General features: G+C 34.7%; 16 protein-coding genes, 2 long non-coding RNA genes and 6 other non-coding genes across 31 annotated transcripts; 14 read left to right on the top strand and 10 right to left on the bottom strand.

Annotated features, from left to right (window-relative positions):
* The first annotated feature begins 1,847 nt into the window (after positions 1-1,847).
* Positions 1,848-6,397, top strand: LOC142545607 (transcription factor bHLH68-like). Of its 3 annotated transcripts, none has more exons than XM_075652873.1 (7): positions 1,848-2,184; positions 2,577-2,913; positions 3,732-3,806; positions 4,347-4,412; positions 4,719-4,784; positions 5,488-5,544; positions 6,087-6,397. In XM_075652873.1, exons 1-7 carry the CDS (start codon positions 1,988-1,990, stop codon positions 6,237-6,239), a joined length of 951 nt encoding a protein of 316 aa, XP_075508988.1. In that variant the 5' UTR covers positions 1,848-1,987; the 3' UTR covers positions 6,240-6,397. The 3 variants fall into 3 exon arrangements, with proteins under 3 accessions (XP_075508988.1, XP_075508989.1, XP_075508990.1); XM_075652874.1 differs by having other exon boundaries at positions 1,851-2,184; positions 6,093-6,397; XM_075652875.1 differs by lacking the exon at positions 1,848-2,184 and adding an exon at positions 2,386-2,493.
* A 2,401-nt stretch (positions 6,398-8,798) lies between these two features.
* On the top strand, positions 8,799-10,522 carry LOC142545606 (peroxiredoxin-2B-like). The gene is made up of 3 exons (XM_075652872.1): positions 8,799-9,044; positions 9,133-9,212; positions 10,126-10,522. The coding sequence occupies exons 1-3, from the start codon at positions 8,890-8,892 to the stop codon at positions 10,377-10,379; spliced, it is 489 nt and encodes a 162-aa protein (XP_075508987.1). The 5' UTR covers positions 8,799-8,889; the 3' UTR covers positions 10,380-10,522.
* An 851-nt stretch (positions 10,523-11,373) lies between these two features.
* LOC142545605 (rac-like GTP-binding protein ARAC7) lies at positions 11,374-14,077 on the top strand. The gene is made up of 8 exons (XM_075652871.1): positions 11,374-11,841; positions 12,303-12,390; positions 12,551-12,660; positions 12,921-12,984; positions 13,221-13,285; positions 13,369-13,434; positions 13,550-13,656; positions 13,810-14,077. Exons 1-8 carry the CDS (start codon positions 11,743-11,745, stop codon positions 13,841-13,843), a joined length of 633 nt encoding a protein of 210 aa, XP_075508986.1. The 5' UTR covers positions 11,374-11,742; the 3' UTR covers positions 13,844-14,077.
* A 1,330-nt stretch (positions 14,078-15,407) lies between these two features.
* Positions 15,408-18,012, top strand: LOC142545604 (cyclin-dependent kinase F-1-like). The gene is made up of 2 exons (XM_075652869.1): positions 15,408-16,002; positions 16,843-18,012. The coding sequence occupies exons 1-2, from the start codon at positions 15,496-15,498 to the stop codon at positions 17,758-17,760; spliced, it is 1,425 nt and encodes a 474-aa protein (XP_075508984.1). The 5' UTR covers positions 15,408-15,495; the 3' UTR covers positions 17,761-18,012.
* A 3,117-nt stretch (positions 18,013-21,129) lies between these two features.
* On the bottom strand, positions 21,130-25,920 carry LOC142545601 (putative plastidic glucose transporter 2). Of its 2 annotated transcripts, XM_075652865.1 has the most exons (14): positions 25,725-25,920; positions 25,531-25,631; positions 25,142-25,253; positions 24,976-25,043; positions 24,761-24,893; positions 23,693-23,792; positions 23,484-23,596; positions 23,263-23,356; positions 22,842-22,995; positions 22,567-22,710; positions 22,400-22,473; positions 22,066-22,154; positions 21,613-21,727; positions 21,130-21,437 (listed from the first exon to the last, which is right to left on the bottom strand). In XM_075652865.1, the coding sequence occupies exons 2-14, from the start codon at positions 25,544-25,546 to the stop codon at positions 21,255-21,257; spliced, it is 1,395 nt and encodes a 464-aa protein (XP_075508980.1). In that variant the 5' UTR covers positions 25,547-25,631; positions 25,725-25,920; the 3' UTR covers positions 21,130-21,254. The 2 variants fall into 2 exon arrangements, with proteins under 2 accessions (XP_075508980.1, XP_075508981.1); XM_075652866.1 differs by lacking the exon at positions 25,531-25,631 and having other exon boundaries at positions 25,663-25,840.
* A 51-nt stretch (positions 25,921-25,971) lies between these two features.
* LOC142545602 (uncharacterized) lies at positions 25,972-30,199 on the top strand. Of its 2 annotated transcripts, none has more exons than XM_075652867.1 (3): positions 25,972-26,237; positions 28,962-29,265; positions 29,405-30,199. In XM_075652867.1, the coding sequence occupies exons 1-3, from the start codon at positions 26,066-26,068 to the stop codon at positions 29,991-29,993; spliced, it is 1,065 nt and encodes a 354-aa protein (XP_075508982.1). In that variant the 5' UTR covers positions 25,972-26,065; the 3' UTR covers positions 29,994-30,199. The 2 variants fall into 2 exon arrangements, with proteins under 2 accessions (XP_075508982.1, XP_075508983.1); XM_075652868.1 differs by having other exon boundaries at positions 26,057-26,234.
* LOC142545603 (uncharacterized) lies at positions 27,452-27,704 on the bottom strand. Its single transcript, XR_012820310.1, has 2 exons — positions 27,573-27,704; positions 27,452-27,483 (listed from the first exon to the last, which is right to left on the bottom strand). It is a non-coding gene; the product is annotated as an uncharacterized LOC142545603 (long non-coding RNA).
* Positions 30,200-31,463: 1,264 nt separating the features above from the next.
* LOC142545600 (protein tesmin/TSO1-like CXC 5) lies at positions 31,464-38,929 on the top strand. The gene is made up of 8 exons (XM_075652864.1): positions 31,464-32,145; positions 32,920-33,030; positions 33,890-34,067; positions 34,742-35,098; positions 36,048-36,151; positions 36,225-36,319; positions 37,059-37,472; positions 38,488-38,929. The coding sequence occupies exons 1-8, from the start codon at positions 31,841-31,843 to the stop codon at positions 38,745-38,747; spliced, it is 1,824 nt and encodes a 607-aa protein (XP_075508979.1). The 5' UTR covers positions 31,464-31,840; the 3' UTR covers positions 38,748-38,929.
* Positions 38,930-40,712: 1,783 nt separating this feature from the next.
* On the bottom strand, positions 40,713-48,696 carry LOC142545598 (peroxisomal fatty acid beta-oxidation multifunctional protein AIM1). The gene is made up of 18 exons (XM_075652862.1): positions 48,491-48,696; positions 48,320-48,391; positions 47,639-47,701; positions 47,485-47,541; positions 47,322-47,389; positions 47,133-47,214; positions 46,976-47,031; positions 46,362-46,664; positions 45,966-46,052; positions 44,904-45,078; positions 44,578-44,699; positions 43,957-44,120; positions 42,979-43,233; positions 42,581-42,702; positions 42,376-42,497; positions 42,078-42,226; positions 41,503-41,641; positions 40,713-40,911 (listed from the first exon to the last, which is right to left on the bottom strand). The coding sequence occupies exons 1-18, from the start codon at positions 48,582-48,584 to the stop codon at positions 40,867-40,869; spliced, it is 2,175 nt and encodes a 724-aa protein (XP_075508977.1). The 5' UTR covers positions 48,585-48,696; the 3' UTR covers positions 40,713-40,866.
* Positions 48,697-50,172: 1,476 nt separating this feature from the next.
* Positions 50,173-51,536, bottom strand: LOC142544586 (mediator of RNA polymerase II transcription subunit 9-like). The gene is made up of 5 exons (XM_075651619.1): positions 51,216-51,536; positions 51,070-51,132; positions 50,890-50,970; positions 50,620-50,678; positions 50,173-50,451 (listed from the first exon to the last, which is right to left on the bottom strand). The coding sequence occupies exons 1-5, from the start codon at positions 51,477-51,479 to the stop codon at positions 50,394-50,396; spliced, it is 525 nt and encodes a 174-aa protein (XP_075507734.1). The 5' UTR covers positions 51,480-51,536; the 3' UTR covers positions 50,173-50,393.
* A 697-nt stretch (positions 51,537-52,233) lies between these two features.
* On the top strand, positions 52,234-52,332 carry LOC142547908 (small nucleolar RNA Z43). Its single transcript, XR_012820803.1, has one exon. It is a non-coding gene; the product is annotated as a small nucleolar RNA Z43 (small nucleolar RNA).
* A 311-nt stretch (positions 52,333-52,643) lies between these two features.
* Positions 52,644-52,733, top strand: LOC142547906 (small nucleolar RNA snR60/Z15/Z230/Z193/J17). The gene has a single exon (XR_012820801.1). It is a non-coding gene; the product is annotated as a small nucleolar RNA snR60/Z15/Z230/Z193/J17 (small nucleolar RNA).
* Positions 52,734-53,137: 404 nt separating this feature from the next.
* Positions 53,138-53,237, top strand: LOC142547909 (small nucleolar RNA snoR1). Its single transcript, XR_012820804.1, has one exon. It is a non-coding gene; the product is annotated as a small nucleolar RNA snoR1 (small nucleolar RNA).
* A 99-nt stretch (positions 53,238-53,336) lies between these two features.
* Positions 53,337-53,463, top strand: LOC142547913 (small nucleolar RNA snoR77). Its single transcript, XR_012820808.1, has one exon. It is a non-coding gene; the product is annotated as a small nucleolar RNA snoR77 (small nucleolar RNA).
* Positions 53,464-53,709: 246 nt separating this feature from the next.
* LOC142547861 (small nucleolar RNA SNORD25) lies at positions 53,710-53,794 on the top strand. Its single transcript, XR_012820752.1, has one exon. It is a non-coding gene; the product is annotated as a small nucleolar RNA SNORD25 (small nucleolar RNA).
* Positions 53,795-53,849: 55 nt separating this feature from the next.
* On the top strand, positions 53,850-53,996 carry LOC142547921 (small nucleolar RNA snoR136). The gene has a single exon (XR_012820816.1). It is a non-coding gene; the product is annotated as a small nucleolar RNA snoR136 (small nucleolar RNA).
* A 1,054-nt stretch (positions 53,997-55,050) lies between these two features.
* On the bottom strand, positions 55,051-58,667 carry LOC142545597 (uncharacterized). Its single transcript, XM_075652861.1, has 7 exons — positions 58,419-58,667; positions 57,262-57,372; positions 57,058-57,156; positions 56,695-56,805; positions 56,301-56,604; positions 55,958-56,097; positions 55,051-55,844 (listed from the first exon to the last, which is right to left on the bottom strand). Exons 1-7 carry the CDS (start codon positions 58,554-58,556, stop codon positions 55,308-55,310), a joined length of 1,440 nt encoding a protein of 479 aa, XP_075508976.1. The 5' UTR covers positions 58,557-58,667; the 3' UTR covers positions 55,051-55,307.
* Positions 58,668-59,561: 894 nt separating this feature from the next.
* Positions 59,562-64,041, top strand: LOC142545595 (putative chlorophyll(ide) b reductase NYC1, chloroplastic). Its single transcript, XM_075652860.1, has 10 exons — positions 59,562-60,170; positions 60,469-60,547; positions 60,655-60,790; positions 61,516-61,590; positions 61,687-61,882; positions 62,092-62,160; positions 62,314-62,453; positions 62,584-62,706; positions 63,182-63,374; positions 63,545-64,041. The coding sequence occupies exons 1-10, from the start codon at positions 59,802-59,804 to the stop codon at positions 63,728-63,730; spliced, it is 1,566 nt and encodes a 521-aa protein (XP_075508975.1). The 5' UTR covers positions 59,562-59,801; the 3' UTR covers positions 63,731-64,041.
* On the bottom strand, positions 63,671-64,889 carry LOC142545596 (uncharacterized). Its single transcript, XR_012820309.1, has 2 exons — positions 64,741-64,889; positions 63,671-64,482 (listed from the first exon to the last, which is right to left on the bottom strand). It is a non-coding gene; the product is annotated as an uncharacterized LOC142545596 (long non-coding RNA).
* Positions 64,890-69,395: 4,506 nt separating this feature from the next.
* Positions 69,396-73,219, top strand: LOC142545593 (proline-rich receptor-like protein kinase PERK15). Its single transcript, XM_075652859.1, has 8 exons — positions 69,396-70,049; positions 70,474-71,040; positions 71,277-71,363; positions 71,467-71,537; positions 71,663-71,739; positions 72,017-72,164; positions 72,262-72,423; positions 72,604-73,219. The coding sequence occupies exons 1-8, from the start codon at positions 69,455-69,457 to the stop codon at positions 72,892-72,894; spliced, it is 1,998 nt and encodes a 665-aa protein (XP_075508974.1). The 5' UTR covers positions 69,396-69,454; the 3' UTR covers positions 72,895-73,219.
* A 1,068-nt stretch (positions 73,220-74,287) lies between these two features.
* Positions 74,288-79,768, bottom strand: LOC142545592 (nudix hydrolase 19, chloroplastic-like). Its single transcript, XM_075652858.1, has 6 exons — positions 79,144-79,768; positions 77,773-77,913; positions 77,594-77,698; positions 77,347-77,446; positions 76,359-76,451; positions 74,288-75,454 (listed from the first exon to the last, which is right to left on the bottom strand). The coding sequence occupies exons 1-6, from the start codon at positions 79,624-79,626 to the stop codon at positions 74,490-74,492; spliced, it is 1,887 nt and encodes a 628-aa protein (XP_075508973.1). The 5' UTR covers positions 79,627-79,768; the 3' UTR covers positions 74,288-74,489.
* Positions 79,769-82,449: 2,681 nt separating this feature from the next.
* Positions 82,450-83,866, bottom strand: LOC142544585 (uncharacterized). Of its 2 annotated transcripts, none has more exons than XM_075651617.1 (4): positions 83,719-83,866; positions 82,871-83,219; positions 82,708-82,781; positions 82,450-82,626 (listed from the first exon to the last, which is right to left on the bottom strand). In XM_075651617.1, exons 2-4 carry the CDS (start codon positions 83,200-83,202, stop codon positions 82,613-82,615), a joined length of 420 nt encoding a protein of 139 aa, XP_075507732.1. In that variant the 5' UTR covers positions 83,203-83,219; positions 83,719-83,866; the 3' UTR covers positions 82,450-82,612. The 2 variants fall into 2 exon arrangements, with proteins under 2 accessions (XP_075507732.1, XP_075507733.1); XM_075651618.1 differs by having other exon boundaries at positions 82,708-82,778.
* Positions 83,867-88,183: 4,317 nt separating this feature from the next.
* LOC142545591 (uncharacterized) lies at positions 88,184-95,425 on the bottom strand. 3 transcript variants are annotated; one of them, XM_075652855.1, is made up of 13 exons: positions 95,240-95,425; positions 94,861-95,011; positions 93,757-93,818; positions 93,538-93,625; positions 93,375-93,436; positions 93,175-93,271; positions 92,628-93,062; positions 91,484-92,038; positions 91,136-91,402; positions 90,043-90,123; positions 88,984-89,131; positions 88,859-88,901; positions 88,184-88,744 (listed from the first exon to the last, which is right to left on the bottom strand). In XM_075652855.1, exons 2-13 carry the CDS (start codon positions 94,957-94,959, stop codon positions 88,651-88,653), a joined length of 2,031 nt encoding a protein of 676 aa, XP_075508970.1. In that variant the 5' UTR covers positions 94,960-95,011; positions 95,240-95,425; the 3' UTR covers positions 88,184-88,650. The 3 variants fall into 3 exon arrangements, with proteins under 3 accessions (XP_075508970.1, XP_075508972.1, XP_075508971.1); XM_075652857.1 differs by having other exon boundaries at positions 91,136-91,399; XM_075652856.1 differs by having other exon boundaries at positions 94,861-95,100; positions 95,240-95,419.
* A 4,348-nt stretch (positions 95,426-99,773) lies between these two features.
* Positions 99,774-102,973, bottom strand: LOC142545590 (uncharacterized). Its single transcript, XM_075652854.1, has one exon. The coding sequence runs from the start codon at positions 102,636-102,638 to the stop codon at positions 100,305-100,307; it is 2,334 nt and encodes a 777-aa protein (XP_075508969.1). The 5' UTR covers positions 102,639-102,973; the 3' UTR covers positions 99,774-100,304.
* Between the last annotated feature and the right edge of the window lie 9,187 nt (positions 102,974-112,160).

Genomic DNA, 112,160 nt, shown 5'->3' with positions numbered 1-112,160 from the left:
TTTAACAAAAAAAATTATCTGAGGAGACGAATGATCTGTTTGAATCTGTTTAATTGTCTTATTTTAACCCCGAAGATTAAATTTCATTCAATCATTGATTTCACTTTAGATTCAAGACATATATATCGGAGACATGGGAGGCAAATTCACTAGAAAAGCTATTTTTAGTGGCGATTAATTGGGAAAAAGTTTTAATATATTATTTTTAAAAATAAAAATAAAAATAGAAACTAGAGAATCTATGGCGAGGAAAAAGACGAGAAGGAAAGTCTTGGAAATTAAAGGACGAAGAGTAGAATTGTATATAAAAACGAGAAGGGAATAAAAGGTGTGCCCAAGAATGAATTTAGCAGTACGGACCAGACATCCCATTCCTTATTATATATATTAAATTTCACAATTAATTAATTGATGCCACTCCTTATGAGCTAAGGGTTCAACATGATTTTGTCTGTTAGCGACAAATTCCTTAAAGTGTACAAATTAATACCATTTATTAAATTAAATACATTCTCCCCGTCGTTACATTTTTCAATATTTTATGGCATGTAATAACATTCTTGGTGTACATGAAGTGGACGAGTATATAACTTTGGGACAAAAACTTGTGTGAAACGGTTTCACGGGTCGTATTTTGTGAGACATATCTCTTATTTGGGTCATTCATAAAAAAATATTACTTTTTATGCTAAGAATACTTACTTTTTATTGTGAATATCGATAGGTTTGGCATATCTCACAGATAAAGATTTGTGAGACCTGCTCATAACTTGGTAAGTGAACTTATAGGCCACGAATTCTCAATCTATCCTTCGAGTTAAATGCTGGATATATGAAATTTGAAATTAAATCATGTCGTAAATCTCGCTGGCGGTTTTATAACAAAATTGCAAAAGAAAATTAGTTTCGTTTTCACTTTTTAGCACAAACTGAATGAAAAATAATTTTATTTATATAAAAATATCGAATTTTGATCGCATAATTTTTTTAAAAAATTATTATTGAACTTGGTTATTTACGAGATGGAATTCGTAGTAATAATCTTCTGGCCGGGCATATGGTAAAAGATACAGTAATCTCGAAGCCCGAAATTTTGACTACTTGAAAATGTGTGTACTTCTTGTTTCTTTGTACTTTCTATACGAAAAAATGTTGCTAGTTTCGTGAAACTGCACGTTTCAATATTTCACTCCAAAAAAATATCAAACATTGTCCGGAGATACGAAAGAAAATACTTCAAGTGAAATAATATACGCACATAATTAAACAGAATTGAATATAGGTTTAATTTTCCTTGTAGCTTTCCCATAATTCATATTTACCTTAAGAAAAAATAACAACCACTTTTATTTTGATAAAGCAAAAGCAACAGATTAAAGTGAGAAAACATATTTAAGAAAGAAAGGGGGAAAAGGAAAGAGAGGAAAATTTGAGGGAACATGTTACTTTCATTTGATTAATTAATGTAACACGATTAGACAGAAATTGAGCTCAATATATTGTTTGTATCAGCTCATTCGACATAATTATTTAAGAATCTTGATCAAATATACATATATATAAAACATGCAGGTCTCTTGTGAGACGCTCTCACGAATTTTTATCTGTGAGACGGGTCAACAATACCGATATTCAAAATAAAAAATAATATTATTAGCATAAAAGTAATACTTTTTTCATGGATGACTAAATAAGATACTCGTCTCACAAAATACGACTCGTGAGACCGTCTTACACAAGTTTTTGACATATAAGACATATTAGACTGAAATCCCCCATATATATTTCATGATTGACACTTCAAAATCTCCCTTTCTTAAAATCCTCTTGTTAATCAAGTGTAGAGGAGACTCTCAAAAAGTTTTTTACAAAGCCCTCTTCTTTTGAGAGGTCCAAAGAAATTAAAGTAAAGTGAAAGCAAAAGACAAAACAAAAAAGTCAAGATAGAAAGTGAAAGAGGAGACATTATTTTATCAATCTTCAAGCTATGAATCAAGGTGTAGTCCACGGCTCACAGATGGTGGCCGCCAACAGCCCCGGCTGGTGGAGTGTCACGAATATGAGCACGCCGCCCCGCCACCAACACCACTCTTTCCTTGCTGCGCCACCGTCACACAGTTACTTCCCTCACGGCCAGTTGAATGATAACCAAGAGTTTCCGGAGTCATGGAGCCAACTCCTCTTGTATATTTTCTTCATTTTCTCTGGTTTGATGCATGTAGCTTCAGCAACCTCTCTTTCATATATTCACGCGATATTTATTATGCACACTTATTTATTTTCCTTTTAATTACATATTGTGAATAGATAAGGGCCATATAAAGTAAATTATACTATTGTAAAAGAATAAATTCGAAACTTTTTGAATGTTATATTTCACATAAATTTTCCTTACAGACATGCTCAATGGATTCCTCGAAATGAAAAGGGTTTTAAAAATTATCCCTTTATTGAGTGAAAATGTGAATTTCGCAACAAGTAAAAAAACTTCAAGTCTGTCTCCCTCTGCTAAAATATTTTTGGTTCTATATATATTATAATCTTATTAATTTTTCCTTGTTTATTTTGAGGTGCAGAGGATCAGAGCAGGTTGACGAAGAAGATAACAAGTCCTCTGCAGGTACGAAGCAGATGCAGGCAAAAAATATGGAGAAATATTATGAAGAACAACTGATGAATCAGATAATCTCGAACAACTACGAATGTTTTGCTGATTTAAAGCAAGATAAAAACTTGGAAAATTACGCCGCTGGAAATTCGAAACCCTTAAATTTTTGGGCACATCAGATGGTATCTGCTTCCTCACCGAAGTCGTGCGTCACTGATTTGGACGGTGAAATGTTGGATTTTTCTCACAAATCATCTGAATGGAAGATTGTTAAACCCCGCGATTATTCAGATCCTTCATCTGAGGTATGCTGGATGGTGATTAGGGTTTCTGAAATTGTTGCATAAAAAAATTATCAAAGTTTTTTTTCGCTTTAGTTAGTAATTTCATCTGTGAGATGTTAGCATGCACTCTTCAAATTTCATCTGAATCCAATCATATTACAAATCTTCTAGAGGAAAAATAAAATTTAATCTCGTAAATGAGTATTATTAAATTTAATTTTTATTAGTCAAAATAGAGATCTTACTATAACTTGACTACTTTTGTAATTTTAGTTCGGAGCCAAGTAATTGCACTGAGAACTATTTTTTACTAATTAGATTATCAAAATCTAATTTAGACCGATTTATTAGACTAAAATTACTTTTTCCCCACTTCTCTGTGCTTACTCAATTTTATCATAATTTCCTGAGTCCACCTCAATCCGATGCAGATTTTAGTTTGATGAAAAGTACTATTAGAAACCTTTTTTTAAAAAACTGGACTAGGTGTTGTAAGATCATTTCCAATGGCAAATGACATGCGTTAAATTAATTATTAACCTGGTCAATTAAGAAAGATTTAGGTTAACAATTATTTCACTCAATATTAATACATGCAATTGCAAAAGGAAAGGCACAGAATTAATGAGAAACTACAGTCATACCTTAATTATATATATATATATATATATATATATATATATATAAAAACAACTACACTGTTACATAATATTTTAAAAATCTTGAGTTAAGAAAAAAGTTAATAAAATAATTTCCCATTAATAATGAACAGTATTTTAAACAAAAAAAGGTTGGTCTGACCAATTTGAATTCTTATCATGTTAACTTTTTTTGTGAAGTGCAATAGCACAGCAAGAGGTGGGGCAAACAAGAAAGCTAGGATTCAGCGTACCTCATCTCAAACGACATTCAAGGTAACTTAGCGATTTGCTACCGTTCGTTCTATCTTTTTGTGTACTCGAATCTTTTGTGATATTATATATATACATTTATAAAAGATTCTTTTGTGATATTTGATATTATTTAATATCCGTAATATGTTCAATATATAACATTTATTTATTTTTGTTTATTGAAAAAATAATGTTTCCATTTCAATAACCATTTTAGTACGGAATTAATGTAATATATTTTGAATATCCAATTGAAAAGTTAAAAATATATATTGAAGATTTTGAACGACCATTTATCAAATCCCTACTTGTAGCAGCTTGCTTTTGTTTATGAATCCCACCTTTTAAATTTTGGATCACTACTATTGTCTTTCTTGATTGTCTTTTCATCACACTTGCTTATTCTTTAGCAATAATTTTCTTCGCCCCACAGCTACATTATGAAAGATAATTTATATACGTAAAAAAAATTAATGCATGTAAACTCAAAAAGAAGACATTTATCTCGTTCCTTTGTCACATGCATAATCATGATGTTGATTCAACTTTGAAATTAAACAGGCGAGAAAAGAAACATCGAGGGACAAAATAACAGCCATTCACCAGCTTGTTTCGCCATTCGGCAAGGTAAAACTATTGAATAAATTTCTTGACACTGCCTATATATACTCTATATATGTCAATGAGACTATGTTGCATTCACAGAATTAAATACGTTCTTCATATAATAAATAATTAGATTATTAGATTATTTGTGTGGAAACATAAAAAAAATGTGTGTGATATTTATATATTTAACAGCATATGTTGTACGTATTTCTTTCGTTTGATTTAGTATATGAGACAATATGAGAATCAAATTTGGGGGAGGGAACAGAAGATGACATGGATGTGAATATAATTTTGATTATTTTGTAAAAAACCCTTTTGCAGACTGACACAGCTTCTGTGTTGTTAGAAGCTATTGGATACATCAGATTCCTTCAGAATCAGATTGAGGTGAACCCCCACCCCCCCCCCCCCCCCCCCCCCTACATTTATTTGCCTACTGCTTGCCTCTTCTACTATCATCTAACCTAGAGATGGCGAGTGTATGATATAAACATTGGATGTTGAAAATTCGCAAGATTTGTCACGCTTTGGTCCAGCCCATGCAAACGCGGTTGCGCAATGTCTCTATACCAATTCCTTTATATTTGTCTATCACTTTATAAAAATTGTTAAACCAAATTGTTATATTAATACATTGTAAGTCTTTATTAACTAATTCTAAAACTCCTCATGATCCGAAGTGATATGGGTATCACAAGAGAAGTGTGTGTTTATATTCCCAAAGCTAGGGGTTAAAACTTTTTTTTAAAAAAAAAATTCACTATGCATTTGCAAGAAAATAAAATTTTGAGCTGGATACTCCCCTAGTTGAAAATGTTCAAGAACTTTGAGGTTTTAACTGCAGTGATCACCTAGAAAACTTTGAGCCAATCCTCACTTCAACTTATTTGTTGAAAAAACATCACTTGCAAGTGCTTTATCAAAACAAAGTAGTCTGCTTGAAAGTAATTATAAGCAGGCCTGCTTATAAGAACAAAAAAAATAGAAAATACCAGTATTTCGTAACTCTAATGTAATATAATGAAATGGTACTTTAATAATGTTGTGTTGCTAATGTCTAGACACATTCTTTATTCCCATGTAATTTCAGGCCCTAAGCCAACCATACTTGGGCAGTGGATCAAGAAACTTGAGGAACCAACTCCCTGTAAGGAAGCTACATATATTAATGCTTTTCTGATCATTTTATTTCTCTACATATGGGCATTTCAAAGAAAAGTATATTTTCTACAAAATTAATTGCCGGATCTGTATTTAAATTATTTTTTAGTGAAATTTTCTATAGACATTTACCGATAATTCTCACAGAGGGATAAAAAACTAGTCGTCCTAGCCTCCAAAGTTGCGTGGGTTGCATTTTTTTGTCATCGGAGTGGAACATAATAAACACAGGACATTCGATACGAAAAGTTTAATGTGTACGAGGTTTGGATTGTGGTGCAAGTCCAACATGCATGAGTAGTTGTAATGTTCCATGTCCATGGAGGGAACTGATAATATACTCTAATATGGACTTCTCATATCGAATTATTACTAGTATTTGCAGAACAGTTCTTTCTTAAGAGCATGCATATGGGTATCTGAGAACAAAGTAACAGTTCTTTAATTTCTTAAGAGCATGCATGTGGGTATCTGAGAACAGTACAAGATAACATGTGCAAGTGAAATAATTCTTAATAATATATATGGTTGCAGCTGGAATCTGATAAAAAGGAAGCAAACAAAGACTTGAGGAGCAGAGGATTGTGCCTTGTTCCAGTTTCTTGCACTTTCCATTTTGGAAGTGATAATGCTGCAGATTACTGGGCTCCATCCCCTTTTGCTGCAAATAATATTCGATAAATTCAACTGTTGTATAAATAAATGTTTAATACAAGTTTTATTTGAAAATGATGTAACATCGTTAACAGTCAGCCTGCTGTAATATCCTAGGCTGACTGCTTATGATGCTATGTATACATTTTGCTATTTTATTCCAGTTGTGTTTGTTTACATGAATCTGTAGCACATTAATATATTGAGCGTGAGGCCTTGATACATTACGGACTCCTCAAAATCACTTGAGCATAAATTTAACGTGGGCTTAAAATAAATCGTAGGCCCAGCCCAATTCATCAGTTTCTTGAATTCAAAAGGTTTGCAAATGGGCCGTGGAATGTATTCTTCAGTGGCCCACATGATATAAAAAATATTTGTTTTCCTCGACTAAATTTAATATTTCAAAAGAGAAAAAATAGTTCTCTCTACATCATTCCTTACAAGTGCCAACAATTGAACTTTAATTTAGTGGCCGAGATTTCCGGCAGGGGATTAACTATTATGGTGGATTTTAGTAAATAAATAATAAATTTCCAAAATTAGCTTCTTTTTACGACAAATCAATTTAATTATCGGTGCATTTCTTGTCTTGTCTCTCACGACATTAATTGTATCCAACCCTACTCGAATCATATGTGACTGCCCAAATGTAATTAATTTTATTTTTGGTGAAAATTGGTTTAGAATCCGCGCACAGCCCGTGATTGGACAAATAAGCACAAAAATGATGGTTACACGGATCAATCTGATCAATCTGATGATACAAATTTTCAAACCGATCCGATCAATAAACAAAATTTATTCTAAAATTATCACTTTTTTTCTTTAAGTTTGGATCAGGTTTCTTGTATCAGGAAAATAGATCTATGATATTGTCTCATAAAAGATATATTCCAAACTTAGTTCTCGAGTTCCCTTGTTGTGTGTTAGTCTATCTTTTACGAGAGTAATTTTCTTGTATCCTAACATCATTTGATTATTTGGGTCCTTACATTTTAATGAAAACTGGCATAATGTGTTAGTGATCCAAGTGCAAAAAATTCGCAAGGAGATAAAAACTATAAATTTAACATAGAGAAATAATACAATATTTTTTCTTTTGAACAATGAGATTATTTATTGCAAAAAATAGTTTCTGGTCCACTAAGTTGTTTAATTTTATGTTTTGGTCTACTAAATTTTCAAATTTTGATTTTGATACACTAATTTTTAAGTTTCGACCTTTTTCGCTGATATCATTTCAAAAAAGATTATATGACTCCAGAAAAGATAATGTGACATCGAAAATTGTTATCATATCAACAATTAAACTAAAATAACCGAAATTAAAATGCAATTTAATTTAATAAGAAAAAGGAGTGACAGCAGCATGATTAATAATTAGATTTTAAAAAACAGCGTAATAAATAAACAAATTTAACCTTCTCTTAAACTACTCGACAGACGTTGATACCAATGTAATAAATAATATAGTCGTTTGAAATGGACTGACTAAAAAAATCATAAATCTCGTAATATTGCAGATAATGAGCATGCAATTGCACTCTCGAACTTTTTTTATTTCAATGATTTTTAAATAATAATTTTTATAAATTAAGAATCAGTTTCAAAGGCAACTAATCGACGGTCTCCAGATTACTTTTACTTTATTTATCGACTATTATGTTCATATTTAGAGCATTGCAGACATACAACAAATGTCTTTGTTTTTGTGATAATTTTCCACGTAACAGTTGCTGTGACGAAATTTTAGTCTTTAAATTATCAATTTAGGATGTCAATTTTTATTAAAATATGAGCTATTCACATGTTTAATAGCATTAAATTAATATACGAAGAAAAGTACTCAAAAATAGACTAACCCCATTTTTGTGCTTCTATTATCTGCATATGCTTAAATTAATAAATTTAGAAGATTTTTATTTAAAATAATTTTCTTAGGTAAAAATTTGTGTGAGACGGTCTCACGGGTTGTATTTTATGGGACGAATCTCTTATTTGGGTCATCCATAAAAAATATTAATTTTTATTCTAAGAATATTACATTTTATTGTGAATATCGGTAAGATTGACCCGTCTCACAGATAAAGATTTGTGAGACCGTCTCACAAGATACTTATTCATTTTCTTATCTCTATTTAACCAAATATTTGCATAATATATATAAATAAATTATAAAGTCCCAAATTTGAAAAAAAATATCATATTGAAAACTCAATTATAATATTAGTAGGTCTTTTGTGAGACGGGCTTACGAATCTTTATTTATGAGACAGGTCAACCATACCAATATTCACAAAAAAATAATACTCTTAGCATAAAAAATAATGTTTTTTCATGAATGATCCAAATAAGAGATCCATCTCACAAAATACGACTCGTAAAATCGTCTCACACAAATTTTTACGTTATAATATTCACCTTTTCAACTAAAAATAATAATAAATAAGAATTATAGACGCCGTTAGGACAACGCTTAACGATAATAATTAGGGGCGGACGCCAAAACTCTATCAAATCCACCTTAGAAATTTCATTTCGCGTCCACGCACACTTCGTATTTTGCCTTCTATATATTTCCGGTAAAATCTGTCCAGTCCGGAACGAGCGATGCAATCAGACTATTACTGCATTTGAATTTTGAAGCATCGGGATAATCGCTGCAGCGAAATCCATGGCTCCTATTGCAGTTGGTGACGTCATTCCCGACGGAACACTGTCGCACTTCGACGAAGAGGATCAGCTCCAAAGCGTGTCAATCCACTCCCTCGCCGCCGGTAAGAAGGTCATTATCTTCGCTGTTCCTGGTGCTTTCACCCCTACTTGCAGGTAATCCCTAGCTTCTGCCCCTCGATTTTGAGATTTTTTTCATCTTCTTTGGTGGATTGTTTGTGATTTTGGAGCTAAATTGTTGCAGCATGAAGCATGTGCCAGGTTTCATTGAGAAATCGGACGAGCTGAAATCCAAGGGTGTCGATGAAATCCTGTGCATCAGTGGTATGTATAGTTTACATCTGTGTTTTTTTCTTTGATTTTTGCCTAAAATTGTATTGTATCGGAATTTGGTTCCTCAGATGTTTTAAATGTTGATACATGTTTCTGATTTTTCCTGATTAGGATTTTTCCTGTTATTGGTGGTTTGAATTCGCAGCATTTGGCGTAGAAATTAAAGTGTTCTTACTTTATAAGCCTATTGCCAAAAATTAAAGGGGCCGGGAGAGAACCATTGCCAACCTTTTCTGTGGTCTTATATTTCCAAACCTGTTTTCCTTATATTGGCTTCAAGGGCTGATGATTATCATACACTCGATTGAGATTGATCAATGTCATGTTTGATTTTTATGATTATATCACTTGAGGGGTTATTTTGTTGAGGGCCTATCACCAGTTTATGGTTCCTTTGACATGTACTATATCGATTATATGCCGACATTATTTCCATAATTATTAATATAGCATTTTTAGTATTTTTATGGTTGATACATCTTTTTTTATTACATACTTTGTTCTTATTTTCCCTCAACTAATTTATGTAGAAGGAAAGTGGATGCGATATAAAGAATGCAGCGCTCAAGGCCTATCAAGAAGCAGGATAGGCCTTGAGTGAAGTTTCAGTATTGACCTTTTTTCAAAGCGGCTGACAGAAACAGTTCTAAAAGATTGGTTCAAGAATAATCTTATTATTTTTGTTTCTTGAAGGATACAATGGTGAGAATCACATGTTGGCAAATTACTGTGGCATTTAGTAAAAAAAATATATTGCCTACATGGTTGGCTGAATCACACACATTTCTATTCAAAGATAAATGTATTTGTGGGAAATGAAGAGGGAAACATGATATGTTTTGGTATAATGTAGTGTGCTAATGATCAAATTTGGATTACCATATATCGTGACTCTTATTTGCAGTGAACGACCCATTCGTCATGAAGGCATGGGCAAAGACTTACCCCGACAACAAGCATGTCAAGTTTCTGGCTGATGGATCGGGGAAATACACTGTTTCACTTGGCCTTGAACTTGACCTCTCTGAGAAAGGACTCGGAACCAGGTCAAGGAGGTTTGCCCTGTTGGTGGAGGACCTCAAGGTCACCATTGCTAATCTCGAGTCTGGTGGGGAGTTCACTGTCTCTAGCGCTGAAGATATCCTCAAGGCTCTGTAATTGTGCATCATTGCCTGCCTGTCGCTTGGATTTTCATTATTTTTCTTCCCCTGTATACCATACCTCTATAATGGCTTCGTTTCTAAACTTGTCTTCTGTGAGATGTTGGATTACTAGAGTCTAATAAATGAGAATTTTGCTCACTTTTGTGTTTTACTTTGTTCCAAAGTTCCAATGTTCATTTTCAATTTTCAGGGTGATATTTTGTACATTTTTGTATCAAGCTAAATCACATATTTGATTAGTAGTCCAAGTATTACTGAATAACTGGTAGCTTTGCTATCCTGAAGGCAGGCGCTCAATTTACATGCTCAATTCTTGTAAAGCCAAGCCAACCATATTTCTTTTTGTATAAGTTATATAGACTTTAAAAATATATTTAAATGTATGAATTTTCATAATCTTTATATCCAAACACAAACTTACCAAATAATATCAACATTTATCTAAATACGATACAATTTAAGGTTTCGTCTATTTGAGATGATTGACATTAAATGTAACTATTAATCTTAATTAATCCAATGTTTACTTACAAAATAATTTTGTTTCAACTCGAAGACCTGTTAATAATTGGATTTGACATAATTTCTAATCTTTTGAAAATTACCCAATTTAATTATTTCATATTTTCCATAAGACTAGCATACTCTTCTTTATATATTAGGCTTTTGTTAGAGCATAAAATAGTTTAGCTCTTTAAAAAAAATTGGAAACTTGAACTGAAATATAAAATTTTAAGCATAACTCAACATTTACTGAGTAACTAACGTCAATTTGCTATTAAGAAGATTTCAAATCTTTAAATGTAATAGACATACCGTTGCCGTTTTCGAATTAAAAGGACATAATATTTAATTCCAATGGACATCAAAGATCCGCCATATTTGGATTTTGGAGACAAGCAAGGAATAAAAAGATGTCAACTGTTCAATTCATTTCAACGTTAAACCCAAAGGGCACTTGGAGCCGTTCAAAACAGGGCCCCTTTCTACATTTGAAAACTAAATCCCTCTTGGATTTTAAAATTTATTGAGCTGTTATTGTTCAAAAAATGTCAGTCCACCCTCTCTCTCTTTCTCTCTCACACACACTGCGCACACTGTGTCTCTTTGTTTTTTAATGTCATTTCTTGGAACTACAAAGTTTGTAATAGAGGAGGCCTCTCTTTCTATATCCACCTCTTTCTCTTGTCCCCTGCATTTTTTTAATTAAAAATCTACTTCTCTTTTGAGTGTATCTTTTTTTTTTCTGTCCATCTTTGCTACAAGAATCCCTTTTTATTTTTGTAACTTTGTTTGCTCTGAAATTCGAGTTCTTGTGGCGAAAGGGCTACATTGTGGACGCTCAAGATTCAAGGAGAATGAGTGCCTCAAAGTTTATCAAATGTGTGACAGTGGGAGATGGAGCTGTGGGGAAGACCTGCATGCTCATATGTTACACCAGCAACAAGTTCCCTACTGTTAGTTTTGTCCTTCATCATCTCTAGCTTTAATCTCGTTTCTTGATTTTCTTGTGCTGCTCTCTGTAAAGATTTGATTTTTTTGAAGCATCAACACTAGTGTTTCTTTGTAGTTTGCTATTTCTGCGAATAATCTTGGTTTTTTTAGCGCGGGATTGGAGCTACTTTAGTTTCTTAACCCTGCTTCGTCCAAGCTGTCTTGGTTTAAACAGTGTTTCAAGTTCACCCAAAACATTTGAATCGAAATTCATATATTTTAAATTCTTCTATTCAAACGAACCTAAGGTCATGATTCCTCGGGTTTTGTAGAAAATGCTGTTTCCTTCTATAATTTTATTTTTTTGAGGTTTACTAATTCCTTAGTAAGTGATTTTTATCTTTCTTTCTCTGCTCACCTCTCTCTCTCTCTCTCTCTCACACACACACACACACTAACTAACCTCATTCTTCCTTTTTGACAGGATTATATTCCAACAGTATTTGACAATTTTAGTGCTAATGTGGCTGTAGATGGCAGCATTGTCAACTTAGGGCTGTGGGATACCGCAGGTATTATTTCACATAGCAAATGCAAGATTTTAAGGAAATTATGAGTATGATTAGAATGTTTTGAATTTTTAAATCAAAGGGTTGAATAGACAGATTGTCCTATTTTTAGCTTCTTCCAAGTGTAATATTTTTTATTTGTTTTTGTTTCTTTAAACAAAAGGTCAAGAAGATTATAGCAGGCTGAGGCCGCTGAGTTATAGAGGTGCTGACATTTTTGTATTAGCCTTCTCTTTAATAAGCAAGGCAAGCTATGAAAATGTCCTCAAGAAGGTAAAGGATTTTACTGTTATGATGGATTATTCTTCTACCATTTTGGCTGTGCTGTGTCTTTTCCTTTAACTTTATGTTATCCACTTTATAAAGTGGAATACTACTTTCATTTTAGCAAACACGTAAAGGAAGATCGATTAACTCATTTCGAAAACAAAGTTGTTCGTACTTATATCTCATTATAAAAGAACACTCTGGCATGTTTCCGTCTTCATTTTTCTTGATTGATTGGTGACATTTTGTTTTGATTCTTATTATAGTGGATGCCTGAACTTCGTCGATTCGCACCAAATGTTCCAATTGTACTTGTTGGAACTAAGTTAGGTATGCCACCTTGAATTTACAATTTATTCATGTGAATTCGCGTGATACATAATGTAGGACCAAGGCTTGTATTCTTGTAAACATTATAACAGATGATTTCCTCACGACTGAATATTGTCGGTAACAATCAAACGACTGGTTCAGTTGTTGTGGCACACAGGTAGTCATATAGAATTGGAAGGGTAATTTTCGCTTCACAACCCATAATCTTGACTTAGTGTTTGTTTCTACTACAGATCTTCGGGAAGACAGAGGATATCTAGCCGATCACATGGGATCTAATATCATTACAAATGCCCAAGTATGTGTTTTCTTGCCTTTCTTCTTGTATGTTTTTCTGGTTTACGAATCGACATTATAGTTTCCAAAATGGTCAATTTCCAGGGGGAAGAACTGAGGAAGCAAATTGGTGCTGCGGCTTACATAGAATGCAGCTCAAAGACTCAGCAGGTTAGCTACACATGCCTACATCGCACAAAATATTCGGGGTCGTTATTCATTATACAAATAATCCGATGGCAAATATTTCTTCCTCAAAAACTAATATTCTCAATGTGTCTTTCAGAATGTGAAAGCTGTATTTGATACGGCAATTAAGGTTGTGCTTCAACCTCCTCGGAGAAAGGAAACGCCAAGGAAGAAACGGCACCGGAATAATGGTTGCTCAATTGTGTAAGCATCATTTTCTCGTTTGTGAACAGAATTGTTAGTTATGTGGTATGTGGTGGTGTCACATTAAATTTTTTTTACTTGTCTACACATTCAGCATCATTCGACCAACTATTTTTTCAATCTTCTAAACTGTTTCTTGTTTGTTTTCTGCAGAAGGTGTATCGTCTGTTGTGGCTGTGTTGCTTAGGGAAGTGGCGAACTTGTAATTTATTCGCTCAAACATAAGTTGTTGCTGAAGGGAGGGAGCCAGCCAGTTCTCTAGAAACCTTAGAACCTGCTTGATGTATGTTGGAATTCTAACGATGATGTAATGTTAAAGAATGTTGTATTAGACTGATATTCATGTTTAGGTTCACGAATTATGGATCATGTAATTTCATACTTTTCAAGAATCAAAATCTAAGATGATTTCCTTTTTGGATGACTTAGATTTTATCATGTATTTGTGATTGAGAAACTGAGGGATGAGCAAATATTATGTATGATATGCATGTCAGTGGTTGTCTACCATTAAATAACTTGTCACCGACCTTTTGATCATCTGACACCCAGATAATTTGAGTTAAGAAATCCAAATACTTTGATCTAAATGTGATCCCAAACAAGTCGAATGCATTCGAAAAAATCTAAAGGCAATCCTAAATGTAATCCCAAATTTTAAATTAGAGAAACTCAAATTAAAAATTTTATTTCCTATATAAACACAAAACTAAAAAATGCAGCTTCTTAGCATTTTATTTAGGTAACCACTAGCACCCAGCCCACAGTTGCATCACAGAATTCCGATAACTCAAGCATATAAAGCTAACGAAGTCTGGTCATCTTGTCTCTAGTAGTATTCCTTGGTCCAGACTCCAGACCAGACAGGAACCGTATATATTAGAGTTCCCGACACAAAGGATATCAGAAATGTAATTGGATGCTTGCTTTGTCTCATTCCATGAAACTCAGCAATGAAGGTTGAAACTGTACTCAGACAACCGAGTAGCCCCAAATAGGATGCCTGTTGCTGCATTATTAAAGGTTGTGTTTTTGAACAGGGATGAAAATATACCGAGGTCCCATTTGTTCTCGTGAAACTAAGATAATATTTCAAGACATCACAAATAGTTTATAATCATATTATATCATGCTTATATTCCTCTGCGCTTGTATATTAATCAAGAATGGCACGAGGAAAGGAGCAATTGTGTATGAGTAAGATTTCGGAGGAGTATATTGGGAAACAAGAGAACATGGAAATCGTGAAATCGTCACACATCAAACAAGATTTTATGTTAAAGAATCCATATGCATGCACCGGGAATGTTCATTTCAAGAACCACAAGATCATAAAATCAATCCATACAAATAAATTTTTAAGACATGAAATGGAGCAACGGCATCCACTAATTAAACAAATACCAAAGGGACATAGATAGTTCTTATATCATCAATTATTAAGGTGGGGTATAATAATATTATTATTTTGATATGATTTGGTCATACTAATAAGAAGTTTTGACTTAATATATTATAAATATATATTTTTAATAATATAGTAGATGATATAATATATATATTACATATTAATTTTTATTGTAAATTTAATATAATATCAAAGTGACTATGAGATTATAAGATCTAAAATATAATTTAGATAAAATAAATAAATAATTCTTTTTGAGTGAAAAGTAAAATATAATTGAGATTTTTTTCCATAAATGAATGATCATATTTTTGGGCTTTCAGTTCTTGGCCCAATGTCGTTCTCTGTTAGTTCGCCAGCACGGTTTGGGCTCATAGCACGATCTAACATTGTCCGTCCTCTCTTCCAAAATCACAGATCAAATCGAACCGATGATGAGCAGAATGGAGGATTCCCAGCCTCAATCGAAGAGCTGGAGCATTCACAGCAGGCGTGAAATCACCTCTAAGTACGAGATATTGGAGCGCGTCGGATCCGGTGCATATTCCGATGTCTACAAAGCCCGCCGCCGTTCTGATTTGATCACCGTCGCACTCAAAGAGGTGCACGATTACCAAGCCGCTTTTCGCGAGATAGAGGCCCTTCAGACGCTCCACAACTGCCCCAATATAGTCGTTTTGCACGAATACTTCTGGAGCGACGACGAAGATGCTGTTTTGGTGCTCGAGTATTTACCCACTGATTTGGGGGCCGTGATTAAGGCCGGAAAGAAGGAGTGGGAGGATGGGATCAGCGTCGGGGAGGTGAAGCGATGGATGGTTCAGATTCTACAAGGAGTCGACGCGTCTCACCGCAATTGTGTTGTACACAGGGATCTGAAGCCTTCTAATTTGTTGATTTCTGATGACGGGGTTCTCAAGATTGCCGATTTTGGTCAGGTATGATCAATATTACTCCTTTTTTCTTCTTTCTGCTCTTTTCCTTTCGTTGTGTATGTGCCTTTTGTGGATTTGGTGATGTAATATCTTCCCCTGGAGCTGGATTCTTGTCTTGCATGTGTTGATATACTCAATCGCAAAACGTTCAGGTTTACTGTTTATGGTCCCTTGAATTATGTTTAATGATATTTCTATTTGAGAAGTATGCTCCTGTATTTTTTACTCTCTGATTTCTGTTTTAGCAATTAACTTTTATGAGGCTATACTGAGTTCTGTTAAAATGCGTGGAATAATTCCCAAACCTCTCTGTTCTAGTGGTCATTTTCGGGTCTGATGGTTGAAGAACCTCTGTCAAATCAGGAATCAATTGTTGATAATTGCTGTACACGTACAAAATTCTGTTGGCTTGTGGTGAGGGGTTGTCAATAGCATGGCGAGTCTCTTCCAAATTTTAGGACAAGGTGTATACTCGCTGGCGTTAGATATATCATTCATGTTCGGTGCGTAAAGTATTGTCGTGAAGTTTACCTAATTGAATACATAGCCTTGCTTTAGATATATGTTATGGATTTTGAAACATTATCCACGAGTGCGTAATTGAAGGCATGGCCGGCAGAGTGGTTCTGTATACTTTTGCATTCTCAAATTTTTGTTGAACAGAAATATCAAGACTCAGAAGTACCATGTTCTTGAGCTTCTACTCTATCTATGGATTCACTTTACTAATGGCATTTAAATTCCTCAGGCACTAATCATCTTTTTTATATCTATCTATGGATTCACTTTATTAATGGCATTTAAATTCCTCAGGCACTAATCATCTTTTTTATATCTGTTCAGGCGAGGATACTTCTTGCTCCTGGGTTTACCGCTGACGATGGACATATTCAATCTCACAAACAGTCACAATCACTTCAAGAAACTGTAGCTCAACCAGCTGAAGTTGTTCCTGTACTAGGTGGTCAGTTGGTACACGAGCATAAAGGACTGAATGTTGAAGAATGTGATGCGGAGCCAGACGAGCTAAGAGTTAAATACGCTCCTAGTGATATTGATAAAGACAGTGTGTCCCATGATGGAGCTGCTTCTTGTCTTGCCACATGTGCCACCAGTGATATCGAAGATCCTTTCCAGTATTCTCATTCTTATGAAGCTGAGGATGATGCCGATGATGGGAACGGCTCCCTTACATCTTGTGTTGGAACTCGATGGTTTAGAGCCCCCGAGCTACTTTATGGATCAACAAATTATGGGCTAGAAATTGATCTCTGGTCGGTCGGATGTATTTTTTCAGAGCTTTTGACTTTGGAACCACTTTTCCCGGGAAGTTCTGATATCGACCAGCTGGGTAAGATTTTTAGTGTTTTAGGCAACATATCGGAAGAAGTTTGGCCTGGTTGTGGGGAACTTCCTGATTACAAAATAATTTCATTTGGGAAAGTAGAGAAGCCAATTGGTCTGGAATCTTCGATGCGTAATCGATCTTCCGATGAAATTCTTCTTGTCAAAAAGCTGCTCTGTTTTGATCCTGTAAATAGAGCTACTGCCATGGAATTGCTTCATGACAACTATCTAAATGAAGAACCTTTACCAGTGCCATTGTCTGATTTAAGGATCCCCCCGAAACAATGGAATCAGGATGAGGACTTGTCTGTTGAATGGAACGACTGCAAGGATTTTGATTCAGATTCAGATTCAGATTTTGGCACCTCAACCATTACCACTTGTGAGAATGGCTACTCGATCCGGTTTTCTTGAGTCGAGCAGCAATGGCTCATCTTGAATTTGTAGAGTTGTAAGTTTCTGATTCTTGAGCATTTTGGATTCTTGAAGTTTGAAAACAATAGTTAGCCAAAAATCGAGCCCAGAACTTTCAAGAGTTATCTGGTTACTCCAATCTAGTTATTTATATTTTCTTGAGGTGTTAATTGTGTCGTCCATAGGAAGATACAAGGATGTACTTCAATTTGGAATGCCTTCATTTGCTAATGGAAAACTGTTCTCCCGTTATCTTTTTGGTTTCTTGTTCGTTTCTTTTACGTTTAGCATTCAAGCTTATTCCAGATGATTCCATTCGTTGATTTTTTGGCCTCTTTCTGTTTAATCCCTCTTTAGGTAAAAGGATCACTGGATCATGGTCTGAAATCTTACTCAATGTGATGAAACCAAAATGATTGAACTTTAGGGGAATGTCTTTTACATCTATATATATTAGGAGTGCGCAAAAGCCGATTCTAGCTCCACTCGAGAAACAAACATCTGGGTGTTAAAACTTGATCGAGCTGCGCAAAAAGCTCGACTGGCTTGCGAAATTCAGTTATTAGCAAACATCTCGTTAGAGATGCATGAATTAGAAGTCTTGCAACGGAGTGTCATTGACATGCAATTCATATATTACGAGTAGGTTTCTTGTGAGACGGTCTTACGAATCTTTATGTGAGGTCCGGGGCCGAAGAGGGCGGGGGGTGATCGCCGGTGCAATGAGGTTGCACGGACAATGAGCGGCTCCTGGCAGGCTTCTAGGTGGAGGGAACATGAATGAACCAATCCCACACCGGAATGAGAGGGATTCCGAGACCATTCAATATAATGGACTGTACAGTTGAAGATGACTTAAAAGATTTGATATGTACTACTCATATCACGAAGGTGCATCTTCTTTTCGGTAGCTCATCACATAAGAACTCCAAAGTTAAGCGTGCTTGACTTGGGGCAATTTTGGGATGGGTGACCTCCTGGGAAGTTTTCCAGGGTGCATGTAAGTGAGGACATAAGCACGCTGGAAAGACCCGTCTTGATACAATGAGGACAGTCGTCGAATCTGGGGCGTTAAACTTTATCTCTGAGACGGGTCAATCCTATCGATATTCGCAATAAAAAGTAATATTCTTAACATAAAAAATAATATTTTTTTATGGATGACTCAAATAAGATATCTGTCTCACAAAATATGATCTGTGAGACGGTCTCACTTAAGTTTTTGTCTTATTTTATGCTATATTATTTAATTAATGTACTATTTAATTGTATGTTAGATCTAACTAGTACATATTAATTTGATGTGTGTTTTATAATATATTTATTTTTTATTTTAATCTGATAATAATTATATAAATTTACATTCACTATATATGTAGCTATATATATAAAATTTTGTGTATCATTTTAAATACATTATCCATGAACTTGAATATTTATTTAAATATAGTTTGAAATATTACTATATTTTTATTAACATTATTATGTTTACAATATTTAATTTAAATATTATCAATAATTATTAACGTACTTAATGTCTATTAATTATAACAATTTTTTTAAAATATATTTTATTAACAATCTAAAAATAAATTTATATAGTTTGATCAAAGTTAAGTAATACATATACTAATTTTGAATGTTGTTTATAAATATTTACCATGTTAATTTTTAAGTTAATAAAAATTTAAATTATACATTCAAATATTATTATTTTTATTATTTCAACTACAAAAATATATAATATAATGTTCTACTCATGTTGTTGCTTCTGTTTAAATTACTTAATGTAAAATTTGAGATTTGAAATTTTCATTTTTAATATTGACATCAGTTTGATTCTTGAAATATCACATTTTTTGTTCGTGTAATCTGTTCACTTTCAGTTTATAGCATATAGTACGTAACTTTGAAATACCACATAATTAAAAATTTTATTAACTTAAAAATTAACATGATAAATATTTATAAACAACATTCAAATTTAATATATGTATTACTTAACTTTGATCAAATTATATAAAAATTATTTTTAGACTGTCAATAAATTCATTAATAATTATTAATGATAGTTAAACTAAATATTGTAAGAATAGTAATGTTAATAAAAAAATAATAATATTTTAAATTATATTTGATTAAATATTGAAGTTTATGAATAATGTATTTGAAATGATACATAAATTATATATGTATGGCTACATATATAGTAAATATAAATTTATTTAATTATTATCAAATTAACATACATAAATAAATACACTATAGCATGCATGTATCTATAAATACTAGTTATATCTAAAATACAATTAAATAGTACATAAATTAAATAATTTAACATAAAGTAATATAATTTCACATGCACCTTAACAATAATATATATATACACAATTAAATTGTACATAAATTAAATAATGTAACAAAAAGTAATATAATTTCACATGCACCTTAACAATAATATATATATATATATATATATACACACACATTTAACACACTCATAAAAATTTTATACTACATATATATATATCTAAGACATGTATCTATTTATATATTTCCAACACACACACACACATATTTATGAAAATATATATGAAAAAAACATGTTTTAAGTGTAAACTTAAAAAGTTGAAGTTGATAATCAGATCTGCAAAATTAAACAAAAACACAAGTTATAATAATTAAAAAACATGAAATTTGGCGAAAAAAGTAATAACTCGCCTATACTAAAGAGAAATGGCGAAAATCGCTAAAAAAATGAAAAAAAAAAGATAATATATAGAAACAATTAACGATGGTTTTTATTTGAAATTGATTTTGAAAATTCAAAATTATGACAAAATTTAATTTTAAAAATTTCATCGGAATTATATGAAAAACCTTCGCTATGTAATTAATATGACAATTTTAATAATTCCATTGCTAATTACGGTTGTGATAATCTTGCAACTTAATGTCTTAACTATCAGTGATTTAGCTTGTGATAATCTTGCGACTTAATATCATAACTATGAGTGATTTAGTTAGCAACGATTTCAATCGTTATTACCCAAGGTTTTTAAAACATCCACAGAAAACTGTGGAAAAATCCAATTTAACAAGACGGTTTTTAATTTGCAACGATTTTAAAAACTTCCTCACTAAATGTGAAATTTGAAAATGCTTAAATTCTGGAGAAGAAAAAAAAATTCGGCGAAAAATATTTTACTATATGCTACAATTCCCATATTATATTTTGAAACGTGACTCTTCGCTTTTCTTTATGGTTTTTTTGGCTCTTCTATTCTATCCTGACCGCAGCGTGGTGGAGCATATATATTTCCCTGATCCAGCCGTGCGAAGGGCTGTGCTCAATAAATTGAACGGCAATTGGTGAGTTTCGAAACAACCTTTAGTAACCAAAACAAAGCTGTGAAATATATTTATTTTTGCAAGATTCTCAAAAATCTTCCGAACTAAACGAGGTCTGAAATTTCACGCTAAATAAGATGTAACTAATCTCGAGGAAGAAGAGCTATCTCAATTTCTTGAAGCGATTTTCCTTTCGTTTCCATCACGTTTTGTTTTACGACCACCACTGCAAGAAAGCAGCATGCACAAAACATCGAATACACCCATTGAGGCCCCACTTGGTCAAGCAATTGCAGGAACATCAAGCCGACCAGAAAATTTAACACCTGAGAAGTGGCACCCGATCAATACGATGAATATAACATTCTGATGCTATGGTAACCACTATTTACTTGTTTGTTACCGCAGAATGATTGAAGAACCAAAAATATGATTAGCTAGAAACCATTCATACGTTTATCCGCCAATGAATTAGATGAAGATTGAAAACAAGTATATTACCCAGTGCACCGACATACAGAATGCCATTGCTTTGGCCCTTATCCGATTAGGAAATATTTCTGTGAGCAAGAGGGCAGGTACTGGACCAGCTCCGATGGCAAACATCAATACAAACCTGCACCAAATGAAACACCAGCCTCAATACCAAATTTTAATATATTAATTAACTTGTTCATCCATCACTCGCTCTCAATTTCAAATCTAAAATATGACCGATATGTACAGGGTTTAGTCAACTCAGGTCTGCAGTGAGAACAAGTAAATCCCGTTTCACACTTGGTAAGATAACATCAAACAGAAAGAAAAGGAAATGCTAACCAAATCTCAATTGAAACATCAAAGTCTAGACATAGATATGTACAGTCAAGAATTTGGTGTTCAAGATTTGAAAGTACGGAAAAGATGGATAGATAAGCAGCCAAACTAAAGAAAATGGAGAAACAGTGTACTTACAGCAACATCCCAGTCAGGTATAAATAAAAAACATTGGGACTTGACACAGACAAATTTGCGGCAAGAACTTGCAGAGCCATTGACATGCCCTGAAGAGAAGAAAAGACGGAGCGAATGCATGGTTAATGAATGCTAATGTTAAAAGACTAAAGTTTGTTATTCAAGTTAAATCAAGCTATTCATAACACTTAAAAGATATGAAAGAAGAACGTGAAACAAGAAGTCGAAATTTCACTCAATTACAGGTGCTCAATGGATTGTAGTACATAAAGACATGCATGAATCCTGCAAGTTTCCTAATAAAAACCTTTATCAAGCACAGTCAATAGACTACCATGCTAAAGAAGCTGCAAATGAGGAGGACCTTCCTTCCTATTTTGTCCATCAATAACAATGCAACAGCACAGCCTGGAAAAGTTCAATGGAGTAAAAAAACGAGACACAACGAGCAAGACAATATCATGTAAGATATATTGAATTCTGTGATAAATAAATACTCACCTATCAAATTTGCAATCCCAACAAATACACTTGCCAGGTTTGAGGAAACTCCTGCTCGTCTAAACACACTTGAAGAGAAATAAAACACGGCATTTATTCCAGAAAGCTGTTGTAAAGCAAATAGTGTTGATCCAAGAAAAACAACTGCAAAAGTACAGAGTAAAAAACAAGCACTGGCCACCAGGTGAAGTAAAAAGTTGATAGCTGGGAGCAGATGGCACAAAGGAGGATTTACCACTAAACAATGAATATCAAGCAGAAAAAATTAAATCTACCTCTTGAATGCCGACCATAGAGCAATTCTACAAGCTTCACAGAAGTAATTTCACCCCCTTTCTCTGACTTTGACAGTTCTGTCATTGCAGCTTTAGCATGTGCACTTCCGAGAAGCTTCTCAAGTTCAGCTTCAGCTTCGATATTTCTTCCTTGCTAACATATCAAATAAAATGCAAGCATTTTTATTTTGTGGCAGACTCATCACAGTGATAAATGTAATAATCTATAATGTGCCCCATTCTTTGTTCAAAACATATGCCTTCAGTATCACAAAATTGTGAAAATAATGTGTCATCAACACCTTTTCAGTTTCAGTTGAACTTGGGAAAGAGTAGTGTTAAATCAAAATAAACCACAGTGGATTTGGGAACACCACCAAGTTTCTCAATTGACGGCAAAAATGTGTGAACAATTGATAACCTTGTACAGCCAATATGGAGATTCAACACAAAACACCATAGAAAGAGCTAGGATCGCAGCTGGAATTGTAGATATCCAGAAGCAAATGCGCCACCTGAACAAGAACATAGTCAAATGCTTGTGCATTAGCTTAGGCCTGATTACCTTTTATCTTTCAGTTGACATATAAATTATAATCATCTGTTTCAATTTCAGCTCTCATCTCAGTAAAATATGCTTACCAGCCAAATATAGTTTTGACTGGAAATCCAATCAACAGAGCTCCCATCAACCCAAGACCTGATCCTATCTGAATCATGCTCCCATAAGTGCCCCTCAAATGAGCAGGTGATATCTACTTGAAAAGTGAAAGTGACGAGGTAGTTAAGAACCAATCACATGTTTTCTAAAGAGAAAAAATAGATAAGAAACAATTTAATAGATACTATACCTCTGTCACATAAAGTGATGCAACTGGGGGACCCACGCCTAAACCGGTACCGACCAAAAGCCTACCCAGAAGCATTCCAACCAAGCTTTTAGATGTTGCACTGGAAATAAGATATTAGCACTTTTTCAGAGTCGAAGAGAAAATGGAAAGGTGCAACAAGAGTAATGTATGAAATCTCCATACTACTCAAAAAAAGTTAGCATGTTCTTATGTAATAGTAACTAAATCCTTCATCTATTTCCCACTGGGTATTAGAAAATGGAAGGTGCACCACCCCATTACATTTTCTTTGCTACGTAGTTTCACAAGCTTCCTTTAACAATTCAGAATACTCTCATGCAAAGACTTTCAGGACATTTATCTTAATACTCAATGCACCTCAAGTAACTTGTTAGTACCTCAAAAATCTTTAACAAGGAAAAAAGAACTTTTAACGCAAAGCCCATGCTCTCTTGAAGGAGGATACTATTTGAACGAAGGATATGGTTAGGCTGCAATTAGGCATCGAAATTATATAAAAAATATCGAATGACTTAAAAAGCTATTCACTTAGTCAGGTCCCAACACCAACAAAAACAGATAGATATCTTAAGTTATATCTGTGCCCCAAAAATAATTATCCTTTTGGCCTACAACTGAAGATGCTGTAAGTTGAAAATATTTTTGAAGTCAGGTAATTATTTAATGGTTACATGAATAGTCCAAAAGAGAGGAAAAAACACCAGAAACAAAAATATTGAGAGAGTAATAACAAAACGTGGAATAAATAGGTCTGGAGGGTTAATTCTACTTCCACTAAGCCTTAGTATTAGCATACTTGTGAAAAAAACTGTAGGAGTAGAAATCCCCATCTACAACCAGCAGCATGTAGATATACATGTCCACTAGAAAAAAACAATCCTTATTAAAAATAAAATATTATGTTCCATCCTGAAACGACCAAGAAAATACAAATGCCTCATCCCTCACCCGACAAAAAGCATGTGATAAAGGCACAAGGATGAAACAACAGATTTATCATTCACGGGGTCCATTTATGTGTTATAAAGCAAAAGACTTTCAAGTTACCATATGGAAGCACCCAAAAGCATAGGCAATGCTGACAATTGTAAAGCCCTACAACGACCAAATTCATCCGCAATCCGACCACTGATCAATGATCCAACAAAGGCACCAGCAAGACAAATACTAACCACCAATCCTGTGTCACAATATAGCATACAAATAAAAGGATAATTCATATTAGTTTTTGAAGCAGTAAAAGAAATAGAAAGAGATCTAACCTTCTGCCATGGAATTCCCCACAAAACCAAGATCCGTCGAAATGCTTTCAAGTGGTTCATTTACAACTCTTAGGAGAGAGAGAACAGATTTTAGTACGCCAAAAAAAATTGTCAGAACTTATACAAATAGTTGAATTAAATTAAGGAATGTAACTTAAAAACTAACCCGAGATGATAGCCAAATAAAAAGGAAACTATAGTCGCTACAAGTACATGTGGAAAAGAAAGTTTCCACGGGGGTTTTGTAGCTTCCTTCTCCAAAGCACTCAGCACAAGCACTGAAAAGCACATTAAAATCCCAATCACTTACAATCACCAGTGTTCGCACACTTTAAGAGCAATTATATACATACACTGCAGCAAATTTGATATCATCCTTCAACATGAGATTATGGAATGACTAACAAACTAAGATGGCTAGTATTTTGAGTTTGCACTCACTTTCAGACCAACGGCCGAACAAATTTCGTGAAAATACCACATTATTACACACTCTTACTAAGTCCTGAGCTAGAACAAGGGAAAATTTGACAAAATCAGTTGAAGAAAGTTCACCTAAATCATCTTCCATGTCACCAGAGTCGAACCAATCACTCAATATCCTTGCTCTCTTACTCAAGCAAGTTTCCCAGGAATTTGAAATACTTCAATCCACACTGTCACAAAAAATGAATTCCATAAACTTACAAATACGATCTTAAAATACATCTCTCTAACTCCAGATCAGATCCTAGCTTCTGCATACTCACGCCATTAAATTTAAGCCCCAGCACTTCTCAACTGGTGAGATAGCAAGGCCACCTGCTATCACCCTTACAAATTTTCCAAAGCGTGAATCGCAACCGAGATGAGAAGGTGCAGGAGGAAACCGTACTGATTAAATTATAGCAGGTGTTGCTGTTAACATGCGCCAGGTGGAACAGGGTTTCGCCACGAGTAACCGACAACGTAGCCGAAAAGAGTTTATTAATAAATTATTTTCCAAATAAAAATAAAAAACATAAATGACTGCCCGCCCTTATTATTGCTCGACACGTTCGATAGTATTGGTTTTGCTTTTATACTACGCTGACACAAAACCTAGAGGGAAATGGGTTCCCGGGTAAAGGACCAAACGACGCCACACCAGCCGCTGTTGAGCAGCCTCGTCGTACGTCCCGCTGGCAGCGAAGCCGGAGTTGGAGTCCGTGGTGCTGGGAGCGATTACGAGCCTGGAGAGGTTCGTCGCGACCTGCCTCGAAACTCTCGTCCTGGATATCGTGGTTCGCCTCTATCCTTTACGTTGTGATTTATTTGTTGGAAGATTTTAACACTTGCTGTTTTTTTTTTCTTGGATAATCTCAAGGACTACCTTTGTGAATTTTACTTAATTTGTGGTTTTTACATTTAACGTCGATCAACTGGTTCATCCTTGTGTTTTGGATCTAAGATTATACGTGTAAGTTGAACCACATCTATTATTATCTTTTAAAATTAATAAGCTATTGAAATCTGGGGAAAAGAAAAAGAAAGAAGATTACCTTTCGGGCTTCCCCCAACGACTTCTAGTGCTGAGAAAAATACCGAGTAGTAGGAATCCTTCTGTTGATCACGCAATGGATATGAAGAGAGTTCTAAATTCCTGCATCTGAATAAAGTTGCAACAAAGAATTGTTGTAAGGTAGTCTGATTTCGAAGTTGATAAAACTTTAATTTAACCCAGTATCTCGAACCCAATTATTCATATGTTTAGGATTAGTATTTGATTGACCCAGCCTAAGATAGCACCAAGTCCTTCAACCCCAATAAACCACTGTCGGCTGGAAGGAGAAGTGTGTTGCTGGTGACATTTATGTCACCCGTGTCATGTAACATCCATGGTCTTTTGTGGTCCTCATGCCTATAGCCGCTTTCATTTTATATGTAGATTACTTAGTTATGAAAGTGAAAAGGTGCACACATGCCTTTGAGCCAGGGCACAAAGTAAGACGTGTACTTCATTGAAACGAGGCACATTTAATTCATAAGATCCGACATTTAGAAAAGAGCCAATGAATACTTTGATGTATTTTGAATTTGAGGTAGTTTGTTATGTATATTGTATTCTGGACCTAAAGCTCCATGTTTTAATATGCTAGATGATAATACAAACTGCAGCCTCAGTCTATTAAATTCAATCTTTTCATTGATATGAGGTATTTTTCAAGTGAAAGTGTCAGGGTCATTGAGATTTTAATATTTTCAATCTCCATATATCTTCAACTAGAGTATTTCTTTTTAGTAGATTATTGTTAAAGAAATTGAATTGTCTTTAGTTAACCTTCCTATCATACAACCTTGAAGTTATTTAGCTGTGGTTGCTTGGTATCCCCTATTTTCATAATCCTTCGAAAATAAGATTTCTTGCATGATTTGAGATATATTTAATTTTCTCTTGACTCTAAAACAAAGATGAAGACTATCTTCTTTTGAAGATTATTTTTTATAAATAGCGAAGTTATGATGCCATGGTACCAAATACATTCAGTTCTATATTGCCTATTTGGGAAAGATAAGTTTTATGCAAGTTTTAGAATAGATAGGAACAACTTGAGACGGTACTTTGATATGCATATTACTGGTTCACATGTTATTGATGACGTGAAATCTTTTCCACAGCTTGTTTTATCCTTCTATTCATGCACTTATTATGAACAGCTTCCATAATACTTTGATTGCTCATTACCGTAGGCGGACTTTTTCTTAACGTGATTGATTGGTGTTTATAATATTGTGTCACTGTCACTGTCTTGTGTTCTATTTCAAGATTTCTTATGAAACGTTGACTGGCGAATGAGTTCTTCCATTGTTCTCTACAGCAGTGAATATTTTGGGTTATGATGAATGGCATTTTCGGCACCAGTGAAATGTTGGAACATGGTTTGGATTTTTTATGTTTAAGATGGTTCATATACGTGCCTGGGTAGATATATGTGATTTTAACTATTTGCATCAAATCAATGTGATGTAAGGGTCATGTCCTGTTTTGAAGTTTGGATGGTTGTGATGCATGGGTTCTGGCTCGTTTTTTGATCAAGTGATGTTGATCTTCCGCAGTTGAACTCATTTAGAGAAGGTTTTAGGTGCAATACTCCTATGACTTGTTAATGTAGACCGTGTTTGGGGAGATGGCTGCATGGTGGTAACTGGTAGGAGTCATGGTTAACTTAACAGTACATTTGAAAGTTTGGTCGCTGGTACATTGGTAGACTCCGATGCTTATGAGGGCTAGGGAATGAAATTGCACCACAAAGTGGGGATGAGTCCCTAAGTTTTGATTTGCAGTTTTGAAACTATCGATGGGTGGTACTTGGTGGATCGTGTCTATCATTTGGCTGGTAAATTGTGTTGGGATGTTCATCTGTTTGATTTATGGTCTGCTTGATCATGCATTCCGTATTTGTTTTTAATTTTGTTCCTCAGAAATAAGATGTTTGGAAGGTTTTCAGAGGTGGTGTTGGGATGTGCAGCAGGAGGTTTCTGTATGCACATGGAAGCGTGAAAGAATTTTGTGTTTGTATTTGGCTAGTGCATCATTCGAGTACCAGTTCAGTTTTTATCAGTGGACGGGGCCATTGTCTGACGTTTAGTGGTTGACAATGTAGTGGTTGCCATCCGATTTTAGTAATTAGTCAGTTGGTTCTCTAAGATCTGATACTTGTCTTCTGAGGTGTGGTCAATTCCATGCCAAGTTCCTTGTATTTTTCTTTACTTGTACTATCATCCACGGAGTTGAGAAGGTATATCGAGGGCAGTGATTTATTTGGTTTTACACTTCTGTTCCCTACTGTCCTAATCATCCTGACAAGCAGATGCTTCAACAAAGGGGAATGTTTGTTGATGTGATTGAAATCTGTGCTTGGTATATCTGGGATTGCCGTAATTGACTTGCGTTGGACACAATTCTTGGTGCCTGCTACTTGCGTAATTGGGTGCTTATGTTTTTAGGCTTCACTGGCTTTTTTCAGGTTATAGAATGAATGCAAGTTCTGTTTCTCCTCTGCATCGTAGGGGTGCACATCGTAGCTATAGTCCAGGTTTTGAACGCTCCAGTGGTGCACCACGTAGTCGTGGATTTGGCAGTGGGAGAAATTCTAGTGGATATCGAGAGTCCTCACCCCCATATGGCCGTGTGAGGGATGGTGGCAGGTTTTCTGGTAGAGGTTATGACAGGTCTGGACATCGGCCTGGTCCATTCAGAGCTGAAGGTCTGCGTAGAAATAGTCCAAATGTGCTGCCAAGAGAAGGAGATTGGATTTGCTCAGATCCTTCGTGAGTACCTTACTTCTGTCCATCTTCACTTGTGGTTTTTCACTTAATCTTTTGTGCATCTCATCTTATTACTTTGATGTTCTTAAATCATGCCAGCACAACTGTTTCAGTGCATGACATAGTTTATACCCTCTCTCAGCTGCAAAAAATTGAATTTTGCAAGGCGAGAGTTTTGTAACAACTGCAACAGGTTCCGCTACACACAACCTGGTAGTCCCAGGAGGGGATATCCTGTCCCCCCGTTTCCTCCTAGACAAGGTTTTCCTGGTCCCCCAAATCATTCCCCAGGACTCATCATGAAAGGGAGCTACAAGTCCCTTACCCGTGATTGGCCAAGGCACGATCCTAGGGATTTTGGAGTTGCTAGACCCTCACCCAGAAATGAAGCCAGATATCCTGATCCTCCTCCATTTCGAAGTGAGAGGCGAGATTATTCTGAAGATGATTATAGTGATAGATACAAGCACGATAGACCACCAATGGTGCTAGACTGGGACCGCAGAGATCATGGTAGGGATGATTTCTTGAATGAGAGAGGCGGAGGTTATGGAAGGAGAGTATTGTCCCCGTCTCCAGAACCACCCTTGCTTCCTACTCGTGGCTGGGAGACTCTTATAAGAGAAAGAAGCCGATCTCCAGTTAGGGCACCTCGTAGAGAATTTCAGACTGATATATATTTGAGCCGAGGGAGAGATGACCGGCGGGGTGTCAGGGCGGAGGGGTTCTAGCTGACGCTCCCATACCTCACCCTGTGGCGGTATCACGATGCATGTTTTGTTTTGGTTTATTTAGAACCGTACCGACGTACAAATGTGGTAGAGTGACGTGTAATATTTTTTTTGACCTTACTGTATTACATTGGATCATTTAGACAAATTTACTGCTGTGAGTTTGGTTCTGCATGAAATGCCACTTTCGTGGTTAAAGTGTCAAATTGGATGTAAAAATACTTCTCGTGATAACAGATTTGGCGACGGCATTTTTAGACTATAAAACTTATGGCCTACACCCGATAAAAAGGATCGTTGGATTAACTTGTTTTGTTTAAAATCATAAAAAATTATAATAGTATTTGTAATATATATATATATATATATATATATATATATATATATATATATGAAATGATGCAGGTAAAAAATAATATACAATTCAGGTGAGACGGTAAAAAATACATTAGTCTGACGAAATAATACGAGTTGTGGATGTCAGTTGTTTTATTCAACTGTGACTCCAAATAAGAGTGCTTATTTATTATTGACAAAAACTTGTGTGAGACGTATATATTATTTGGGTTATCCATGAAAAAGTATTATTTTTTATGCCAAGAGCATTATTTTTTATTGTGAATATCGGTAGGGTTGATCTGTCTCACGGATAAAAATTCGTGAGACCTTCTCACAAGAGACATACTCTTTATTATTTATGCAAATATATATTAATTTTTTTAAAAAAAAATTCTATTACCAAACAAAACCATAATAATTGCGAGTGGAGGTAATTTTTAAACCAATCGAAAAATTGACAAAAACAAAATTTACTGTTTCTGATAAGAGGAGGCCCCATTTAATATGTAGGGGCTAAAATATTTTACGTCGAACAAGGTGAAATTCCCACTATTTATTAGTTACCGATAAATTTGAAATATTTAAAAAAAAAAATCATGAAATAACATAAAGTTTTTGAATGTTTGATTTTATTTCTATTTCTGGCTAACACGAACAGTGGCCAAAGTAAATTAAATAAAGACAAATAAAAGTAGGCCCAGTAATTGTCCACGTTTTAACATATTTTTAATCTCATCCGTTTGTTTTATTTACCCTTGAAGAAATCTCAACCGCAAATTTTGCCACTTACGAGTCAACGGAGTCGCGCCATATATTAATTTTTACCTTTTCTTTTATCGAAACAGAATCTGATGAAACAGCCACGGAGCAATTATCTTCTACTTCTCGCTCACAAATTAAATTCGAAATCAACGAATCATTTTACTACTTCACATCAACCCTTTCATAATATTAGATTGTAAAGATAGCGTTGCCCGCACTTGATTGCAATCCAATTGTTATCAACGGCAGAAAGCCCACATCTGTGGCTTCTATGAATTTCCACCGCCCGATTCTTGTTCTCGATAAGAGCCGTTGGATGAGATAGTGATGCTAATCTTACCGTCAAAAAATTACAAAAATTGAATTTCAAAAGCGAAAGCAGAGAGGGAGGACAGAGCTCAAAGCCCCCCCTTCTTTCGAAATTCATCACTTTCCCAGCAATTCTTGAATTTTACGTATGTAGTTTCGTGTAGTTTTGATCGAGATCGAGATATTTTGTGGTCTGGAGATTTTCTTGGAATTTTGTTTTGGTGAATCTGAAGCTGTGTGGATTATGAGAGTCTTTTTCAGTTTTCCAACTTTGAATTCTGTTAGGTTTGTAATTCGAAATCTGTCTAATTGGGAGAGGAAGGCTAGCGGAATTAGACTTTTGTGAATTTGAATTTTCTAACTTGCGAAAAATATTCTGGTGAATTGTATTTTAAGTTTGGGTTTTGGAATTTTTTTATTTTGAAATTATTTTTTGAATGGAGCAAAGAGAGGGAGGGGAGTTCCTTCCCAAAAATCGGCCGTCGCAATCGGAGGATTCTGCAACACCGGCAGCTGCGGATTTACAGGCGAGGAAGCTTGTGAGACAGCTCGATTTTACTGGCTTAAGTGGCAGCGCGTCGAGCGGCGTTCACCCTCAGCCGCATCAGGTAGCAACTCCGAACCATCTGAGTCACCCCACGCAGCAGCTGTCATCAAAACCGCCACAGATGTTGTTTATGACTTCGCCACATCCTCCACGGCCATCTGCGCCACCCATTCATCCTGCTATACGCCCTCTTCTGTAAACGCCTCAGCTACTACTTGAATCTTTTTTTCAAACTTTTTCGGAATGATTCAGTCTTGGGAGCATCAGATTGTTGATTTGTAAAACCCTTTAAGGTTTTGTTGGCCAATTCTTCAGTTTCATAAAAACGTTTCGAGCTTTTCGTTTTCCAACTATATAATTCCGTTGCATATATCTATTTTAATGATAACTTTCTTGGCAGTAAAATGCGTGAATACTTATCGCTACAGAAAATAGTAATTCGTTCCTTTACATTTCTAATTGTCTGTATTACTTTCTTGTAAAAATTGTGTGTTCATTGGTTATGAGTCTCATTAAATAAGTATCTGCACGCAGAAATTTCATTTGTACTGTCCATGATAACTTATTTCTGCAAGATATCTTACATATTTTTGTTGTGTTTCATTTGGGGATGGATGCTTATTGGTCTTTGCTCATGAGAAGCTTTTCTTGTCTTTCATTTTTTTACCATTTTCACTTAATATGCTTTCCAGTTTCAGCAAATTTGTGGATTATGTATTCTTATTATGCGCATTGATACCTGATTAAGGAGTTTCTTTTCGCATCATTTCTCCTGAAGATTCCCTTCCGTCTCCTTTGATGTTGCTTTATGATGCTTGTGTATATGAAGATCGAAAGATCAAATGCTTGATTGTCTTTTGATATTTTCTTCTCTCTTTAATGTGTTATGGTAGTTAAAGTATGCCTCACCTATTCTTTGTATGGACACTTACTTGCTGGTGAGTTAAATGAATTATCTTCCTTCCACAGGAAACCTGAATCACCAAGAGCAAGATCAAGACCAAATCTGAACGAAGTAAAAGATGGTACTCCGAAGAAATCAAAGCAGTGTAACTGTAAACATTCTCGATGTTTGAAACTGTGAGTAGTTGCCCTTTGTCTTGGGAAAATCCATCAGTCCAAAATTGAAAGTGTCTTTTTTTCCATTTTGAGCTTCAACCTCTATTAATGGAGGGATTGGTCACAGAATGTTTATATTTTATTTTTTGGAATAAGAATGAATAACTGTACATATGGGAGTTTGTTCAAGCATATATTTATCTTTCAATTCAGAGCTCATTTCGTAACAATAAATTTATGATGAAGAAGTGTTGCAAATATTCTATGTGAAGATGTTATAAAAATATCGTAATATTCTGTCAAATGTATTTCATGAGGTTAAGCATAATGATATAACTGAATGACTTTAAATTCTTGATTATAAGCTTGTGATATTGTTTGGATTTATTCATTTGACGATAGAATAAGGTTAGCATGATCTGTTTCACTGAAAATCTTTTGGGCAATGAATAAATCCTTCATTAACAGCATGGGACAAGGTCCACTATTGGGCAATGAAGCTAATATGATTACTCAAAGATTTAGATAATCATTCATTAAGTTGTTTTGTGCGTTTGACATGTAATGTTGCACATGGAATGAAACTGATATTTCCTATTTATAAAGGTATTTGTATTCTGTAATTATCTTACTAAATTTTGTATGAGGTTATGTTTTCCGTTACACCATTTTTATTTCTCGCTAGTCACTTGCATCTTTAAATTGTGATCATTTTAGCTCGTTGGTGTTCCTATGGTTTCAATAGTCTCCTTAGTTTGTATTTTATTTTATTTTTTTGTAAAGCTCTTTAGATTTTATTTGAGTATATAGCATGTGAATAAAGTGCATCCCTCCTTGACAGAATGAATTGTGATGCATGTCCTGAAAATTTCGTGGTCAGGTATTGTGAATGTTTTTCATCTGGAACATATTGCGATGGCTGCAACTGTGTAAATTGTCATAACAATGTTGAGAATGAAGCTGCCAGAAGAGAAGCAGTTGAAGCTACACTTGAGCGCAATCCTAATGCTTTCAGACCAAAAATAGCTGGTAGTCCACATGGAGCTCGGGACAACAGGGTACTGTGAAAAGCTCTGTCATCTTTTAATCATGCATTGTCATACTCTGCCCTTGAAATAGAGTCATAGAATGTCAAGAAATGTGTTTTCATATGAAGAAATACGAATGGTTCTCGGTACTCCCAACAAATAATTTTTTCAAACTCAAATTTCCTATGAGACTGAAAGTCAAACCTAGGTTTAAAACTATGTAATTGCTGACTACCCATGTTCTGTTTTTCTGGTGGGCATTGTTTTAGCATATATCATTCAGATGATGTTCTCTATAATTTTTAATAATTTTACAATGTGGTGAACATGTTTTACATAATTTTAAAAAATATCTCTTATAGAAGAATGTTAGGACAGATGAGGATTACACGAGAATGTATTGAACAAGAAATGAGTATAATAGGGAAAAGGTTGGATGTTGGCAATTGAAGATAAAATTAAGGCCATATGCCGAAGATGTTTTGGGCATTTACTGTTAGAAACACCAGTGAGGAAGTGAGGTAAATTACTGTATCCAAGAGAAATGGAGGGAGATTAAAATTAATTTGACACTAAAGTATAAGCATTAGTGAAGTAATTTGTGGGAGTATGCATATAACTGGCATGACTATGCATTTCAGTATGTCCGGAACTCCAAATTTTCTAATTTGTGTTTATTGCATGCAATAACATCATGTATGTAGGAGGAAGCCAGGGAAGGTTTAATTACCGGAAAACATAATAAAGGATGCCACTGTAAGAAATCAGGATGCCTCAAAAAGTACTGTGAGTGCTTCCAAGCTAATATACTTTGTTCTGAAAACTGCAAATGCATGGACTGCAAAAACTATGAAGGAAGTGAGGAGAGGCAAGCACTCTTTCATGGAGATCATGGCAACAACATAGCATATATCCAGCAGGCGGCAAATGCTGCCATTACAGGTGCTATTGGATCTTCTGGTTATGGGTCTCCCCCATTGAACAAGAAACGAAAAGGTCAAGAGCTTTTCTTTGGATCAATAATGAGAGATTCAGTGCACATGCTTGGGCATTTGCAACAGGTAAATTTTAGTTTTTTACTTGAGATATAATCTACATTATGCAGTTAACAAGATTGCTAGAGTAGATTTGAGCAGTTCAAGACTGCATATACTTGGTCCGATTGTGATTTTTACTCCTTTCTCGAATTTAATGTTTATGTTCTCTTTTTTAAGACATGCATAATGCTTCGTTATTTAAAATGCAAATTTTATTCCAAAAGTTCCTATACTAAAGTGTATTGATATGGCACACACTTACATTAACATATCACTATGCTAAGGCCCAAGGGTAAAAATGAAGACATCTAAAACATTAACCTTCACATGGAATTGCACAATAAATCATGAGAGATGGATTACATTATCACTGTTTACACTTAGCGTGTTCTTTTTGTACCTTTACTATTGCTACATAACCGCATTTTGGTGACTGATCAAGTTGGTGCCTAATCTCACAAGCACAAACATAAATATATTTGGTGTTGGAAAATTTGAATTTAGTAAGATTGGAAGTTGTGGCATCTGAAGGGGTTTGTAATATTTTGAGGATTTTTAGTAAGATGAAGAAAATAAGATTGGAAGCATGAGATCATACGGCAAAAATATTTGGTGGATCGCTACTTTAATGGTTTGGGTTCAACCATTGCACTGTTACATTGATATATATTTGTTTGGGTGTTAGGGGTGATGCTTGAGACTGAAGTAATATTATCTTGTGCTACTCCATGCCTAACATTGAGAGCCCGATTGAAATTTCTGAGATTTGGCTGGTGGAAAAACCAGTAATGATGATCATTTCTTTCGCGACATATGATCGGTGGGAAATAAATGGGGGATTTGTTGAAGATAACATCTGCAAGTTGAAATGTCTTAATGCGGATAGATGGGTTAAAGTTATTACATCTGGTTAACATCTTCTTCACTATATTTGACTTTAGATTTATCAAATAGGATCATTTCTCTTTGACAGGCTAACCAAATTAAGGGTTCAGGACCTTCCTCTTCATTGTCATCACTTCCTGGTCCACAGCATGGTAATGTGGCAGCCCTGGGCCCTTCAAAGTTTACATACAGGTATACATAAGTTTCAATTGAGATTCATTTGCAGTATTCTTTCGCACAACTTACTATTGTATTGTATGGAAAGATCGCTCTTGGCTGACATCATTCAGCCTCAGGACGTTAAGGAACTGTGCTCGGTGCTCGTAGTGTATGGGGGAGAAGCTGCGAAGATGCTTTCCGGTATACATGGATTTTTAAATAATCCCCAATTTATGCAGTGGTTTATTTGAGTCAATAATACATTTGATTTTAATGTTATCCATCACCTCATAGCATCTTTAATAACACATTAACACTCTAGTTGCTATCACATGGCATGTTATTTAACAAGAACCGAGGATTGAGTAAAATACTCTCCATCCGTATCATGTTCTCTATGCAATAGAGTGTCTGAGACAGTTCTATGATCTCAGGACTCAAGAGGGAATTGTCGGGCTTGTGCATGTCATATGTTTTTTTTCTTTTGTTTCTTGAAATCTAAGATGTGTGAAACAGAACCATATCACTGTTTACTTTCTTGTCTTAATATGTCTGTGACATGTTCTCCTATGCAGTGTAAGCTGTTCAGACTGAGCATTCAAACTTGTTTTGTCGTTTTTGTATGACTCCTTTTTATGTGTTGTGTATACTTGTCCAATTTTATCCTTCTGATAGAGGCTATAAAGAGAATGTAGAATTGTTGATTTAACGGTAGAATTGGCTTTGGATTCTAACTTCTGGTGGGAGTATAAATGTTTTGTGCCCAAAATATTACAAAAAAGAGAAGCCTTAGCTTTTCTTTTGAGCATTTACTATCCTAACTATTCTCCAATGCTTGCTTTTTTATGTGGGTGACGAGCACTGTAATTTGGAGACTTTTAATTACTAATAAGATGTTCCTTAGTTATGTCTATGAAATTTGTACTTGCATTGATTGCAGAAGAGAGAAAACCAGTAGAAAATAGGCCAGAGATTTGTATAGAAACTTCACCGGCTTCATCAAGTCAAGATCTGTCTCAAAGCCTGAAGCTTTCTATGGCGGAGGAAGCTTTAATAGACGATCCTTCAAGTGGAAACCAGAATGAGAACACTAAAGTGGAGAGTGGTTTTGAAGGAGCTGATTTATCAAAAGGAAGGCCAATGTCTCCTAGTACATTAGCTCTGATATGTGACGAACAAGATGCAATGTTTCCTAGCACTGCTTCTCCTAATGGATTAGCAGGCCATAACAATGTCTTATCACAGTTACCACGTGATCAAGGACTGACTGAAGCATATCCAGAGCAAGAAAGAATTATTTTAACTACCTTGAGAGATTGTCTGAACAGGCTCATCACTTTAGGAAATATAAAAGGCAAGGTTCATCCTCTCTGTTTTTCATTTTGTACCTTTTGCTAGCTAAATTATGAACATGATTGAGCATCTGAAGTTTTATAAAACTAGAAGCAGGCAATCAATTCCATTAACTCGTAGCTGGACATCTGTAGAAGTACCAACCTTTGGTTCGTGTTCGCTCGGGCGTTTGTCTACCGATGTCGAATTCGAATCTGTGCTTACACGTGGGGAGTTACTTAGTGTCTCTAGTTTTTTAGATACTATATTTCTTCTTTTTTCATGAGGCAAAGCATTGCCACCTAAAGTCATAAATGTTCCACTCGATATATCTGTAAAAAGTTTGCATGAGTGTCCCGTCGCTAATAAGCTCAAAATTTCATGGTCGGTTTTAATCCTAGGTCTTTCAGATATGTAGTAGTGTCCTAATCTTAGAGTGGTTGACTTCATTCGCTAAGGACCGTGCTGCAAACCCATAGAGAAAGTTTAGATGACCTCAGGCCATTCTCAAATCTTAGTGCTTCAGGTTTTTAAGATAGTGTTAGCAACCTCTGAAAAAAAGTGATCATTGAACGAAGAAAAAAATCTATAATCACTTTTTTTTTCAGAGTTTGCAAGTACTCTCTAAATATTGCAGCTCTTAAGGAAATAGAAATGGGCATAATCTAGAAATGATATACTTTCATTCAATTGTGTGCACTTTGATGAGAACTATAGGTTTCTATTTCTACCACAATATCCCCAATCGATCAAATGGTTGAATAAAAATGGGAACTAAGGTCTAGATACAAGGTTGTGATCTCTTGTCCTAGACGCATATTTGACCCCAACAAATTTTTTGTTTATACACGTTTCCCATTTGTCCAGTTTTTTTTGGGTCCAATTGATAACTCTAGATGCTAATTTAAATTTTAAAATACTACGTTCAAGAGTCTCATGGTATTTAGATAATTTTGGATTTGAAGAGATGAATGACTGATGAACATGATTATTCTTTTCGTCTTGGGTGTACACTAACCATCCTTTTCACTCCGCAGAAGCCAAATATTCTTCATTGGCACAAACAGATTCAGGTAATGTGAAAGACTTAACCAGCAAAGACCCAATAAATACAAGAACTGAAACTTCAAGTCAGCAGCATAAAAGCAATGGTGCTGCAAAAATTTCTGTTCTTCCACCGAGGATGCCTTCTACGGTTAATCAAGATGCTGCTGCTGTCAATAATGAACCCCGTCATAAAATAAATCCAGCTGCTGAAAATGGGAGTGTAAGAGCAAAAACTGAACGTGAAGTATAATTTGTTTAGGATTGGTCGGCATTCACCCAAAACATGCTGTTGCATCTCTGTAACATTAGGCTGTAATCTGATTTGGCTTTTCTTGGGTGTAGCAGCGAAAATTACATATAGAGTTAGTACAGATTTCAGATAGAATTTTCTATGTATTCATTGATTAATACCATTTAAGGTTAAAATTTCCATTTTCTGGGCAGATACTTACTTCCAACTTGTGACACCGAGCAAAGTCAAGGTACATGTAAATGCCTATGCACTATGAATGTTGAACCATTATTTTACCTACCATATTATTTTTACCATTATTAACTTGATAATATAATATGAACTCGATGAGAATTGTCATTCCCTCGAAAAAAAATATCAAAATGGATCGAACTTGAAAAGGAGTGTGGTGAATCACAAACTTTAATATATTTTTTTATATTTTTCTCACCTTTTTGTACAAAGTCCAGACACAGAAGAACGCTAAGTCTCGGAAATTTATCAAATTGTTCTGAAAAATTCGAAATTCGAGATGTTGTCGGGTAGAGAGAATATCCCCAAAATAAAGCCCTAAATTCGTAATATAAGTGCTAACCCCTTTTTAATTCGTTGGTCAATTTCTATATAAGCTTCCATCAAATTATTATTTTATTTAAAATTTCAATCTGAAAACCCAATGTGTTAATAATATTATAATATTTTTTAAATTTTTTTTAAAATAATATTAAAATAATCAGGTTGAGAATTCCGTCGAGTAGATATAGTTTCCCAATCCCTCTCTTGATATTGATTGGAATGAGAAAAATCCTGAAAACTCGGATTTTTTAGTTTTTTGTCAGCCCTAATATGAGTTATATAATTGTTCTCAAAATAATGAATAACTTAATTACAATTTATAAAATTGTTTTGGAAATTTAGCAAATGCAATACTAGTATAAAATATACTGATTATCATATGGCTTATCTAATTATTCTCAAAATAATAAATAAATTAATTACAAGTATCAAAGAAAATGTGAGAAAAATATTTTTTTAAAAAAAATAGATTAAAGTTAAAAATGGTTAAAGGGGTAATTTGGATAAGTTAAGAACACAAGGGCTAATAAGCCCATAAAAATTATACAATAGGTTTTGCGCTCTTATGCGATAACACAAGTGATGTATTTACAATTTGCCCATATATATTTCATCATCATCGTCATCCAATTTTTGATTAGATCTCTTGTGAGACGACCTCACGAATCTTGAGACGGCCTCACGAATCTTTATCTGTGAGACGGGTCAACTATGTCGATATTCACAATAAAAAGTAATAATCTTAGCATAAAAAGTAATATTTTTTCATGAATGACCCAAATAAGATATCCGTCTCACAAAATACGATCCATAATACCGTTTCACACAAGTTTTTGCTCCAATTTTTGGTATTGTTGTAAACTCCCAGCTTTAAACAAAAACAGACATTAGTGTATATGTTCTCTATCTGTTAAAACATAGAAAAACTGTGATTAATATACAGACTTTTTCACAAGCTTTTATTTCTTGTAAACGTGAATGGAAATAATATTGTTTTGTACTTTAATCATTAATAATATTTTATAGTTGTGAGAAAAGTATTGATTGATAACGAGAACAATAACTTCATTCTTGATTTATATGTCTTCTGAAATTATTAATTGGCTCGATAATCTAAAATTTTATACGAATAATGTGTGTACAATTTAATACTTGCCCCAGTACATGCCAATAATATTATGTACTGAAGAAAGAACCAGGATTATTATCACGAAACCCAGGTCTAAAAAAGATGGTTTGGTGATGAATATTTAGAGGTAAAATGAAGTTGTGCAAGAAAATGAATGACGTTGACCGATAAAAACAAACAATAAGAATCTTAAAAAGATGGTTTGGTGATGAATATTTAGAGGTAAAATGAAGTTGTGCAAGAAAATGAATGGCGTTGACTGATAAAAACAAACGATAAGAATCTTGTAAATCGAAATTTCAAATAAATTTTTTATCTGATACGATTTCACTTGATGAATATAAATACAGTGTGTGTTATTATACATGCCACCCTACATATCAGAGGATGCTTGCTCGAGATTATTGAATTGGACTTCGATACTCAATGCATTTATAGGCGTGGCCTAGCTCCTGAAGATGCCGGAGCAGGTGCACTCTGCAGAAACGAGACCATTGAGCCAGCATATATGTTCAAAACTCGGCCTATGCCCTACGTCCACATCGTATGTAATGTTTTTTTTCGTGCTACATTTTTTAACGATAACTCGAAAATTTCGCATGTTGTAACACTTCATATATATAGAAGATTTGAATCGCACGTACACACATGCTTCTGCACTCCAAAAGAGATGACGGGCTACAGAACTTCTTGTTACCAGAAAACATAGAGGTTGACTGACTATTGAGTATAATTATGAAAATATGGGATGATGAAATGTTCACATAATGTGGGAAGATTCTAGTTTGTCGATCATTACACTAAAAACTCAGCTAAAAATACAAGAAACAACAGTTTGAAGGTAAATTGACATTTACGTTGGTTACTACATAAGCACAGGGGAGGGGTTTATTTAGATTGCTGAGATTTTTAGGAATTTAAGACTAGCAAGACAAAAAAGAATTATAATGTAATTATTTGCATAAACCTAAACTACTGGCTGATTCAGAAGATAGAAAAATCCTGCAATTGTAATTTTAAAGAATTTTTTTAAAACGAAGTAATTTTAAGCTTTAGAGGGATATTTACCAATGGGATGACTCTTGCTGCTCTTTCTGTCAAATAGTTTGACGGTCTGAAGAAATTACCATACGCTTCAGACAGTGTCTTGAGTCTTCTGTATATATAGTCTGCCCCAATGGTGTCTGCCCAGTAAACGATACCACCACTGTTGACAAAAGATAAACCTCATCATTGATCATTTTCTTCAGAAGTACCACCAACCAAACAGTTAAAGAAATCACGTGTATTCAGGATAACTATATACAAGCATAATTTATATGTCATTCTGCAGAAAACCATCCCCCTTGGCTCAGATTCAGTGGTCTAATTTTTCATCCGGTTGGCTACAGCAGTTAAAATTTAAATTTAAAAGGGAGATAAAATCCTAAGTGTATGAACTCAAAACATGATGTCCTCACTCCTCCTCAAGGTCTGGTCCTTTTTAGTGGATGCAAGGTCTGGTCCTTTTTAGTGGATGTATTTTATTTCCTTTCCATCCTTAATTACTCGATCTTTGAGATTGCAGAGTTCATAGACTAAATTAGTAAATTGAAAACCAGAAGATAATTATAATTTAAAAAAATTGTGGTGGATAAACTGACCGATAAGATGGGAAACTCATGCCAAGAACAGAAGCAACATCCAAATCTGATGCTTGGACAACTATGCCATCATCTAAAACACGGCATGCCTCATTCACCACAGGAAAGAGTATCATCTCAATAATTTCTTCATCAGTCACAGTTATAGGCTGTAAAGAAGATTTACGGGAAAGAATATGATGATGGAAAAGTTTCAATCATACATACAATTTTAGAATAAGAGCGGCTAAACAGACAAAAAAGTACACCACTAGAATGCATTGAATTTGCAAATTAAAATTTAAAATCCATTCCAGACCTTCCCACCAGGCATGATATTCGTGAGCCTCCTAGACTCTTCTATTATTGGGAGCACTGAAGGATCAGGCTTTGGCTTGCTTCCTTTTTCATATATATAATATCCTTTTCCATTACTTTTGCCTGAACAAAGTTGCACCAACAATTATCAAGGGAAGATATATGCAAGACCTTTAGATTAAGCAAGAAAAATAATTTATCTCTACCATTTCTCCCATTTTTCATAAGCAAATCAACCAGTGGAGATGCAAAAGTGCGATCAGGAAAGGACACAGAAAATTCTTTCGTTGTTGCAACAGCTACTCCATATCCTGCGACATCCTGGAGCCTGTAAGGCACCAGGTATTACAACCATTTCCACATATCATCTCCCAGCTGAAGGGAACATGAGCATAGTGATAAAACGAACTGCTAACAATACCATTATTCTCAATCAACGTCATTTCTAAGAACATTCCACGGGTCTAAACACTATATGATAAAGTAGGCCATTGAGAAATACATATTTTATAAATTAACTCAAGAATGAAATGCCATAGCCAGTAACTGGCAGGCATGCAAAGACTTCGTTGCATATAAGATGTTGTAGAGGAAAGAAAATTACTGGAATGGCCCCATAGGTAGGCCAAAATTACTGATTAGCTGATCAATTCTGAAAACGTCCACACCCAAGTTAGCCAAAAGATGTGCACTTTGAGAATATGGAAAGAAGGTTCTATTCACAGCAAAGCCAGTGCAGTTTCCTACTACAACAGGAACTTTCTTTATGATCTTTCCAGCAGTCATTAGATCAAGAATTATTTGAGGCGAGGTCTTCTCTGTCCGCACGATCTCAAGAAGAGGCATTACATGGGCAGGACTGTCAGAGTGACAACACAATCAGCAACTGGAGTAATATTTAGTCATTTATAAAACAAAATTTGCTCTCAATATGGTATAATACACAGTTCCAAATCCATTCGCCTAAATTAAACTCCTTGTAAACTCTCCATAATGTGGTCTAAGCATATAAATGCAATAATATTTGAAATGGAGGTATTCAGTGTGGCATGATCCTAACAATTCAAAAAAGGATTCAATGAGTGCAGAGAGGGGCAATAAAGTGAGGGTGGTGACTTTTATTAGAAAGAGAAGAATTATTATCTTTGACGAAAACATATATTTTCCATGTTAAGATTTCTAGACTCTAAGTTATGACCTCTAGATACCTAGACACTAAGTTATGACCTCTACATCGAAAGGAAATAAAGAATCAGATTACAGAAAGCTTTTGGCAACCAAAGTAGAAGATTATTTATATGATGTTTTATCAATCCGACATAATTCACAGGTAGCTCATTCTATTTCAATTTGTGAAAGAAAATAAAGCGTCCTTTTCCATCTTCCCACCACTTCCCATCCACATTACAGTCACGGAAATTTTCCAAGATTGCAAATATTAAGAGACTCCAAATTGCTATGCTCTTTTGGCAAACTTCCTAACAGCTCAAGAGAAAGAATACGAATTCATAATTCCTATTTACTTTTTCAACTCGGTGAAATTGAGGAATTCAATTCCTGAATTTGTCAAGAGCAAGTCAACCTGAAAAAATGTGCACCCACGATCCGATCTTGTGCTTTGGTCTTTTCTCCAACTATATCGAGGTCTATAGTAGATGTGTTTGATGCCAAAATACAATGAGAAGCGCACACCTTCTCAATATCCTCAAAAATTTTCTGTTTCAGGGAAATATTTTCTATAACAGCCTGCAAATAAAACAGCTATGTAAGAAAAGCAAAACATTAAATGGGAACTATAACATTAATTCTTAGTAGCCACAGTTTGCAAATATCACAATGTAGGAAATCCAAAAACATCATAACATATAAATTGAGGCTTATCTTCTCTTTCCTTCGCCAAAAATAATAATTAATTATGTCGATAACAGTGGATCATGGATGGAAGAGAACTCTTTTTAAATCATATTTTCAGTGATTTCTAATTTGGACTTCCATATAGCTTCTTATAATCAAAATCATAAAATGTTCAGCTCAGTGTTAGTAAAATAAGTCATGGGAAAAATGATTGTAAATCCTTCAGTCATGGGAAAAATGATTGTAAATCCTTAGGTTAGCATTGTTGGAACAATAATTGGAATCCACATCCTTTTAAAACTTGATTGGACAACTTGATAAAAGCAAACACACAATTTATCCAACCCACCTCTATGACCATATCCACATCCTTGAATCCAGAGTAGTCTAAAACACCTTTAAGAATCGAAAGGGCCTTCTCGGCTTGATCCGGCGTCAATTTTTTTCTTGATACCAAACCCCGGACATTGACTGCAATACAAAGTATGAAGCATTACAACCACATGAAAATTGAATAAAGTATAAGAATATTTGAGCCTCCACCGAACCGTAAAAAATCATATTTATTGCAGATCACTTGACGTCCATTTCTTCCATAGGTACGATGGCATATGCTTTCTTGCTAGGACTTATAACTTGAAATTACAAGATTAATTTAAACACGTGTTAACTAACCTTCAATTGCTTTTAATCCCTTGTGAAGATAATCGGAATTGATTTCTTTCAAAACAACATAAATATTGCTCAAAATAAAAGCTGTGGCTATTCCAGAACCCATTAGTCCTCCACCAATAACAGCAATTTTCTTTATTCTTCTCGGTGTAAGACCAACATCTGTCACATTAGGCACCTGTATGCTTCATAAAAAATTTAGTTGTTGGCTGAGGCACGAAACAAATAAATTCATAAAAACATGGAACAAGGAAAGAAAATTTTAGAAGTATTATAGAAAATGCAGACATCAAAGAAAATAGCATAAATAACATGCAACAAATAGATATTGTCCGTACTGACAAGAAATCGAAACACAAGGCAGAGGCAAATGGTTGCAGTAGGGAAAATATATCTGAAGCTCCACATTGGGACTGTGACACCTTTAAGAGTAATATTGGATCTTAATAACTTAAAAACTTTAGTTGACAAGATAGACAGCTTTTTGGATCCTAATAACTTAAACTTAAGTTGGTCCCAGTACTATTAAGAGTGGAAGATGAAGAACCACACAGAAAGTTTAGATCAAGTGGTCTAATCAGAAAAGCAGATTATACATGGGGTGAATTGGAAAACCATTGTTCTAAAACTGAGAAAATTTTGGAATGAACACTGTAGATGAATAGGTCCTGTCCTATCTGACCGAGCCAAGTCATCACTTTTAAATGGGGACTACTGTTTGTACGTTCGAGCAAAACCCATTTTCTTACATAGTAAATTCATGTATCAAAGTTCAATCTTAATCCAAATGTGAGCATTACATGATTGTCTTAAGTTTGCCAACTAGTGTCCATACCAGACTTTTACATTCAGTTTCTTTTGGCACAATAAAGGAACCAACACGTAGAAAGATAAGTCGCTGACTTTGAGACCAGCGAGTTTACTTTTTATTTCTTTTGGCACAATCAAAGAGCCAAATTGTAGCAAGATAAGTCACTTATCAACATGAATCATATTTTTATCTGAAATGTTGCTAAAGTTATCAAGTAAAAACCAGTTCATAAGTGGTTTTGCAATCCCCTGCACCTTTGTTGTTGCCCTTTGAGCGAAAAATGCATGAACAAGACCTTTCGATGTGTCTGTCTTGACTAAATGCTTGAATACTTCCGATTCCTGCAAAACTAGCAATTAAATCTCATAGGGAGCCGGACTATAAGATGCATTGCATACAACAGATTAAAACATGCTCCACAGAAAGTAGATCATTAAAGAATATTAATTCCCAAAAATCAGTTTCAGAAAACTATTTCGAAAACCAATTCAAAAAAGTTGACATGTCTTTGTAAGGGGTTGAACAATAAGATAAGTTCTATATCACAGATTCAGATATGTTCTACAGAAATAGAACTTTAAAAGATATTTACTCCCAAAGATAGCTGTTTCAGAAAATTATTCACAAAACCAAGCACAGAAAAACCTTGCCTTTAAAACTCCATGATATCCTCCATGAATTATTCCTTCTGCGATCACATCAAGACATGCCTGGTGCTGAGGCATATTTTTAACAGTCTGTTTGGCCTGTTGTCTAGCCATATTTAGCAAATCAATCGCGTCAGGCAGTGAACCAAGTTTTTCCACATTATGAAGAGGACGTATCCATGGCTTGCGCCTTCGTGCGATGTCTAATGCCCATTGTTTAGAGACTTTAAGCAATTCTTCTGAAGCCACAATAGCATCAACAAGGCCAAGCTTCTGTCCTTCTTCCGATGTTATTGGTCTAGATGACTTGAAACATCGTAGATATTCAAATAAACATAAATATCAAACAAATGTTATGAGCATGATAACATTAACTATGGCAAACTTCTCTTGAGAAAGAGAGGTGTTACAAACCTAGGAGATATTTTACAGTCAAATTTGGAGGATGCATATTCCACACATGCACAGATCATAAACTCTCAAGGTAAAGTTTGGTGTCATAAATACCATAAATTAAAAATATGTTTTTTTCATTGTAAACATGCTAAGAAGAAAAAGAATGACGAGTGAAAGGACTGGAAAATGATTAACTTGACTTAAAACAGCCAACAGCCTACCAGCATAATATCAACAGCCTTTTCCAACCCTATAAGCCTTGGGAGACGTTGTGTACCTTGTAAAATAGCCATGATCGGTAAATCATAATCATTGTTTAAAATTATATAACAGTTCCCCATTCAAGCCTGATAAAAAAAATTTATTGAGAAGTCTTACCTCCAGATCCAGGGATGACTCCCAGGCTGAGTTCTGGAAGACCAAGTTGTGCTTTTGGTGCAGCTATGCGTGCATGACAAACCTACGACAATGTTTCAAATATGACAAAATGACATTGAACTGTTATCGAATATGATGCACTGGGAGTAAACTCTAGACATATTAAAAATATGCACGAAGATTACAAACCATTGCCAATTCCAAGCCACCTCCAAGAGCAAGTCCCTCTATAGCAGCAACAGAAGGCTTCTTTGCATCTGATGAAGGGATTGGATATCAAATAAAATTAAATAAGCACCGATAAAATGGAACAAAACACTTAAACTTTGAAATTCCTGAATTTTTCAAAAACCTTCTATTATATTGATCATGAGATCCACAGATGCATCAGGCAAGATAGAAGTGTCACCTGAATAAGCACAAATTCAATTTAGTTCCCAAGCATGTGATATTGATTCAATAATGTCAACAAAATGAGAGAAGCAGAGATGTTGACACATGCATACCAGTTCTGTGTACTATTTCAAATACATTGATGTCAAAACCTCCAGAAAATTTGCCACCATTGCCTTCAAATAGAGAATATTTAAAAAAAAATCAGTTGTTACATAAAGCAACAAGAGATCAAAGTCACTAAATCCTCTATAACTTGTAACTTTTTCATAAATCATAAATTTACATTAATTTCCCTCCTGAGTACCAATTGTCAATTACTCCTTCAGTGATTGAACACCACATAGAAATATTGACCTTGTCGAATATATCATTTACTGAGTATAACAGTTGAGAATATTTGGATGACTAATCCGCTCTTTGAAAATTTATGAGCATAACCGCGACCAATACAGTTGACACATCTCTATTTGACATTCCATACGCCGTTCAACATCCCGGGTGGACCAGCTGGGTCATCTCTCATTAGGAGTGGGATATTCAAAGTTTCAAACACTAATCATCATATTTATCACATGAAGCCATAAATTAAAAAAAATTAAATCTTTGAGGATATATGTCAAAACGGTAACAACCAACTAATCAATTCATATTCTATTAAAAACACCGGTTAAAGCCAAGGAAGCACCACGAAAAACAACGGTGATCAACACTCAGTGATTCAATGATCAACATTAAACAAAACAAAACTGAAAAAAAAACATGTCGGAATTTAGAAAATTGCATAAAAGTACCAATAAGAACAACAGCTTTAACATCATCTCTTCTCATGGCCTCGGTATACTTCTCCTTCAACCCTTCAAAAACTACAGAAACCAGACAAAAACAAGAACTTGGATCATACACACACACACACTTAACAGCATATTCAATTTCTAAATACAAAAATTAGCGTGGAATCTTACTGGCAAGGGCCAGAGCGTTAACTGGAGGATTGGAGATGGTGATGACCGCAACCCCGTCGGTTCCCACCTCCATAGTCACTGTAGATCTCTTCATTCTTTCGGATCAAAATATGCCGTCCGATTGATCCACCGAATACACGTGAAAACTAAACTTGGAAAGTGATGGGTATAAATACTGCAAATGCAATTTCCCATTTCGTTTGTGTTTTTTTAACTTGACTTGGACTCGTGGTCAACTGTACATTTTGCATTTGTAAATTTAATAGAACGTGGATTTTGTATATATTTTACGTAAGGATTGTGATAATCGGGGAAGGACATCCATTATTGAATTCGATGTATTTAATAAAATTATAGTTGTTGGCGAGGTGTGAATCAAATGTTTATAAAATCATATCATAATATAAAATTTATGTTTCGATCTATCTATTTTTGCATCATGGTTGATGTATCAAAAATTGTGGTTATCAGAATTACTCTGCTGGTTCGTAAACGGGTCCAAATAGCTAGTGGAGAGAAATCTTTGTGGGTTATCATCTGCGTCACAAACAAATGTCAGAGGCGTCGAGGTTTGCCCAGCGTAGACAATCCGACACTCAAGTCAGAAAATAATTCAAAGATGTTAATTGAAAACTAAAAAGTTTAAACATAAAATCATCCCCTTGAATAATGAGAATCATCTCCTATTTATAGATTTTTTTTGGAGTATATAGTGGGCTGACTTGTGCTTTTATAATTAATTGTGTGCTTGGGCTTTTATAATTAATTTGGGCCTCAATAATCAATAATAAATTGAATAATTAAATTGAGTCATTACCCATTGATATTTACAAATGTTGGTGGTATTTACTTGAATAAATCTAAATTTTTGTAAGTGATTTGATCGACATATTTCCGATAAATTTTACAGGACATTGCATGTCGATATTATTTGAAACTCGTGGGCGCATAATTTCGTGAGACAAAATACTGGATTTCAAAATCTTGTGTTATGCTAAATATAAATTTTAATATCAAATTTTCAAAACAATTTTCTTTTTTTTAAAAAAAATCCGGTTTTTGAAATAGGAGGAAAAAATTGAAAATTTATCAATAAATTACAGGAAATATGAGATGTAAAATAAAATTAATTTTAAATTAGAAGTAAGTGATAATTAAGCTTTTGTGAGATTTAGTAAAAGAACCTTATCTGAAATTATTAGGCATTGTTCTTTGAATAGTGTGGGCATTAAGAGCTGTTTTTTTTATATATATATATATATACTTTCCCCGTGTGTTCTCAACACACACATAGCCTCCGTTTGTAATTGTTTTCGGTCCTCGAAGACTATCGTAGTTTCTAAAAATATATTCTTAGGTGGACGAAATTTCTACTTATTTGCAGCATAATCATTTGGAAATTTCCAAATATAAATTTCTACTTATTTGTAGCATAATCATTTGGAAATTTACAAATATCATTGATTTATTAAACTTCCATCAATACTTTACTAAACAATTTCTGTATTGAATCTGGTCCGTTGAACGAGGCTACACCGGGAGTGTTTCTATTTTACATTAGTATCATTAAATCACGTGGATCCATGATGTTTTTTTTTTTTTTTGAAATTTGACATAAATGTTGATGATTCTAACGCTAACGTTTGATCACATCATAGGTGGAAAATACTCTAATTATAACATAAAATAATCCACAGAAAGGATGCCTGGGGCGGCTTATATTTGTATAAGCCAAGAACTTCTATAATTACCATACGAGAATGTCCTGGAACCACATCAAATCAAACACGATGAATAAAACTTTGCGCGGCGACTTTCTCAACCACTGCTACAACACCTCTGGCACTAATCGATGGAACAACTCCTTGTCCAACGCCACTTCAACTTTAAGAAAGACAACACCTTATATTTGAGAATCAATAACCTCTGCAACTGAACTTTTGTAGTTTGCTATAAGATCCCTGAAAGAAAATCGCACACGCACACGCGCACAAAGACCAGTAAGACGTCACACCTTCGATCAAATCTAACTTCGTCGCAACATATATACTCGAACATATAGAGAAACATGCACATGTAATATGCATTTAACTTTTGTTGAGCCATAGCATATATATCTAAGTACGAACCTTCTTTGAGTTAACAAGTTTTGGGTTTCCTCCACTTTGTGCTTTTGTCCTTCAACCGTCTGCCAACCATATCCCCAGGAAGGGGAACCAACAAAAACAATGATCCGGTGATTGTCACATACTATCTCAATAACGATGCAAACAAGATCAAACACAAGATTTCTTTCTCGATGGGAAGTGAGTTGCGCTGTCTCAAATCAAGCATGATAAAACTAAGTTTTTTCGAGCAAAAGAACTCAATTAATCAAATACCAGAACAGCATGATTTACCGTGGATTTTGCCTTGATTGTTCCGCCGATGGAGTTCAACAGCTGCTGGCATTTCTCAAACTGCGTGTTCAATTCAGAAACCTTTCCAACAAAACAATTTAAACTCATTTTCATAAATATGAATCCAAACACGAAATTCAAAAATTTCAGTAATACGATCAAAAATAGAGATTCTCTGACCAACGCATCTGTCTGCTGATCCCTTGTGCCATTTTCTGTGACTTGAGCTAAATTCTCCAATAACTATATAAGAAAAAAATGCAAATCACAACCCCAAATTACCCTTAAAATATTATATGTCGCTGATTTAGAGAAAGGGGAAATACGTGGAGAATACTGAAGTGAGAAGCCAGAGACTGGTTCTGCTGTTGCTGCTGAAAACGAGGCTGCGGCTGCTGGGTGAACTGCTGTTGAAATTGTTGCTGTTGCTGGAGAAAAAGTTGATCTTGATTAGAGGGTGTATTAGGGTTACTATGGGGCTGGATGTTGGGGATCATTGACCAGTTCATTCCTCCGCCGAAATGCTCCATTCTTGCTCTTTCGGTTTCTTTCTGCAAGATTTCAGCGTTGGAGAAGAACGAAGAGGCCATTCATCATTTGGTGGTCCCCGAACGACGTCGTATCTTGGATAGATTTTGGGTTAAAATTTGGGTCTCCTAAATAATTTGGGCTGTTTGAATTTCTGATATCAGTCCAATACAAATTCAATTCACTCAACTTAGGCCACATGTGACCCTCAAATCTCCGGGTATAGACATTTTAAGATAAACTTATGATATCACGTTACGATTGAAATTTGATGATATCTTAATTTTAAAAATTAAATCAAATGTGAAAGACTATTCAAACTATATATATATATATATATATATAATTTTTAAAAACTTGATTCGATATGTGACGTAGAAAATTTAACATTCTGTTTATTTCACTTCAGAAAAAATAAATCTAGAGCTTGTTTTTTATTTTGGCTGAAACTTGTGTGAGACGGTTTGTGATATGAATCTCTTATTTGGGTCATCCATGAAAAATATTTTTTTATATTAAGATTATTATTTTTTTATTGTAAATATCGATATTCGTCACACATATAAAAATTCGTGAGAACGTCGTATATTACTCTCTTATTTTTCACGAATGAATGTATCCAAGTGGATGGATGGGCTTTATCTATAGGCGCCGCCAGCCCACTCTCTCGGAACCCTAGCTCGCTGTGAGATGCCAGTCCATAAATATAGCTATCCTTGCAACTGTGAAGGAAATTATCCTTCGTTTTCTTCGCCGCGCGGCGCTTTGAGCATCTCAATTGACGTTATTTCTTGTTTTTTTTTTCCTTGTGTAATTGGGCGATGATGATCAATTGTGATAAGGTCTCGTTCGTCGTAATGGCATTTCGATGCCTTGCCGACCATCCTGATATATCACCACCCATAAACTGAGTCCAAAATCTTTTTCAATCTTTTTTTATGCGATGCAGTGTTTGATGTGTTTTTGGCCGGTGATTACGTTTTTTGTTCCGATTAAGTGTATATATTTGTTATATATAGCATATGTGGACCATCAATCTAACCCAGCTCTATGAGGCCACCGCTTTATTGAATTCTTAAATGTAATCTGAATCTTTTGGTGTGCTTCGTTTAGATTTTTCTGGATTTCCCTTTTAATTATTCGGACTTGGGTTATGTTCGCCGGTAGAATTTGTTGGATTTCGATTTCACTTTCTGTTTTACAATTTTTCTTTGAATTTTTTAAATGGGTTTCAAGTGATGATCTGAAGCATAGTTCACATGATTCATCTGTGATTAAAAAAAAATTTAGTCTTTCGCTCCTATCTGATGACTCCCATGATAATTGTATCAATCCTTCATCGGAATTTCTCTTTTAAAAATAGTTTGTGAAACTGATCTTTAATCATGGATGTTTGGTAACTATTTTCTTCGCCTTTGTTCGTTTAGATTAAATTGTTTTATTGAATATTAGCCTATGATTATGAATTTATTAAAGACAAGCATATGTCTGAAAACTTTGTGTGGACATTCTAATCTTCTCAATGAGGCTAATGTTTTTTATTTCTTGTACTGAACCCTCTTGTCTTATTTGAATTTTGTTTTTTTCAGTCGTCTTCCAATTCTTTGCAAAATAAAAGAGAGACTTTTTCCTCTCTGATTTTAAAAGACAAGCTTTTTGAAACACTTTCTTAATTGCAAATCTTCTAGATGAAGTGTTCGGTTTATCTTAATTTGATGGGGGCTAAGATGACTTGTGCTTTTATTTATTTCTGACACCTCTTGTATGAGAAGAGTCTTGCAAAAGCTCTTCTTTGAGCACACGAAGCAACTCTCTGAGCCCTCGCCCCATCTCTTACCAAATTAAAGCCTTAATAAGAAAAGTTCCTTTTTTCATTTTTTTTCAACATTATTCAAGGTTCATGCATTGAGTAGAATTTCAGGCAGCCCCCTTTTTTATGTGAATTTTAGAAAGGGTGGTGTTGAACTGCTCGTATAACAAATTACTTCTGCTCTTCAGACTTGCTGATTTGTTTCTTGAAGCTGGTCTAGTAAGCCCAAGAACAGAATTTTATTCGATCTGTGTTATCACTGGAGATAATAGTATATCTTACGTCAGGCTTCACTATCTGGTTGACAGTATAAATATTAAGTTACTCGTTAACTCGTTCCCTTGAAGCGAAACCAACCGTGTTGCTCTTTTCTTACTACATTATTTTCAGTTTCTTGATACTGTTTGGAGAAAGAAAGGGCAGCTACATATAAATTAATGCTCTGTAAATTTCTTTTTGGACATTGACTCGAGCTGAAAGAAAACATCGATGATGATCAACTCTACAGACCTGTGATGATTGTGGATATGATCACAGTGTTATGAACATCTAAGGGACTGAGATGTTTAGTTTCTGAAAATGTATTTTTTTTCCTTAAGACTTTTTTTTTTGTTTTGCAAGTTTTGCTTTACTTTTGATTTAGCAATATGTTGCGCCTGTTTATTTATTTTCAGGAGGCAACATTATTTCGAGTGAAGCTAAAACTTGTTCCTCTCGCTATCCGATGCATTAGTTTTATAATGCATTTGGACGTTGGGGAACTACATATTTGTTGGTTTTCCACGTTAAGATTTGATAAAATTGATATTTTTACAGCCAATTATTTTAATAGGCCAAAGATTTAACGCTGAGCCTGTGTTGAAGAAGTAGCACACAATCTGGACTGTGGACAAATTATTAGTAAATGCTCAAGTTGCTTTCTGAATAATTGTAAATTTTGACATATTGTATAGAGATTAAAACCATGAGTTTAAACATTAGCAGGTTTTAATAATAGTATTAGTTTGATATGCAATTGGAAAAAAGACATTAAATATAATTTCAAAACTATTGATTTTGTTGTTACCATTGAAATTGCAAATCATATCAGTTTGAAATTAATTGTGTACCAAACATAGAATTAAATTAAGTATTCCAGAACGTTTTATCGTAACAATATTGTGGTATAAGTAGTTTTTTTTGAGCAGGTTTCATGGATTTTTCACATGTGATATCGATATTTATAATAAAAATAATATTTTTAATATAAAAAATAATACTTTGTCGTACGAATCGTGAAACTATAGTATTTGATATGATTAAAAAAATTGTGATTATTAAATTTGAAATAAAATAATAAATTATAAATTTATTTTATTTGAAATTTACATACCAAGTAGTCAAAACCTCTGATAAATGTTCTATGAATCACGTTGTTTGTGCAAAAGTATCTTACCAGTATGGGACTAATTGAAAAAAACTACGAAGTCATTTTCAAAAAGTATAGAAAAACTCCAAGTGACTGTTTCAATTTTTTACGCTGTCGTGATAAAAATAAAAAATAAAAAATACTGTCGCTTGACAAGGAAAATATATATATATATATATATATATATATATATTAGTGGGTATCTTGAATTTTTTTATCTAAAAAACTGTAATGTGCTAAATGATAAAATTTAAAATATTTGTAACAATTCTTATTCTCAAAAGGCTCTGAATTGGTTGGCCAAATTAAAGAAATATATCGTGTGGAGCACAATTTCAGTGGATTGACGCAATTTATCCATAACCAACTTAAAATAAACGACACACTCCATCTTCCATTCCCACAAGAAAAAAAGAAAAACAAACCAAATTTGCCATGCTCATAGCAAACAATGTCGAGTATCATCCAAGAATATGGTTTGAATGGGGCGCGGGGCCTTTTACAGTCCCAATAACAGTTCAAGGCATGAATGAATACAAATTCAAATCCAAAAACATCAAATTTCAGATACTAAAGAGGAAAAATTGAAGAAAAACGCTAATGCATCCATCGGTATAACGAATGCAAAAATTTCGGAGTTTTCTTTTCCTCCAGCTTTCAGCATTTTTTGACTCAATGCGTTAACAGCTGAAGCCCGGCTTCTAAATCATCTAATGTGATCGTAAGTAAAGATTCTGCGTCCATACAATCAAACCCGAGTCTCATATCCAAATTCTCTCGGGCATTAACCAGCATTGGATTAACCAAACCTCCGTTCATCTCCCTACGCTGCTTCTCGGTTGTTTCTCGTTCTATAAGTTCTGCAATGGCCTCTACACTACATGAAGGATGCAACTTAAATCCATACAACAAACTTTCCTCATCTTGAGTAGACATTTTGAGATGAAGAATCTTGGCAAGATCTTCAGGGCTAAAATCATCGAAATGGAAAAATTTTGTCACCCTTCTGCAGAATCCCTCGTTTGAGTTAATAACACGGTTCATTGGTTCACTATATCCAGCAAAGATTACCACGACTTTGCCACTGTCCATTACAGACATGATCTCCTCTAAGGCTTCTATTCCATAATCTTTGTCGTCTGATTTCTGCATGGGTATCAGGCGGTATGCTTCATCAACAAATAAAATTCCCCCTTCTGCTTCTTTTATCTGTAATATGCATAACTTGTAGTTAAAACCAACTAAAGAAATACGTGCATATATAATGCGGCAGAGAATTCATGACAGTAACAATTTGAAAAGTTTAAATCGAAAGGCCTCACCTTTCTTCTTGTTTTTGGCCCTGTATGACCAACAAATTCTCCAACCAAATCTGTTCTCTGCACTTCTGTCACTTTATCTGTGGGAAGTATGCCCACCATGTGAAGCAATTTTCCAAGTACACGAGCTACCATAGTCTTACCTATAAACGATTGACAGAAAAATGCACGAGGGGGGGTCAAATGAAATTAACCCAAAATCAAACTATTATGCAAAAATTTTCTAGAAAATCAAACTTCACCCCTCCAAAATTTCTAGATGGCTGCAGCTCATATTCAGGAATATTTTTTCGCTAGGAACCACAAATCTGAAGATTCAAAATACGGTGAGAAACAAATGAAAAACCTGTTCCGGGATTTCCAAGGAAAGCCATGTGAGGCGGTCTTCTAGCACCAGCTTTCAGCCCTAGTGCACGACGCCTTTCATCCAGTAGCATTCCCTTCGCCCACTTCCGAAGTTGTAACTTAAGTGCCTGTAAGCCCACTATATTTGATAGTTCACTCTCAAGTGCATCCATCTTGGCTTTTGTTTCACTGCATGCTTCGATGGCTCTTCGTTTTCGCTGATCTTCAAGATGTTGGATTAATATTTTCCGCAGAATCTCATTGTCAGGGCCTTGTGAAAGATGGTTTAAAGGAGTCATGCCCTCCTGCACTTCAGATGGTTTTAATGAACATCAACTAAGAGAATTTAAAAGGTAAGTTCTTGGGTATTTAAGTTATTTTCATAAGAAACATACATTGTCTTCAGCACTGCAATCAGCATTATACTCCAACAACGTTTTGACAGTTGAGCAGTCTTCTGCTCGAATCGAGTGCCAAACAGCAAGGTGTAATGGACTCATCCCATTCTGCAAGAAAGATTCCAGAAAAAAATAAGATTGGATAATGTCTGTCAAACTGAACATTTGTCACTAAACAAAATACTCAAACTAGCAATGACATTGCAGCTCAAATAGTTTAAACCATCAAACAGCTAGCGCCACATGTTAATTGTCGTACCATATAGACAAAAAAGCATGGCAATGGGAGCAATTTGTCGCTCCCAAATAACATCAACAAGTTGTGCAAGTTGAATATAAACTTAACATCTAATAACTCACGTTTGCTTTGGCTTCAACAACAGCACCATGAGCAAGAAGTAGCTTTGCAGCTTCATTACACCCATTCTTAGCTGCCATATGCAATGGAGTTTCTCCATACTGTCAAAGGTCATATGATCAAATTTCAAAAATTATGATCCAGTATTCATCACAAGAATAAATCAGAAACATTGATTGTTTAACAAATATCACTTGTCAACATACCATGTTCTTGGCCTCCATTTCCACCTTCTCGGTTCCTTGCCAATCAAGAAGAGATTTTATTACCTCAATTCTATTGTAACCAGCAGCAACATGGAGGGGGGTTTGTGTCATCTGTACAACAAAAGGGTGGAAATACACCAAATGATGAAGGAATGAAGTTCTGATGAACACTTTTTCTCACAAAATGTGGCATTACATCAGTGGCTCGTGCAATTAGTCAAATAAATTAGACTAACATAATTTGGTGGAAACAATCAAATGGTGATTTATTGCCAGGTCATATTTGTTTCTGCAAGCAAAAACGAATTTTCTATGAAGATGAACACAACTGTCTAGGTGGATTAATTCTAGCTAAAACAATATAAAAGTGCAAATCATCTTAATATATGCAAGAAACAAGATTTGTCTTCATGTAATCACCCCAATATGAGGCAGTGAACAAGGTAGGAAGAATTATATCCTCCAAGTATCCATCACACAAGAATTCGCTAATCCATTCTAGTAAAACGACAATTTAAACTCATGAATATTTGAACAACCAAAACATCAACACCATATAAGATTTGTAGCTATTTTAAACAACCAAAACATCTACCTGGCCCTCACGGGCAATTACGGCCCAAAAACATTTTACCAAACATCAACACCAAATATATTTCAGCAGAATCTCGGCCTTCAATAATAGAACATCATCTTTAATCAAACCTTAGCTCCAAAAGAAGAGTCACCTTCATACAAATACTGGACAAAATATAAGAAGATTTTTAGCAATCATGGTCCAGCTTCCATAGTTTCAACCAAATTTACTCGACCAGGCCACCACCAACCTTATCGAGAATTGTGATTCAAACTTGGGCCATCATGACCCCAAATCGAAGTTGATCTTATTAGACATCATCAAAAACAAAGGAAGCAAAGCCAAACTCAACAAATCAACAACATTCATCAACACCGAAAATGCTCCAAACGAAAAAGGAAATCTTTTCTTCTTGCAACATCGTAATGACACCTCAACACAATTCCAAAAAACCAGTCATTTCCCAATTCTCTTAGCAAAAAGTCAGCACCAAGAACACATACCAAACACACGATTATGTTCCACACAAACAGAGTAAAAGAAAAGAACTGGGAAAAAGGAAAGGGCGGTGATTTCTTACGACAGCATTCCGGTCATTAAGCAGAGAAGAGTTGTCGCGAAGCAACCTCTGGAAGGCGCTGAGATCTCCAGATTGCGCACAGGCATGGATTGTGATCGGTTTCGAAGCCCTTGGCCGTTGATCCTTCACCTTATGCATCACTAGATTCCCTTCGACAGATAATCTCCGGACACGAGAGAGAGAGAGAGGGGAAATGGTGAATGTGGGAGAGATTCTTGGGTGGAGAGAAATTAGTGGGGATTTGTCTTCGTCATAGAGAGTCAGCTATGGTCAGCATTCGTACGCGTGTGAAAAAGTGAAAGACTTGCCACCAAAAAATTCACGTTGTCAATCAGGAAACACGATTTTCATGAGAATACTTTTCGGACATTGCTCGTAATTATATTATTTCTTTGAATGACGAAATATTTGACATAAAATATTAATTCCGAAGAAATAATTGAATTCAATCGATTTTTTCCTTGTTTGGTTCTCCCTCTTTTCCTCTGTCAAAAACTAATTTTTGCTTCCATTTTATTTTGTAAAATATATTTATTATTATATGTAATTCTTTTGAGAAAAATTATCTAATTATTTTGATGAGGCAATTATTGAATAATCTGTTTTGATTCAGTGTAAACAAATTTTCAAGAAATTAAATTTGCCCATGTCAAATCCAGGAATAACTGAAAAATTCATTCTTTACTGCCCCCACGTCAATTTACAAGCCCATTTCCCTACTTTTCCAACTCATCTTTCTTCAACCGTCCACACCTCATTTTCAAAAAGTTTTAATTTATGAATTTTGAGAGTAATTATATTCCAATTTGTTTGGCTTCTCTGTGTAATTTACACGCAATTGTGTAAAATATATTTTATATGCAAATCATACATGTTTTCCTTGAGTTTCGAATCTTTTGATTGTGAATTGTGTGACACGCAAGACTAGTTCCAGTAATTTATGGGTCGGATAATGTTCGCGGGTTATGGAATAGATTGCCAGCATGGAAGCCAAGCAGTGAACGTAATTAACAAAGAAATTTGTGCCCATTACGCAAAAACTTCACTAGAAAACAAACAAAAAAACCATTTTAAAAAAAGGAAAGAAACAAAAAATAGCCACGCGATTACAGTTTACAGCGAAGTCCAGATGAGGTTTAGGCTGTGGCGTGTGTGGCCATCACACTTCTTTTTCACTCCATTACCTAACTTTATACCAAATCTTTGCCACTACTAGATATTTTGCTAATACCAAAATAATATACAAGAATTTCATGTAGCAAAATCCCAAGAATCGGAACACTTTTTCTTGAGTTTGTGTACACAAATATCCTTAATTTATCAGAAACAAAATTGCGGGATAAAAGGTCAGGTACACGCGTAGAGTGAGGATTGTTATCCATAATGGCTGTGGTGGCAAAGATGTACCTTCCACCGCTAGATTGCCACCTCCAGAGTGGCCAACCACCGCCGACACGGCTGTCTTCCCGCCGTGGTTGTGACCAAGTTTGTGTAAAGGGCAGGGGAAGGATTTGGGTCATGCCGTGCAAGTCTTTCAGGTCTGAAAATGGATTTGAAGTGAAAGAAAAACATGAGAAGAGTGGAGAAAATTTTGGAAAATTGCAAGAGAGTAATATGTTTGGGTCGAGAAAGAGTGTGAACAAATGGGTGGATGCGATCAGGAATGCTGTCTGGAGAGTTTCCAAGCCTAGTTTGCTGTCAAAAAGCAGGTTCAGAGAAGAATTGGTCAAGTTGGAGGAGTTGTTGTTTTCCGTAAGTTCATTTCTTTAGACGTTTGTGTGTAATTTTATTTGAGAAATATTTATTTTATTTGTTGCTTTTTTACCCATAAAGAAAAAATCGATTTGGAGACGACAAGATTAAATTTTTCTAATACTAGAGCTCTGTGGTTGGAGGAGAGAATACGGCAATCTGTTCTTGAAATTAACGTATTCATAAGTTGAGCTTTTATTGATTTAATCATATTCATGTTTCATTAACGATAAAGCTATGAAGTTATGTGATTGTGCCAACATACAAGAAAGATCTTATATCCTTTCTTTTTTGATAGTCATCTATTCACATCGGAAGATATATAGTGACCATGTTAAGCACTGGGGTTGTACTGCTGACTGGATTCCACTTGTCAGGTTAGCTTTTGCATTCATGCGCACTGATATGAAACATTGCGAATTTTTTAAATTTATCTGTATTAAGTAATTGGTTTTGAATTTGGTTTCTTGAAATATTTGTGAAGGTGGAGATGATCAAATGAATGCATTGATATGGTATAGTTGGTTAGGAGGAGTTGTGATTGGGACAATGATTGGTTCCAATATGGTGTTGGAGGAAGTTAGTCGCTGTGGTCCACGAAATGTTGTCATTACTGGAAGGTATGTTTTTTGTAATGCAATGCATATAATCTGGTTTTCATTGTTACGAGAAGTTTGAAATATATATCCTGATGCATAATGGAAATTTATTTGTTCCAAAGTTATTGTTGAAATTTCATTAGGAAATTAAGGACTTAATTCCCCGGGCATGATGTGCGTGAATTAAAGCTGGCCTAAAATGTATTGTGGCTTTCACAATTTTACATTGTGGTGCCTGGTAAACTCTTTAGTTTAAGGAGCCACCATGAAGTTTAAGTGTTTACAGTCTTATTATGTCCATATCATGCATACCATTCTCCAATCTAGTTAACCAGTTACTACCAGATTTAGTCATCATCTGTTTGTCAAAGAATGTCAATTTTTGGGCTGGACTTTGGACATTTCTTCAAAAAGATCTCAAAAAAACTGCGTTTGGTGCTTTATTAGGCTTCCAAAATATTCAGCATAAATTGAAATTGTGTGACTTGTTTGTACTGAGATATATATTGAGTTGTCAACATCTTGTTTTGTAAGAATGTCCGGAGGGATATTTTTCTTGTATATTTTATATTTATTGATAAATTTAGTTATTTAGAAAGAGTTATTCTAGGATAAAATTTACAAATGGTTGCTTGAAGAGGTGAAAAATCTTTGCGTGTGAAAAGTAAAATAGTAGTTTATATTCACTTAAATAAAAGTTCATTAACATGAGTATGATTTCTGCATAAATTTTGTTAATGATACAGCACACGAGGACTAGGAAAAGCATTGGCTCGTGAGTTTTTACTCTCTGGTGACAGGGTTGTTGTTACTTCGCGCAGGTGAATTTTAAATTAATACTGTGAGAACTGGAAGTATATTTATTTGTCCCTCCTCCTGTGTTGCATTTTTTTAAATTTCGGTTCTTCTGGAGGCAGCCCTGAATCTGTCATTGAAACCATCAAAGAACTAGCAGAAAATCTTAATCAAGTCATGATTGCCACCGGTTCTTCGTCGAGAAAACAGTTACGACATGCAAAAGTAGTGGGAATCCCATGTGATGTCTCTAAACCGGAAGATGTCAAAATGTTGGCAAACTTTGCTGCCAGTGAACTTGGTTCTGTTGATATCTGGGTATGCAATTTATTATATATGGTTTTTCTGTTCTCCTCTATTTTGTATTTGGTCTTGCAGTTAATACCGGAAAACTGGCACTCCAGCTATCATCATTATGATTTGGTTTTATGAATTTTTTGATATCCCAAGCATTAAGAGGCAATTGTAGATTTGTAGTATCCATCAGCTGTTAAATTATGGTTGATGTTTACATTTTCCTTTGACAGGTTAACAACGCTGGGACAAACAAGGGTTTCAGGCCTCTGCTGCAGTTCAATGATGATGACATTCAACAGGTTTGCCTTTGCCGCCGAATGAAATTAAGTAATGAACTGAACATTTTGGACTCCAAAAGGGTCACTCTTCTTAGTCAGGGGAACTATTTTATTGGATCTTTACGTCAACTTAGCTGCCATTGACCTTCAAAATATTCCATGGAATTTTGACAGATTGTTTCTACAAACTTGGTTGGATCAATACTCTGCACTCGTGAAGCCATGCAGATCATGAGCACCCAGGCCAATGGTGGTCATGTGTTTAATATGGATGGTGCAGGGTCAGGGGGATCGAGTACCCCACTGACAGCAGTGTGAGTTCAATATTTGGTGGTTGTTTTTTTCAAAATGAAAACGTCAATTCTGCTCATCAGAAATCTGTCTTATTTAGAAAGTTAAAATCTACTTCTGATTATTAATTCTTTACATTTCATTGGAATATAGTTATGGATCCACAAAATGTGGTCTTAGGCAGCTTCAGTCATCGCTTTTAAAGGAGTCGAGGAGATCCAAAGTTGGAGTTCACACAGCCTCACCAGGCATGGTCCTCACTGATTTGCTACTAAGGTAAATTCAGTGATCTATTTCTTCTAATACCTGTATAACGTCCCTGGACGGAAAAGTGGCTAATCCAGCAGGGGTGGTGGTGGTGAATCGCCTTTCAAAGGAATTTGAAATTTTGCTCTAAACTTTATTAAAATGCGAGTTTCGCACTCCACCCCTGCTTTTTTTTTTTTGCTACCTTTTTCGAAAAGCTTCAGGCCCTTATGGCAAATGTCCACTAGCTTATGAGTGACATGGGATGTGTGGAATTCTTTTGCTTGTCGATTAGATGAATTTTGAACAAAAAAAATCCTTCGTGATTTTCAAGTTTCTTCCAAATATGTCAAATAAATCGTCTTTGTTCGATCTTATACAGTTAGTGGATTTTGTTACATCTGGAGAAAGTGGTATAGATGATAATGATAATTTGTTCATAAGTTGGAATTTTTTTTATTGTTTTCGGGTCTGTTAAGGAAGTTAATCCACATTTTTATGACAGTGGTTCGAGTATTCAGAACAAGCAGATGTTTAATATCATCTGTGAGCTTCCCGAGACTGTCGCTAGAACTTTAGTTCCAAGAATGCGGGTCGTAAAGGGAAGTGGGAAAGCCATCAACTATTTGACTCCTCCAAGAATATTACTCGCTCTGGTCACTGCCTGGCTGAGACGTGGCCGTTGGTTCGATGATCAGGTAATCAATGTTTCTTCATGGTCTAGATTAATTGAAACCATAGCGTATTGTTTTGTGTTTCATCTTCACACGAGCTTATTTTGTATTATTTGGTGTTGGAAATTATTCCCTCCATCTGATATTAGAAATCCATGAAACTTTAATTACGATGAATGTTTTACTTATTCCAGGGACGAGCTCTCTATGCTGCAGAAGCAGACAGACTCCGTAACTGGGCCGAGAGTCGTGCCCGTATTTCTTTCACCGATGCCATGGAGATGTACACAGAAAACACTTGGGTTTCCGTTGTTTCACTTTCAGTGGTTTGCGCATTCATAATTTTATCAAGTACAAGCAGCACATTCCCTGGGACCTGATTGCTACACAAACATTTCTGCTGGGCGTACATTCTGGGAGAAGAAATCTCTACAATCGGAATTCGGGATAGAGTATTTTCCTCAAATTTGAAAGCCGATAGGCAGAAGCAACAGAAACAAAACTAGTCACTAGATTCTCAATTTGCATATAAATATTAGTTCTAACGCATAGTTGCGTTGTCCAATGGATGGTCCTACGATTCTTGTCTGTATATTTTCCCATTATTTTTCTAAGACGCAACATATTTATTGTTTGAGGAACAGAATTCATTCAAAACAACGTATAATAAAGCATTATATGTTCAAGTTCATGTCAAGAAATATTCATGTCTCATGGGAATTAGAGGTGGCAGCACGGATGACAAGTCCAAGAAGTAACCTGTTTTTTGAGCATTTGAGCAGGTTTCAAAAAGAAACCCGAAATTGTGATCGCTGAACTTTCTTCGAATTTACTAACTTCGTTTTTTCGTTTTTTTCTCGTGAGAGATGATTCACATGGGTCCAACCCATAGTAACTACTTTCGGACCTTCAAGCAGCATATTCACTATATACATAACTCAAGCATCGCTGCGTTCCAATTACAAAGGAAATCTGATGACTTAATCAAAGACCATTGAATGGAAAGAAAAACTGTTTGTTTCACTAAAAAACAATAGACTTCATCAAATGCAAAAAATATACCGGCTATTGACCAAATGTACAAGCTAAAACCTCAGAATCTCTATACCGAAGGGGAATGCTCCATTATTTCCTTCTATGCAATAATTAAACAATTCCAGAAATATTATTTGATTTCATTTTCTGAAGTTTGATTTACTGAAACATTCACAGTATTTTCTTCACCACAAATTACCAGGAGAACTGAAGGAAATCACTCACAATAAAAATTCCACCAGCCGGTAGTAGAAATAAACTAAAACATAAAATTTATTAACATAAATCAAAGAACATGGCAGGAAAATAATAAAGCATCATTTTTTTTTTTTTGAAAAACATATATAAATCGAACCTTCAATTATGACCCACCGAGATTTTACCGATGCTCTGAGGAATCCAAATCGCTTCAATGGTATATAATTTCCTCCTGGGTTGGTTGCCGGCATCTAAACCGTTATGCAGAGACCTTAAACTGTAGGGTGCTGTAGCAACGTTACGAGAGTGGAGGGAGTTCTCAAGATAATTAATTAAAATTGGTGGGTTTGAATATATAAATATATATTTGTTATAATAAATAATATTGTTCATTAAAACAATTTTTATTATTATGTTCTATTTTCGATATTTGATTTTATTTTTTTCATCATTTGTTCCATATTTTCTTATATTTTTGTTGTAAAATAAAAATTCAAACTTTTAGTTTAATCACAATCTTATTTGACATGGCCACAAAATTTTTTTTAAAAAAAATAAAATATAATTATCGAATTTTTAGTTAATATATTTGTGTAAAAAATATAATTCTAAACAAAAAAATAAACAACGATAAATTGATTTTAATGTTTAGTGTGAACCTATATGAAATGACTCATGCCATCTCCAACACATAAATCTATTTTGACGTAGTTTCTGCATCAAAATAGTGCAGTTTCTGCACCAAATATAACATTCATCTCCAATTCATTTACTTCAAATCTTACACTAAAAAGTATATTCCTAAAATATTTTTTTAATTTGATTTATTTAATTATTTTTAAATATATTATTGAATATATTATTATTTAAAATGTTATAATTAATTTTGTTGTGGAGATGCTAGTAAAAAACCAGTAGATGCTGGCTTAAGTACAAAACCAGTAGATGTAAATAAGCAGAAAACCAGAATCACTTGTAGCGCGCTAAAACCAGTAGCAGCACTTATCAAGTACTGCTTAATCTACTTAACAAATGACTTCTTAGCTAAAACCAGAACTAGAAGAAATACAAACTCGAAATAAACACTAGCAGAATTTTGCGTATCTCAAGTCTTTAAATATTATCGTTAATCTATTAACGTGATACTAGCATTTATTGCTTCATTAAATGCCATTAAATGTTGTGCGAAGACGGCTTACCATTTTTGGTATGAACTGAGACTGATTGCTTTAATGTTTTCTGCAGGGTCCATTTTCAGCAATAAAGCTGAACCACTGAAAAGTCAAAAGAGCCGTTCAGATTTTAGAACGTTGGATGAAGCCTATAAATGGAGACGAAACACTTTTCAAGAAAAAGAGAAGAGAACGAATCTCAATCAAAAATTTCATTCGAGCATCGCTAGAACTTTCAGTTATCTCAAAAGCTCAACACTGAAAAAGCAGCACACGCTTCATTGCATATATTTGATCATTTGAGATCATTTGTGATAGCTATTTTCTTTATCTCTTCTTAAGCTATTCACTTCACTATCTCATTAATAGAAGAATTTGTAACTGGAAAAGAGTCCTTTCCAGAACTTAAGATTATTCAAGTAGTTGAGTTGCAAAACTAAGAGTTTCAGTAGGCGAAGGGTAAGTCCTGTTGAAGTGGGTGTGTACAACTGTTGTACTGTATTCACCAAAGTCTTTTAGTAATACCTTCTGGAAACAGAAGAAGGGGAGACGTAGAAGATTCATCTTCGAACTTCCAAAAACAAACCCTGCGCCATTTACTACTTTTCTGTTTTACTATTTTTCACCCACTAACCAACTGATCGTTTCCGCACATTATCTTGTGATCTGCTGGTCTTTAAACTTGAACAAAAAAACCGCTAGCATCTCTAACATGATTCTAGCACATCATTCTGAAAAATCGATTAAGTTTGCCGTTGAATTTATTCACCCCCCTCTAAACTCAACCCGATCCTCAACATAAAAATATATAATTATTAAAATAATATATTGTTATTATTATATAAATAATATTTATGATTTTTAATATTAATATTTATAATTTAAAAAAAAAACAAAAAAAATTTTAAAAAAATAGAGCTCTGCGCCAAATTGGCGCAAAGCTCCCCCTTTGAGCCAAATTTGGTGCAAAAGGGAAATGGAGCTAAGCTATTTTACTTTGGAGAACAATCCTTGCACAAAAATGACGTGAACAAAATATTTTTTTAATTTGATTTATTTAATTATTTTAAATATATTATTGAATATATTATTATTTAAAAATATATAATTATTAAAATAATATGTTATTATTATATAAATAATATTTATAATTTTTAATATTAATATTTATAATTTTAAAAAAAACAACTATTTTAAAATAGCGCAGCTCCGTTGGAGAAACGCCATTTTGGTGCAAGGGTTGGAGATATCCTCAGAGTTCAATTTATGTCGTAGTTATTTTCTTTCATCAATAATTATTACAAAATTTTTATTAGACAATCTTATGTGTCAGAGATAGATTTTCGATTCGACTCGATTCATATAAAAACATTATTTTTTATATCAAGATTATTATTATTTTATAAAATATATAGATCATATCGATCTGTAGATTCGTGACACCGTCTCACAAGAACTCATAGATTATCTAATATTTATTATACGCCTTGTGTGTGTATATATTAACTTAAATCTTGTCTAAGACATTTTAATAAAATTTTGTATACCGAAATAAATTTTTTTGTATATTTTATAAAAATCGACTAACATTTTGTATACCTATAAAATCGTGAGATAAAATATGAATAATCTTAAATTTTAAGATTAACAAGATATTTTATATTTTTATTTGTTTATGAAGAAAAACCACAAAAATTTTTTTTTTGAGATATTAAAAATTTTGTTGTTGACAATCCAAAAGGATTGCATTAAAGATTTTATAATATAAGAAAATAATTATTAGGACTAATATTGTCTACAAGATGATTAAATAGATAAGACGGAGTGTTATTTATATTTGTTGGAGTGTAAATAATATAATATATATTAATAAACTTTTTTTTTGGCATCTGAATATTTATGAAAAGTAAAAGATTGGAATTTGATTTTTATATGTTTTTTGTGTATTTTTACGAAGTTAAATTCCAATTGGAACAAACATGACTCGTCTACGTATATAAAATTTTAATTTAATATTAGTATGTGATCTAGGGAAATATATTAAATTTTAATATAAAAATGTACAGACAAATCTATGGTGTTGGAATCCTTTTCTCTCTTTGAAATTTATGTTTGAATTTTTTTTTTACATTTATTTGTTTTAAAAAATGATATTTTGTGAAATTAGTATTTTTTAAAAGAAAATGTGTATTTTTTTATATCCAAACTCCACAAGTAGTTTACTTTGAGATGTTTATACTCTGTAATATATTTCAGGTATATATATTTCGCCAAAAATATCAATCTTATTATGCAAAGTCATTGGTTGAAATAATTAATAAAAGATTATTTGTTTTTTTTTTATTTTTGAACAAATATTAATGTTAAAAACCTAAAGAATTGATTGTTAATTTTTAAAAAATGCATTATTCCATTTGCATTCGAAAAAAATAAAAATAAGAGGGAAAGTTATTTGGCAAAACTTGTGTAAGACGGTCTCACGAGTCGTATTTTGTGAAACAGATATCTTATTTGAGTCATTCATGAAAAAGTATTACTTTTTATGCTAATAGTATTACTTTTTATTGAGAATACTGTCAAGTTTGACCCATCTCACAGATAAAAATTCGTGAGACCGTCTTACAAGAGACATACTCAAGTTATTTATCACATATTTTCATAGGGAAATTTTATATAATTTTGTGGAAAGATTTTCGCGAAGAACATATTTCTTGACCCCGACAGCTGGCAATATTGAAATATTCTATCATTAATTTTAATTTTAAATTATAAAAAACCGCCGCCGAGCAAATTCAATAAAAAAAAAAAGAAAAAAGAAAAAAGCATATTAGTCGTCCGAAAACGCAAAATTCATTAAATACCATTATATTGTGGTCAACTCGACCTTTTCCAAAAGCCATAATTTATATAATCGACGAAAGTTTCTGCATCAATCAAGTTTTTTTTAATAAAAATATTAGACAGTTCTAAGCCAGATAAATACAATGGATTTGAGACATTAAATGAAATAACCTCAAATGCACTTGTCCAAATACAACCTGAATTATAAAATAATTAAGGAGATGTTGAATTAATCATAAATTTAAAATGATATATTATATACTAAAAAATAATTACAGTGATGAAACATAAATGTGTACTTGTGAGTTTTTAATTTGTTTTATTGTTTATAATAAAATAATATATCCGATATCAAATCGACACTTTACTTTGTTTACATATTATTAAAATAAAGTAAAATAAATTTCAATTATATAATAATGGAGTAAATTTGAAATCAATCGTCATTAATATAAAACACTACATAAATATGTAAGACGTATATTTGAAATTTATGATATTTTTATCTGAATAACAAAAGTACATTAATTTATAATTTATAAATTTGAAATTTATTCATCCAAACCGTAACCTCGTTGAATCACTTACAATTAGTCTCCCCTCATAAATTTTGTATTTTATTAAAATTGGAACCAAATCTTACATTCACAGCAGGAAATATTTGTATAATATAATATAATATAATGATGAATATATTTGTTTAAATAAAATAAAATAGAATTAACGGATAGAATTAGCGTGTGAAAAAGACACATTCACACACAACTATTTTCTCTCCTTCCCTTATTTTTACACATTCATTACATTACACCTCTCTGCAGAAGTAAACCTGACACCTTCTGTACACTCCTTACGAAAATGTCTTCGCCTGCGCCGGTGGTGTCTCCGCCGTCTCCACCGACAAACGCCACCTCTCCTCCACCATCCACCGTCTCACCACCTCCGCCTGAACCCGTAACCTCGCCGCCTCCCCCCGTCGACTCCCCGCCACCCGCTGCCACTGTCTCCCCGCCCCCGCCTGTACCTGTCACCACTCCCCCACCCGCTCAATCTCCTCCGGTCAGCTCGCCGCCACCGTCCACTTCTCCTCCTCCGCCTCCATCCAACACGCCTCCGGCGCCCCCGCTGCCATCACCCACCCCGACAACACCCTCTGTTCCACCAAGATCACCTCCATCACCGCCTTCCCCTCCCTCCCCGCAGGCGCCATCCGGTAGGAGTTCTCCACCTCCGCCATCGGGAGGTGCGGCGAGATCCCCGCCAGCTGCGCCGTCTTCAAATGGCGGGTCATCGTCAGGGGTATCAGCAGGACTTGTTGTTGGGATAGCTATTGGAGGCATTGTAATACTTGCGGTTTTGACTTTACTTTTCATATGCTGCAAGAAAAAGAGAAGAAGATCACAACCTGATTACTACGTACCCCATCCTCCTCCACCACCCCTTGGGCCTAAAGGTAACCAATTTCACATAAATTCTTGGAATTCATAATCTTGCTTAATTATTTTCAGATGGGCGATAGGCATTTGATGCAATTTTGATGAAATGGAATCATTTGGCTTTGGGGATTCAAAATTGGTTTAGAAATTTCAGTACGGAAGTGGCAAAAGCTCAAGTTCAAATGCAAAAATCGTTATTTAAATTTTAGTTTTAATAATAATTTTTTTAAAAAAGCTTTCAGCTGAATCATCAATTAGTACGTCGCTACTGAAAAGGAGAAATCTTTTGCAGGTAGCTTGAAGTCCGAGGTTCTAAAAAATGCGTAGGGCTGAATCTGAATAAGATTTTCAAGTTTCTGTGTAGTTTATATATATTTCCATACCCTTCATCAAGCATGACTTTAGTTGCTAATTTCTGATGATTTTTGGTGTTTGCTATAGCCGACCCGTATGGAAACCCGGTTCACAATTGGCAGCAGAGTGCGCCAGCACGAGATGATAATTTTGTCACAATCCCACCTAAACATTCTCCCCCACTGGTTGGTGCCATAAGACCACATCAATCACCAGCACGTGCCCCTTTACCTCCTCCTCCGCCACCACCTCCGTACTTGAGCAGCAGTGGAGGTTCTGGTTCCCATCATTCAGGCCCCGAAACTCTGCCTCCGCACCCTTCACCAGGAATGTCTTTAGGGTTTTCGAAAAGCACTTTTACTTATGAAGAGCTGTCAATGGCAACCGACGGGTTTTCCACAGCCAATCTTCTTGGGCAAGGTGGTTTTGGTTATGTGCACCGGGGAGTCCTGCCAAATGGTAAAGAGGTTGCAGTTAAGCAGTTAAAGGCTGGAAGTGGACAGGGGGAACGCGAGTTCCAGGCTGAAGTTGAGATCATCAGCAGAGTGCATCATAAGCATCTTGTTTCATTGGTTGGATACAGCATCACTGGGTCTCAGAGAATGCTCGTATATGAATTTGTTCAAAATAACACCCTGGAATTTCACTTGCATGGTTAGTTTTATTCAACAGATGTACTTATATTGCTTGTGTGGAATATTATTAGCTGGGAATGGTCAAGTTTGTAGAATACATGGAGAACATCTGGCCTCACTGCTTGATAGCATAGTCCCATTACGTTTGAATTCTTCTGCCGTGCCATTTAATTTTTATGTTTCTGGGTTATGTTTTTATTTTTAAAAGTACAAGTTATCATGTCATCGAAAAACTTGCAAATCTTTACATTTCAGGAAATGGGAGACCTACAATGGATTGGCCCACACGATTGAAGATAGCTCTAGGTGCTGCGAAAGGGCTTGCATATCTTCATGAAGATTGTAAGTTTTCAAATATAGATGGATTATTGATCATGAGAAAATGAAATCTGTGTTTTGTTTGCTTTAAAAGCTTATTATTCTAAGACGATATATTTTTTATTAGGTCATCCAAAAATTATCCACAGAGACATCAAGGCTTCCAATATTCTTTTGGATTTCAATTTTGAAGCAAAGGTACCGTATTTAACTTTCATGATTGAAGTACTAGCACAAAAAAATCGTACTCTGGGGCAAGTGATCGATAAGGAATTCTCCTATTTTATTTTAAACTAAAAATATATCACACAACTTATTCTCAGGTTGCAGATTTTGGTCTCGCTAAGTTCTCTTCTGATGCCAATACTCATGTCTCCACACGAGTGATGGGAACTTTTGGGTACGATCAAATCCTTTTCTAATTCTTGCTGATATGTCATTGCGATGTGTCCATCAGATTAGTACATTTTGGCACTCTGCTCCTTTGTTGCTGCTTTTGCATTAACTAAACGGTTTTGGAAGCTTGTGCAATGATTGCCTTTATGGTGCATTCATTAGCTATAAATTTTTCGGACTTAATAAATTCTGAGACTTAATCTTGCAGCACCTAAAGCATATTTTACTGCTCTGTTATCATGGTTCGGATGTTCTTTATACTAATATTACCTATAATATAGGTATTTGGCTCCAGAGTATGCTAGCTCTGGAAAGCTTACTGAAAAATCCGATGTATTTTCCTTTGGAGTCATGCTTCTTGAATTGATCACCGGACGGCGTCCGGTTGATACCAGTCAATCTTTCATGGATGATAGTTTGGTAGACTGGGTAAGTTTTCACTCCCCAAACTATATTACCTCAACCCTCGACCTCAACCAAATCCTTGGTTTGTTTGAACATTAACCGAAAGGTTTTTGTAATACAGGCGAGACCATTGCTCACCCGAGCGCTTGAAGATGGAAACTTTGATGCACTCATTGATCAGCGGCTGCAAAGGAATTATAATCAAAATGAGATGGCTCGCATTGTAGCTTGTGCCGCTGCTTGTGTGCGTCACTCGGCTAAGCGCAGGCTACGGATGAGCCAGGTGAAAATATATTTCTCTCATGGTTAACTAAAGGTTTTAATATTCCTGGTTGAGCATATATTTTGTTAAAACAGGTTCATAAATTTGGTACTGGTAGGGACAACGTATATCTTGTATTTTGCTGCTTTCACTCTTCATTATATTTTCTATCGTTATAATTTCGTCCCACAATTTGGCCAGGTGGTAAGGGCTTTGGAAGGAGACTTATCTCTGTCCGATCTCAACGAAGGAATCAAACCGGGGCACAGCTCCATGTACAGTTCTCATGGAAGTTCAGATTACGACACCGCCCAATACAACGATGACATGAAAAAGTTCAGGAAATTGGCACTCACTAGCGGAGACGGAAGCAGTGGCCAATACAGCAATCCAACTAGCGAATACGGATTATATCCATCCAGCTTGAGCGGTGAAGCCCAACAAACCAGAGAAATGGAGATAGGCAAGTTGCAAAAGGAGGGTCAACGGTGATGATAGATTTCGGTTTTGTGTACAAAAAATGGGTTTTTTAACATTACATGTTCCGGGAACTTGACAGGAGCATAATTGCTCAGATGAAGCTGGACACAGAAATTTGTTTCTACTTGCCCCCCTCAATTCTTGATTTTTGCGTTATTAATTTGTTACCAAGTGTATTACACATTTCTTATAGTATGTAATAGTCTGATTCTTGTATATCTGAGGTTTAAAGTGATGAAATTGTTTATCTTTGGAGCTTTGAGAGTGATGTATATTTTAAACAGGGGATACATTTGAAGAAATGGATATTGTATCAATTGGTTTGAAATCTGAATAATTGGCCATATAACAAACAGGCTGCATAATTTTGTTTTTATCTTCCTCCTAGCGTTTAGGCTAGGCTAGTGGGTGGGAACAAGTCACCAGAAATGTTGACTGTATCTTTACAAATTAGACTTTTCTTTTGATATTCTCATTTGGGGTTTGATTTTGATTCATTCGTTGGCTCTTACCGCTGCTGTGTCCAACTGGAATATATAATATAATATATTCATCCATGTGCGTCGGTCATATCTTCAACTGTCGTGAGTTTGACTTGTAGCTTACAAATTGTTAAGAGTTAATTCTTTGCTACATATTATTTGACACAAACTGGTTTGACGTGTAGTGGAGAAAAAGCGTGTGCCAGCAAAATGGCGTGATTGGTGGTGATCCACATGGCTGTCCTCAAAATTTGGGTAATTTATTAGTAAGGGAATTCCTCATCACCAAATCTTTCTTCCAGACGGTTTGCCATTTCTGTTTTCCTTTTCTATATTTACTCATTGATTAGTACATAATTTTAAGATATTTAACTAGTTGATGTTAAAAATAAGTTATTTTGTTATTATTTTTAAATTTGAATGGGATGGCCGGTCCTTAGGCCATGATTACAAGGCTAATTAGGTCGGCAAAATGAGGATTTGCCATTAATTTCTCGTGTTTTTGGATGAATCAATTATCTTCTTTTGTCCAAACATTAGAAATGGTTGGCGTAAGGCTGTTGGTCAAAATGGAAATGACTTAATATTTTTACGTCATTGAATCTATAGATTTCATATAATGACATATATTTTCAAATATCTAATATGAAGAAATACTATGCTCCACCAGATGTTTTGTATCATTCATTTGGTGTGGAATTCACACATTCTCCAATAACTATCGATCATACTCCACCGACTTATTTTTTTTAATAAATTGACCAACAAAAACCAAACTGAATTCAAGAATAACATGATTTAGACAATTATATTGTTGGTGATAGAAAAACTAAGTATTGTATTTTTTTTATGAATTTCGAGTAACGTGGACACCATTGGCTAAAAAGGTTGTGAAACACTATGGTCGAAATAAGCACACAAACTAAACCTGAACTTTCTACGATACATAAAGACAGTCACTATTCCTTCACCAAATATAATAAGGAAACTGTTCGGAGTTGTAGAATTATACAACATAGAAATGAAATAGCCATACAAAAAGTAGAACATGAATTGGTAGCATGTGGCCAACAAAAGTTCGGAAAACATGCTTATTTTTCCAGAATTTGGATTCTGTTTCTATATCTACAAACTTGATTGTGAACCACTCGCTTGTTTCTGTGTTTTGACACCATTTGGTGGAACCTGATCGACCCACAAACTAATTAGATGATGAGCAATGGCTAACGGTCCGGGAATAAACATAGGAGCAAGCTCGCCACTTTCGATGTTAAAATCTGCAGACAGCTGTTGTCCTTTTTCGACACCTTTGCACATTTGTTCTACTTTAGCAGCTGAAGTTTTCTGAGCCTTCTTGTATTCAGTGGGATGTTCAGAGGCTGTACCTGTGGTGGTAAAAGCTGCTGCTGGAAACTGTGAGGTAGAGCCATTATCTCTTTGCTGATATGGTGGACTAGGAGCTACTCTTCTTGGAACATAATCTTTATCGAAACGATAATAGCATATTTCTGCTACATGACCAGTTGTCCCACAGATTTGGCACACTGGTTTCCCATGATTGGGTTGCCAATATCTTCTTCCACCTCTTATATTCCTGCCACGTGCTCTCCCTCGTTGATATGCGCCTCGAAAGAACTGAGACTGAGAGTTCTCTGTCTTCCTTTGAGGTGCAAGCGTCGAGACATTAACAGCAGGAGCTGTGTTGTTGCCGTAGAGATTATAAGCCTCAATGCGCCCTTCATGTGCAAGTAACAATGCACTGACATCAGACAGATTAAGATTATCAGATCTAGAGGTGATGTGTACTACCACTGAGTCATACTCTATGCCCACTCCTCCAAGAACATAGAGAATTTGATCTTCTTCCTTAACCGGATGACCACAGGCAGCAAGTATATCCATGTAATTTTTCATTTTGCTAAGATAGTCTTTCATGCTCATACCTCCCTTCTTGAGTGTTTGTAGTTGGAGTTTATAATGCATTACTTTTGCTTTGGATCTTGAAGCAAAGAGACGTGTGACTCGCATCCATAGCTGAGAAGAGGTTTCACATCCAATCATTTGTCCCTGAACACCTTCTGCCATGGAAGCTAGCAGAAAGGAGAAAAGAAGTTGGTCTTGGCGACACCATGTAATATATAGAGGATTGATTGTTTCTTCTCCTATGGCTGAAGGCGTAAGACGTGAAGGAACCGGAGGATCCTCAAGGAGAAATATTTCAAGTCCCAAGCCCCAGATGCTAGCAAGAACTTGCAGATTCCATAGTAAATAATTATCATCATTTAGCTTGACGGAGGTTATTTGATTAGCTGGATTTATGAGGAGAAGGTTAGGATTGGTGGGAACACCATTAATGGCCGTCGAGTACTCTGAATTGGCTTCCGCCATTTACGGCTCTGATACCAACTTGAAGAAGAAGAAAAACGTGATTTTGTTGTATTGTATTCCTCACTTTTTACACTGTAGATTGTTCAAATTTATACAAAACACCACTGATCAATGGTTGCCATGTGTCCTTTGCTATCGTAACAAACCTAACAGAATCCAACTCTAGAAAATTCTATGCGTAACCCTATGTAGCTAATGAACTGAGTACTCCTTCAATTGATATGGGCCAATCATTCTTTGATCTTTGGGCTTGTTGACATGGGCTTTATTATTTGGTTGCTTAACTCATTGCTATGAGTGCTTCAAAATAAGTTCATTACGTGGGAAACCAACGAGTTAGGGTGCATCAGGCCAACTTGACCCTGCTCAAACTCAAATTTAAACAATAGTTGAGCACAATCCCCAACCAGTCCTAAATTTCGAATTTGAGCTTGTTGAGTGTTTTTGAACTAGAATCAAGTTTTAGACGAGTTGATTGTGAGAAGCATGGCTCGTTGTAGATCTCTGGCCATAAGTATATCCAGGAATATGTTGTGTGATTGAACAATGAATAAGACGTGGAGAAGACGGCAAATATAGAAAATGGAAGAGTAATTTGATACCTACCTTCTAGCTCCTCCTTTTCCACATGTATCTCAAATGATTTAGCATATGCAAAGAACCCAACCATTAGCTGGCATGGCATGCTGCTAGGTCCAGCTGAGGGGAACAAAGGAAACCAGTACAATTAAGCCATCAATACCAGAAAAGATTTGCAAATACAAGCTACACGTGTAGAGCAAACCTTTAAAATTCATAACAGGAATAGCAGAGCAAATTGGACTGACTTAGAGTGCATGTCAGCTATATTAAATTTAGTATCTCAGCAAAATATTGTGTATACAACACTACTAAAGTGGAAATTTCAACACTCGCTCCTCTTGCTTTTTGATCCAGAAATGCGGAGAAAATCACTGTGTCTGCAGACTAGCGATTCCCTATAAAACACTGGTTAGAGGCTCGTTTCTAAATTTTATTTTTTATTTTTGGAATTCCATAGATTCTCACAGCTCCATCGGTTAAAGCCAAATGAGACACAACCTAAGACAGGAACATTCCATGAATTTCTTGATGGTGGTCCCTCATCGATAGATGAACGTAATTTTCAGATCAACAATTCCATTTTTTTTCTCACTTGACAATCCCCTAAAAAGCCCAAATTACTTATTGTTTTGCGACAGAGCCGTTCAAGGACAAGGATCATAATGGTCTAATTTGGTTGTACTCGTTTTAAATAACACACATATATCAAAATGTAACATATCATTTAAGAATATAATGATGAGATGAAAACCTTGAGCTTAGTAAATGTAATATGCAGTTATGCACATATAGGGCAAGTAATAAGACACAGAAAACCAATGTAATCTGCATCATTCATTTCCTTCTTTTCCCAAAAGCAAAACCAACTATATTCCCAATTGAAAAGTTAAGGGTTGTTTTATGACATGTATTTAATATTCGTTTGTCATTTTAAATAAAGGTCATTCCATGAAACCAACAAACTGAAGTTAAAAGGGAAAAAACAATAAAAAGAACTAAAGAAGTGCCGAACCAGGCCATGGCTGAGAACTATGGTAAACAACTTCACCGACTTCAATGCCAGTCTCCTCCCATGTTTCCCTCCTCACTGCCTCTTCTAAGCTTTCTCCTGGCTAGTTTACAAGTTAGGTCATAAAATCGGGAGAAGAGCGAGACTTGGGGTTTGGTTGGAAGATGGAAAATAACTTTAAACTTGATAGATTTAGAGAGCATGGTCCATGGAGTAGAAATTCGAGAAGGGAAAATCCATACAAACAGACCTCTATGAAGCCTGCAAGGCAACTCCACATGTGAGGTACATATCTGGACTGTCTACTTAGTAACGCATGGTCATTTTCCTTGTCTATAACCAACATGATAACAACCTGTTGGAAGCAACATATTATTGGTTTCAATAACATTTTTTCCCGGCAAAAGAGTTATAAAGTCAGATACTAACTGGATCAAGAGGAGGATAAAAACTCTTTTTGCACAGTTCATTTGCATACTGCTTTCGTCTCCCAGCTTCCATGGGGACTGCCTTAGCTCCACAATTCCCACAAAAACGAGATAAGTTATGCCATTCTAGCAAGGCTCTAGCCTGATCAAATAAGAAATCAGAAACTTCAAATGCAAGTCAGTGAAATCGCATAGTTACTTCAGCATTTGAGTACCAACATAGAGAAAAATAAGAGTAGGGATAAAGATGTTGAAAATTGCAGACCACCCATTTCATGTATGTTAAGTAAACTGAGACCAATTCTTGCAGCATATGCGTCTCCCAAAAATTGGAAACAGAAAGAGCCTAAATTCCCAAAATTAAACACAATGAAAGCAAAACTTCTTTATTCTGTTAAGAAGCGTGAATTGTAGTTTTACAGAGCAATATTTCCCAAACGATTCCCATTCAAACTTCCATTGTCATTAGAAAAAAAGGAATGCTCCAATGGAAGGGGAGAATCCAACAAGCTTTGTTTCATTCTTTTCCTTGCCCCTTTTACCTTCCGTTGTATTAGGAATTTAGGATTGGGTAATTGTTGGCGTGGAATGATGTTTGGAGGACTCTACTTGGCCAAGCATGATACTTTATCAAAATCAATCACAAATTAAAGATTGAAGAGTGCTCAGACTAAGAAACTATGTGGCAAATTCTACAAGTCTGTTGCCTCTGCACCAGGGTCTTTGTCTTCTATCTTCATAAATGTCTTATATACAGTGTCTGAAAGTAAACTATCTTTATATAATTTATATAAGTAGTAACAATTATTCAACGATCTGTTTCTTAATCCTCCTTGCAGACTACTTGAACACCTGACCTCATTAACCTTCATAATTTGTAATATGCTGACGAGATAATCTACAAAGGCTTTAAATTGGGCTCCAATCTCGAGGATTGTGTTCTTCCTATACTGTCAGAATCTCCATGGAACATAATTCAGTACATCATAATGTCCTAAGATTCACCAAAGAAGAATATCAAGAAGCTACTGGCTACAGCGATGATTAATTTTTCATTCAATTTCTCCAAAATGCCACATTTTGAATTCCTCGAGAAGAACTGATTTTACTATTTTCCCCCTTTTCTAACTTAATTTTCATGGTTTAATTCTACAGCTCATACTCGATCATCGATCCTGATTATTTTAACTCCTATAGAACACTTGCTTACAAACTAAGAACCATATTAGTGATTGCAAAGTTGTATAATTTCACTAACTCGTTATAAACTCCGCTTCTTCCTTGTAATTGCACATTAATTCGTATAAAACAGGAGACAGAACTCTCCATAAGTTAAGGTAATAAACAAGTAAAAGTGGAAAGGAAACCTTACGTGCCCAACAATGGGAAGCTCACCCATGGCTTTGGCATCAGCCCAATCAGTGGCCACCATTAGAGTCCTGAGCTCCACGAAGCAGAACTGTCTCTCACCCAATTCACTCACCAATCGACTCGCCTCGGACACATCCACAGCCCAGTACACGACATCTTCCTCGCATCTGCACCCCAAATAAACAAACGAATCCTCACTCAAACCCACTTCAGACCTCTCCAATAAACCCCTACACTCACCCAAACTCAACCACCCCAGGTGCCAACTACGTCCATTACGTCCATTCTCCGAATCCGAGCCAGCTAAAGGCCTGCCTTTTCTGAAAGGCAAAACCTTGAAATCAGGAGAGATGGGCTCGTGGGATTGGGTCGAAAGGAGGGTCTTCAAGGTTTGGAGCGCCGACTGCTGAGAAAAAGGATCGGTCTGTTTGGGTGTTCTGGTTCTTATCGGATTGCCAGCAAAAGCATGAGAATAGAGGCTCATTGTGCTGAGGAAGAGTGGGCTGGAACTCTGTTTGGTTAGCGATTTAGAGAAGCAAATGGCGGTTGAAGCTGCAGAAGTTTGATTGTGTGTGGTGATGAGTCGAACGAGTTTGTGGAATGTGGGGGTGACAAGTGTTTTCTTTCTGCTCGATGGCTCCCATTCCACGACCTCCTCCTCCGGTTGGTTCTTTTTTCCTTCTGTGTTCTATTTGTTTAGGAAAATTATGATTTATTTACACGTGGAAAAATCTTTTCCCATTTTGAGAAATTTTAATTATTTTTTTTTATTCAATATCTTATCAGTTTCATATTGATATCATATCAGTGATAATTTTATTTCACATTAAAAAAAATAAAATTACAAAACAAACAAATGAAATGTACTAAAGTTGAAATTTCAAAATAATAAAGAGTAAATATATGTTAGCAAAAGAATAATTTTTTATTTAAAGAAGTTTAAAATTAAATGAAAAATTTCAAGGATATTTTTTTATAAACCTTTTTTTTATGTTATTTGGCCAATGTTTAACCAAGATAAATTTTGTCAATTTTTGAAGGATAAATTTTTGTCATTAAAGTTGGTACTTGTTTGTAATAATTTTTGAGTAACATAATTGTCGAAAATAACAAATTCACCCTTTCTATTTCATTTTTTTAAATGGGCCTCCACAAATAAGCATTTTAATAAATATCATTACGCATAATAATTGCACATATTTTAAAATATATATAATATTTGAATCATAATATAGATAAAATAATATCTTCATGTAATTTTTAATTTCTAAAATATCCTCATTTTTTTAACCTTTTATTTTCGTTTTCATGAAAAAATAATTTATGCAAAAAATCTAATAAACTTATTTAAAATCAGAAAATTTTAAATTTAATCAATATCATTCATTTTGTTTAACAAGAGTACTTATAAAAAGCGATTAGACATGCACGCAAATATTGTGAAATATATGTGCTTTTTATAAACGTTGATATATGGATTACAAATTTACAATATCTAAATTCAGTATCATTGTATAATTTTTAAAAATACCAAAAATAGCACCCTCAAATTACTTCATTTTTTATCTGATAAAAATTACAATAATAATATATTTCAGTAAATTTGCACCTGATCTATAATTACCATATCTCCTCAATTTTACAAAAATTATAATTTTTTTTTAAAATCTATAACTAGACTTTTGAATTTTAGAATAATCTTAGACTCCTACATAGGGAGTAAACTTGACGATGACTATTATTCTCTTAGATTCATTCATGTCTCTTGTTAAGATTGGAACTTGAACCTAACTCAACCCCAAAAGCTAGCTCAAGGGGGGATGATTGTCCAAAACCATGTATACAACTCCCAGGTATTTTATCCAATCGATGTGGGACAACTAACATCTCTATCATAAAAAAAAAAAAAGCAAGTTACATACATATATAAATTACTTGTAGAAACCTTCAAGAATAAATGTAAAATATATTCACAATAAATAAACGTATAATTTATTAATTAAATAATTAACAAAGAGTAGGATGCATGCTAATGTGGCGTAGTAATAAAAATTTCTATTCGTATCGGATTAAACAATTAAATTAGTCTAATAGCCTAACACCAACATAGGTGGAATCGATGCCTAAACACACCATTAATTATCTATATCTAAAATTCTCTATTTTATGCATTTAGATGTTATTAAAAGATTTTTCAATCAATTTTAGGTATTTTTTAGCAACGTCTTTAAATTTTCAAGAATATTTTAATCAAAAGATTTAGAATATATATCTAATATATATACACAAACACATACTTGATCTAAGGTGGGCTAGCTAGGTTTTTGGCCTAAAGTTTGGCAAAAATTTATGTGAGACGGTCTCATGGATCGTATTTTGTGAGACAGATATCTTATTTGGGTCATCTATAAAAAAATATTATTTTTTATGCTAAGAGTATTACTTTTTATTGTGAATATTGGTAGGGTACTTGACCCATGTCACAGATAAAGATTCGTGAGATCGTCTCACAAAAGACCTATTTCTGAAGTTTTACATAAATGGATTTTCTATACATATTAAGAGAATTTTTTTTGGTAAATTTTTCAAAATAAAACATTGTTTAACCACCGGACTAAAAGCCATGAATCCTGCCTTCTTCTTCTTCTTCTTTGGTCAATAACTGCCAAATTCAGCAATGGAAAAAAGAAGAAGAAGAAGATAAGAGTTAATAGAGTCCCTCCATGAAGCGCATCTGGTTCTTATCTTTGTCTAATTATTGACATATCATTTTATCATACTAGCTAGGCTAGTACTGATGCCTTTTCTACGGGAATAATTTTGTCCCTTGAAACCAACATTTATCGCCTGTTCAATTAAACTTCATAATCTTTGGATCTCAATAATGTCATTATTAATCAATTATATTTATCCGAATCTTCTGTTTGATCAGTTGTTACTTTTGTTTTTATATTTCAAGTATATGTACATGCATAATTTAAAAAAGATAAACTCATGACATTTGGTTCCTTTAGCAAGGAATAAGTACGTGTCGTTTATAAACGCTAGTATTCTGTATGCGTGTCATATTGACATAAAAAATCAGAAAAAGATAAAGAGATATACAAAAATTATTATGAAAAGTAAAACTGTAAAGAAATTTTGATGTTATATTGATATATCAAAGTCAGTTAGTATGAAGTGTTCAAATTAATTTAATAATATAGTATAACTGTATAAATGTGCAGAATAAAATGTAAATTAATTCCAACGGTGGTAAAATAAGGAGACCCGAAAGCAGGAATATTAATTTTGAAGCATATGTAAATGAGGCAACGACAATAATGAAACTTTATATTATTCAAAATTTGGTAGACAATGAAGGGAAAAAAAATAACAGTAGCTTATAAGTAGAAATAGGTAATCAGAAAATTTCTTGATAACCCTTTCGCGACTTTAATTAAATGCAGCTCTGCCTTAGTTTAATTTCCTCACATTGCTCCTCCTGAATTCACGAAAAAGGAAGAAAACGAATTAAAATATTAATTAGGATTCAATAAAAATAATTGATATGATGGATAATTACCATAATCTCTCGGGGTCCTGCATTTGTAACACTCTGTCCTGCTAGCATAATTGTGCATGCCGCATCCCATTCTGCTGAATAAGTTACATGATTTCATGCCTCAGACACGATAAAATACTTCATGATCAATCAAATAATTAAGATATACGTAAAATTAACCAACGTTGAGCAAATCCAGTCGCCATTTTTCCAACCAGGAATGGAGTCGTATCCATAGCCAGCGGATGCAACAACTGCTGCACCGTATCCATAATAGTCCTTCAATGCTCCGCATTTAAAGCAGCTCGTTCGGCTCGCGTAGTTGTGCACGCCACAGTTCAAGGCGCCACAGTACCAGTCTCCGGCTAAAATTTCTGTCTTCTGCAATTCGTCAGCGTACGAGGAGACATCAGATTCTGTAGCATACTTGGGACAACTACAACGTTGGCACGACTCACGTTTCTTGAAGTTGAGGTGATGGCATGCACCGCACATCCAATCTCCTTCCCTGCTCATTCTTGTCTTTATTTTACCTGTCAAGAATGAACTAAGATATCATGGTTTCTACAAGTGAGAAGAAATTAACTAATTATTAAGTCGAACGGAATAGATCAGATGTGAACATACGCAATCTGACTACTGATGGTTTCATATCTCTGTGTGTGTGATGTTCAAGTCGAAAATGGGGACATATAAGGAATCTTGAAAACAACCAGATTTATTTTGATGCATATATTATTTCGATTTTTGACCTTCTGAAGCAATGGCGATCCCATCAACATGAAGGAAGCCAATCAAAATGAATAAAATAAATAAAGTATATGTACAAAATAGGGTCTCTTCGACCGAAATCCTTGTTTTGCCCCTGCTTCGAATCATCATCCTTTTTGAAAATTTAATTTTTCCTCATTCCAATTCTTGACAAAAACCATGGTCCTCTCTCCTTGTTCGAATGTTGTTCAACTCTATATGTCCGGTGTATTTTCAAATAAAGACAAAAGGTGTAATAATATACATGAAAAGGTGTCTTACCTCAGCAAAGAAAATGAAAAGTACGAGTATAATGGAAGAGTTGGTTTTGCAGATATTGTGAAAGCTATAGAGTTGGTGAAGATGATAGTGTAATGTAAGATCTTGAAGTTGGTGAGTTTTGAGAATGGGCTGTAAGCCTTATATATACAGCAATTTGCGGGGCCCTGATCAGTCTTTTCCCTTCTTGAGTTTCAGATGTATATTGTTTCCTTAATATGGATCCCAAAAGCAAAGTTTTCTGTGGTAATTAAATTTCCAAGAAAGCGAGTGAAATAATGCATGCAATCTTTTTCTGATCACATGTATGAATATTCCTTGTGCATGAATTATTGTGTGAAAGAAGAATATATAATTGCTTTGAAATGCTACATATTCTGTGCCCATTTGTGGGCAGGTTTTATGAGGGGGAGATGTTATTTAGTTGTGGACACTCGACTACGCAAGGGTTTGACATTGATTTATAACGCATGCATGCGTGGATTCCCCATTAGCTTCTTCCATCTCGTGGGCTCATTTCGAATCTTGGGGGACATGATCGAGTAATGGGGGAGAGTTTGAATTTCTTGAAACTCAGACAGCTTCAAGGCTATGCAACATTCAATAACGGTGTGGGATCGAACATTTATTGTCGCACAAAGAATTATAACTATTTCAAGCATTATATTTCGATCACCTGGTTCCATATATGACACAAATCATCAATAATTAATTCATGCAAATCGATCATGTGACCTCATTTGTTGTTCAAGTTAAAGCTATTAGACATTTGGAACTCAAATTTTCACCTATGGGAACCTAGATGTGATCACACCTATCGTTTCCAATGTAAAGACTCAAAAATTTGAAAGGAGATTCAACAAAAGATAATGACAACTTGGTATCATCTAATGTTATTTAAAAAGGGCATTCAAGAGTTGTTTTGACTCCACAAGCCACAGTCATTTTAAGGCTAATAAAGGGATTAAAAGAGGGCGTAATGGTCTTGAATGACAGCTTTTCATGATCTCACCTCCATGAGCTTATAAATACCCTGCAAGATGACTTAAAAAAAGACACAAAACATCTACAAATATTTTGAAAGTTTCAGCAGAAAGTTAGCCATATTTCGAGCTCCCTAGCTGCTATTCTCAAGCCTCGGTTTACCTCCATCCTACCAACATTTTGTCCCAAGTTTTGAGCTAAATTTGCTGCTCAAAGTACTGCCATTATCCGAAATCCCTTCAACTTGTTCGAGATTCCAGCAACGTGCCTCGGATTTGCAGCAACCAAGTCTTGTACAAGTTCAAGCGGAATTCCTCCCACAAGTTCCTTACGTTATAATCCAAAGAAGAGACAGGTAAGTCTGTTTTTGCTATAGTCTTACGTACACTTGCATTTCATAAGTGTACTACTCGATATATATATCAACATACTTGTTCTTCGTAAGTATGTTCACATTTGCTTAAAAATACACCATGTATGTTTCTTGAAATTCGATCGGCATTATATATTTGTTCCTATTGTTATGAAAATCCTTGAACATTGTGTTGTTTAATATTAGTTATAATATTTGAAAGCGTGTTTAAAATCTTTGAAATGCACTGTAATGATTCGAATTAGAAATAGCAAGAAAATTCTGATGTTTGATATGTTTTGACCCTGACGCGGTGGGATATAATAACCGTCATTTGACCCTCACCCCTTAGAAGAGTAACATATAGGGACTTATCAGTGAACCATGAAAAGGAGATGATTTTCAGTGTTATGTGTATTTTGTTCGTATTCGACTCAACATGCTTATTGAAATCATGATAATGTATTCGTATAATTGTAACTTCGATATTTTTTATGCACGATCGACCTCCATTTCCTGAGTATTTCCCCAGAATAGACTGAATTTTGGCTAGTTTATGTACTACGTAGCTTGTTTTTACACGATTTTAAATACAACGCCGATGACTTGTCTCGGTTGCGAGCGTGACATCCTATATGGCTTACGGGTCGACACTCGCAACGATCTACCACGGTGATTTACTCTCACCCTATCAAGATCTCATGCATTTTACCTTAGTCTAACCTATGACAAGAATACCGACCACGACCTAATGATAACATAATGGTCTCTATATATAGCCGTGTCAATTATATATTACATGAATACCTCTATCTTAACAAAAATCTAAATAGAAGAACATTCGACCAAGGATTTTTAACTTTCATCGAAGGTTTAATTTTAGTTTTACTGCGAAGGAAATTGTGGAGATGGTCGGGAATCAATTCCTTATATTTAGTGCACATATCCATTGGCAAATTCTATTCTTATTTGCATATATGGTCCGATTCCTTCACACTTTTTTGCAATAATTCAAAAGCTATTTGAAGATGAAATGTGTCCTCCACCGTCATTCACTCTCGTGTTTGAATTTGACATTGATCGAGTTGTCAGTCGCTGCACTTGAGCTATATCGATCGGTATGTATGTATATCAAATTGTTTGAATATGACACAAAAGTACCAATTTTTTTGACTTTTATAAAATAAATGATAAAATTATATTTTTTTATGTCGTTTTTCATTTTTTGGTTATCAGAAAATTTACAATATTAGTCCATTTGAAGGCCATGCGTGACTGGGTGGAAAAGGTAACTTGACAATTATGGCTAGCCTGGTCCCTTGCTACATTATTAAATTAATGAAGCCAAATGCCAATTTAACACATTTTTGGTAATGCAAAAACTTGTGTGAGACGGTCTCACAGGTCGTATTTTGTGAGACGAATATCTTATTTGGGTCATTCATGAAAAAATATTATTTTTATGCTTTAAAGTATTACTTTTTATTGTAAATATCGGTAGAATTGACCCGTCTCACAGATAAAAATTCGTGAGATCATATTACAAGAAAACTACTCTTTTTCTGAAACTATAAAATCTTCTCAAATAAGGGATAATCTTTAAGATAATAAAATTAAATGAATATCATGTGCATGGTGCATGGGCATCTTCTTCTGATTGGCAGGCTAAAGATTTAAAGCACGATGTTTTGCTGTCCACTGCTAATTAGTCGAAGAATCATATTTACATATAAAATTGTACAATAATAATTAATTTTGTGAACTTTGATTACAATATTTTTTAGCCATAAAATTATACGTAGTTTTAAATTAATAAAAGTCAGCCGACCATCACAAGAGAATAACACCGGATTTAAAGCAAAAACTTGTGGGAGATGGTCTCACGGATCGTATTTTGTGATACGGTTTACTTATTTGGGTTATCCATGAAAAAATATTTCTTTTTATGCTAAAAATATTACTTTTTATTCTGAATATCAGTAGAATTGACTCGTATCAGAAAAAAAATTCGTGAAATCATCTCACAAAAAGACATGCTCCCGGATTAAAACACGTACTTTGCATTCCTCTTGACCATGACCAGTGGGTCCCAAGTCCTGATGACGTGGCGAGCTAAGACTCTTTTTAACTTCTTGACTCAAGATTCGATAAGAGGGAATCTTGATCATCAATTTTTACCCCGACAATTATATTCTATGCACAAAGAACTCGTTTTTTCTTCGTGGCGAACGTGCATGTATGGAACACGAATTATTGATCAAAGGACGGCTTTCGTTTTCTTGCAATGTATTCCGAAAAACTAGAGATGTACGTATCGTTTAATTCGAAAGGCAAAAATGATAATACAATCATTTATGAGTAGGTTTTTTTTGAGACGGTCTCATGAAATTTTATCTGTGAGTCGGGTCAACCCTACCGATATTCACAATAAAAAGTAATGCTCTTAGCATGAAGAGTAATATTTTTTCATAGATGTCCCAAATAAGAGATCCGTCTCACAAAATATGACACATGAGATCGTCTCACACAAGTTTTGTCATTATTTATAGTTCTAATAATTTATGAAATTTGAGTCTAACATTTAATGAAACAAATACGTGTAATCAATTCATATATTATCGTTCATACGTAATCATACATAGCTGTTCAACGATAGAGGGAGAGAACTAATTCGTTTTTTTTAAAAAAATTCAGTTGCACGAGATAATTTATATAATATCATTATGTGACTAGCAACAGTACACGAACAAAATATTTAATCATCGGTGCGGCTCGTAAGAAATGTATGGTGCTTATTTAATATGAAACTAATGAACTTTAAAATTAGTTTCTTAATATTTAAACGATATAAATTTTTTATTTATAAAGTTATTAATAATTGCTCAAATTCTTTTTGTATTAATATCGTGTAACAATTTAATTTCAGATCATTAGTGAATTGTTCTGATTATATTTGTAGTTCGTTAACTTTAATCGATATAATCATATTCATATATCATATCATATATGTCAACGCACATAAAAATATTTTTTAAAAAAAAAAAGAATAGAAAGAAAATGGTACAATTAGCAAATAAAGACCATCAATTGAAAAACCAATACAGATGACACCAAAACATTTACTTCGAAATCTCTTTTAAAAAAAGAACATATACTTCAAAATCTACTGATTTAACATTTTTTTTAAAGGATGGATACAACATAACCAGCATATGTAGTTTATTTAAACAATGAAAGTGAAATATCAACACACAATATCTATACCCTACAAAGCCGATGTATCTCTCAAACTAAAGAAAACTAGCCAAAATACAACAAACTAGCAAATAATGATATATGCTACAGATGTTCGGAGGGCAGTATCACATCGATAGCATCGCAAAGAAAATATGCTACACAGACACGCTTTTGATCATTTCGCTATAACATTGCTGACCCCATGATCCGACGCTTTAACTTCGTTTTGCATCAACACCAAGAAGGAAAATTGAATCTTTGTCCAATTGTGAATACAGTAGATTTCACCACCGTCCGTAGCATCCTCAGAGTAGAGTCTAGAAGGAACTGAAATAAAGCAACAAGATGGTGCACATCCATTTTTAGCCGAATGGGTTTCCATCAGTGGAGGTGAAGTTACCCGGAGCAGAATGAGCCGAATGCAGTCCACCAAATTGTTGGTTTGGTCCAAATGGCCTGGGAAATTCCGGAAAGTGTCAACAAGCATGAATCAAAGTACTTTTATCATTTTTTGACCAACATACATGGTGGCAGACGCTTATCAGACAATACATGACAAATAAATCCTACCTGTGAGCTGTACTGCCACTTAGTTCTTGTCCAAAGAATGGAGCTGACAAACAATTAAGAAAATGGTGAAACATGGAAAAAGAGGTATTTTGCTCCAATGAATTGAAAGATATAAGATTATTTACTTGGAGGAATCGATTGTGCAAATGGTGGTGGCTGAGTGTGCATCGATGATGGAAAAGAAAAAGGAGTACCAAGACTCGAAGCGCGAAGTAAGCCTGATGCAGGTGCACTTTTGGCTACTGAACCATGTAAGGATGCACCTGAAGGAAACTGCAGCGAAATGATAGATAATTTACAAAAGAAACAAAAATGAGTACAAAAAGGATGATGCTGATTGTCAGCTAGTTATTACTTATTAGGTTATGGTCAATTAACCTAATGCATGACCATCTACATCTTACGTGAACTCATTCTGTTTGGAAAGTGAACACATTCCTTGGAATACAAGTGTGTTCTATCTTCAGCGCTAGACAACCAATCATTGGTAACCTAACCAGGGTCTGAGCACAAAGTATAATTAACATCAAATAAATGACTAAATGCTAGGGAATATGGATCCGCAATTATTAGTCCAAATAACATGGCTTTGGGGACATAGACCCTTTTTTATCTTTTACAAGTCATTTATGTCAATCTATGGAAAAGGAAGGGAGAAATTAAATTCAAAGATCTGATTCAACTTAAATAATTAATGTGGAAGAATAATGCAATATCCAAAGTCCAAACATACATTTATTTAATTTAGCATCTATAGAATGGAAAGTGTATTTTGGGTCTATGGTCAAAATTACCACATTATCATGCTGTTGGAAATTATTAAGTGATTCAGGAAACTGTTCTGAAATTAATAAAAAATGGATAATGTATTTTTACATTGACAATGTGATTAATATCTTACATACATTACACGTGAGTTCTTGCTACACTGAGAGCATTAGCATCAAGATAGATCCAATGATCGCTACTGAAAAAAAAAATAGGGTCCACATGTTCAGACCAATGGTGACCATTGGATCTGCAGTGTCCGTCATAACTGATTGTAGCATCTCTATAACCTACATTGTACAGGTGATTTATGCTAAAACATGAATCTATGATTCAAACCTGAGTCGACATTAAATAGTCGTGGTGAAGGATTGATATGATATTTTAAATTCAATTAAACTAGAACAGAAACATACTGTTGTTGCTGGAACAGGACGTTCATTGGTAGAATCAAAAGGATTTGTAGATCTTGGCACTTGCTGGAAATTAGGTACCGCCTGAAATTGAATAAATCCATAGCGCTTGTAAATGATATTCGTATCACTCAACAAAATAAAAACAGTTCAATTGCAATTACTTTCATGAGAAAGTTAAGAGGGGACTGAATATCCCAGTGGCAAATATCTTAGGTGGGGAAAACCCTCAAATTTCAAAAAGACATTTAATACACATTGCTTGTTAGATGAATCTCATTCCCACAATTATGATATAGGCTCAATAGTTTCAGCCTCTACATGACATTCAACTTTATTTGATTTAATATTGTACTGATTTTATGGCACATGCCACTAGCAACATGGGGAGATTCCTCCATCTGTTACTTCCATCATTGCCATCCAGCCTAACACTATATTGGCTAGAATCATGAGAAGAAATATGGTCAAGGTGAGGTAGCAACACTAACTCATCCACAGGTAGAAGCAAAGGTGGCCAATTCTAATGTCTTCGCGGTCATATGACCTCAAGTTTTCAAAAATGCAGGATGGGGTTCTCCATTGTTTTAACTGGTAAATTTCTTATTAGCACTCCAATGGTTTCTTTCCACTAGGATCATCTTAATAAAACTCATTCAATGGCCCGTATTAAGTGGTGTCAAAATTTGGGTACAGATTAACACATGAAAGCCCTGACCTTTGCAATTATCATTAATATTGTAGGTAATGCTGCAAATGACAAATGATGTTCACAGCACAAATAATTGGTATAGACGACGAGATAAGAGGTGGTGGAGGCAGTTGGAAAGATAAGATCCATTTGCTTGATGCAATAAGAAAAATAGTACATGGCCTAACTCCATAAGCAATGATATTATTGTCAGTGTCAATTATAATAAATGGCTGATTGTTGTTAAGGGCGGTTATCAAACTTGGTCGAGGTAAAATATATCTTGCTAATCACAGATGCAAAACACAATCACATAGATTCCTTTGAAATATAAAGGGTGTTTGTCTATCCCCGATAATTAATTCTCACTGGGCATGATTGAGAATCAAGAGATCAGAAAGTTACCATTGTCATGTTATAGTGCTTAGGGCCCCTAGCAACATACGGGGAACCTGAGTACCAGCCAGAAACTGGAGGTAGAAAATAAGAATTGGTCATCGTAAATAAATCAGCAGGCAGTTCACTCCTTCCACCAGATCTTTCCCCCAATGCAGATTCTGAAGAAAATCCAAAAGCAGAACCCATTGAAGGATTAGATATGGCCTGTCCCGATTGAGAAATTACTGCACCAGGGTGGCCATGGGAAATTGGTCCAACAAGTGGATTCAACTGCTGCAGAATCCCAGGAGACAGATTAAACTTGTTAAGAAGATCAAAAGAAATGGAATATATACCATGCTTTACCAGGCATACCTTGTCACTTGAAGTTGCACTGATAGTAGCCACTGGCTGAGGAACAGACAGGCCATTAGCTCCAGGAAACATAGAATTCTGATGAGAATTCAAGATAGCCCATTGCCCTCCTCCAGTGGGAGTATTAGCAAACGAGCTCGTACCATCTGAGGGAAACAACGATTGAGGAGCGAGACTTCCATAAGTTGACCCAAGAGATGAGCCCTCTGAGCCGCTAGAAAGGAAAGGTGATAACTTGCTCGCAGGGGCAGCGGCAGGGGCAGGGGGACCAGATGTAGATACTTCAATTGACAACTCCGAAAGCAGAGATTCCACAGAGTTTGAAACCGGGGTAGGAAATTTCACCTCAGGAAATGAATCAAAATTAGCCCAATTGTTATCAGTAGATGCAATCTGCTGCACAGGAGCTGCATTTGTAGCTGAATGATGTGTTTGAGGGATGGTTGCTGCTACTACAGGTTCAGGAACAGGATCAAAATCAATGAATGAAGCCTCCACTTTGATCACAGATGGATTCCCCTCCGAGGATGCCAAGTTACTCGAAGATGCAGTTCTCTGAAACATAAACATTCTGCCAGTCATTTTCTATGTTAAGAATAAGAAGCTGAAGATGATTTTGACAAAATGGTTGTGGATATATAGTAGTTAAGGTAGAAGGACAGAGCAGATATTTTGCAATTACTATCAAGATTACCAGGATAACATTAATTGATCCCCATCTCCCATGAAAGTAAATAATAAAAAATTCTTGGATCAACTAAATCTGTTAAACATAAGCTCCTTATACCTGCACTACAATCTGCTTCCTCATGCAACCCATTTTCTACCTTGTGCGCTTTATAAATACATGGCAAAATTGAAAGTAGAAAGTAGATCATGGAGTGTTAAACAAGCCGTATATTAAGTGCTTTCAGTCGAAAAAACTCAACAAACCAAAAACATGCTCTTTTTCTTACAACAATGTGAGCCTAAAACTTTGACATTGCAAAATTCCATATAATAGACAAACCGTGATTGGGCTTCAGAATCAACAGCAAAAAAGTCCTGTATGCTAGCTGATTGCAGATTATATAATACAAAACAAGAAATACGTTCGCATAAAGAACAAGCATACCAATGCACGTCTTTTGCAGGAGGATCTTACCTGAGTATGTGCTGAACCATCTGTGGACCTGCCACCAGAGACTTTTGGGGGAGGTTCGATAACTCGAAGTGGAGTCACATTTTCTCCTAAAATATCTCTAACAGGACGAACCACAGGTGGGCTGGACATGTCTGAGTCTCTTTGATTATCCGGTGATCTACCTCCAAACTTAGAACTTCCATCAGAATTTCCATCGTCAGACCTCCTTCCGTTACCAAATCTATCCTCGCGTTTCCAGTCGTTGACCACCTCAGCACAAAGAGGACTCCGTCGATAATCGGCAGTTTGCTTATTGTCTTGATCATATCCTGGACTTCTTCCACCAACACTAGCCCTATCTTGACGACGCTCGAAAGTTTCCTCATAAGTTGGACTTCTAGAACCACCCTGATTATTGTCTATCCTCTTATTCCCACTGAAATCCTCAGTTTCTCCCTGAGTGATAACATATGCAGATTAAAAAGAATTTCATAGAGAAGCTTCCAAATTTTGCTCTAAGAAGTCATCATAAAAATTGACTTTTAATATAATGAGGTAGCAAGTATACCATCTTTGCTCTCAGAGGCTTTTCTGAGTTCCTCTCACCAGTATATCTTCTATCCACGTAAATATGCTTGATAAAATCACGCAACCTCTCTATGTTACTGAAACACGTAAATTAGAAATAACAATGATTAACAAACTAAACATTAACTGAACAAAAAATATCAATTTCAGAAAGCATATGCAGGAATATTCATTGTTAACCTGGCATCAGGTAGAGAATTACGCTGGGAGTCCCATTCCTTTAGATAAATTTCTCTAGCACTCTATTTGGGAAAGAACAAACATGCAAAAAAGCAATGAGGGACGCCTAAACAAACCAACAAATTGCACGATACTAGCAGAAAGAGAGTGGTTGCTTGTATACCGCGTTACCCCCTCCTTGAAGGGAACTAACTTCTTGTGGGGTAAATTTAGCCATAGATACGGACTTCACTCTGTGTGTGAACTCTCGGCTGCAAATATTTTCATATGCATAATTAACGTCAAAGATACTCGTGAAAGTGGGAACTCCATAGAGAACAAAATCAAACCATCATATGAAATTGACATTCAATGATGCAAGAGTGAAACTCATATGACTTACTGTATTCCACTGCAGGTTGTGCAAATAAATGTTGAAAAATTAGTGCACACATATTGAGGCCCCTGATGTGCAGAAACGAAAACAGTTAGCTCAAAGGATCCAAAAGATTACAACAGGACAAAATCATCAAAATGCATGTTGCAAAACACACCATGCTCCTAGGAGTAAAGGAATGCTGAAACTCAACCAATTAGAGTTATCCAAAGTACGAATGGTAAACTGGCATCTATTTGGCACACCTATTCCCCTGTTTTTTAACCTTCTGTAAGAACTAAAGATACTCTAAAATGTGTGTGCTATGAAATATCATCCAGACTTGTTCCACAATGATGCAGATAAGAAACTCTATTAAAATCAGTAAGTTCAAGCATTTTTGTTTTAGCACAAGCTATAATTCAAATCGTTTAAAACGGTACATAAGCCTAAGAACCATATTTCGACCGCTCTATTGGCAAGGTGAATTTTTCAATAGCCAACTATACCCCTGCCATTATTGCACCTTGCAACTAGTGGGAATCAAACTCGTTGAATTGTTTTTTATACTAATTATAACATCGAGTGTTTGTCACTTTACCAGAAGTTATACCCGATGTTAATATTACAACTCAAATCTTTTGGAAAAATAGCTAGACTGCAGTAGCTCAAAGGCAACCATTTCGACTGCTCTACAAAAAACTTGCTCCAGAGTGTCAAAGTCAGAAATCACCACAATATAAACCATTTCAACTAATCCGAAGCCTGGCTCGAGAAAATATAAACGCTAAAAGTATAATAAATGGACACGGTATATACAATGTTGTCTCTTACTGAAATAACGATTCATTGATAGATTTAAGAACCATTACATAAACAATGCACACACTTCTGTCACAAATTTTAAGAAAATTACCACATTAGCGACCAACAAAAAAAATTATAGCAATATTTTAGTTTTTCCCCATTTTATTTATAAGCATCAGTTCATAATATTGATGCTCTCAAAATTATCAAAGTAAACCCTTTAATTTTAAGAAACTGGTTTTGAAACCATCCAAGTAATAAAGCATTTCAACTAAGATCACATACTCCACAAATCAAGTACAGTAAAAGAAGAAAGAACGGTACCAGGCTATTGCAGTTAATACACCTGCGATTCTCAGGAAGCTTGAGAAGATTCCTTATTATCCTCTCATTCTTCTCGTCCTCCTTTAGCCTATTCGCCATCTTAATACGATAATCACACAAATATCCCCACTTTCCAAACAATCACCACTACCTACCAAAGAGACCAATCAATTCAATCATAGTCCAACCCCAAATCACCAATTCGACACCATCAGATCAGGTAAACAAGCAATTTCCCCGCTATAAACATATAATCAGAACAAGAATCATCAAAGTCGACTATCCGCCACAACTTCGAAGCAAAAACCCTTCAAACCTGCGGAACCTAACGTTCTACACTCGAGAAATAACAAAAGCTTAATTGAATCAGTAAAAGTACCTGAGCAACCTTTTAGGCAGAGATCGAAAGCGACAATCAGAGATCGAAGGAGCTCAGGCGTTCTGGAAACGGTAGATCTCGGCTCGTGCTTTTACAGCTCGACTCTGGAGAGTTGAGATATTTGGTATACGGAGATAAAGGACAGTACCTTTTCGTTGTTAGAAAATGGGACCACGTAGGAAGAATCTTGTGTTGAATAATTTTGTCTATTCCGCAAAAATGAAGGGGTGTTTTCGGGTGTTCAGAGAATGTAGGGCGGGGTCGAGGAAGAAACGTGAGGACTTTATGGTCAATTCGTACCTGGTAATGATATGGAAAAATGAATTTACTGGGACAACGATGCAGATGAATTGAGACCTGAGGAAGATTGTAAATGTGTATCATATTAAGATCATGTTTGAGTAACATTTGGACGTTGCGGAAGTGTCAGAAAATATATTTGTCAAAATGTGAAGAAAATGTAAAAAAGCCAACTTCTTTTCGATTAGTACTTGAGCCTCGGTTTGATCGTCGACTATAATATATTTAATTAAATAATCTATGAAAGTAATGAAAACGAAGTTGAAAAATTCAATGACGATCGATTCAACTCTGTCCTTACCGACGAATTTATGGATAATTTTTACAATTAAATTGACATGAAATCGTTAGCTGAAAATTCGGAATAAAGTACGAAAATACAAGCTAGAATTGATAGATTACGCCAAAACTAGTTCTTGTTTTTTAACTAAGAATATTGCAGAAAGTTGCAGAGAAATGTTGTTTTTGCGAGTTGTTGGATCACCTCATCTCCTTTTTGTTGGGTTCCTCAAGTTAGTTGTCGCTCAGTTCCGGTGACTCGGTCTTGCAGGCAAACACCATTGTATTTTCATAGATGTTTGACTAGGGTACGGGTTTTTTCCTTGTTGGGTTGAGATTGCTAAAACCCGTCATCAATTTCAACTCCTGTGTGGGCAACTGGAAAATTCGTCATTGAGCTAAACACTAGCTTTTTATATAACCAAATTAAAGCATTGATTAAATAGAAAAAAACTCACACGACTAAATGCAATTTAAATAGAGATTCAAATGAAGTGGGGTCGGAGAAATATATATATATATATATATGTTTTTTATTAGTATGCTTTGATGACTTGATTTACATATTTTTTCTGACACAAATATTTTTTTAATTATTACTACTTAAATTAAATATTTTCAAATATATATCTTTCTTGTTTAATTTGGCGTGAAAATCAGACATTATTATTCCGGTTTGTATATTTTTCTTGATAGCGTTTTTTGTAGCCACAAAATAAGAAAACATAAGTTTTTTTAAAAAATATGAATACTCGACCTTGACCCGAACACGACACTGTCAGATAGTTACTAAACAAGGCCGAGTTCAGATAATAAAAACAATATCCGGAAAACCGGATACCCGACTCGAAACCCGAAAAACACGACCGTGCCCACCCTCTTGTATTGAAAGTATATAACTAACAATGACCGAAACCGATGCGAAAGTGCAATCCGAGATATTTAATTTAACGAGTGTAATGGTGTTGATTAACGTGGCGTGAACTAATAATGATGAAAATATGCTAAGAAAATAGAGATTATTTGAGCTTGTATGGGCTCTGTATCTTATATTTTGAATTGGATCCTAGCTGTTTCGGGCCAGTTAAAACTTAAGTCAGCTTGGTAGTTGGTACAAAAAGTATCCATCGCATTTATATAATTATCCAAAAAGTACTATCTATATTTTGCTCTCTCTGAATAATGCTGAAAAGTTCTTTTTATATTGAAATTTATATAGTATTTTATGTCAATTAAAATAAATTTCAATTTAATTCAATTATAATATTATTTGAAATTCATTATTCTTTGTACTAATAACATGTAAACAAGTAAGATATAAATTTAAAATTTTTATTTATTGTTTCATTGTAACTATAAAACTATAATCGAAAAATCATTGACTTCAAATCCATCTCCACAAATACAACGTGAATTTATTTCAAATTTATCTACTTCCGGAGGGCCAACAATAAAGTATGAGTTCCCGTTGTTAAATGGGATCCAGAAAAATAAAATAAATAAAGATTAAAGAATTTGAAAGCTGTTTTCCTAAGATAATATAAGATCTTGGTACTTTAGTTTACACTACAATATAAAGAACACTTCAATGTAGCATATATCGACTACGGATCACAGGCATATTTTATGTGTTGTCACATTTGAATTTTATTTTTTTCGAAGTCCCTCTATATAATCGATTTTTATATTTAGGTCTCGAACTCGGACTAAATTTATTGGATTATTATATTCATAAATACTTGTACTCTTTGTGGTCACATTTTCTATCGCAGCAAAGGAAGTGAAATTTCTACTCCCAAATTGACGGACGCCGAAATTTATTTATGGAGGAAGCTTTTGAATATTATATAATAATTTTTTTAAAGAAATAAGTTAAATGGTTGAATCGTAGAAAGTGCGTGATCTGATGATGATTGGGAATTGCACAAATTACGGCTGATTTTAGGCAAAGGAACACACAAACAACACTATTTCTTCAATTAATTCATTAAATAAGATTCCATGGTATTTGAACATTTTTAGGAATCTCATTATTTATTTATTTGTGTATTTAGTGGGGTGTATTCAATCCAAAGTTTATATGATTTTTAATGAATTTTTCAAATGATAGACTTTCATGAATTTGATAGATTCTTATTGAATTTTACAAAATATCACATATTTATAAACTTCATGTATATTTTTTACAAGATTTTTATAAACTTTTGTGAAATTTTTTTAATAAGATTTTATAAATTTTGTACTTAATTATAACATTTATTTTTTTATTAATTTCTTTGAACCAATAATTAATTGACATATATAACATATTCAATTTGAAATAATTTTTTAATATTTATATTAATAAATAAATTTACTTATTTAAAAGTTAAATTATTTAATCCTTACATTAGTATATATGTGGATTTGTATGCATGTTTGTAAATTTTTTAAAATATATCAATTGATTAATCTATTACTTTGTTTTTAAATTAAAAATATACATGTGAAAATAATATTATTTAGCATTGTGTGGATATAATTTTGTATAAAAATATCATATATTACATATTAATTGAAAATGATAAAAAAAATTTAAAAAATAATGGTTGTTGCGAGGCTATTCAATAATCAAGAATTAAGCAATATTTTTTGGGATCATCTTTTATTATTATTGAATATTACATTAATTTTTATAAATCATAAAGTAAAAATCACAAAATCAATTCTGCAATTCAAAATTTTCTATGATATTAAAATAAAAAATTATTAAATGAACAATCAGCCAAGAAATGAAATATTTGAAAAAGAAAGATGAAATTTATATAGAAATACATTTCGAAAATTTGAGAAAATGATAGAGATAGATGAGAGTACAGAAGATAAAAAGAGAGGTAATGTGAAGCGACATATAGAGAAATAAATAACTTGTGTATGTGTTAGAAATTTTAAAATCCATCAAAATCTTTGGGTTGAACCAAATACAATTTTTGACAATTTATAATTGTACATGAGACTTTAATATTTGTATGTTAATGAATTCCATGAAATTATTAAAAATCTATTTAAAATTTGAATAAATATAGACTTTTATAGAGTTTTTAAAAGTCAATGTTGAATACCACTTGACTTTTTAAAACTTTATGAAAGTTTATTTTGAATATCATCAGACTTCTATAGAGTATGTAAAAATTTTAATTGAATACTTCAATAGTTCTAAAATCTATAAAAGTTATTAAATGTCAATAAATCTCCTGCATTAGTTTACTAATTATTTTAATTAGGATTTTACAATAAAAATATTTTTTAAAAAGTATGAACCCCGAAAAAATTAGAAAAAGGAATAGTACAATAAAAGAAAGTACAAACGCAAATTAGTGGTGGCGACGTGTGAGAGTAATTTTTGTGTCGGTGAAATTTGTGGCCGATTGTTTTTAATGGTCATAATGGTGGTTGTCGCAAAAGAGTACTAAAGGTGAGCTAGGCTCGGTGCATCATGTGGATTTATGATATGCACCCAAATTTAATTTTTTGTAATATAATTTAGTGCACTTGAATTCAAAAATTACACATAGATATTAAATTTTTTAGATCGGACCAAAATAAAATATAAAATAGTATTATTTATAGCCACTCACTGTTTTTAGAATGCAATAACTCACCATCACTACACTTCACTTTCATGGCCCCATCAAACATGACTCGGCACACAATAATGGTCTCAAGTTTTTCTTGGCTCTGTGATCCGCAAAAAGGGTTTGTTTTTTTGGTGAAAATTCATTTAGATTCGTCAAGTGTAAAATGTTCCATTTGGGGGGAAAAAGAAAAAGTAAAGGGCGATATTCACAGAAGGATGCATCTACACAGATATTGACTACAGAAAAGGATGCATTTCCAATTTCACATGGAAGAAATTAGGAACATAAACATTGGGGAAAAGTCTAGGATCTTGCAAAAATGAAAAACGGAACAGGTGTGTTAAAATCATCATCTTTATTATTAATAAATATTCTATAAATGGGAAAAAAGAAGATTATAGCATGACATAACGAGTAACAGTGAAAACTTCATCAAAGGGGCTGCAATGGAACTAGCCATTCTTGATTCTTGATATGGTTGATATGGTTCTCTAGCTATACAAACACTTCCTGAAAAACCTACTTTATTTTCACAGCTTAATTCATATAAATAAATAAGGATTTACATTACGTCTCTACTCTTTGATCATCACTTTTCTTGTTTCTTCCACAACCAAACTTCTAAACAATTTTATCAAGAATCAATCCTCGATGGTACATTACACATATTCCCGGAACAATATGCCTTCGCTTAATCTCTACTTTGATCTTGTTTGTCGTTTCTTCTCATCCCAGAAATGAGAATCACGAGTGCCAGTAGACAAAGGTGAATCCTTTGAGAAATGAGAAGTGAATAAATAGACGTATTCGTAACTCAGAACTGTTTTGTGAGTTCTGGGGTGTTAGAGGAAGTACCTCTTTCAAAAGACTCAATAGAAGGGTGGTGGCGGTGGGGATGCGTACGAAATGCCAACAACAGGCGGCAGTGGCCCTTCATATACTGGAGCTGGTGGAGGGGGTGAGGGTGATGGTGGCGGAGGAGAATTATAGTGATATGGTGGAGGGGGTGGGGGTGGAGAATTGTAGTGATAAGGAGGAGGAGGTGAAGGTGATGGTGGAGGCTTGTAAACATATGGCGGTGGAGGCGGGTATTCTTCACATGGTGGTGGTGGTGGAGGGGGTGGTTCTATACAAGGTGGTGGAGGTTCGATTGGCGGGGTTGGTGGCGGTGCATGGTACACTGGAGGGGGTGGGGATGGATACACATATACGGGAGGTGGAGGCGGCGAGTATAATGGTGGGGGTGGGGATGGATACACATATACGGGAGGTGGAGGTGGCGAGTGTGATGGTGGGGGTGGAGGTGAGTTATACAAATAAATAACTGGTGGCGGAGGAGGTGGTGGGCTATTCGGAGGAGGTGGGGGTGACCTTTGACAAGGCGGATGAATAATTGGAGGCGGTGGAAACGGAGAAGGTGGTGGTGAGTAAAGTGGAGGTTGAGGGGATGGTGGTGGAGGTGGTGGTGAGTAAATAGGTGGAGGAGGTGAAGATGGTGGGGGAGGAGGAGAGGGAGGAGGAGAGGGAGGAGGTGGTGATGGTGGCGGTGGAGATGGGGGAGGTGGTGAGTAAACAGGTGGAGGAGGAGAGGGAGGAGGTGGTGATGGTGGTGGTGGAGATGGTGGAGGGGGAGGTGGTGAGTAAACAGGTGGTGGGGGAGGTGGTGAGTAAACAGGTGGAGGAGGAGAGGGAGGAGGTGGTGATGGTGGTGGTGGAGATGGTGGAGGAGGAGAGGGAGGAGGTGGTGATGGTGGTGGTGGAGATGGTGGAGGAGGAGGAGAATAGACAGGGGGAGGAGGGGAGTAGACTGGTGGAGGGGGAGGAGAGTAAACAGGAGGTGGAGGCGGAAAAATCTGGGGAGGAGGTGAAGGTGGAGGTGGTGAATAAACTGGCGGAGGAGGTGACGGCACCACTACCACAGGTGGTGAAGGAGGCGGCGGCGGTGGAAGAGAAGGAATAAACGGGTGGCACTTGAAAGCCCCACAATGAATTTTCTTAGACAAGAACAATTTACACTGTCCTGCAGACCTCTGTGCGGGCCTATTCGGCAAACAATTCCGGCGATCATCAAACTCCGGCAAAGCCAAACACACTGGCGGCTCGCCCGTGAAGAAATTATAAGCATAGGTGAAATTCTCCAAGCTCGGCAGCTGACAAATGCTCGCCGGAATCTCACCCGAAAACATATTATGTGCCACATTCAACTGCTCCAAACTCACCAGTCCCCCAATACTCTCCGGCAAATTCCCCAACAAGCCATTGTTGCTCACATCCAAAACAGTCAAATTCTTCAACAATCCAATCTCACTCGGAAAACAAGACCTCAACTTATTGTCCATAAATATAATCTCATTAAGATTACTCATATTTCCAAGACTGGCCGGCAGGCAACCATGAAACCTGTTGTTAGCCAAAACTATAACAGAAACAGGGGAGTTTCCGAAATTATCCGGCAATTCAAAAGCAAATCTGTTGTGGTTGATAAATATAGCATCTAAAGGCTTATCAAAAAGCTCAGGCGGAACGGTACCTTCAAACTCATTGAACCGAATATCCAAATAAATCAACTTGGGCAAGCTTAAAACAACGTAGGGGAATTTCCCAGCGAACCTGTTGTTGCTCAAATCAAGCTCGAACAGTACCTTTAAGTTCCTGAACTTCTTGGGCACGGTCCCGCAGAATCTGTTGGAATTGATGTGAAAAAGACCCAGATCTGTGAGAAGACCCAGCTCTTCAGGAAGATACCCCGCAATGTCGCCGTGGTTAAGATCAATACCAGCAACCGTAAGTATTGAATGGTTATCAAGTGCAGGAGCACAAAACACCCCTTCATACCCGCACACGTTAGATCCAACCCAATTTCCGGTCAAATTGTAGGGATCTGAGAAAATGGCGAGCTTCCAGGCTTGTAAAGCAATGTACGCATTTCGTAGCCTCGGATTATCGAACACCAGCGAAGGGTCAACCTTCACATGTTCTCCTCTATCACCGAATTCATCTATGTAGTAAAGAAGCTGCCGTCTCTTGATGTAAAGAGCTTCCGAATCTGTAAGCGGTCCATTTCTGCTCATATGGACACTGGAATGCAATGCATGAGCATGAACATGGCCTGTCTCCGAAGAAGAAAGCGACAGCAAAGGAAGAAAGAGCAAAAGACTGCTCAAATACAAAAACCCACCACAATAATTGAACTTTCGCTTCATTTCACAGTACCAGACATGCAACAAGCTTTTCCTGAACTTTTTGTGTTTAGTTTCTGAAAATGTGGTTCTTGCTCCCCTTCTGCTTACAATTTTCAGATCTGAGAGCAGGATAATGGGCAGAAAGTGAACATGGGATTTGGGCGACGGAGGCAGCGGTGGTGGTGGTGGCGATTCTGGGAGAGAAGTGAAGGGGGAAAAGGAGGAGTTTTGACTTGGGAATAGTATGTGAAGGGAATTTGAGAGAAATAAACAAACAGCCAACGCCTGGACAGCTAAATCACAGCTCAAAGCCCACCACACTACATTCTCTAACCTCTCGCTCTCTTTATTTCTAATTTTATTTTATTTAGGATTTATCGTCATTATCCAATAAAATTCCCAAAAAATTTAAAGAAATTTAAATTGTCATCGAATAATATATATAAGAATATATAGTTTGGAAAAGTGATTTTGATGATATGATATGCAGTTTTTTAGAAGATGAACTTTGAAATATGATATAATTTTTTTGAATGGTGAAAAATGAATTTATTGTATAAAATGATACAAAAATGAAGTGAACTAAGAATAAATCCAGAGTAAGGTGGCATGTTTTTTTTTTGTTTTTTCTCTAATTTTAGGATAGTGAAAATAAAAACACAACCCGACATTGTCTAATGTTTTGTAATCATTTTTTAATCATAAATAAAGACAAAATATTAATTGTACAAAAGAAGAATTGACATAAAGAATGTGGTTCTGAAAATTTTCTTTATACAAAATTTAAAAGAATTTTGTGTAAATTTTGGTATATTAAATGAGGAGGAAAAAAAAAATTAAAAAAAGAAGAAAAAAAAGGAGGATAAGTCCCCAACCGAATATAGGCAACTTTTATTCAATCTCAACTAACACATTGATGAATACTGAACGCGCTCCTAACGTAAAGCTTATGATATGTACTCTAATTATTAATTCAACTTCTTTACTTTAAATTATAATATAATATATATATATATATATTATTAATTAAACAAACTTACTTTAACTGTACCCCTGACTTTTAATATCCGTTACTCCTGTATTTTGTACTACATTTATTATTTCCAAAAATCAATTTAATCAATAAAACTATATTATTTTTTTTATTTCTAGTTTAAATGTTCTAAACTTTTCATTTTTAATTTAAAAATATTGAATACATGTTAGCAAGAACAGAAGAATAATAATTGGTGAATAATAATTAATGGGGGGAAATTAATGTTCGTGAATTTTTTTTATGTGGTTTGCTTTTTAATTTGTTATTGTATATATATTATGAATTTAAGAAGTATGTGGAGTGGAAATGGCATAAAGCTTGCTAACAGCCGGCCAACTGGACGCGCGTTGGATTTTAGATATTTAATCATTTTTAGGCTGAGTCTAAATTGTTCGTTTCTGCATCTTTATCACCTTTTTGGTGAAAATGTTAAATTCCCTTTAAATTTCAATCTGGACAGTATTTTGAATTAGTGTATGTTTTAAATCAGAATATTTATATATTTATCGGCCGGTTTATGTTTACCAAAAAAAAAATTCAATTAGGTGACGTTTACTTAAAACAAAATAATCAACATTTGAACAAATAGTTAATTAATTTGTTTGAAATTTTCACCACATACGTTGCATCTTCTAAGAAGACCTTACAATTAAAAAATTTGAGTTTCAAAGTATTTCTAATTATATTTTATTTTCATACATTGACATACTTTCAAAAAGAAAATCATTAAGTAGAAACGTCATCGAACACATAATTCTATACATGCAAGTATCTTCCATTTTAGTAAAAAGAAAAAAAGTATCTTCCATTTTTTTAAAAATTAATTTTGGCTTTAATTAAAGTTAGCCCCAATTAATTTAATTGTATAGTAATGTCAATCAGTTTTAAAGGACAATATATTTTATTCGGTTCAACTCATTAATATGTTTCCTACTTATGTATGTAATCGGAGATACTCAAGAATGATTTAATTAATCCAATTTGATTTTTTTTTGTTGAGTAGGTCTTTTGTGAGAGTCTCACGAATCTTTGTATGTGAGACGGATCAACCCTACCGATATTCACAATAAAGAGTAATATTTTTTCATGGATGACCCAAATAAGAAGTTCGTCTCACAAAATACGGTCCGTGAGACCGTCTCACACAAGTTTTTGCCTTTTAATAAACAAATCTACAAGCTCTTTATCGATCGATCGAATTTTTTAAAATTTGTTTGGCATTTTCAAAGATGCATAAAAGTCGTTCTCGTTCTTGAGTTTAGTTTCAAGACTCAAGAGATCACAACTTTTATATTTGTTAATGTACTTAGCTTTTGTGTTGTATGTGCATGTAATATAAAAAAATTCAACAGTTATTTTTGTAAATTTGAATTTAATTATAATTTTTGTTTCCATGTTAGGCTAATAGGATATTGATTAGGATAATAGGATATTGGGAAGAGAATTTGAGAAGTTTTTTTAATTTATAATTTATTTTTCTCACCTTAATTTTATATTAGAAAAATCTATATACTATTCTATTAAGTTTGAGACATTTAAAGTAACTAAATTTGGTGTCATGGTCTGTTTTAATAATTATATATATTAATAAAATGTTCAAATTTTAATGCAAGTTATATGTAGTTCAGCGGATAAAGTCATTATTTCCTCGTGTTTAGGTTATAGGTTCAATTATCACTGATATCACTTTTTTATTTTTTTATTTTTCAATTTATTTTTTAATTTATATATCAAAATTACAGTGTAGTCCCTCGCTATCTCTTATAATTATATTTTGATCTTCATTTAAATATAAATCAAATGAATTATAAAAAATATTATACACGCAACGCGTGCGTCAGTGCACTAGTTGTAATAATAAATTGGTCTAAACAAATAAATGATCAAACGGTTACTTTAAGGAATTGATAAATTATTAAATAATAAATATTTATAACTATGTTAAGCATGGAATTATTTGTATTATCTAATTAGAGAGAAAATAAGAGGGTTGAAAAGAAAAAAAATACAGAGAATAAAAATGGTAAGTATCATCAATACACTTAATATAGAGGGTTTAACTTCAATACAATGCTAGTATACAATAAAAATGGTAAGTATCATCAATACACTTAATTATTTTGACACTTATTGTCGATGTTAAATTTTTATTGTCCACATATGACGGAATTTGTCGTTTTAATAAAAATTATATTTGATGGTAACCTTGCAACTATAATATTTTAACGTAGAAGAGCTCAAACACAATGTTTCGATTATTCTAATGAGAAAATACAATTATTGTATTCCAATAATATATCTTCCAATACTTACACATCTTACAATCAATGCAAATCAAATTCGTGATGTTACTATTATACCAAATGTATGAATGAACGTTTGTCGTTTTTATCAAAAACTGTAATTAATGATAACAGTGATATTCTGATCTTTTAAACAGTACAACAATTTAATTACCACATTTCAATTGAGCCACCGAGCAGAGAACAATCCATAGTAAAATTCATCTAAATACATTTGGATAATTCGGCAATCCACCCGATGCACAGAACACATCAGCTTTCAGCTTTAATTTTTTTTACATATTACTTCTTCATAAGTTATAACCATCGAAGAACATGCTTGGGTGGTTAAATGTTTTGAGGAGGACATGGGATAGGAAAAGGATCTAACATGTCGGATTGGAAATCATACTCGACAAAAGTTACACATGAACTATAATTTATTTTTACAGGAAAATCGAGTTTCGAAAAAATTTTCAAACAAAAAGCCACGATTTTGTAGCAGCAAACTTGAATCAATTGAATGAAAAAAGTTCAAAACGACGTCTTCGATACTAAAATAAGAGATATAAACTCATCAGCAGAGTTTATATATTTTATTAAGCTCAGAACCATTCTGGGTGTTTTATCACCATATCAACCCGAAAAGGAGGAACACACTACCAATACAAGAAATCCATCCTCAGCACTTCATTTTGGAGAATCAAATATTTCAAAATATGCAACTTTTTTTTAATTTTTTTCATAAAATAGCAGATCATGCCAGCAGTCTTTCCCAGAATTAAGTTGAATTAGCATGTGCTTGTTCCAGCCGGATCATTTGCTCTCGCAATCATAAAGATCTGTTCTAAACATTTGATTGAGGAATAACATAAAGCAATGACAACAAAACACAATAAAGGTCCTCCTCATATGTTGATATGTAACTATAAAGTGTTCGAAAATTGTTGAAAATGAGAATGCAGACAACTCCAACCATTAAGTTGAAGATCATCTACGTACGTAGATCCATCTATGGCAATAAATGATGCCATAAATTTTTTTAATGGTCATCGTATATAATTAAGTACAACTAAATCCAACTGCTGCATTGTTAAGCTGTGAATGATCTTAAACGCCATAGTACAGCTAGGAGTTTTATGTCAAAAGCGATATCACCAGATTCATTCCAGCATGCCTTCAGACTTCACCAGAAAATCACAAAATATACAGGATATTCCATACCGGATAAATAAACTTAAAATGTCAGTTCTAAAAAAAATTCATGTTGATGTTGCTGAAATCCGGGATGGTAGCTAGGAGGTCGGATCTTCACTTGGGGAGCTCGGATCGGACCTTCGAAATCTGGAAGCACAAACAAGAGTGTTAGAAGGGCGCGTAACCCCTCCGACGCTCAAGTCAGAGAACAGAAAACTGAGAGAATAATGTGTGTGCTGAGAGAATGTGAATATGTGAATCAATAAACAATGAACGAAACCTGATATTTATAGGAGGATGATAGAGTCCTGATTTGGTAGATTTAGATCCTCAGAATCTTGAAAGATTTGGTTAGATCTTGTCCCAAATTTGGTTAGATCTTTAATGGGCTTTACCTTTCTGGGCTTTGATTTATGTGGGCTACGCGCTAATGCCTGAGTAAGAGCTCTTGTAGTATGAGCCTGCCTGAAGTCTGGACCCTATGTGAGCTCGGCGTGGGAGGTCGGCCGAGACGTTTTCAATCACACCGATACCATAATCTTGGAGGTCGGCTCGGCTTCATGTTGGGAGGTCGGCATGAGAGCTCGGCTGACCTCTCTAATCGACGGAACTGCTGATATGGGAGGTCGGCTTGGATGACCTCTCAGATGACCTCCCGTGCTTCTCTGAATGTCGGGTCCTCAACTAGATGGGCTTCCGAGAGCAGGCCGAGCCCATCCTCAATCCGGGGGTATCACATGTTAAAATGACAGCCGTTCGAAATTTAATGTGCCAAATAAAACTAGTTAGTCAACTGGAATGCGAGCAGAAGAAATGTATCAATCATTGTTAGTATTTCATCTAATACTGAACATTGCCCAACTAATTCAGACAAAATTATGAGTTCGAAAGTAAAACTTTTTGGATTCTATGTATGTTTACAGAATCGAGCGTCACACTGTACTTTAAACTGAAGATTCTATAATTTTTTTTAGCCGATTATGCATCAGAACCTTGCTTAAATAGCTACAGACCTGGCACATAAACAACTTCAACTCATTATGAAATGATTTCAGATAACATAGCAAATCAACGCTGTTAAAATTGATTTCTTTGTATTGAGAATCAAATCATGACCCTGTATAATGTCATAAATGAATATCCATTGGATAGGACTAAAATGACGAAGCACAAGCCAGTTGAAAAACGAGATGCTTACCATACAATGGACAGCGTGTGTTTTCTAATGGTTTTTGAAGGTAGTTTTTCAAGTTAATTCGAACTCAATTAATTTTTTATCCAATCCGGGGTAAAAACCAGAATGATTCAGCTTTTAAAAGACCAATAAATTTTGGCTTAGCAAGGTGTGAAAGCAGTAGACAGTCAAGATGTACACATAGGGCAAGTTCAATGGTGAACATAAATAAATTTGCACTTCGTATCAGGAGGATATCTTATGTCCCAAACCCAAGGCCGATCCTAACAATATTTGGGCCTGAGTTTAACTTTTAAAAACATGCATTTGAATCATAATGTGTGTTCATATTTTTTTTAGTTCTATAGCAATTTTTCAAATTAAATCAATACGTCAAAGACAATATAAAAAACTAAATGAATAAAAATATCAAACATGTCCAAAATGATCACTAAAAAATAACCCGCTTAACAGTTTTAGAGCTAAAAATACTAATCAAGTTTGTATAATCAAGTTGTTCAGTAATTTCTTTCTCAATCGATAACATAGCCAAGTTGATCGGAGAAAAGTTTTGATGAGCTTTAACTTTGAGAAACTTCGTTCTGCACTTGCTACTGTGACCGGGACAGTTAACAAGATTTTATAAGCAATATGAGCATTTGGGAAACACTCATCCATTTTCTTCAAGTAATTAAATACATCAATGGCCGATTTTGCTTCTCTTGGTGTCAACTCCGAAAATAGATCATCCCCATTAACCTTTTTCATATACAGATAGAAACTACAAGGAAAGTAAATACCGAGGCAGACAAATAGCTCGTACGAAAAAAGAGAACTTGTCATACGTGGGGCGAAACAGAAAACATGAGCAAACAAAGACAAAAGAGTCTGAGAAAGACTCGTGACCAAAATTTCGAGAAAAAAACACTTTGAATTAAAACAGAAAATATACTACACATTGAAAGTCGGATAAGCATTACATCCACCAAAATTTCAGTCAAAAGCGTAGATTATAGATACCACATAAAGCCCCGAAGAAAGTAAAAAACTACAATAAAAATTAGAAGCTCGAACAAAGCAAGTACGAGAAAATAGACTTACAACTCCTCACGAGTCTTTCAATCAAATCTAGAGACGACGCAGCGACTGGAGTCGATTAAGGCTTGTCTGCAGATGAATATTGGGGAAGATTGAAGAATAAATCGATAACAAGCTAAGCAAGTTCCATTGAATAAATACTTAGTTTAGGGTTATCTAGTAACTAGTATTATATATAATAATTTTTTTAAAAAAATTTTGGGCCCAAAAAAGAGATGGGCCTGAGTCATTGGACTCATTTGCCTCTTAATAAGCACCGCCCTCCCAAACCTTTAAAAACCTAAACCCAATATTATCATGCAAACTTCTTTCAGGTTTCAGGATGTGTCAAAATAGGCAGGCCCCAGCCGAAGGAAGGGTGTTTTTATTGTATCCCAATTATCACAATTTGATCAGCACGAAAATGTCATGACCATGCAATGAAATGATGACTCCAAGCAAAATGCGGAATAAAGAAAAGATGGCTATTAAGCAAGAGCATCCTCCTTTTCAACCATCATGGTTGAATAGAAATCATGGTAATTAGATAATAGATATTCAATTGGACCAGATGCCATTTTCCTTTGCACTTTCTGGCTTCCTATAATATCTGCTTTACAATACGGTTTCTGCACACAATTCATGATATTGTGTTTGGATGGGAGAATTCGATATGGGTGGAATTATTTGCTTTCCGAAAAAAGATTTTTAAAGCATGGATTGCAGATCACACTATTATTGGATGCATCAAAAAAGCATTATAATATCTTATACGAGAGTTTAGATTTACAGGGAATGATATTGAAATCTCAGTGTACCAAAGCCATCCAAATGCAACCTGGATCCTAATAATTATCACTTGAATAATTGATATAATTAGGCAGGATTTAACCAGAATTTATTGCAACATGTTTGGTTGAATTTAGGGATCAATTAAAGTCTCTTACTGTTGATTCTTGTCACTATCAATGATGCATCAGCAACATCCATTCTGGTCGGAATTGGAGATCTTACACGTCTAATATTATTTGGTGGTGTACACTTGAGGATCAAATATTGATTAAATGGATATCCTCTTGTTTTTATCAAGGAACAAAACATTCACAATCATCTAAGTTTCTGAACAAAAGCATATTAAGCACAAGATCAACCATTAATTCAATCAAAACATCTCATCTATTTTTCGATGCATTAACATCAACTTTATACAGAAAGATTCAAACTTGAAAGCTACATTTTTTAGCACCTGATAAATCCAATAATTGTATCTCAATAAATGAGAGGTTTGATTAGTGTAATTGCACATGGTTAGGTCAATTCGGTTTGCAAAACAATGGCTAAGATGATGCCCGACAAAATAAAATCACGATTCGATGTATCATATCCAAGTAACAATCACAGATGTTGCGTCAATGACAAAGTGGCATAAATGAAGTACAACAAAAAGAACTTAAAAAATGAAGCCATCAAACAACAAGTAAAGATAGTTATGTGCCTGCTTTCACGTGACACCAAGGGTATGACGAAAATCGATGATTCAATAAGCACCCTATGTTAATGTAACACCAGTTAGAAGGACATCTAATCCTTCAATCTTGTTTTCACATTTTACATTCCTTAAATGAATTCCATTTCCTGTGACAAGACTCCATCCACATGAAGGTGAGATAATAGCTGAGAACCCATTTGAACATGTCCCCCACCCTGGTTTAACCATGGAGGACTTTTAGAAGTTTTTTAGTGGTAGTCAGCTCATGCTTTACATTTTCATTTGGTTAAAGCATAGATTAGAGGAGCCAAAAATTTGAACGGGGGACCTTTGTTTTGTTTCCTAATAGCGTTCCTTTGATAACAAACAAAAACATTCGATTAAAATAAACAAATTTGCAAGAATTTAGAGAGTGGTTTTGATTTTTTTTTTTTTTTGTTTTTGGGCAGACTAGCTGAGTCGATGAATCAGTCGGCGACGCCATGGCGCCTGGCGAGGCTCCAAATGAGAGAGTAGCTAGTTGGTGGTTGAATGGGTCCGATGTTCACGGGGCATGTTTAATTTTGTTTATTGGCAAATAAATTAATAAATAAAAAGGATTTTTTTAATAAAAAATTCTCAAGTCAAAATTGTACCAGTAGGAATAATAAAAAAGTCAAAATTGTGTCACTAGGAATAACTAGCGTACAAGCAAACTGTGCATGAGAATATAATTTAGCAACGTCATATGTTCATATAATCATAACTCCTCTATGCAACTAATTGAGAAAAAAATTATTCAAACATCGACATACATGCAATTTATTTCGAAAAAAATATTCTATCTAGACATGCACGTGAGTCTTTTAATTTTTTTCGTTTTTCGTTGTCTGAACGTCATAAAAAAATAAGAAAAATGATAAAATATGATATTAAACATGACGTGATAAACTTTCTTAAACCACTCTAAGTCGCTAAGGTAATTGTCATGACAAACCGCATTTTGAACGCTAGGCTACACGATTTTGCTAAACAAGATTTCTTGTTTTGTTTCTAAATAATATATAGATATAATGGTTTCACGTCAATTTTGTGTGCATATCTCTCGGACACTCGATCCTCATTATTTGATTGTAAATATTCTTAGATTTTGATATTAATAACTTACAAATGAGTTTGTTACAATTCAATAACAGATATAATATCTTATTTTAAATTTGAGATCTTGATATATAATTGACAATAAACAAAAAATTTGAATAAACAATCTATTTTATCATATTGATTAATGGTAAACATTTCGTGCGTG

This window comes from Primulina tabacum, chromosome 5, assembly GCF_025594145.1.
Source record: "Primulina tabacum isolate GXHZ01 chromosome 5, ASM2559414v2, whole genome shotgun sequence".
Taxonomy (NCBI): domain Eukaryota; kingdom Viridiplantae; phylum Streptophyta; class Magnoliopsida; order Lamiales; family Gesneriaceae; genus Primulina; species Primulina tabacum.
The sequence above is the reverse complement of the archived record's forward strand: the minus strand, read 5'-3'. Positions and strand labels throughout refer to the sequence as shown.

Bases quoted from the DNA above. Each gene is read 5' to 3' on its own strand.
- LOC142545600 (XM_075652864.1), top strand. From the start codon at position 31,841: ATGGAGCAAAGAGAGGGAGGGGAGTTCCTTCCCAAAAATCGGCCGTCG. The intron at 35,099-36,047 runs GTAAATTTTAGT...TCTCTTTGACAG, and splicing joins TGCTTGGGCATTTGCAACAG to GCTAACCAAATTAAGGGTTC. The intron at 37,473-38,487 runs GCAAGGTTCATC...TTCACTCCGCAG, and splicing joins CACTTTAGGAAATATAAAAG to AAGCCAAATATTCTTCATTG.
- LOC142545606 (XM_075652872.1), top strand. From the start codon at position 8,890: ATGGCTCCTATTGCAGTTGGTGACGTCATTCCCGACGGAACACTGTCG. The intron at 9,045-9,132 runs GTAATCCCTAGC...AAATTGTTGCAG, and splicing joins GCTTTCACCCCTACTTGCAG to CATGAAGCATGTGCCAGGTT. The intron at 9,213-10,125 runs GTATGTATAGTT...TCTTATTTGCAG, and splicing joins TGAAATCCTGTGCATCAGTG to TGAACGACCCATTCGTCATG.
- LOC142545602 (XM_075652867.1), top strand. From the start codon at position 26,066: ATGGGTTCCCGGGTAAAGGACCAAACGACGCCACACCAGCCGCTGTTG. The intron at 26,238-28,961 runs GTTCGCCTCTAT...GGCTTTTTTCAG, and splicing joins CTCTCGTCCTGGATATCGTG to GTTATAGAATGAATGCAAGT. The intron at 29,266-29,404 runs GTGAGTACCTTA...ACCCTCTCTCAG, and splicing joins TGGATTTGCTCAGATCCTTC to CTGCAAAAAATTGAATTTTG.
- LOC142545607 (XM_075652873.1), top strand. From the start codon at position 1,988: ATGAATCAAGGTGTAGTCCACGGCTCACAGATGGTGGCCGCCAACAGC. The intron at 2,914-3,731 runs GTATGCTGGATG...TTTTTTGTGAAG, and splicing joins ATTCAGATCCTTCATCTGAG to TGCAATAGCACAGCAAGAGG. The intron at 4,413-4,718 runs GTAAAACTATTG...ACCCTTTTGCAG, and splicing joins TTGTTTCGCCATTCGGCAAG to ACTGACACAGCTTCTGTGTT.
- LOC142545604 (XM_075652869.1), top strand. From the start codon at position 15,496: ATGATGAGCAGAATGGAGGATTCCCAGCCTCAATCGAAGAGCTGGAGC. The intron at 16,003-16,842 runs GTATGATCAATA...ATATCTGTTCAG, and splicing joins AGATTGCCGATTTTGGTCAG to GCGAGGATACTTCTTGCTCC.
- LOC142545605 (XM_075652871.1), top strand. From the start codon at position 11,743: ATGAGTGCCTCAAAGTTTATCAAATGTGTGACAGTGGGAGATGGAGCT. The intron at 11,842-12,302 runs GTTAGTTTTGTC...CCTTTTTGACAG, and splicing joins CCAGCAACAAGTTCCCTACT to GATTATATTCCAACAGTATT. The intron at 12,985-13,220 runs GTATGCCACCTT...TTTCTACTACAG, and splicing joins ACTTGTTGGAACTAAGTTAG to ATCTTCGGGAAGACAGAGGA.
- LOC142545593 (XM_075652859.1), top strand. From the start codon at position 69,455: ATGTCTTCGCCTGCGCCGGTGGTGTCTCCGCCGTCTCCACCGACAAAC. The intron at 70,050-70,473 runs GTAACCAATTTC...TGTTTGCTATAG, and splicing joins ACCACCCCTTGGGCCTAAAG to CCGACCCGTATGGAAACCCG. The intron at 71,538-71,662 runs GTACCGTATTTA...ACTTATTCTCAG, and splicing joins ATTTCAATTTTGAAGCAAAG to GTTGCAGATTTTGGTCTCGC.
- LOC142545595 (XM_075652860.1), top strand. From the start codon at position 59,802: ATGGCTGTGGTGGCAAAGATGTACCTTCCACCGCTAGATTGCCACCTC. The intron at 60,791-61,515 runs GTATGTTTTTTG...TTAATGATACAG, and splicing joins AATGTTGTCATTACTGGAAG to CACACGAGGACTAGGAAAAG. The intron at 61,591-61,686 runs GTGAATTTTAAA...TTCTGGAGGCAG, and splicing joins GTTGTTGTTACTTCGCGCAG to CCCTGAATCTGTCATTGAAA.
- LOC142545597 (XM_075652861.1), bottom strand. From the start codon at position 58,556: ATGCATAAGGTGAAGGATCAACGGCCAAGGGCTTCGAAACCGATCACA. The intron at 57,157-57,261 runs GTATGTTGACAA...GACCTTTGACAG, and splicing joins AAATGGAGGCCAAGAACATG to TATGGAGAAACTCCATTGCA. The intron at 55,845-55,957 runs GTGAGGCCTTTC...TGCATATTACAG, and splicing joins GGCCAAAAACAAGAAGAAAG to ATAAAAGAAGCAGAAGGGGG.
- LOC142544585 (XM_075651617.1), bottom strand. From the start codon at position 83,202: ATGAGCAGGGAAGGAGATTGGATGTGCGGTGCATGCCATCACCTCAAC. The intron at 82,782-82,870 runs GTTGGTTAATTT...TAACTTATTCAG, and splicing joins GGCGACTGGATTTGCTCAAC to CAGAATGGGATGCGGCATGC.
- LOC142545601 (XM_075652865.1), bottom strand. The intron at 22,474-22,566 runs GTGAGTATTTAT...GAACTTTTCCAG, and splicing joins TGGGATTGCAAATTTGATAG to GCTGTGCTGTTGCATTGTTA. The intron at 21,438-21,612 runs GTAATATACTTG...GCCACTTCTCAG, and splicing joins TCTGTATGTCGGTGCACTGG to GTGTTAAATTTTCTGGTCGG.
- LOC142545592 (XM_075652858.1), bottom strand. From the start codon at position 79,626: ATGAGCCTCTATTCTCATGCTTTTGCTGGCAATCCGATAAGAACCAGA. The intron at 77,447-77,593 runs GTCTGTTTGTAT...CTTGTAAACTAG, and splicing joins GCCTTGCAGGCTTCATAGAG to CCAGGAGAAAGCTTAGAAGA. The intron at 76,452-77,346 runs GTTCGGCACTTC...TGTTCCCCTCAG, and splicing joins TAGTTCTCAGCCATGGCCTG to CTGGACCTAGCAGCATGCCA.
- LOC142544586 (XM_075651619.1), bottom strand. From the start codon at position 51,479: ATGGCCTCTTCGTTCTTCTCCAACGCTGAAATCTTGCAGAAAGAAACC. The intron at 51,133-51,215 runs GTATTTCCCCTT...TTTCTTATATAG, and splicing joins CTCACTTCAGTATTCTCCAC to TTATTGGAGAATTTAGCTCA. The intron at 50,679-50,889 runs GTAAATCATGCT...TATGGTTGGCAG, and splicing joins CAATCAAGGCAAAATCCACG to ACGGTTGAAGGACAAAAGCA.
- LOC142545598 (XM_075652862.1), bottom strand. From the start codon at position 48,584: ATGAAGAGATCTACAGTGACTATGGAGGTGGGAACCGACGGGGTTGCG. The intron at 47,215-47,321 runs GTTTGTAATCTT...ACATTGTCGTAG, and splicing joins GTGGCTTGGAATTGGCAATG to GTTTGTCATGCACGCATAGC. The intron at 41,642-42,077 runs GTCAGTTTATCC...TTTTGTCAACAG, and splicing joins ATGAGTTTCCCATCTTATCG to TGGTGGTATCGTTTACTGGG.
- LOC142545591 (XM_075652855.1), bottom strand. From the start codon at position 94,959: ATGGCGAATAGGCTAAAGGAGGACGAGAAGAATGAGAGGATAATAAGG. The intron at 93,272-93,374 runs GTTAACAATGAA...TACGTGTTTCAG, and splicing joins AATTCTCTACCTGATGCCAG to TAACATAGAGAGGTTGCGTG. The intron at 88,745-88,858 runs GTAGGATTTATT...GGAATTTCCCAG, and splicing joins AGTGGCAGTACAGCTCACAG to GCCATTTGGACCAAACCAAC.
- LOC142545590 (XM_075652854.1), bottom strand. From the start codon at position 102,638: ATGAAGCGAAAGTTCAATTATTGTGGTGGGTTTTTGTATTTGAGCAGT.